Genomic DNA, 142,582 nt, shown 5'->3' with positions numbered 1-142,582 from the left:
CTTAATGAAGAAGTGATACAGGTCTTATACGTCTAGCACTTTCATCAAATCCCATGAGCACGAGTATGATGCTGACAAATCTATACACATAATTGGGGCGAACGGGGATTTGAACCAACCCCCCATCACAGGTTTCTGGCGTGCCCAAGAGACGCAACTCTGCACAGCGAATTGTAGCGCCTCAGACGTGCCCCCTAATATATTGAGAATGAGAATGATTCAATCATGTATCCATGCTATTGTAGCGGCCATAAAATTTCCGAGTCCCGTGATGGGATTCGAACCACGGACCTTCTGATCAGAGGTCGGACGCCTTGTCCACATGACCAAAGAGGTTAACCCCGTCAGCAAGCTGACAAGGTAAGGATGTCATCTGTGGGATGACTCCACGCCCTGCTACATACTCCCCCGGCAACAGAAGGCACGTCCCGGGCCGCATAGTAGGGTACTGAGGCTTATTTTGCTCAAATTTAATATGAACGTGCTCAGCCCCACGTTGGGCGCCAATGTAGCGGCCATAAAATTTCCGAGTCCCGTGATGGGATTCGAACCACGGACCTTCTGATCACAGGTCGGACGCCTTGTCCACATGACCAAAGAGGTTAACCCCTTTGGTCATGTGGACAAGGCGTCCGACCTCTGATCAGAAGGTTCGTGGTTCGAATCCCATCACGGGACTCGGAAATTTTATGGCCGCTACACTATAAATATAATACCTCTTCAGATTCAGGTTGCACTTAATTACCCGCCTTCTATAGGTTGTAAAGATGTACAAGAAATGTCCCAATTTTCCATTTCTAGTATTTGTCATGGCCAGATACCAGTGTTGAAACACTAATTAATTGATTAATGATCCAAAATTCAAAGAAAGAAGGACTGACATTTACCTGTATTTCAAACGACAGAGTGTTGAGCATCTTTAATTAATATCCATTTTCATTGCCGACACTGAAGGTTTCCTGTTCAACAAGGTTCTCTTCGCTATTCATCCAGTCAATGGCGCAAATTCGAGCACATGGGGTTAACATCCGGGGTATATGCGCATGCACCCCTCGTGTCATGTCGTGCACGTGAATATCGAGCTATGTCGCCACATGCCGCTCCTTCGCTCGTGCATATCGTGCTTGTCTGATGTCAATAACAAGGGTAAACTGAGAGACGAAGGAGCAGGGGAGAATGAACTCTAGGTCCGTGATTGGCTACTCCATGGTGATGACCTTAGGTCAGATTGTGACGGACTACTTTCCTGGTTTTCTCGGGCTTCTGTCTCATTCACCTTCGTCTGTGTCGAAACGTTTTTGTGTTTAATAAATATTCTTTGATGTTATCCAGAGTGAATTATCATCATCGTAATGGTAATGAATCCACACATATTGTTAAAACGCTTTTGTGGAGGGTGAAACAAGGTTTTAGAAGTAAGCCGGATGAGGTCATTCATGACCATTGGTATGTATTAATGCTCCACTGCGAAAGAAAGACATGCATCGATTCCATGCAAAAATGGTGCGGTGTTCGGGGATGTAAGAAATAGATCACTGCACTCGTGCCTATCAGTTACTATTTATCTTACAAGTCGGTGTAAGATAAATGTAATCTGACGAACACTCGCGTCGTAATCACCAACCCACTCACTCACTCACTCACTCGTTCCAGAACAAAGGTTCGATTCTCACCCTGGGTGCGTGGTCGACGAACAGGGATATATGTATCCGGCATCACGGAGGTCCATGTCAGGCAGTTATTGTAGCGCTATCCTTAATTTCGGCATACCGGACAAGCATGTCAACATCACAACCGAAATAAAAATATAAATATGTCCAGCTGGATACAAAGTGTTTGTCGAGAAGACCAACTCACGTGCTGTGTCCAGATTATCTGGTATTGCCAAGAAATACCCTGGACATCGAGTTAATGTTGAGAACGGTGAGCTCATATCACACGGACCATTTCATCAAAGAAAGATCACAACACGTGTTCTGGTTGACAAGACCCAGCTGTTTAAAGAGTACACACTTGTCGAGGAAGTAATAATAACGATGAAGGGTACGAAGAAGCTGCTGTCCATGAAAGATCCGACCAGGGGCATAAGTCTTTACACTTCACGTCTGTCCCGATCTAAGAGTTATGTCTCGGGGGTTCTGCTATCGTTCAGAGACTGTATGAACGTTAGGATGAAGATGATGTGAATGGTTAGTGAGTGGATTGAGTTTACAGTGTTCAGCGACAAGTGGCTATTTCAGTTCATAAGTGACTGAGACTACGTCCTCAGTTTATATCTAAGTCAAGGCAAGTTCTCCTATTAACACAAGACCGTGGATAGAATAGGCCCTCGGTCTTCCTACCACATCAGAATAGGTCCATCCTGCTTGCGGATGCCCTGCCCCGTGTGAACAGAGCGGCGGCTTTGTTTGTGATTGTACGCCGCTTTACGTAATTTACCAGCAATATTTCGGCAGGGGACACAAGGTGAGGTGAAATTGGGTTTAACGTCGCGTCCAAGATTATTGCACTTATATAGCGACGTGCATGCACGTGTATGTGTGTGTGTGGCTGCTTGTACTAGTCCGGACTGATGCCGATTTATAGTGCTAGCTCACTGAGATACCATGCCGCAGTTTAACATGAATACCCCACTCAGACACAGTATACTGACTCCGAGCCGACCAGTCCTTGTTTTAGCCCCTTAATGCCGAGCGCCAGACAGGGTAACAACAAGTACAATCTTTTAACGTCTTTTTGTATGACGCGGCCCGGGATCGAACCCTGGACCTTCCGCTCTCCGGGCGGACGCTCTACCACAAGACCACGAGGGGACACAAGGAATGGGCTTAACCAATTGTAGTCATGTGGGGAGTAAAGATAATCTGGTTCTGCAATGCTTCAGATTTACGTTTTTCCCTACAGGAAAAGACAACATTTTAGCAGTCTGAAGCATAATATTTTTTTTTCAAGTGTTTCCCCGCGAGAGAGAGAGAGAGAGAGAGAGAGAGAGAGAGAGAGAGAGAGAGAGAGAGAGAGAGAGAGTTTGTGTTTTTGTGTGTTTGTTTGTGTGTTAGTGTTTGTGTGTGTTTTATAAAATCTCCCTCCCGATTATATTTGGGAATATTTTTTATTAACTTGTGCGCTCTCTTTTCACTATAAATATACATCCCCAAGCCTATTTACGATCCCTAACTTTGCATTCAGTACTGGTCCTTGTTCATACGAGGTGTTGAACTATGATGCATCGTACTTAAAAACTTCTAATGGAGATAACCGATACGCCATATTCAATATACATAAATATTGTTTCTTTCAGTATCAGTCATTACATGCGGCGCAATACTGGCAAAATACTGTTATTGTTATTAGGGGACACACGGAATAGGGTGGTGTTTGGTTGATGCATGTCATCACACCACCGTCATGCGCTTTTTAGGTGTCAGACGTTTGGCCCTGTAAACATACATGTACATATACAGTTAATTGCCAAATTTCATGTCAGATAAGGATATAGATACTCGATTCTATATTATTGCACAATCTACCGGAAGTGAATGAGAACATAAGGCATCATATCCTTTATTCCAACTTTATTACATCAGGAAGTAGTCCCTCCTCCCTCCTCCCTCCCCCCACCTCCCCAATATATCTGCAGTGAAGAGGACCTTCTCCTGTCATTTGCAGTTCAAAGTGACCACAAGGCTGAACCTAATTAACAAATCAGAAGGATAAAATAATGGTAACACGATAATCCAGAATGAGCCAAACCAGATTTAGTGTTTAACGGGTTTTACTGAGCTCGAGTAATGAGTGCTTGAGTGTTCCAGTTATATCACGGCGTGTGGGAGGAAAGCCCGAAGTGATGCAGGTTTCAGACGTTAACCATTTTTGTGAAACCCACAAGCACGGGTATCGTGCTGATAAACCAAGAAACAATCAGGGCGAACAGGCATTCGTACCCACAGAGGTTTCTGATGTGGACAAGGGATCTCTGCACAGCGAATTGCGGCACTTAAGACGACTGAGCCATCCGCGCCCACGCAGGACTGACCTTCCTACAACGTAAATCTCCATTACCCACTGACGAGTTTCTTTCCAACAATACAAATGGCGCCTTATAATTGATGCAGCAACTAAAGTATGAATGTAGCGTCACAAAGCCACCATCGATAAATCAGTTATAATTGACACCCAACTCTTACATTTTCAGCAGTGTGAAAAGCGAAAAGAATAGATAAATATCCGTAGAAATAATTTCTCAGTAAGTTCTCAAAAGATTTACTATGAATTAATTAGCTGCTGGTCAGACACTTCTCGTTAATCTTCATTGCGAATAACCGTGTTCCTGCATGATACAGAAGACTATAAGCGGGGCATTCGCCTATCCTGGGATAATTCAACGAATCACTGCAAGAAGTTTTTAAGGGTATCTTAAATACCGATGATGCAGATTTGACTTCTTTTTGTTTCACTTAATTACCACTATTCATCATTTCAATTTATGCTTGCAATTTCGTGTGTTCACGAATCCCGGGAACAGCCATCATCCTACCACTGGCCACGATTATCATCCCTATATCGCACGTGACATCTCGCTGCCGCTGTCAAAAACCACCACCCCACTTCCTGCCACGACCACCACCCCACTTCGTGCCACGACCACACACTACTTCCTGCCTCGACCACATCAAGCTTCCTGCCACGACCACCACCCCACTTCCTGCCTCGACCACCACCCCACTTCCTGCCTCGACCACCACCCCACTTCCTGCCACGACCACCACCCCACTTCCTTCCACGACCACACCCTACTTCCTGCCACGACCATCACCCCACTTCCTGCCACGACCACCACCCCACTTCCTGCCACGACCACACCCCACTTCCTGCCACGACCATCACCCCACTTCCTGCCACGGCCACACCCTACGTCATGCCACGACCACCATCCCACTTCCTGCCACGACCACACCCTACTTCCTGCCACGACCATCACCCCACTTCCTGCCACGACCACACCCCACTTCCTGCCACGACCACCACCCCACTTCCTGCCACGACCATCACCCTACTTCCTGCCACGACCACACACTACTTCCTGCCACGACCACATCCTACTTCCTGCCACGACCACCACCCCACTTCCTGCCACGACCATCACCCCACTTCCTGCCTCGACCACATCAAGCTTCCTGCCACGACCACCACCCCACTTCCTGTCACGACCACACCCCACTTCCTGCCACGACCACCACCCCACTTCCTGCCACGACCATCACCCTACTTCCTGCCACGACCACACACTACTTCCTGCCACGACCACATCCTACTTCCTGCCACGACCACCACCCCACTTCCTGCCTCGACCACCACCCCACTTCCTGCCACGACCATCACCCCACTTCCTGCCACGACCACACCCTACTTCCTGCCACGACCACCGACCCACTTCCTGCCTCGACCACATCAAGCTTCCTGCCACGACCACCACCCCACTTCCTGCCACGACCATCACCCTACTTCCTGCCACGACCACACACTACTTCCTGCCACGACCACATCCTACTTCCTGCCACGACCACACCCCACTTCCTGCCACAACCACCACCCCACTTCCTGCCACGACCACCACCCCACTTCCTGCCACGACCACCACACCACCTCCTGCCACGACCACACCCTACTTCCTGCCACGACCACACCCCACTTCCTGCCACGACCATCACCCTACTTCCTGCCACGATCATCACCCACTTCCTTCCACGACCACACCCTACTTCCTGCCACGACCAAACCCCACTTCCTGCCACGACCACACCCTACTTCCTGCCACGACCACCACACCACCTCCTGCCACGACCACACCCTACTTCCTGCCACGACCACACCCCACTTCCTGCCACAACCACAACCCCACTTCCTGCCACGACCATCACCCTACTTCCTGCCACGACCATCACCCTACTTCCTGCCACGACCACCCGCTACTTCCTGCCACGACCATCACCCTACTTCCTGCCACGATCATCACCCCACTTCCTGTCACGACCACACCCTACTTCCTGCCACGACCACTTCAAGCTTCCTGCCACGACCATCACCCCACTTCCTGCCACGACCACTTCAAGCTTCCTGCCTCGACCACTTCAAGCTTCCTGCCACGACCATCACCATAACGCCGGCAACGGACATCACTTTACCATGGATGCTAACAACGATCAACACAACACCGCTAGCTTCCCCCATGTGGACCGCCGCAAACCATAAACCAAAAAAACATTCCTTTGTGCTCAAGATTGTCTGACATTGATTAATTTACGGTAACAGGATAGTCCCAGAGCACCCGAACTAATTCCTCTTTCCTTCAGTCTTAAGCATCCCAGGGTGTACAGCGGTACATCTGTAAGAGTGACCAACAAAGGAACTTTCGGGCAGCCAAAAATGTCCCGACCACTTTACGTTTTATCGTGGATAGTGTGCGCACGTTTCATATCTACATCAAACGGTATCGGGGTCACTGGAAAGCTCATGTGTGAAGAATTGTGCCTGAAAACAGCCAGGTGCATGGGAATACGGTTCTCCGCCAAGAGCCTGCAGTGTACGATACTGTTCAACAGACAACCACGTATTAAGCGCCGGTCTCAAACACTAGTCCTACCTAACCGGCATTTCCAGATTCGAGAGGTAGGTGCCATACATAATACTAGAAACCGTTTTGAAGGCAATAAGGAAGAAATCAAGGGCAATCTGATAAGAGTAGGTGAATAAATATTAGCTTTAACAACGTTAGAAACTTCAATCTGAGAGGATATAAAATAGGTTTTTGACACTTTCAGAACTAATGTGCTGTGATAGATGAATAACAAATTGTTTTTTAGAAATTGATCTTATTTTTCAAGTGAACATTTTCCACTTGATATGGGCTGCACTGATTTATTTTCACCAGCCTGAAAAAAAAAAGTAGCCACGGGCAACCGGGCAGGCACTTTTCCGCACACTGCATTAGGGTACGCTGCCAATCAGCAAAGTCACAGAGCCTTATACAACCTTCACAAGCATGAACTCCATAGAACCCCCTTGACTAGAGGTTGCTTGGATCTTAAGAACATAGATGTTTTGTCAGACACAACCACCATTCCTACCCCTGGATGGTGAGGGTATCAGACCTTTCATAGACCCGATGATAGGCGTTAGGACGTTAATTTGCCTGCACTTCCTATTTTTAGGGAGCATCCATTTGATTTCTATGGGGTGAGTGGAAAATGTTTTTGTAAATGAATAATTTAACCAGACATATGCCCCAAAAGAATAGTTTGTTGGCATTGGTGAAAACCATGAAAAGCTTGTTAAATTTTCAATTTTTGTATTTAATAACTGTTTTCTTGAAATCAAATTATTAAAATAGCAGGAATTACCCAAACGTCACTAATTGTGTGTTAAGAGTAAAAATGTATAGATTGCTAGTTGTTACATATCCCCCCCCCCCCCCCGCCACACACACACACACACACACACACACACACACACACACACACACACACCACCACCACCACCATAACACAAATGGATGGGATGCTCCCTTAGTCTTTCATCGATGTCAAGGATATAAATGCCCATTTCTTTTCCAATGCTCATGCTATAAACACTGGTTTGCCTGGCCCAGATATCTGCAGGATAAGATATAAGAACGCTGAAACAATGCTGATGGCATAAAACAACATTCACTCACTCGCTGTTTACGTTTTATTCCCAGACTGTATGCTCGGCCCGGACTTGTTCACGCGGAGACGTTTGCCTCAAATCACGCGCAGGGAATCCAGTTTGTGTGTTCAGAGGTAACGATACCGTTGACATTACTTCTAGGTTTTCTTGCAAATCAAAATTCATTGTAAAAATGCTGATGGCGTATAGGCCGTTGTAACTACTATTGTTATGCTAAAATGTGTTTGACAATCTGCTTTTAAATAAAACTCTGATGCATTCATACGACATGCTTGCAGATATGAAAACTTGTTCTCGTCGCTATATGGCTGCAATAAGGCTGATGCGACGTTATGTATCACCTTACTCACCCTACCCGTGAAGACCCGGGGTAGAATAGGTCTTCAGCAATCCATGCTTGCAGTAAAACGCAACTATGCTTGTCGTAAGAGGCGACTAACGGGATCGGGTGGTCAGGCTCGCTGACTTGGTTGATGCATGTCATCGATCCTTCATTGCGAGGATCGATGCTCATGATATCAATCGCTGGATTGTTTGGTCCAGACTCGATTATTTACAGACCGCCGTCATATAGCTGGAATATTGCTGAGTGCGGCGTTAAACAACAAACCAACCAACCAACCCTACTCACCCAAAATAATCCATCATTTTGTCCCTGAAATCGGAAGTTGACGAAAGAAAAATATAGATTCTTATTGTTAAAGGTTAAAAGGTTCTATGGAAATTTGGATAAAACAATTCCTTCCATGTCACTTTCAAAGTAATAGCTCAAGGGTTTTAAAAGGCCCCTGTTATATCTTACAAAACCTCATTCCTTGGAGTATTATTGCATCTACCTGTTTCCCTATGTACAGCGGAATCGAGCGATTGCCGATCAAAACGTATCTAAATTTACACCTGCTACATAATATTCTACAGAAACGGTTAATTTAAAAACTGCATAACAATGCATCTTTGACCTACCAACAACTGCAGAATGTCAGTCTTGTTCAAAAGCCGATTTCAAACGTAACACACCAGGACCAAGATTATCCCCAAATACCCAAAACATAAGTTACACAAAGGCAATTTCATTTTACGCTGATGGGGTCGTTCTCGACCTAGGTACCATGATTATGTTTATCGCCAGCAAAATGGATATTTCTTGAGAAGCGCAACTTGCAATGTTTGTCATTAATGTAAGTAAAATTGCTTCTTGGCAGAATAACTTCTTTCACTCTATAAGTATGAGCAAGTTTGCAGCCATCTTTGTTGATTAACGCGATATTTCGTGATTTCGTGGCGATGACTAAAATTTACCCCAGGTACATGTCGATGGTACCCAGGTCGAGAACGACTCCATCAGCCTCCCCTCCCCTCCCCTCCCCTCCCTTTCACTGCCCTCCTCTCCACTCCAATCACCTACTCGTTCCAGAACACAGGTTTCAATCTCTCACTGGGTGCCTGGTCGACGAACAGGGATATATATACCCGACATCACTGAGGCCAAGGTCAGACAGGTATTGTAAAGCTACCCTCAACCTCGGCATACCGGACAAGCGGGTCATCATCGCTTTCGAAATAAAAATTATAATATCCAAGCGGTCATGTCAAGCTGACTACAAAGTGTTTGTCGAAAGGTACAGTTCACCTAATTGGTCCAGAATGTCTAAAATTGTCGCGAAATCACCAGGAAATCGAGTTATTGCTATAAACGGACAGCTCATATCGGACGCACCAAGGTTTCGAAGACGTGTTCTGGTTGAAAAGACCCAGCTGTTTAAAGAGTACACACTTGTCGAGGAAGTAATGATAACGATGAAGGGTACGAAGAAGCTGCTGTCCATGAAAGATCCGACCAGGGGCAGAAGTCTTTACACTTCACGTCTGTCCCGATCTAAGAGTTATGTCTCGGGGGTTCTGCTATCGTTCAGAGACTGTATGAACGTTAGAATGAAAATAATGTGAATGGTTAGTGAGTGGTTTTAGTTTACACAGTGGCCAGCAACAAGTTGCTATTCATTTCAGAAGTAAGTAAGCAAGTACTAAGTCCTAATTTAATATTTAAAGCCAGTTTAACAGGTCAGCGGTCATATACTCCTCAAAGTTTGCTAAGGATCACCACTGTTAGTAGTAATACGTCAAATAGTGTGCATCTGTTGAAATACCCAAATACAATATTGCGTGTTTTATGAACAAACGTCTGTTGAGATGTGCCACACATTGCCAACAAACAACATGTGACCAATGATCAGTCAGATCCCCCGTCAAAATGAGAGTATCTGACCAAAACTAAAAGGTAAAAAATCACAATTCATTTTTAAAAAAAAGCCAAACCTCTCAGTAGCGCGAAGTCGTCTCTTGCTCCCAATAAGTGTCTGGGTTGTTGCCAAGGGAAGATTGTTCCACTCTTCAGTAAGAGCATTGCCTTGTTCCTGTGGAGTTGCCGGAAGTACCGGGCGTCGTGAGAAAACGATCTGCAGCTCGTTCCACGTGTGTTCGATAGAGCTAAGGCCGGTGACAGGGCTGGCCACTCCTTGTGAACAAGGGTCTCCTGCTCCAAGTAGGCATCAACAGTCCTGGCACGAGGAGGCCGTGCGTCATCGTCCATAAGGATGAAGTCTGGTCCGATTGCAGGAGCATACGGCCTCGCCTACACATCCAGAATGCCACCCCTGTTGCACACACCTTTCATCGTGTCCCGCTGTTGGGTATGGAGATCGGTTCTTCCATCTCATGTGACCCCACCCTAAATTGTGATTGAGTCCTCTCCATTGCGGCCATGTTCGGCCACGTTGGAATCCTGAAATCATTCTCCTTGTCTGCGCCACGTTCGGGCAAGACGATCTGTGAAGTTTAAACAGAAGGTCGATTCATCGGTGAAAAGTACTACAGCCCAGTCCTGGTGTGTCCCGTGTCCCGTCAGCCCAACCCGAACTTGCCTGCCTGTTATGCGTAGCTGGGTAGGTGACCCAAACGTCTGGTATCGATTCCATGCCCTGCTGATCACACATTGACTGACACCAAAAACATGTGCAACGTGATGTTGTTTGTGTTGCTCCAGTGTCAAGATTGCCAGTACATCTAACTAATTCTTCGGTCGTCAAACGACGTCTTTGACGCTGAGGAGGTATAAGTGCATTCAGTTGTTGCAATCCTTAGTTGCAAATGTGCTCTCTGATGCAACGATTCTGTCACGACACACTGGTTTTCAGGCACCTCGTGCACATCTTGCCCATGACTGCATGCCTCTGTCCGTTCATCATGAAATTCAGGTCCAACTTGGGTTACCTAATCATTGTGTTCCTGGATATTTCACCCTCGTGTGTTGGGTAATTTTTGATACCATCAAGACTTGGTCCTCAGCAAACTTTGAGTTGTATGTTAACACTACCACAGTGGGTTTGACGTCGCTTGGAACTGTATTCCAGTTATATCATGGCGTGTCAGCTTATCCCCGTTACTTCATATTTATAACTACCCGCATGTGTATCAAGTATATTTTCACCTTATATGTTTTTTGCAATTGTCTCCACTTTTATTCAGCCAAATAAACGTTTGACTGACCATGCTGCTGATTTTGATGAGCATTTATCGAAAAAATAAAATGTTCAAGGAAATTCTTGAAAAATATTATTATGCATCAGACTGTTCTTTGTATTGAATGATCTGTCTTTGAAGATGAAGTACATGTACCTTGTCCCCAATATAATGTTATACGCTCTTCAGATTGACATTGACACGTGTGTGTGTGTGTGTGTGTGTGTGTGTGTGTGTGTGTCCGCGCACCTATTTCCTAGGCCCAGGATATAAATGAGTGAGTGAGTGAGTTGGGTTTAATATCTGTGGTAACTTTTGATATGTTTGATATCAGTATCTGTTAGCAGGCCTTGTTATTAATTTCAACCAGTACTTAATAGTTTGTATGATAGTTAATATATAACGAATGTCTACCACAATCTCCACAGACTACAACAAGGATTCGCCAACATTTGGAATCAACTTAAAAAATAGCTTCATACTATTTCTATCTTTTCCATGTCTTCAATTCCCAATACTTCACTGCTATACACCAGTACACAAGTTTCATGCCAACTATGTCAAATGCATGTTTCGGAAGTATATCATATTTTCTCACAATCCGTGGAATCTGTCTGTGAAGGCGTTGGGAAGAAAAAACACCCACTCCTTCACCTTCCCAGTTCAAACGATATCCCCTTTACAAGGAGTTTTTATTTTAAACAAGGAGTTTGTGAGGCTATTTGTTCAATATCAAGATAAAACTCGAAAGCTCCTGAACCCAGCGCACGATTTTCCCTTCTTGTATATGTGGTTGTTTATGAACCAAAAGTCTCTTTTTCGACAACCCCCCCCCCCCCCCCCCCCCCTCGACTTTGACATCTGCCAAGGCCATGACTCATGAGGATTGGGAGGAAGCTGTGGCATAGTGGGCAAGGCGTTCGCTCATCACGCCGAAGTTCCGGGTTCGATTCCACACAAGGAAGAAATGTGGGAAATCATTTTTGGTGTCACCGCAGATCATGAAAATGACACATTGGGATGAGCCATAAAAGAAATTTTAATCAACGTTTAAGAAATAAATCCTGATTTATTCCCCGTTCACATTTCAGCATTGTATAGTTACAAATTAAATACACCATGTATGGTGACAATATCTTGACAATGATGGAGAGAGACAAGGGAGATCACCGCTGTAGGGTCACCAGACACAATCAGCCTCTTTCTACCGTAGCTGTAAACATGACGTTATTTCATATTAGTAGGGAATAATACCGCCTTTCACCCCGTTACTCTATATTAATATTACTTTATGTTTGTTCTGTAAAATTACAATATGGTCCTTGTTCAAACGAGGTTGTGGGCTGACCTAGCTGTGATGCATCGTAATAAAATCCTCTAAAGGGAGGTAATCGATACTCTCTTCTTCAAATTGATCTGATTGGAGTTCATTGTATCACATGCGATGACTGAACTGATCTGCACTGGCAAGAGTATTCGTCCCTCAGCATTGACAGCCTGTCTCCAGTACTCTATATTTGCAGTGTTGGCCGGTGTTTCCTGTGGTTTTGTTTGTTTGTTTGTGTTTAACGTTACACTCAGCAATATTTTGAAGCTTTATGACAACATTCTGTAAATAAACGAATCTGGACCAGACAATCCAGTGAGTCACCTCTTACGACAAGCATATTCGCCTCTTACGACAAGCACAGTCGCCTCTTACGACAAGCATAGTCACCTCTTACGACAAGCATAGTCACCTCTTACGACAAGCATAGTCACCTCTTACGACAAGCATAGTCACCTCTTACGACAAGCATAGTCGCCTCTTACGACAAGCATAGTCACCTCTTACGACAAGCATAGTCACCTCTTACGACAAGCATAGTCGCCTCTTACGACAAGCATAGTCACCTCTTACGACAAGCATAGTCGCCTCTTACGACAAGCTTAGTCACCTCCTACGACAAATGCGGAGTGTGGAAGACCAATTGCTACACCGAACCTTACGGAGTAGTTTTCTCTAAAGATGAAATAAAACAAATACATCTTAGAGCGCTTGACCTCACCTTGGAATCTTGGAATAGTTATATACGTCTTGAATGATTGAAAAGAAAAGATAACCACAATGGTTGTTCTAAGAACAGAAAATACTAAACTTGACATTTTAACATATATTGTAATGATATTATTGTATTTCGCACTAAGATAGGGATTATGAATATTTGGGGATTTTTTTTATGAAGTGATGCAAGTCAAAGACGTATATAAATTTGTGGTGAAACACACGACCACGGTTATGGAGGTGACAAACCTGGAAAACTCACCTGATTATGTAAGGGTTTTCACAGAGTTATACTGAGTTTATTTAGCATCAACCACCTGGATTTGAAAGTAAATAAAGAAGCAAAACAATCATTCTGCATTTTCAGTGAGAAGAAAACTTGTCCCCCACACGTTCTCAGACAAGATGGCCGTCCTATCATGTTTCATTACATGTATTGCTCTCGAGTTTGTTCATTTTCCTCCAGCAATATGTCAAATTAGTGCATCATAAAAATCCAGCAAAAAATATCAAAGGCAGGATACAGAAACGTTTTTCAAAATGTCACCGGTACTGGAGTATGGTCAGAGTTACCCGCCCTTAAAGTCTGACAACATCCGGCCACAGTAATGGCGAAGTAGAGCATGAGCAACACACGAGAAACTGATTTCCTCATCAACTTACGGTCCGATAAAGGAGAAGCAAGAACAAGCACTTCTGGTCCAGTCTCCCTACCAGCTGCTGCTTGAACCTGAATAGTCTGTGGCCACGTACTGTTGACCCAAAATCTGGTGACAGGTGGCGCTGTGAATTTTAAATACCGTGTGTAAGCTCACCTGGCCATGATAAAACATCAAGGGTTTACAATGCTAACAATCACCTCCAAGAAATTAGGTATATATTAACTCACGTTGGCTTAAGTGAAGTGTTTGACCCACAGAACTTCGGTGATATTGCAATGTGAGGGCATATTTAAGGATCAGATTGTATATGTTCAGTCACCTCGGTGTTACACGCTAGTATGGTGCTGAATTATCAGGCATTACTGGATGCCGGCAAGCTAAACGCAAGAAAAAGGCTAAACTTCGCATACTACATATTTCCATATAAAGTTAAAAAATGGGAAATCGTCTCCTGTGTTAATTTTCTGTATTTCTTTTTTAATTTTACAATTGACATATTGCTCATATTGAAATACAGATCTGAAACAAGTCGATCTCATTGTTGTGACCGTTCTACAGCAATAATTATCTCACAACTCTTTCAGTTGTGAGATGCGACCAAGCCATCAAAAGAAATTGTACTTGTTGTTTCCTGGCGTTCGGCATTAAGAGGATACAACACGGACTGGTCGGCATGGAGACATTAGATTATCCATGTTAATCTGTGTCACGGTATCTCAGTGGGTCAGCACAATAGACGTTCGGACAAGGACAAGAGCGCTCGACGCACACACGCACGTCGCTGTATGAGGCAATAATCTTGGACGCGACGTTAAACTCCAACTTAACCTGTATGGAAATACTTACTGATTTTTACGTTGAAGCGATGCTCATTTGTCATACGTGGATAAACAATAACATAGGAATCGACGTCCACGTCTTCATCAGATGCTGGCTTGGACATCAGCAACTCCACAGAGTTGTTTGTGAGTTCACCAATGTTGACGACTGGAGCTGACGGGACGGCTGAAACAAAGTTCTTTAGTCGCTACAACAGACTATGGACATCGACTTGCGGTGCCTCAGACGACTGGGCAATCCGCGCCCATGAATCCTCACGGGGAGGTAGGGTAATCTAATTATATACTCCTAAAAAACAGATTTTTATGGAGCTTTTGTTGTTTGGTTTGTTTGTTTTTTAACGCCGCACTCAGCAATATTCCAGCTATATGACGGCGGTCTGTAAATAATCGAGTCAGGACCAGACAGTCCAGTGATTGTGAAATCATAAGCATCGATCTAAGCAATGGAGATACGATGACATGCATCAACCAAGTCAGCGAGTCTGACAACTCGATCCCGTTATTCGCCTCTTACCACAAGCATCGTCGCCATTTACGACAAGCATGGGTTTGTGTGAGCTAGGAAAATACATTTATACGAGAAACCGTGAAAGGTATAGAGCCAAAATGTTGTTGGTGATTGTTGTCATCTTAGTTATCGGTACATAGGAAAAGTCAGCTGCCATCAATTATGCGTATGTTCCCTGTTGGAATCGATAGCGGCCTGACATCTCCTGCCCATGGAAGGGACGAGTATGCAAATCACATCCTTGGGAATGGTAGCCCACACGGCCTTTAACGCAAAAGCCAACTGCTGCAACGTCTGGGGTTGTGGTTGACGTCGGCGTAGCCGTCTATCCAACTCATCCTACAGGTGCTCTTTCGGGTTCAAATCCGGGGATCAGGAGGGCCAGGGGAGAACATCAACGTTGTTGTTGTGTAGACAGGCTCCTGTTGCCGTTGGCTGCAATTGGGAGGACTTGTGGTATGCGAAATTCGTTGATGTATCATTGAGTCCTGAGATTGCCTTGGATATGTTCAAACCTGTCCTGCCATGAGGAGAGATAGCCGCCCACATCGTAACGCTACCCCCACCAAACCTGTCCACTTCCTGTACGCAGTTTCCGGCGTAACGTTCTCCCCGACGTCTGCAGAGCTGTGCTCTTCCATCCCCTCGACGGAGGAGAAATCTTTATTCGTCGCTGAACAATACATCTCTCCATCGCAGTTGAGGCCATACCCTGTGTTGACGCCAATATGACGTCTTGCTCGTAGACCTGCTACTCTTAAACTGTTTCGTACGGTCTGGTCGGGGATTCTGCGCAGTCCGGATATTTGGGATGCGGTTGGCCTAGGTTGCTGTCCTTTCACGTAGGTGGAGCAGTTGGATGTAGCGATCATGGGCGGGGGTTGTTACTCTTGGTCGTCCCGACCTTGGCCGATCGCGTGTTGACCCATGCTGTTGAAACCGATCCCATAGCCTTGTGATGGTGCTGGGCGCTACATTGAAAACCCTGGCAACAGCTGATCGGGATTCCTCTGCCTGCAAGCGGCCTATGAGGTTGTTTCTTTGCACTTCTGTTAATCTTGACATGTTGTTGAACTGTCACTGTTCGATTGACGCAGATGCCAGGCAATCAAAAACCCTGCACTTTAATACCGTTCATAGTGCTGCTGCTCCATGTCCCTTTTGTTACTGCACTGGGTGCATTTTTCCGAATCGTACGTGTTTCCCGACTAATGGTTTGCATGTCCTTGTTGTGATCATTTTGATCCGGGAACTTTGTCACTGACACTATAATACATCAAACCTCTTCATTTTGGACCTCTTGGTTCTGCTTATTTTGATTTTATGGCCCAAATATCCGTATTACGTTTCCTTTTTTGAAGAGTATATTTACAGAGGTGTGTGACAGTGTAGATTATATACTTATATAGTTTATATACTTACTCCCACGCAGTGTTTTTGCTGTGACGTTTGCAATCTCTCCGTCGTTAGCGCTGTACCATGCAGTCACTTGAAAAGTGTATTGCGTGTTGGGCACCAAACCCGTCACCACAAAATGACGAATGTCCGTTTGACTACCTAAAAGCAAACAGAGTCGTAGATTTGTTAATATTAAAACGTTAATGACTGTGCATTGGTATTGTCGTTTTTTTAATCGTACTTACATCATTCGGCAGCATTCGCATCTTTCCGTAAGGGGTATCAATGTGACGTGTCTATTACTTACCAACAACAGAGTAGACGACATCGTAACCGGAAGTATTATGCCGAACTTGATACCATGTGACCTCTCGGTCCCCATAGTTAGAAGAGGGTGTCATCACCAGCTCAATCGTCGTGCGCGTTGTCCCGACAACGACGACTACAGTTGGTGACAGTTGCTCTGGAAAAGAGAACGTGATCCTTCATGTTGGAGTGTCCTACTCAACATGATACAACAGCCCAATTGGTACAGTCGATTAGAAGAATTTATAAGCGATGAAAGTGTCTGCGCGATGCCTTTCACAACTTTTTCATGGACAGTCCGTCGTGAAAGATCGGTCAAATTCACAGCTTGTCCATGTTAAGTATAAAATAAAAAGGGATACTGGAACAATAAAGATGCCTCAGGGTTTTTCTGTTTTCACTGGATTTGCTTAAAAATTGTGTATTTTTGGTGTGGGTCCAAGTCAAATTGTGTGCCTACACACATACACACACACGCACACACGCACGCACGCACGCACATACACACACACACACGCACGCACGCACACACACAAACGCGCGCACGCACGCACCTGCACATACACAGATTGTTACTAGTGTATCCCTTAAGAGCAAATGTAAGAACTCATCAATCTGGTAAATCAGTCTGAGGTGTCAAAGGTCCCATATTGCCAGTTATGCACAAGCTCGAAAGGACCTATTGAATTAGGTGATGGGTTCGAATGATTGTCGGTGATGTGCAGTAGTTTTTGTAAAGCAGTTGGCCCAATCGTGTGAGGCGCCACTGGGCAGAGTTGTTGCCAAAAGGCACGCCAGAAACCAAGCTCCTTCCCGGCACGTGACACCTTTGTTACACTCTTGCATTCATAACACGCGTACGTCGTGCGAAATGTTAATTAATTAGTTATACCAATAACCAAAATTATTTGACAAGCATAATTAGAACAAGGAACCTCGAACAATACGCACTTTCTGGATGATCCCATGGGCTAGTGATAGAAATGGGCGAGTGGTGACGAAATAACATTCGTCACCACTCGCCCCTTTCCGTAACCTGTAAGAAGACTCGTCCCCCTTTCGATGAATGTTATGTGCGAAAATAAGACAAACCATTCAGAATGCGCGTATGATTTCAAGTTTTTCGTCAAAGAATCCCTCAGAAATAATTTTGGATTTTACATATGTCTTGCATCTAAAAATATACCCAAGACACAGTTAAATTTGTTCAATCATACTGTATTATTCCGCATGTCACAATGTGCTTTAAATTGCATCTGCATATATATATTATATGGGGAATTATATGTGAACTATGACGCAACGAGTTGACAATTGTTTTAGGTATGCCCGTTTGCGCTAAGACGGAACCCGGTCGCAAAAAGGGCCACGAGAGGGGCACGAGTCACTATTCGGCTTGTCCCGGGAAAACACGAGTTGGTCACGAATTGACGAAATAATTGACAGGTTACGGAAAGAGCCGATTGTGACGAAATTATTTACAGGTTACGGAAAGGGGCGAGTTGGGACAAAATCAAATAGAGGTTACGGAAAGGGGCGAGTGGTGACGAAATCACTTACAGGTTACGGAAAGGGGCTAGTGTGGATGAAATCGAGGTTACGGAAAGGGGCGAGAGGTGACGAAATCAATTACAGATTGCGGAAGGAACCGATTGGTGACGAAATCAATTACAGGTAAGGAAAAGGACGATTGGTGACGAAATCAATTACAGGTAAGGAAAAGGACGATTGGTGACGAAATCAATTACAGGTAAGGAAAATGACCGATTGGTGACGAAATCAATTACAGGTTACGGAAAGGCGCGTGTGGTGACACATCAATTACAGGTTACGAAAAGGGCCGAGTAGTGACGAATTATTTGTGCTTGCATCTCAAATAACAGTTAAAAGGCTTCTTTGGTTAATAAACTTCGCTTACGGTCGGGAGCTTCAGTAGTGGAAATGACGTTTTCAGAGGGCGATTCCGTTGAACCAGAAGTTCTGTCTCCGACGCAGCAGTGGTTCATGATATTTTGAATTGAGTCACCTTGGTCACGGAGACAAACCTTTTGTTCTGCAACACCTCTTTCCACACGCCTCAACATGCTTTCCAATCCCCGTAACTGGTTGGATATTTTCCTCAAATCAGCTTTAATACCTCGTCGTTTCAGTTTATTGACTTCTTCTCTCAGCTGCGAAACTTGAGTGTCGTCATGAACAGCGCCCGACACTACCACCACGACACACAGAACAGCAACTACAACTGACCTCCCCATGCTGAAGCTTGAGTGAAACTGGGGGCGAGGGTTGTCAAATATCTCTATTTATGGGCTTCCGGCACGTGTAGTTTATCCGAGATAGTTTATCGAGCGTTTGGAAAGTGTAATTGCACCGACTTAATAAGCACCGTGACCTCAGATAAGAGCCATTTAAAGTATTTAAATCTAATTTCTCGTGTTATTTGTATAGGCAGATGAAAACTGGAATATCCTGTTGTCGTTTGTGATCACATGGCTGATTTTGAGTTATTTTCATCATGTGAATGTGAATTGGACAGATACATATGCAGATGTAGAGATATACACATGCAGATTCAGACAGCTACACATACAGATGTAGACAGATCCATTTGCAGAATTAGACAGCTGCATATGCAGATGTAGACAGCTATATATGCAGATCTGATGTAGACAGCTACATATGCAGATGTAGACAGCTATATATGCAAATGTAGACAGCTACATATGCAGATGTAGACAGCTATATATGCAGATGTAGACAGATACACATGCAGATGTAGGCAGAAACATATGTAGATGTAGACAGCTACATATGCAGATGTAGACAGCTACATATGCAGTTGTAGACAGCTACATTTGCAGATATAGACAGATACACATGCAGATGTAGACAGATGCATATGCAAAACTAGATACAGGTGTAGACAGATACACATGCACATGAAGGCTAAAAAATACGCAGAATTAGATAGCTACATATGCAGATTTAGACGTGTACATATGCACATAAAGACAGTCGCATCGGCTATTTTGCAGCCATATAATTATACACAGATTCAGACATAGATAGTTATAATGTTTTTTATCTCACAAATGTAACATTCATGATTTTAAATTTAAACATTTCGAAACCCTGTTATCTACTTAGAAAGGCTGTGCCCCCAATCTTATGCAAAACCTCAATAATCACGACGGCTAAGTGTACAAGACCGTGCGACCCCAGAAACCGTGTGCATAATGGATAATAACAAGCAATTTCCACTAACAGGGTTAACTCAGTTATCGTTCTTAACGATCTCGATATCAATGATTACTTCTAGATTGGATAACTGATATCTGGCCAGCTGTTTCGCATGTGTATGTGACAAATGGGTATCTGAGCTCCATAACCGTCGTCAATTGTTTTTTATAGTTTGTTTGGATATTAATGTAGATAAAAAACATAATTTCGACGATTGCCGTAACTGTGTAAGGAAGTTCTCATTCAGATACGGTTAGAACAGCTTGCGGTTGGATCATAATAACATTCCTCAGTAAAGAGGCTGTAAAAATGATCATAGCGACATTTCCTGGTACTCCGTCCGGATCTCAACGCGGCATCCGGCTCAACGCCCACGCTCCCTGACATCATGCCCACAGGCGCCGAATTTGTTGACCTCTGACCTGGACCTACTCAGTGAAATAAGTTCTGAGTTAGGCATTAATTATATTAAGTTACACAATTATTCAGCGCCCAGAGATCTCCTGAGAGGCAATGAGTAATATGCTCCATTAAAGAGGATTTTTTTCAGTTGAGCTTAGACACTTGTGACAAACACAGTGGATATGGATTGTAGTGTCTGTGTCGGCTTTACTGTAACACACACAGTGGACATAGATCGTAGTGTCTGTGTAGGCTTTACTGTAGCACACACAGTGGACATAGATTGCAGTGTCCGAGTAGGCGTTACTGTAACATACACAGAGGACATGGATTGCAGTGTCTGTGTAGGCGTTACTGTAACACACACAGTGGACATGGGATGGAGTGTCTGTGTAGGCTTTACAGTAACATACACACTTGACATGGATCATAGTGTCCGTGTAGGCTTTACTGTAACACACACAGTGGACATGGGTTGTAGTGTCTGTGAAGGCTTTGCGGTAACATACACAGAGGACATGGATTGTAGTGTCTGTGTAGGCTTTACTGTAACCCACACACTGGACATGGGAAGGAGTGTCTGTGTAGGCTTTACTGTAACATACACAGAGGACATGGATTGTAGTGTCTGTGTAGGCTTTACGGTAACACACACAGAGGACATGGATTGTAGTGTCTGTGTAGGCTTTACTGTAACACACACAGAGGACATGGATTGTAGTGTCTGTGTAGGCTTTACTGTAACATACACAGAGGACATGGATTGTAGTGTCTGTGTAGGCTTTACTGTAACACACACAGAGGACATGGATTGTAGTGTCTGTGTAGGCTTTACGGTAACATACACAGTGGACATGGATTGTAGTGTCTCTGTAGGCTTTACTGTAACACACACAGTGGACATGGATCGTAGTGTCTGTGTAGGCTTTACGGTAACATACACAGAGGACATGGATTGTAGTGTCTCTGTAGGCTTTACTGTAACACACACAGTGGACATGGATCGTAGTGTCTGTGTAGGCTTTACTGTAACACACACACTGGACATGGGATGGAGTGTCTGTGTAGGCTTTACGGTAACATACACAGAGGACATGGATTGTAGTGTCTGTGTAGGCTTTACGGTAATATACACACTGGACATGGGATGGAGTGTCTGTGTAGGCTTTACTGTAACATACACACTGGACATGGGATGGAGTGTCTGTGTAGGCTTAACTGTAACATACACAGAGGACATGGATCGGAGTGTCTGTGTAGGCTTTACTGTAACATACACAGAGGACATGGATTGTAGTATCCGTGTAGGCTTTACAGTAACATACACAGAGGACATGCATTGTAGTGTCTGTGTAGGCTTTACAGTAACTCACACACTAGACATGGGATTGAATGTCTGTGTAGTCTTTACGGTAACATACACAGAGGACATGGATTGTAGTGTCTGTGTAGGCTTTACTGTAACACACACAGTAGACATGGGATTGAGTGTCTGTGTAGGCTTTACAGTTACAAACACAATCGACATGGGATGTAGTGTCTGTGTTGGCATGTTTAAATTCGTATCCATGACTCGTTTACCCGTTTTAATACCGCCCAGATTAACGCGGTTACTGTTTATAAAAAAAACAAAAAACAAACACTATAGATCGTTGCTTTCGTTGTTACCCAGTGATTTTGTCTGGGCTTGGTTATAACTGTTATCAATATATACACGCACGCACGCACGCACGCACGCACGCACGCACGCACGCACCATCTAGTAAAAAGTTTCTGATTACTCCATTTTCTGATACCTTTAAAAGAGACTCGCTTTTGGTACCGATTAGTCCCAGGAAGTCTGATTCAATCAAATCAAACACCACTTTAATGTTTCACAATGTTAGGATGAACATAAATCTAGCAAGTCATGATTACCCTCAGTAGATATCGTCAATGTCTCATTGAGTTCATGATTACCCATATTGGGAAAAGAACCGCGGATGTTCAGCGTGACGAATCAACTCCTTAACGACACTAGTCAGGCCTCCTTTAACTGGCACCATTATTTTGTATACTTGAAGTCCTATCTTAACAGTGAGTGGTAGAACTTCGTGAGTGTCACCCCGACGATGACGTCGTCACACACACTGTCTGACAGCTGTAGCCTTGATAATGACTCCTTTCAATCTTCTGGCAGTAAGTGCATAATATCCTCAGCAACACTGTAGAGGCCATGATGCGGGATGATAACGATTTGGCGATGATGTCGTGTGAAGGCGTGGTGATTCTGTTTGAATGCTCAATGCTGGCAATCATGCTTGGGGTTGTGGGACCTGAAAACATATAGTTCTGATGTTACAGTGTGAAAAAGTGAATTTTGTTTAACGCCGTTGTTATCTCAGAGGTATCAAAGCTGTAAATTGTCGAGCCTGTACCAGACAAACCAGTGAATGAAAGCATGAGTAACGATGAAGGTGACACACAGTCAGCCAAATCAGAACCTAGTCGCCTGATTATAGGGAATAATTCTAACCCAGGATTCCCATGGGATAATTGAGTGAGAGACCATTCATGATCACACTATTTAGTGGGAAAACCGTGAAACCGTCTGGATTAACACATGTATGGATTAACCAATCATGGGCACGCGCCGTAATACACTCTTCAAAAAAAGGAACGCACGTGTAGTATGTACACACAAAAAAACGGAATATAAATTGAATATTTGTTATTGGAAAATATTGGTGGCCTGATATTCGACAAACAGTGCATCAAAACGCAGCCATTGTCGATTTGCAATGTCTTAAACGGCATTGTTTTCACACCTGTTCATAATGTCATTGAGGAAAACAGTAAAGCAAAATGCACGTGCAAGTTATGGCATTCGTAACCCGTAGTAGTGGCTCTGAAAAAGGCAAGCATAAGCCAATAATTTGTCATTCAGTTGTCATCATTTTTCAAGTTCGAAAATGCCGAGACTCAGCGCTGCCGATCGGAACATCGCCATAGGACGTATCCAAAGAAGGGAATCGCAGTCTTCTGTTGCACGCCACTTCAACGCCCACCACAGCACCATTTGCCGTCTTTGTGACCGATACACACAGTTCAATTCCACTGCAGACCAAGAGTTACCACCCCTGCACAGGATCGCTACATTCGACTGTTCCACCTACATCAACGCAGTGCCACACCTACGAGACTGCAGGACGCAACCTTGGTTTGAGGAGGATATCGGACCAGACTTTCAGGAACCATCTTCGCTAGGCTGGAATCCGACCCAGAATACCAGTTATCGTCCCTGTTTTGCAACAGATCCAGCGACGCTTGCGTTGGTGCCATACCTTAAAGCCTTGGAATTTGAGAACCTGGAGACAAGTGTGGTTAAACGATGAATCAAGATTACTTCTTCACCGGCGAGATGGAAGACAACGTGTTTATCGTCGTCGAAATGAGCGTTTTTCCCCACATTGTGTACGTGAATTCGACAATTTCGGTGGCGGTAGTGTCATGATGTGGGGGTCATAACCTACACCAAGAGATATGACTTCGATGTGGTTCAGGGACATTTGACAGCAAATCGCTACATGAATCAAATTCTTCAATCTCACCTTCTTCCAATCATTGACCGCTTGAGGGAGCTCTTTCAACAGGACAACGCCCCATCGCACACAGTTCGTGTGACGGTAGACTACCTTCATAATGCCAACATAAACGCCTTGCCCTGGCCGTCGAGATCTCCAGATTTCAACCCAATCGAGCACCTCTGGGATGAACTCCAATCGACGTGTACGTCAACGTCAGAACACACCGCAGACAACTGGCCAAAGCGTTACAAGCAGAAGGGCGCAGAATTCCGCAGGACAGAATTCGTACACTTATCCAGCCAGTGCCGAGGAGATGCAGAGCCGTAATTGCTGCCAGGGGCGGTCACACGAGATGCTGAGTTCAGCGCAACTTTGTGGCCTTATGGGACCTGACAATGAACAGTTTTCAATTCCTTTGTATAACGATAACATGTGACTATCGAGCTCCACAAATTCATATTTGTATCTATGATATTAAATTACATATATCGACTTTATGAGAAACAAATAAATTTCCTAAAACTTTACCTGTGACTTTCCTTTTTTGAAGAGTGTATATGATGACGTCATGCTATTGTTGCAGTTGATTTTGAGCCAGGAAGTCACTAACAATTCTGAAGAAAAGCTAAACAAACTGACACGAGTGTAGGTCACTTTGCAAAATTTTAGAGATATTATCTATCTATCTTAGTCGGAGAAATCACTCGAAACTGTAGATTCCGGAAGTAGAAACAACCAGGCTCGTTGACCCTGCCGCCGAAATCAATACATTCTTTCGTCAATACGTAGTCGGGCGGTGGGGTAGCCAAGTGGTTAAGGCGTTCGCTCGTCACGCCGATGACCCGTGTTCGAATCCTCACATGGGCACAATGGTCTAAGTCGTCTAAGGCGCCGCATTCATGATCACTCATTCACTATTGTGTTCCATCAAAAGTTATCAGTTTGTTCAGGTACATGTAAAGGTTTGTTCCTTATCCAGTCATAAATAGTTACTATGGTAATGATAAATGTGAAACTGTTCCTCGGTGAGACAGAGTAGACTTTGTCACGCCGAAGACCAAGTTTAAAGGCATACAATGGTTTTCTCTGTAACAAGCACCAACAGTCAATATTATTTTTAACAACACATTTTTTTTCAGAATATCTTGTATGTACAGGATACATTTAATAATTTAGTTTAAATTCGATAATTTAGACACCATGTGATTGACATAGCGCTTCAATTAATCTCTAAATTAAAGCATTTTTTCAAGAAAAAGAGGTGGCTGGAATAAGATGCTGTCATCATTTGCCATCATAAGTAAAGTACGAACTTATGCCGGGGAGGATATTTATATTAATACAAGGTCAAATGTCTTGACCTAAAGTTAATAAGATATTAATAAAGGCGACTAAGAGCTTGCCTGGTTCCGCCTCGATTATTTACAGGTATTTACCATATAGCCGGAATAATGGGGCATTAAAATTTTAAAAAAAATATTAATTCTGAATTGAAGAGTTACTTCCCTTACCGTGCTAGGGTCAGATTATCGTGGGTTCGAATCCCAGATTTGCACTGATTATAATCAGTGTTTTGTCATCACAATACCCATGGGTTTCGCTAAAGTGGTCTAAGACTTACATCACTTTGGACTGTATAATATCATCCCATACTTAACTGACACCATGATAGAACTGCAACATTGTTCAAAGCGGCGTTAATCCTCACCACTTAAAGACTCAAATACAAACTTGTATAACTATACTTACCTGTTGTTATAACCGCAGTGATTGAGTGAAAAATCCCGAAGACCAAGAACAGCAATGGTAACATATCGATGTCAAAATGCCGTCATCACCTCCAAACCCTCATCGCCTCACGTGTTACACTGGGTTCTATATATACACAGGTATACGTAGCGATGATCTCATTATAAACACTGTTTCAATAGTCAAATAGTCAGAGTGACATCCTAGCTAAAGCTGGATGCAACAGGACATCCTGGTTCCTCAAGGGACCGACTACGAAACTTTCTCGGATAAAAAATTTGAATGGACTAAAAAACTACAAATTATTATAGAAACGTTATTAGGCTGAAATCAGTCACCTAAACACTGCAAACTTAAGCTTGAACACAAGTATGATGCCCGTATAAAATACATCCCCGTCATTTCTTGTTTGTTTCATTTCTAGTCACCATCAAACCCGGGTGTATACTTTCTTTTGTCCGGCACTGTATATTTTTTCACTGCTTCACGACGAATATTTATTTTTTTCACACACATCTTCTGCACATTCATCGTGTCCACTTAATTTGTTTTTTACTTCTTTTTTAAATCCTGAGACAAAATTTGAGGCAGTAATTTATGAAAAAAATTAGTCAAAATTATTCCCAGCCGCATCCCAGAACATGAAATGGTCGGTTCATATTCTTTCACATTCAGCTGCTTACATGGGAAATGCAATGTTCACAGAAAGGGGATTCCCCGGTTTGTTCCGAGCTGACAGCAGTGATGAGACCCGGCTCACGTCCGTACCCGGATACTGCCGTGAGTCGGAGGAGGAGCACCTGGCGCACTTTGTTTTCTCAACGATTGCTTGCCACGCTGATTACTTAGCGATCCCTAGCTGCAGACTACCGTTTTAGTCTCTCGTAACTCTGCATTGAGTGGCCTAAGCAATAATTTTATGTTGTTTTACACATGTTTGTAAATTTGATACTGTATTACTGGGGTGAGACTCAAATAAATGATTATCTGTCTGTCTGTCTGTCTGTCTACTTTATTTTACATACTTTAGTGAGTGAGTGAATATTGTCATGAATATTCCAGTTACATAGACATCAATAAAATATAAATTAAATTTAAAACATTGCATCGTCACTTCTGATTTTCTAACAAGGAGGAAAATCAATGATCAATTTATTTTGATTTTCTGTTATGTGTTTATGCATTAATACGAAGTCGAAGTGAGTGAGTGTGGACGCCACTTTTTTGGCGACAAAAGAATGGGCCTTAGATTTTTACTCACGAAAGGAATCGAACCCGGCGTGACGAGCGAACGTCTTAACCATTCTGCTACCCATCCGCCCCACAAAGTATAAAGAAAAGAGTCCAAAACGTTAGTGACCAGGGTGAAATCATGTAAATCGGCTTTTTTATTAAATTATTTGCTAAAGTTATACCAAATTTGACTTCGGTTGAATAGGCACCGAGAACCCATCTTTGGCTGCAATGAGTGATTTACAGTGTGTTGCAATGTGTGACGAGGCTCGATGTTCATGCTATCAATCACTGGTTTGCATGGCCCTCACTCGACTATTTACAAGTCGTCGGGATATTGCTGGAATACCGCTGTCTGGGGCGCATTTCAAAGCATTCCCTTTATAATGAAGCGCGGGTTTCTTTTTTTTAGGTTCAACGATGTTTACCAGTCCTGTTTATATATGCGAGGCGCTCCCGTAGCGCAACATGTTCATCGTGATGCGACACTCAACGACACATACGATGTTTTTTTAAATTAGTTTCAAGGTGTGTAGTGACGTAGGTAAGTCAATAAACCCCCCTCTGTTGAATTAATTCAAGTCATATGCCGCCCTACCCTGAGCGTCGCGAGACTATCTTCGATCTAGAACGCGATGTAGCAGCTTTAGATATAAAGTATTAACAAAAACGGTTATTCTTTTTTCTTCATTGCTTAACACCACACTCAGCAATATCCCTGCAATATGACAATCATATGAAAAGCAAATCATTTGGCTACCAAGTACAAGTGAGTGGATGTTGTATTATGCCGCAGTCACACATAGTCCAGCCCTATCACCGTGTAGATTCTGCAGTCGGGTCACAATCAATATTTTGTTGTAATTTTATCCATTGTGCAAAAAGGTTCGCTATAATATTTTTTTCTTAAACAAACTGTTCATGCTCAAAAGGAGGCGGCCGGATAGCCTAGTGGTTAAAGCGTTCGCTCGTCACGCCGAAATGAGTGAGTGAGTTGGGTTTAACGCCGCTTTTAACAGTATTCCAGTTATATCAAGGCGTGTCAGCTTAATGTGGGTGGAAAGCCCGAAGTGATGCAGGTCTCAGACGTTTACCACTTCGGTGAAACCCACGGGCACGGGTATGGTGCCTACAAACCTAGAAACATAATCGGGGCGAACCGGGATTCGAACCCACAATCATAGGTTTCTGGCGTGCCCAAGGGACGCAACTCTGCACAGCGAATCGCGTCGCCTTTGACGACCGACTGGGCCACCCGTGCCCCCTTCACGCCGAAGACCCGGGTTCGATTCCCGACATGGGTAAAATGTGTGATTTCTCCCGCCGTGATATTGCTGGAATATTGCTAAAAGCGGCGTAAATCCACACTCACTAACTCATGAGAATTTACTGTTGACGAATGTGAATCCCATGGATGAATGTTTGGTGTGACCTCGCATTATGTATAAGACGGGATCACAGTCTAAGACTACAGTATTACCGGTACACCGGCATACCGCAGTACGCTCTTCAAACGATGCGTGTTTCAACGTTGTGCCTGTGTTCCGGTACATTCGTTAAAATAATATGTTTTTGACACAGTTTAGAGAATTCCCCAACATTTCAGTCAGAAAACCAGACTGACATATTTGCAAAGTTACCAAAGCAGATAAAATGTTGCCAGTCCAGAATTTTCTCGACAAACGAACACAAGTAACAAAAGAGTAAACATTAGAATAGTACCGTTGGATGTTAGTTCTCAGACTATAACAAACTGGTAGATGGTCAACTTAGTAACTTTCACTCGTTGAAAGCTTTATTCGTGAATTTCCAAGTCTGATTCATCCATATCTAAAAACTCATATCCATAATTACAGAACAGCCAAGACGGCCTATAAACCACCGATATCGAACACATGCCCATTGCTAGGACGTCGCCATTTTGGCATCATTGACCAGAGCTCCACACAAACAGTAGGCATCGCACTTTTTTAGAATACAAGCCTAAAACATTAACTACGTGCGTTCTGATTGAATATTTCTAGCATTTGGCCACTGGAAAATGAGGACAGAAAATTGATATCAACATACGAGGAAAGGACTGAATAATGTGTTTAACGTCTACAGCAGTTCATTTACCTCTTATATTGAATCAAAACTAGAAAGGTACTTTAGGGAATACAATAATAGCCCGACCATCGGGCGTGCAACTCTTCAACACTGACCGCTCGTCAGTAAAATAGACCGTCTCTGGCTGTCGGGTGTTTTAAACACTGTATAGCAACGGTAATTTTCGTTATTATTCGCCTCGATTAACCTAAAATCGACATAGAAATTCGTTAACACAAGATCTTTCCCTTCGCAATTGATTGACAACACAGCGGAAACGCGGAAGTGATTTTTCTCTCACGTTGTCATCTCCCATCTATCCATGACTACAAAATGGCGGCTGTGTAGAAATAGGATCTGCATGTACAGTTTATGTCATTCATTTTCAAATACTTTATCTCCTGACATTTTGAAATACAACTCATTTTCCAATTCAGCGCAGACCGCCTCAATGCTGGACATTTGATGCCATCGTTGCCATAGCCTCGTTGACTACACCACACTATACAATGTCAACTTTGAGAAACGACTTCAAATAAAACCATGAAATGAATATGTCTTTTCGACTTCGTATTTACTTACTGCTTACGGGGCGGTCGGGTAGCCTAGTGTTTAAAGCGTTCGCTCGTCACGCCAAAGACCCGGCTTCGATTCCCGACATGGGTACAATGTGTGAAGCCCATTTCTAGTGTACCCCGCCGGGATATTGCTGGGATATTGCTAAATGCGGCGTAAAACCATACTCACTCACTCACTACTTACTGCCTATGGTGGCCACGGAGGGGGTGGCGGCAAAGGAGGCGGAGGAGGACATGGAGGCGGTGGAAAAGGAGGTGGTGGCAAAGGAGGCGGTGGCAAAGGAGGCGGTGGCAAAGGAGGCGGTGGCAAAGGAGGTGGTGGCAAAGGAGGCGGTGGCAAAGGAGGTGGCGGCCACGGAGGAGGTGGCGGAAAAGGAGGCGGTGGCAAAGGGGGTGGCGGCCACGGAGGAGGCGGCAAAGGTGGTGGGGGTCATGGTGGCGGCGGACATGGAGGTGGCGGCCACGGAGGTGGTCATGGTGGCGGTGGCGGCGGCCACGGTGGTGGTGGCCACGGAGGTGGTCACGGTGGCGGCGGCCATGGAGGAGGTGGCCATGGAGGCGGTGGCCACCATGGTTAAACTCAACAGGCTCTTCACATTTCTATCAAATGCTGGACATTTGATGCCATCGTTGCCATAGAATCGTTGACTACACCACACTATACAATGTCAACTTTCAACGACTTCAAATAAAACCATGAAATGAATATGTCTTTTCGACTTTGTATTTACTTACTGCTTACCTGCAAATTAAAAGAAGAAACACATATCACCTATGTGGTACATGATGTACAATACAAACGCACATACGGAGAACCGTATCCTATTGATTACAAAAACAGCTGCAGCGAGAGCTAGTTTTAGTCCCATTCTTGGCATATGAATCCTCCAATACAAAAGGTAATTTACAATTAAACATTGCAAATAATTCACTCCTTGCGTTGACTGTGTTGTCGGAAAGCCAATTTATAAATACATGGTATATATCAGTTTCCACTAGTGAAATCATACACATCGTCCCTAGAATTAGCTCAACAGATTCCGTTGATAATTGCAAAATACCTTTATATCTATCCTATGAGAACATTTTACTTTTAATGTATTTCAACATTTTGTCTTCACTGTGTATGCGTCAAAAACAGAACTCTTCCCCTATAATACGTTTTGTCTCAAGATTTAAAAAAATGTTCAACCCTACATAATCGTCCCCAAATGCTTCACATCTACCTTGTTCTTGTCCACATTTAGGCGTTTCTGCATTTTAGCAGTTCTGACCTTGTGGAGAATTACAATAGTATTAAAGTAGCAACATACCATACCTAGTTAACTTCACACCTGTCCATTTTACTATCAGTTTGCTAACTGCATTGATACACTATCCGCACACCATAATAGGATATCATTTAGCACTCCTTCTTGAATGTAATACCGTTGACATTACATTTAGTTTACTGTATTGCTGAGTCAAATGGAGATAGTATGCCCCTTACAGGTTACTGTGGTCAGCATATATTGGTACGCGATTTCGATCGTGTGGAAAGAGCTCAAAGAAATATTTTAAACATGCAGACTACAATAGTTGAATTAATTATCTAGGTTCTTTTAACTGCTTTGAAAAAAGCAACTCAGATGTGTGACATGGAGCGGTCTCATATTCTGCTTTCAGACTGTAGCCCTCTTGTATCCCTACGCTTCTCAGATAGGTGTAAATATCTTGTGTATAAGTGGCTGCACGGTCACTTCTGTGTCCATTATTGAGTAGATATTACTTACAGTATGTGTTGTGGTGCTACGAGCAGCATATAAGGCGATGGAGGCGTAGTACGTGTTGTAATTCCCTAAATATCGGTGTATTTTCATCAAATGAAAAACATGCAGTATCTACTGTTTGCTCATTTCAGATATAGGTATTTTACAATAGTCATTGATGGGACCAAGAAACTGCATAACGAGACCTATTGTAACATGATATTTACAGCTAATCATTGTTCTTGCATTTTTTTGGTATGTCATATTTGCTTTGAATTCATTGGATGAGTCAGTGCACCTTGCATTTAATCCAACAGAGAAACATCCAAGGGGCGCCGCCTTACGTAACAAATGCACAGCATGTTTTGATGGTTATTCAGGAAGACGTAAATAATAAAGAATGAAACTCTCCAATGCCAAGGTGATATTATATAATCTGGTGTTAGTTTACAAATACATGTTGAGGAAAAAGTCAAAATAGAACTTGTTCTCTTTCTTTCTCCATTGGGAGTATTTCGATTCATAGTGTCCTGATTTCCTTATCCATTTGTATAAAAGGCCTTGTGTATTTGCTACATGGTCATTCACACCGTTTATTCTACTGTGGATAGACGTAACTGTGAAGATGCAGCTCTATAAAATTGCACTCGTTGTGGCCTTGGGTAAGTTCAAACTTTCAAACGTGAGCTGTGTGAGTTCTATTGAAATGTGGACTGATAAATTCACTTATCTTTTAATTCATTGCCTATTTTCTACAGCAACGTGACTTAAAGAGCGTACAAAAGGTAATTGGCAACATTATGAGGTTGAAAACTATATTCTTGCGTTGTTCTTTAAAGACATTTAACTACAGATGCACTGTTCTCCTTTCTAGTGTTCACAGCCTTCTTTGGCTCTGCCTATGGTGGCCACGGAGGGGGTGGCGGCAAAGGAGGCGGAGGAGGACATGGAGGCGGTGGCAAAGGAGGTGGTGGCAAAGGAGGCGGTGGCAAAGGAGGCGGTGGCAAAGGAGGCGGTGGCAAAGGAGGTGGTGGCAAAGGAGGCGGTGGCAAAGGAGGTGGCGGCCACGGAGGAGGTGGCGGAAAAGGAGGCGGTGGCAAAGGGGGTGGCGGCCACGGAGGAGGCGGCAAAGGTGGTGGGGGTCATGGTGGCGGCGGACATGGAGGTGGCGGCCACGGAGGTGGTCATGGTGGCGGCGGCGGCGGCCACGGTGGTGGTGGCCACGGAGGTGGTCACGGTGGCGGCGGCCATGGAGGAGGTGGCCATGGAGGCGGTGGCCACCATGGTTAAACTCAACAGGCTCTTCACATTTCTATCAAATGCTGGACATTTGATGCCATCGTTGCCATAGAATCGTTGACTACACCACACTATACAATGTCAACTTTGAGAAACGACTTCAAATAAAACCATGAAATGAATATGTCTTTTCGACTTTGTATTTACTTACTGCTTACCTGCAAATTAAAAGAAGAAACACATATCACCTATGTGGTACATGATGTATAATACAAACGCACATACGGAGAACCGTATCCTATTGATTACAAAAACAGCTGCAGCGAGAGCTAGTTTTAGTCCCATTCTTGGCATATGAATCCTCCCAATACAAAAGGTAATTTACAATTAAACATTGCAAATAATTCACTCCTTGCCTTGACTGTGTTGTCGGAAAGCCAATTTATAAATACATGGTATATATCAGTTTCCACTAGTGAAATCATACACATCGTCCCTAGAATTAGCTCAACAGATTCCGTTGATAATTGCAAAATACCTTTATATCTATCCTATGAGAACATTTTGCTTTTAATGTATTTCAACATTTTGTCTTCACTGTGTATGCGTCAAAAACAGAACTCTTCCCCTCTAATACGTTTTGTCTCAAGATTTAAAAAATTTTCAACCCTACATAATCGTCCCCAAATGCTTCACATCTACCTTGTTCTTGTCCACGTTTAGGCGTTTCTGCATTTTAGCAGTTCTGACCTTGTGGAGAATTACAATAGTATTAAAGTAGCAACATACCATACCTAGTTAACTTCACACCTGTCCATTTTACTATCAGTTTGCTAACTGCATTGATACACTATCCGCACACCATAATAGGATGTCATTTAGCACTCTTTCTTAAATGTAATACCGTTGACATTACATTTAGTTTACTGTATTGCTGAGTCAGATGGAGATAGTATGCCCCTTACAGGTTACTGTGGTCAGCATATATTGGTACGCGATTTCGATCGTGTGGAAAGAGCTCAAAGAAATATTTTAAACATGCAGACTACAATAGTTGAATTAATTATCTAGGTTCTTTTAACTGCTTTGAAAAAAGCAACTCAGATGTGTGACATGGAGCGGTCTCATATTCTGCTTTCAGACTGTAGCCCTCTTTTATCCCTACGCTTCTCAGATAGGTGTAAATATATTTCCTGTATAAGTGGTTGCACGGTCACTTCTGTGTCCATTATTGAGTAGATATTACTTACAGTATGTGTTGTGGTGCTACGAGCAGCATATAAGGCGACGGAGGCGTAGTACGTGTTGTAATTCCCTAAATATCGGTGTATTTTCATCAAATGAAAAGCATGCAGTATCTACTGTTTGCTCATTTAAGATATAGGTATTTTACAATAGTCATTGATGGGACCAAGAAACTGCATAACGAGACCTATTGTAACATGATATTTACAGCTAATCATTGTTCTTGCATTTTATAGAGACCCGTCTATTCATTGTTTTTGTATGTCATATTTGCTTTGAATTCATTGGATGAGTCAGTGCACCTTGCATTTAATCCAACAGAGAAACATCCAAGGGGCGCCGCCTTACGTAACAAATGCACAGCATGTTTTGATGGTTATTCAGGAAGACGTAAATAATAAAGAATGAAACTCTCCAATGCCAAGGTGATATTATATAATCTGGTGTTAGTTTACAAATACATGTTGAGGAAAAAGTCAAAATAGAACTTGTTCTCTTTCTTTCTCCATTGGGAGTATTTCGATTCATAGTGTCCTGATTTCCTTATCCATTTGTATAAAAGGCCTTGTGTATTTGCTACATGGTCATTCACACCGTTTATTCTACTGTGGATAGACGTAACTGTGAAGATGCAGCTCTATAAAATTGCACTCGTTGTGGCCTTGGGTAAGTTCAAACTTTCAAACGTGAGCTGCGTGAGTTCTATTGAAATGTGGACTGATAAATTCACTTATCTTTTAATTCATTGCCTATTTTCTACAGCAACGTGACTTAAAGAGCGTACAAAAGGTAATTGGCAACATTATGAGGTTGAAAACTATATTCTTGCGTTGTTCTTTAAAGACATTTAACTACAGATGCACTGTTCTCCTTTCTAGTGTTCACAGCCTTCTTTGGCTCTGCCTATGGTGGCCACGGAGGGGGTGGCGGCAAAGGAGGCGGAGGAGGACATGGAGGCGGTGGAAAAGGATGTGGTGGCAAAGGAGGCGGTGGCAAAGGAGGCGGTGGCAAAGGAGGCGGTGGCAAAGGAGGTGGTGGCAAAGGAGGCGGTGGCAAAGGAGGTGGCGGCCACGGAGGAGGTGGCGGAAAAGGAGGCGGTGGCAAAGGGGGTGGCGGCCACGGAGGAGGCGGCAAAGGTGGTGGGGGTCATGGTGGCGGCGGACATGGAGGTGGCGGCCACGGAGGTGGTCATGGTGGCGGCGGCGGCGGCCACGGTGGTGGTCACGGTGGCGGCGGCCATGGAGGAGGTGGCCATGGAGGCGGTGGCCACCATGGTTAAACTCAACAGGCTCTTCACATTTCTATCAAATGCTGGACATTTGATGCCATCGTTGCCATAGAATCGTTGACTACACCACACTATACAATGTCAACTTTGAGAAACGACTTCAAATAAAACCATGAAATGAATATGTCTTTTCGACTTTGTATTTACTTACTGCTTACCTGCAAATTAAAAGAAGAAACACATATCACCTATGTGGTACATGATGTATAATACAAACGCACATACGGAGAACCGTATCCTATTGATTACAAAAACAGCTGCAGCGAGAGCTAGTTTTAGTCCCATTCTTGGCATATGAATCCTCCCAATACAAAAGGTAATTTACAATTAAACATTGCAAATAATTCACTCCTTGCCTTGACTGTGTTGTCGGAAAGCCAATTTATAAATACATGGTATATATCAGTTTCCACTAGTGAAATCATACACATCGTCCCTAGAATTAGCTCAACAGATTCCGTTGATAATTGCAAAATACCTTTATATCTATCCTATGAGAACATTTTGCTTTTAATGTATTTCAACATTTTGTCTTCACTGTGTATGCGTCAAAAACAGAACTCTTCCCCTCTAATACGTTTTGTCTCAAGATTTAAAAAATTTTCAACCCTACATAATCGTCCCCAAATGCTTCACATCTACCTTGTTCTTGTCCACGTTTAGGCGTTTCTGCATTTTAGCAGTTCTGACCTTGTGGAGAATTACAATAGTATTAAAGTAGCAACATACCATACCTAGTTAACTTCACACCTGTCCATTTTACTATCAGTTTGCTAACTGCATTGATACACTATCCGCACACCATAATAGGATGTCATTTAGCACTCTTTCTTAAATGTAATACCGTTGACATTACATTTAGTTTACTGTATTGCTGAGTCAGATGGAGATAGTATGCCCCTTACAGGTTACTGCGGTCAGCATATATTGGTACGCGATTTCGATCGTGTGGAAAGAGCTCAAAGAAATATTTTAAACATGCAGACTACAATAGTTGAATTAATTATCTAGGTTCTTTTAACTGCTTTGAAAAAAGCAACTCAGATGTGTGACATGGAGCGGTCTCATATTCTGCTTTCAGACTGTAGCCCTCTTTTATCCCTACGCTTCTCAGAAAGGTGTAAATATATTTCCTGTATAAGTGGTTGCACGGTCACTTCTGTGTCCATTATTGAGTAGATATTACTTACAGTATGTGTTGTGGTGCTACGAGCAGCATATAAGGCGACGGAGGCGTAGTACGTGTTGTAATTCCCTAAATATCGGTGTATTTTCATCAAATGAAAAGCATGCAGTATCTACTGTTTGCTCATTTAAGATATAGGTATTTTACAATAGTCATTGATGGGACCAAGAAACTGCATAACGAGACCTATTGTAACATGATATTTACAGCTAATCATTGTTCTTGCATTTTATAGAGACCCGTCTATTCATTGTTTTTGTATGTCATATTTGCTTTGAATTCATTGGATGAGTCAGTGCACCTTGCATTTAATCCAACAGAGAAACATCCAAGGGGCGCCGCCTTACGTAACAAATGCACAGCATGTTTTGATGGTTATTCAGGAAGACGTAAATAATAAAGAATGAAACTCTCCAATGCCAAGGTGATATTATATAATCTGGTGTTAGTTTACAAATACATGTTGAGGAAAAAGTCAAAATAGAACTTGTTCTCTTTCTTTCTCCATTGGGAGTATTTCGATTCATAGTGTCCTGATTTCCTTATCCATTTGTATAAAAGGCCTTGTGTATTTGCTACATGGTCATTCACACCGTTTATTCTACTGTGGATAGACGTAACTGTGAAGATGCAGCTCTATAAAATTGCACTCGTTGTGGCCTTGGGTAAGTTCAAACTTTCAAACGTGAACTGTGTGAGTTCTATTGAAATGTGGACTGATAAATTCACTCATCTTTTAATTCATTGCCTATTTTCTACAGCAACGTGACTTAAAGAGCGTACAAAAGGTAATTGGCAACATTATGAGGTTGAAAACTATATTCTTGCGTTGTTCTTTAAAGACATTTAACTACAGATGCACTGTTCTCCTTTCTAGTGTTCACAGCCTTCTTTGGCTCTGCCTATGGTGGCCACGGAGGGGGTGGCGGCAAAGGAGGCGGAGGAGGACATGGAGGCGGTGGAAAAGGAGGTGGTGGCAAAGGAGGCGGTGGCAAAGGAGGCGGTGGCAAAGGAGGCGGTGGCAAAGGAGGTGGTGGCAAAGGAGGCGGTGGCAAAGGAGGTGGCGGCCACGGAGGAGGTGGCGGAAAAGGAGGCGGTGGCAAAGGGGGTGGCGGCCACGGAGGAGGCGGCAAAGGTGGTGGGGGTCATGGTGGCGGCGGACATGGAGGTGGCGGCCACGGAGGTGGTCATGGTGGCGGCGGCGGCGGCCACGGTGGTGGTGGCCACGGAGGTGGTCACGGTGGCGGCGGCCATGGAGGAGGTGGCCATGGAGGCGGTGGCCACCATGGTTAAACTCAACAGGCTCTTCACATTTCTATCAAATGCTGGACATTTGATGCCATCGTTGCCATAGAATCGTTGACTACACCACACTATACAATGTCAACTTTGAGAAACGACTTCAAATAAAACCATGAAATGAATATGTCTTTTCGACTTGTATTTACTTACTGCTTACCTGCAAATTAAAAGAAGAAACACATATCACCTATGTGGTACATGATGTATAATACAAACGCACATACGGAGAACCGTATCCTATTGATTACAAAAACAGCTGCAGCGAGAGCTAGTTTTAGTCCCATTCTTGGCATATGAATCCTCCTAATACAAAAGGTAATTTTTACAATTAAACATTGCAAATAATTCACTCCTTGCCTTGACTGTGTTGTCGGAAAGCCAATTTATAAATACATGGTATATATCAGTTTCCACTAGTGAAATCATACACTTCGTCCCTAGAATTAGCTCAACAGATTCCGTTGATAATTGCAAAATACCTTTATATCTATCCTATGAGAACATTTTGCTTTTAATGTATTTCAACATTTTGTCTTCACTGTGTATGCGTCAAAAACAGAACTCTTCCCCTATAATACGTTTTGTCTCAAGATTTAAAAAATGTTCAACCCTACATAATCGTCCCCAAATGCTTCACATCTACCTTGTTCTTGTCCACGTTTAGGCGTTTCTGCATTTTAGCAGTTCTGACCTTGTGGAGAATTACAATAGTATTAAAGTAGCAACATACCATACCTAGTTAACTTCACACCTGTCCATTTGACTATCAGTTTGCTAACTGCATTGATACACTATCCGCACACCATAATAGGATATCATTTAGCACTCTTTCTTAAATGTAATACCGTTGACATTACATTTAGTTTACTGTATTGCTGAGTCAGATGGAGATAGTATGCCCCTTACAGGTTACTGCGGTCAGCATATATTGGTACGCGATTTCGATCGTGTGGAAAGAGCTCAAAGAAATATTTTAAACATGCAGACTACAATAGTTGAATTAATTATCTAGGTTCTTTTAACTGCTTTGAAAAAAGCAACTCAGATGTGTGACATGGAGCGGTCTCATATTCTGCTTTCAGACTGTAGCCCTCTTTTATCCCTACGCTTCTCAGATAGGTGTAAATATATTTCCTGTATAAGTGGTTGCACGGTCACTTCTGTGTCCATTATTGAGTAGATATTACTTACAGTATGTGTTGTGGTGCTACGAGCAGCATATAAGGCGACGGAGGCGTAGTACGTGTTGTAATTCCCTAAATATCGGTGTATTTTCATCAAATGAAAAGCATGCAGTATCTACTGTTTGCTCATTTAAGATATAGGTATTTTACAATAGTCATTGATGGGACCAAGAAACTGCATAACGAGACCTATTGTAACATGATATTTACAGCTAATCATTGTTCTTGCATTTTATAGAGACCCGTCTATTCATTGTTTTTGTATGTCATATTTGCTTTGAATTCATTGGATGAGTCAGTGCACCTTGCATTTAATCCAACAGAGAAACATCCAAGGGGCGCCGCCTTACGTAACAAATGCACAGCATGTTTTGATGGTTATTCAGGAAGACGTAAATAATAAAGAATGAAACTCTCCAATGCCAAGGTGATATTATATAATCTGGTGTTAGTTTACAAATACATGTTGAGGAAAAAGTCAAAATAGAACTTGTTCTCTTTCTTTCTCCATTGGGAGTATTTCGATTCATAGTGTCCTGATTTCCTTATCCATTTGTATAAAAGGCCTTGTGTATTTGCTACATGGTCATTCACACCGTTTATTCTACTGTGGATAGACGTAACTGTGAAGATGCAGCTCTATAAAATTGCACTCGTTGTGGCCTTGGGTAAGTTCAAACTTTCAAACGTGAGCTGTGTGAGTTCTATTGAAATGTGGACTGATAAATTCACTTATCTTTTAATTCATTGCCTATTTTCTACAGCAACGTGACTTAAAGAGCGTACAAAAGGTAATTGGCAACATTATGAGGTTGAAAACTATATTCTTGCGTTGTTCTTTAAAGACATTTAACTACAGATGCACTGTTCTCCTTTCTAGTGTTCACAGCCTTCTTTGGCTCTGCCTATGGTGGCCACGGAGGGGGTGGCGGCAAAGGAGGCGGAGGAGGACATGGAGGCGGTGGCAAAGGAGGTGGTGGCAAAGGAGGCGGTGGCAAAGGAGGCGGTGGCAAAGGAGGCGGTGGCAAAGGAGGTGGTGGCAAAGGAGGCGGTGGCAAAGGAGGTGGCGGCCACGGAGGAGGTGGCGGAAAAGGAGGCGGTGGCAAAGGGGGTGGCGGCCACGGAGGAGGCGGCAAAGGTGGTGGGGGTCATGGTGGCGGCGGACATGGAGGTGGCGGCCACGGAGGTGGTCATGGTGGCGGCGGCGGCGGCCACGGTGGTGGTGGCCACGGAGGTGGTCACGGTGGCGGCGGCCATGGAGGAGGTGGCCATGGAGGCGGTGGCCACCATGGTTAAACTCAACAGGCTCTTCACATTTCTATCAAATGCTGGACATTTGATGCCATCGTTGCCATAGAATCGTTGACTACACCACACTATACAATGTCAACTTTGAGAAACGACTTCAAATAAAACCATGAAATGAATATGTCTTTTCGACTTTGTATTTACTTACTGCTTACCTGCAAATTAAAAGAAGAAACACATATCACCTATGTGGTACATGATGTATAATACAAACGCACATACGGAGAACCGTATCCTATTGATTACAAAAACAGCTGCAGCGAGAGCTAGTTTTAGTCCCATTCTTGGCATATGAATCCTCCCAATACAAAAGGTAATTTACAATTAAACATTGCAAATAATTCACTCCTTGCCTTGACTGTGTTGTCGGAAAGCCAATTTATAAATACATGGTATATATCAGTTTCCACTAGTGAAATCATACACATCGTCCCTAGAATTAGCTCAACAGATTCCGTTGATAATTGCAAAATACCTTTATATCTATCCTATGAGAACATTTTGCTTTTAATGTATTTCAACATTTTGTCTTCACTGTGTATGCGTCAAAAACAGAACTCTTCCCCTCTAATACGTTTTGTCTCAAGATTTAAAAAATTTTCAACCCTACATAATCGTCCCCAAATGCTTCACATCTACCTTGTTCTTGTCCACGTTTAGGCGTTTCTGCATTTTAGCAGTTCTGACCTTGTGGAGAATTACAATAGTATTAAAGTAGCAACATACCATACCTAGTTAACTTCACACCTGTCCATTTTACTATCAGTTTGCTAACTGCATTGATACACTATCCGCACACCATAATAGGATGTCATTTAGCACTCTTTCTTAAATGTAATACCGTTGACATTACATTTAGTTTACTGTATTGCTGAGTCAGATGGAGATAGTATGCCCCTTACAGGTTACTGTGGTCAGCATATATTGGTACGCGATTTCGATCGTGTGGAAAGAGCTCAAAGAAATATTTTAAACATGCAGACTACAATAGTTGAATTAATTATCTAGGTTCTTTTAACTGCTTTGAAAAAAGCAACTCAGATGTGTGACATGGAGCGGTCTCATATTCTGCTTTCAGACTGTAGCCCTCTTTTATCCCTACGCTTCTCAGATAGGTGTAAATATATTTCCTGTATAAGTGGTTGCACGGTCACTTCTGTGTCCATTATTGAGTAGATATTACTTACAGTATGTGTTGTGGTGCTACGAGCAGCATATAAGGCGACGGAGGCGTAGTACGTGTTGTAATTCCCTAAATATCGGTGTATTTTCATCAAATGAAAAGCATGCAGTATCTACTGTTTGCTCATTTAAGATATAGGTATTTTACAATAGTCATTGATGGGACCAAGAAACTGCATAACGAGACCTATTGTAACATGATATTTACAGCTAATCATTGTTCTTGCATTTTATAGAGACCCGTCTATTCATTGTTTTTGTATGTCATATTTGCTTTGAATTCATTGGATGAGTCAGTGCACCTTGCATTTAATCCAACAGAGAAACATCCAAGGGGCGCCGCCTTACGTAACAAATGCACAGCATGTTTTGATGGTTATTCAGGAAGACGTAAATAATAAAGAATGAAACTCTCCAATGCCAAGGTGATATTATATAATCTGGTGTTAGTTTACAAATACATGTTGAGGAAAAAGTCAAAATAGAACTTGTTCTCTTTCTTTCTCCATTGGGAGTATTTCGATTCATAGTGTCCTGATTTCCTTATCCATTTGTATAAAAGGCCTTGTGTATTTGCTACATGGTCATTCACACCGTTTATTCTACTGTGGATAGACGTAACTGTGAAGATGCAGCTCTATAAAATTGCACTCGTTGTGGCCTTGGGTAAGTTCAAACTTTCAAACGTGAGCTGTGTGAGTTCTATTGAAATGTGGACTGATAAATTCACTTATCTTTTAATTCATTGCCTATTTTCTACAGCAACGTGACTTAAAGAGCGTACAAAAGGTAATTGGCAACATTATGAGGTTGAAAACTATATTCTTGCGTTGTTCTTTAAAGACATTTAACTACAGATGCACTGTTCTCCTTTCTAGTGTTCACAGCCTTCTTTGGCTCTGCCTATGGTGGCCACGGAGGGGGTGGCGGCAAAGGAGGCGGAGGAGGACATGGAGGCGGTGGAAAAGGAGGTGGTGGCAAAGGAGGCGGTGGCAAAGGAGGCGGTGGCAAAGGAGGCGGTGGCAAAGGAGGCGGTGGCAAAGGAGGTGGTGGCAAAGGAGGCGGTGGCAAAGGAGGTGGCGGCCACGGAGGAGGTGGCGGAAAAGGAGGCGGTGGCAAAGGGGGTGGCGGCCACGGAGGAGGCGGCAAAGGTGGTGGGGGTCATGGTGGCGGCGGACATGGAGGTGGCGGCCACGGAGGTGGTCATGGTGGCGGCGGCGGCGGCCACGGTGGTGGTGGCCACGGAGGTGGTCACGGTGGCGGCGGCCATGGAGGAGGTGGCCATGGAGGCGGTGGCCACCATGGTTAAACTCAACAGGCTCTTCACATTTCTATCAAATGCTGGACATTTGATGCCATCGTTGCCATAGAATCGTTGACTACACCACACTATACAATGTCAACTTTGAGAAACGACTTCAAATAAAACCATGAAATGAATATGTCTTTTCGACTTTGTATTTACTTACTGCTTACCTGCAAATTAAAAGAAGAAACACATATCACCTATGTGGTACATGATGTATAATACAAACGCACATACGGAGAACCGTATCCTATTGATTACAAAAACAGCTGCAGCGAGAGCTAGTTTTAGTCCCATTCTTGGCATATGAATCCTCCCAATACAAAAGGTAATTTACAATTAAACATTGCAAATAATTCACTCCTTGCCTTGACTGTGTTGTCGGAAAGCCAATTTATAAATACATGGTATATATCAGTTTCCACTAGTGAAATCATACACATCGTCCCTAGAATTAGCTCAACAGATTCCGTTGATAATTGCAAAATACCTTTATATCTATCCTATGAGAACATTTTGCTTTTAATGTATTTCAACATTTTGTCTTCACTGTGTATGCGTCAAAAACAGAACTCTTCCCCTCTAATACGTTTTGTCTCAAGATTTAAAAAATTTCCAACCCTACATAATCGTCCCCAAATGCTTCACATCTACCTTGTTCTTGTCCACGTTTAGGCGTTTCTGCATTTTAGCAGTTCTGACCTTGTGGAGAATTACAATAGTATTAAAGTAGCAACATACCATACCTAGTTAACTTCACACCTGTCCATTTGACTATCAGTTTGCTAACTGCATTGATACACTATCCGCACACCATAATAGGATGTCATTTAGCACTCTTTCTTAAATGTAATACCGTTGACATTACATTTAGTTTACTGTATTGCTGAGTCAGATGGAGATAGTATGCCCCTTACAGGTTACTGCGGTCAGCATATATTGGTACGCGATTTCGATCGTGTGGAAAGAGCTCAAAGAAATATTTTAAACATGCAGACTACAATAGTTGAATTAATTATCTAGGTTCTTTTAACTGCTTTGAAAAAAGCAACTCAGATGTGTGACATGGAGCGGTCTCATATTCTGCTTTCAGACTGTAGCCCTCTTTTATCCCTACGCTTCTCAGATAGGTGTAAATATATTTCCTGTATAAGTGGTTGCACGGTCACTTCTGGGTCCATTATTGAGTAGATATTACTTACAGTATGTGTTGTGGTGCTACGAGCAGCATATAAGGCGACGGAGGCGTAGTACGTGTTGTAATTCCCTAAATATCGGTGTATTTTCATCAAATGAAAAGCATGCAGTATCTACTGTTTGCTCATTTAAGATATAGGTATTTTACAATAGTCATTGATGGGACCAAGAAACTGCATAACGAGACCTATTGTAACATGATATTTACAGCTAATCATTGTTCTTGCATTTTATAGAGACCCGTCTATTCATTGTTTTTGTATGTCATATTTGCTTTGAATTCATTGGATGAGTCAGTGCACCTTGCATTTAATCCAACAGAGAAACATCCAAGGGGCGCCGCCTTACGTAACAAATGCACAGCATGTTTTGATGGTTATTCAGGAAGACGTAAATAATAAAGAATGAAACTCTCCAATGCCAAGGTGATATTATATAATCTGGTGTTAGTTTACAAATACATGTTGAGGAAAAAGTCAAAATAGAACTTGTTCTCTTTCTTTCTCCATTGGGAGTATTTCGATTCATAGTGTCCTGATTTCCTTATCCATTTGTATAAAAGGCCTTGTGTATTTGCTACATGGTCATTCACACCGTTTATTCTACTGTGGATAGACGTAACTGTGAAGATGCAGCTCTATAAAATTGCACTCGTTGTGGCCTTGGGTAAGTTCAAACTTTCAAACGTGAGCTGTGTGAGTTCTATTGAAATGTGGACTGATAAATTCACTTATCTTTTAATTCATTGCCTATTTTCTACAGCAACGTGACTTAAAGAGCGTACAAAAGGTAATTGGCAACATTATGAGGTTGAAAACTATATTCTTGCGTTGTTCTTTAAAGACATTTAACTACAGATGCACTGTTCTCCTTTCTAGTGTTCACAGCCTTCTTTGGCTCTGCCTATGGTGGCCACGGAGGGGGTGGCGGCAAAGGAGGCGGAGGAGGACATGGAGGCGGTGGAAAAGGAGGTGGTGGCAAAGGAGGCGGTGGCAAAGGAGGCGGTGGCAAAGGAGGCGGTGGCAAAGGAGGTGGTGGCAAAGGAGGCGGTGGCAAAGGAGGTGGCGGCCACGGAGGAGGTGGCGGAAAAGGAGGCGGTGGCAAAGGGGGTGGCGGCCACGGAGGAGGCGGCAAAGGTGGTGGGGGTCATGGTGGCGGCGGACATGGAGGTGGCGGCCACGGAGGTGGTCATGGTGGCGGCGGCGGCGGCCACGGTGGTGGTGGCCACGGAGGTGGTCACGGTGGCGGCGGCCATGGAGGAGGTGGCCATGGAGGCGGTGGCCACCATGGTTAAACTCAACAGGCTCTTCACATTTCTATCAAATGCTGGACATTTGATGCCATCGTTGCCATAGAATCGTTGACTACACCACACTATACAATGTCAACTTTGAGAAACGACTTCAAATAAAACCATGAAATGAATATGTCTTTTCGACTTTGTATTTACTTACTGCTTACCTGCAAATTAAAAGAAGAAACACATATCACCTATGTGGTACATGATGTATAATACAAACGCACATACGGAGAACCGTATCCTATTGATTACAAAAACAGCTGCAGCGAGAGCTAGTTTTAGTCCCATTCTTGGCATATGAATCCTCCTAATACAAAAGGTAATTTACAATTAAACATTGCAAATAATTCACTCCTTGCCTTGACTGTGTTGTCGGAAAGCCAATTTATAAATACATGGTATATATCAGTTTCCACTAGTGAAATCACACACATCGTCCCTAGAATTAGCTCAACAGATTCCGTTGATAATTGCAAAATACCTTTATATCTATCCTATGAGAACATTTTGCTTTTAATGTATTTCAACATTTTGTCTTCACTGTGTATGCGTCAAAAACAGAACTCTTCCCCTCTAATACGTTTTGTCTCAAGATTTAAAAAATGTTCAACCCTACATAATCGTCCCCAAATGCTTCACATCTACCTTGTTCTTGTCCACGTTTAGGCGTTTCTGCATTTTAGCAGTTCTGACCTTGTGGAGAATTACAATAGTATTAAAGTAGCAACATACCATACCTAGTTAACTTCACACCTGTCCATTTTACTATCAGTTTGCTAACTGCATTGATACACTATCCGCACACAATAATAGCATGTCATTTAGCACTCTTTCTTAAATGTAATACCGTTGACATAACATTTAGTTTACTGTATTGCTGAGTCAGATGGAGATAGTATGCCCCTTACAGGTTACTGCGGTCAGCATATATTGGTACGCGATTTCGATCGTGTGGAAAGAGCTCAAAGAAATATTTTAAACATGCAGACTACAATAGTTGAATTAATTATCTAGGTTCTTTTAACTGCTTTGAAAAAAGCAACTCAGATGTGTGACATGGAGCGGTCTCATATTCTGCTTTCAGACTGTAGCCCCCTTTTATCCCTACGCTTCTCAGATAGGTGTAAATATATTTCCTGTATAAGTGGTTGCACGGTCACTTCTGGGTCCATTATTGAGTAGATATTACTTACAGTATGTGTTGTGGTGCTACGAGCAGCATATAAGGCGACGGAGGCGTAGTACGTGTTGTAATTCCCTAAATATCGGTGTATTTTCATCAAATGAAAAGCATGCAGTATCTACTGTTTGCTCATTTAAGATATAGGTATTTTACAATAGTCATTGATGGGACCAAGAAACTGCATAACGAGACCTATTGTAACATGATATTTACAGCTAATCATTGTTCTTGCATTTTATAGAGACCCGTCTATTCATTGTTTTTGTATATCATATTTGCTTTGAATTCATTGGATGAGTCAGTGCACCTTGCATTTAATCCAACAGAGAAAAATCCAAGGGGCGCCGCCTTACGTAACAAATGCACAGCATGTTTTGATGGTTATTCAGGAAGACGTAAATAATAAAGAATGAAACTCTCCAATGCCAAGGTGATATTATATAATCTGGTGTTAGTTTACAAATACATGTTGAGGAAAAAGTCAAAATAGAACTTGTTCTCTTTCTTTCTCCATTGGGAGTATTTCGATTCATAGTGTCCTGATTTCCTTATCCATTTGTATAAAAGGCCTTGTGTATTTGCTACATGGTCATTCACACCGTTTATTCTACTGTGGATAGACGTAACTGTGAAGATGCAGCTCTATAAAATTGCACTCGTTGTGGCCTTGGGTAAGTTCAAACTTTCAAACGTGAGCTGTGTGAGTTCTATTGAAATGTGGACTGATAAATTCACTTATCTTTTAATTCATTGCCTATTTTCTACAGCAACGTGACTTAAAGAGCGTACAAAAGGTAATTGGCAACATTATGAGGTTGAAAACTATATTCTTGCGTTGTTCTTTAAAGACATTTAACTACAGATGCACTGTTCTCCTTTCTAGTGTTCACAGCCTTCTTTGGCTCTGCCTATGGTGGCCACGGAGGGGGTGGCGGCAAAGGAGGCGGAGGAGGACATGGAGGCGGTGGAAAAGGAGGTGGTGGCAAAGGAGGCGGTGGCAAAGGAGGCGGTGGCAAAGGAGGCGGTGGCAAAGGAGGTGGTGGCAAAGGAGGCGGTGGCAAAGGAGGTGGCGGCCACGGAGGAGGTGGCGGAAAAGGAGGCGGTGGCAAAGGGGGTGGCGGCCACGGAGGAGGCGGCAAAGGTGGTGGGGGTCATGGTGGCGGCGGACATGGAGGTGGCGGCCACGGAGGTGGTCATGGTGGCGGCGGCGGCGGCCACGGTGGTGGTGGCCACGGAGGTGGTCACGGTGGCGGCGGCCATGGAGGAGGTGGCCATGGAGGCGGTGGCCACCATGGTTAAACTCAACAGGCTCTTCACATTTCTATCAAATGCTGGACATTTGATGCCATCGTTGCCATAGAATCGTTGACTACACCACACTATACAATGTCAACTTTGAGAAACGACTTCAAATAAAACCATGAAATGAATATGTCTTTTCGACTTTGTATTTACTTACTGCTTACCTGCAAATTAAAAGAAGAAACACATATCACCTATGTGGTACATGATGTATAATACAAACGCACATACGGAGAACCGTATCCTATTGATTACAAAAACAGCTGCAGCGAGAGCTAGTTTTAGTCCCATTCTTGGCATATGAATCCTCCTAATACAAAAGGTAATTTACAATTAAACATTGCAAATAATTCACTCCTTGCCTTGACTGTGTTGTCGGAAAGCCAATTTATAAATACATGGTATATATCAGTTTCCACTAGTGAAATCATACACATCGTCCCTAGAATTAGCTCAACAGATTCCGTTGATAATTGCAAAATACCTTTATATCTATCCTATGAGAACATTTTGCTTTTAATGTATTTCAACATTTTGTCTTCACTGTGTATGCGTCAAAAACAGAACTCTTCCCCTCTAATACGTTTTGTCTCAAGATTTAAAAAATGTTCAACCCTACATAATCGTCCCCAAATGCTTCACATCTACCTTGTTCTTGTCCACGTTTAGGCGTTTCTGCATTTTAGCAGTTCTGACCTTGTGGAGAATTACAATAGTATTAAAGTAGCAACATACCATACCTAGTTAACTTCACACCTGTCCATTTTACTATCAGTTTGCTAACTGCATTGATACACTATCCGCACACAATAATAGGATGTCATTTAGCACTCTTTCTTAAATGTAATACCGTTGACATTACATTTAGTTTACTGTATTGCTGAGTCAGATGGAGATAGTATGCCCCTTACAGGTTACTGCGGTCAGCATATATTGGTACGCGATTTCGATCGTGTGGAAAGAGCTCAAAGAAATATTTTAAACATGCAGACTACAATAGTTGAATTAATTATCTAGGTTCTTTTAACTGCTTTGAAAAAAGCAACTCAGATGTGTGACATGGAGCGGTCTCATATTCTGCTTTCAGACTGTAGCCCCCTTTTATCCCTACGCTTCTCAGATAGGTGTAAATATATTTCCTGTATAAGTGGTTGCACGGTCACTTCTGTGTCCATTATTGAGTAGATATTACTTACAGTATGTGTTGTGGTGCTACGAGCAGCATATAAGGCGACGGAGACGTAGTACGTGTTGTAATTCCCTAAATATCGGTGTATTTTCATCAAATGAAAAGCATGCAGTATCTACTGTTTGCTCATTTAAGATATAGGTATTTTACAATAGTCATTGATGGGACCAAGAAACTGCATAACGAGACCTATTGTAACATGATATTTACAGCTAATCATTGTTCTTGCATTTTATAGAGACCCGTCTATTCATTGTTTTTGTATATCATATTTGCTTTGAATTCATTGGATGAGTCAGTGCACCTTGCATTTAATCCAAAAGAGAAACATCCAAGGGGCCCCGCCTTACGTAACAAATGCACAGCATGTTTTGATGGTTATTCAGGAAGACGTAAATAATAAAGAATGAAACTCTCCAATGCCAAGGTGATATTATATAATCTGGTGTTAGTTTACAAATACATGTTGAGGAAAAAGTCAAAATAGAACTTGTTCTCTTTCTTTCTCCATTGGGAGTATTTCGATTCATAGTGTCCTGATTTCCTTATCCATTTGTATAAAAGGCCTTGTGTATTTGCTACATGGTCATTCACACCGTTTATTCTACTGTGGATAGACGTAACTGTGAAGATGCAGCTCTATAAAATTGCACTCGTTGTGGCCTTGGGTAAGTTCAAACTTTCAAACGTGAGCTGTGTGAGTTCTATTGAAATGTGGACTGATAAATTCACTTATCTTTTAATTCATTGCCTATTTTCTACAGCAACGTGACTTAAAGAGCGTACAAAAGGTAATTGGCAACATTATGAGGTTGAAAACTATATTCTTGCGTTGTTCTTTAAAGACATTTAACTACAGATGCACTGTTCTCCTTTCTAGTGTTCACAGCCTTCTTTGGCTCTGCCTATGGTGGCCACGGAGGGGGTGGCGGCAAAGGAGGCGGAGGAGGACATGGAGGCGGTGGAAAAGGAGGTGGTGGCAAAGGAGGCGGTGGCAAAGGAGGCGGTGGCAAAGGAGGCGGTGGCAAAGGAGGTGGTGGCAAAGGAGGCGGTGGCAAAGGAGGTGGCGGCCACGGAGGAGGTGGCGGAAAAGGAGGCGGTGGCAAAGGGGGTGGCGGCCACGGAGGAGGCGGCAAAGGTGGTGGGGGTCATGGTGGCGGCGGACATGGAGGTGGCGGCCACGGAGGTGGTCATGGTGGCGGTGGCGGCGGCGGCCACGGTGGTGGTGGCCACGGAGGTGGTCACGGTGGCGGCGGCCATGGAGGAGGTGGCCATGGAGGCGGTGGCCACCATGGTTAAACTCAACAGGCTCTTCACATTTCTATCAAATGCTGGACATTTGATGCCATCGTTGCCATAGAATCGTTGACTACACCACACTATACAATGTCAACTTTGAGAAACGACTTCAAATAAAACCATGAAATGAATATGTCTTTTCGACTTTGTATTTACTTAGTGCTTACCTGCAAATTAAAAGAAGAAACACATATCACCTATGTGGTACATGATGTATAATACAAACGCACATACGGAGAACCGTATCCTATTGATTACAAAAACAGCTGCAGCGAGAGCTAGTTTTAGTCCCATTCTTGGCATATGAATCCTCCTAATACAAAAGGTAATTTACAATTAAACATTGCAAATAATTCACTCCTTGCCTTGACTGTGTTGTCGGAAAGCCAATTTATAAATACATGGTATAAATCAGTTTCCACTAGTGAAATCATACACATCGTCCCTAGAATTAGCTCAACAGATTCCGTTGATAATTGCAAAATACCTTTATATCTATCCTATGAGAACATTTTGCTTTTAATGTATTTCAACATTTTGTCTTCACTGTGTATGCGTCAAAAACAGAACTCTTCCCCTCTAATACGTTTTGTCTCAAGATTTAAAAAATGTTCAACCCTACATAATCGTCCCCAAATGCTTCACATCTACCTTGTTCTTGTCCACGTTTAGGCGTTTCTGCATTTTAGCAGTTCTGACCTTGTGGAGAATTACAATAGTATTAAAGTAGCAACATACCATACCTAGTTAACTTCACACCTGTCCATTTTACTATCAGTTTGCTAACTGCATTGATACACTATCCGCACACAATAATAGGATGTCATTTAGCACTCTTTCTTAAATGTAATACCGTTGACATTACATTTAGTTTACTGTATTGCTGAGTCAGATGGAGATAGTATGCCCCTTACAGGTTACTGCGGTCAGCATATATTGGTACGCGATTTCGATCGTGTGGAAAGAGCTCAAAGAAATATTTTAAACATGCAGACTACAATAGTTGAATTAATTATCTAGGTTCTTTTAACTGCTTTGAAAAAAGCAACTCAGATGTGTGACATGGAGCGGTCTCATATTCTGCTTTCAGACTGTAGCCCCCTTTTATCCCTACGCTTCTCAGATAGGTGTAAATATATTTCCTGTATAAGTGGTTGCACGGTCACTTCTGTGTCCATTATTGAGTAGATATTACTTACAGTATGTGTTGTGGTGCTACGAGCAGCATATAAGGCGACGGAGACGTAGTACGTGTTGTAATTCCCTAAATATCGGTGTATTTTCATCAAATGAAAAGCATGCAGTATCTACTGTTTGCTCATTTAAGATATAGGTATTTTACAATAGTCATTGATGGGACCAAGAAACTGCATAACGAGACCTATTGTAACATGATATTTACAGCTAATCATTGTTCTTGCATTTTATAGAGACCCGTCTATTCATTGTTTTTGTATATCATATTTGCTTTGAATTCATTGGATGAGTCAGTGCACCTTGCATTTAATCCAAAAGAGAAACATCCAAGGGGCGCCGCCTTACGTAACAAATGCACAGCATGTTTTGATGGTTATTCAGGAAGACGTAAATAATAAAGAATGAAACTCTCCAATGCCAAGGTGATATTATATAATCTGGTGTTAGTTTACAAATACATGTTGAGGAAAAAGTCAAAATAGAACTTGTTCTCTTTCTTTCTCCATTGGGAGTATTTCGATTCATAGTGTCCTGATTTCCTTATCCATTTGTATAAAAGGCCTTGTGTATTTGCTACATGGTCATTCACACCGTTTATTCTACTGTGGATAGACGTAACTGTGAAGATGCAGCTCTATAAAATTGCACTCGTTGTGGCCTTGGGTAAGTTCAAACTTTCAAACGTGAGCTGTGTGAGTTCTATTGAAATGTGGACTGATAAATTCACTTATCTTTTAATTCATTGCCTATTTTCTACATCAACGTGACTTAAAGAGCGTACAAAAGGTAATTGGCAACATTATGAGGTTGAAAACTATATTCTTGCGTTGTTCTTTAAAGACATTTAACTACAGATGCACTGTTCTCCTTTCTAGTGTTCACAGCCTTCTTTGGCTCTGCCTATGGTGGCCACGGAGGGGGTGGCGGCAAAGGAGGCGGAGGAGGACATGGAGGCGGTGGAAAAGGAGGTGGTGGCAAAGGAGGCGGTGGCAAAGGAGGCGGTGGCAAAGGAGGCGGTGGCAAAGGAGGTGGTGGCAAAGGAGGCGGTGGCAAAGGAGGTGGCGGCCACGGAGGAGGTGGCGGAAAAGGAGGCGGTGGCAAAGGGGGTGGCGGCCACGGAGGAGGCGGCAAAGGTGGTGGGGGTCATGGTGGCGGCGGACATGGAGGTGGCGGCCACGGAGGTGGTCATGGTGGCGGCGGCGGCGGCCACGGTGGTGGTGGCCACGGAGGTGGTCACGGTGGCGGCGGCCATGGAGGAGGTGGCCATGGAGGCGGTGGCCACCATGGTTAAACTCAACAGGCTCTTCACATTTCTATCAAATGCTGGACATTTGATGCCATCGTTGCCATAGAATCGTTGACTACACCACACTATACAATGTCAACTTTGAGAAACGACTTCAAATAAAACCATGAAATGAATATGTCTTTTCGACTTTGTATTTACTTACTGCTTACCTGCAAATTAAAAGAAGAAACACATATCACCTATGTGGTACATGATGTATAATACAAACGCACATACGGAGAACCGTATCCTATTGATTACAAAAACAGCTGCAGCGAGAGCTAGTTTTAGTCCCATTCTTGGCATATGAATCCTCCTAATACAAAAGGTAATTTACAATTAAACATTGCAAATAATTCACTCCTTGCCTTGACTGTGTTGTCGGAAAGCCAATTTATAAATACATGGTATAAATCAGTTTCCACTAGTGAAATCATACACATCGTCCCTAGAATTAGCTCAACAGATTCCGTTGATAATTGCAAAATACCTTTATATCTATCCTATGAGAACATTTTGCTTTTAATGTATTTCAACATTTTGTCTTCACTGTGTATGCGTCAAAAACAGAACTCTTCCCCTCTAATACGTTTTGTCTCAAGATTTAAAAAATGTTCAACCCTACATAATCGTCCCCAAATGCTTCACATCTACCTTGTTCTTGTCCACGTTTAGGCGTTTCTGCATTTTAGCAGTTCTGACCTTGTGGAGAATTACAATAGTATTAAAGTAGCAACATACCATACCTAGTTAACTTCACACCTGTCAATTTGACTATCAGTTTGCTAACTGCATTGATACACTATCCGCACACCATAATAGGATGTCATTTAGCACTCTTTCTTAAATGTAATACCGTTGACATTACATTTAGTTTACTGTATTGCTGAGTCAGATGGAGATAGTATGCCCCTTACAGGTTACTGCGGTCAGCATATATTGGTACGCGATTTCGATCGTGTGGAAAGAGCTCAAAGAAATATTTTAAACATGCAGACTACAATAGTTGAATTAATTATCTAGGTTCTTTTAACTGCTTTGAAAAAAGCAACTCAGATGTGTGACATGGAGCGGTCTCATATTCTGCTTTCAGACTGTAGCCCCCTTTTATCCCTACGCTTCTCAGATAGGTGTAAATATATTTCCTGTATAAGTGGTTGCACGGTCACTTCTGTGTCCATTATTGAGTAGATATTACTTACAGTATGTGTTGTGGTGCTACGAGCAGCATATAAGGCGACGGAGACGTAGTACGTGTTGTAATTCCCTAAATATCGGTGTATTTTCATCAAATGAAAAGCATGCAGTATCTACTGTTTGCTCATTTAAGATATAGGTATTTTACAATAGTCATTGATGGGACCAAGAAACTGCATAACGAGACCTATTGTAACATGATATTTACAGCTAATCATTGTTCTTGCATTTTATAGAGACCCGTCTATTCATTGTTTTTGTATATCATATTTGCTTTGAATTCATTGGATGAGTCAGTGCACCTTGCATTTAATCCAAAAGAGAAACATCCAAGGGGCGCCGCCTTACGTAACAAATGCACAGCATGTTTTGATGGTTATTCAGGAAGACGTAAATAATAAAGAATGAAACTCTCCAATGCCAAGGTGATATTATATAATCTGGTGTTAGTTTACAAATACATGTTGAGGAAAAAGTCAAAATAGAACTTGTTCTCTTTCTTTCTCCATTGGGAGTATTTCGATTCATAGTGTCCTGATTTCCTTATCCATTTGTATAAAAGGCCTTGTGTATTTGCTACATGGTCATTCACACCGTTTATTCTACTGTGGATAGACGTAACTGTGAAGATGCAGCTCTATAAAATTGCACTCGTTGTGGCCTTGGGTAAGTTCAAACTTTCAAACGTGAGCTGTGTGAGTTCTATTGAAATGTGGACTGATAAATTCACTTATCTTTTAATTCATTGCCTATTTTCTACATCAACGTGACTTAAAGAGCGTACAAAAGGTAATTGGCAACATTATGAGGTTGAAAACTATATTCTTGCGTTGTTCTTTAAAGACATTTAACTACAGATGCACTGTTCTCCTTTCTAGTGTTCACAGCCTTCTTTGGCTCTGCCTATGGTGGCCACGGAGGGGGTGGCGGCAAAGGAGGCGGAGGAGGACATGGAGGCGGTGGAAAAGGAGGTGGTGGCAAAGGAGGCGGTGGCAAAGGAGGCGGTGGCAAAGGAGGCGGTGGCAAAGGAGGTGGTGGCAAAGGAGGCGGTGGCAAAGGAGGTGGCGGCCACGGAGGAGGTGGCGGAAAAGGAGGCGGTGGCAAAGGGGGTGGCGGCCACGGAGGAGGCGGCAAAGGTGGTGGGGGTCATGGTGGCGGCGGACATGGAGGTGGCGGCCACGGAGGTGGTCATGGTGGCGGCGGCGGCGGCCACGGTGGTGGTGGCCACGGAGGTGGTCACGGTGGCGGCGGCCATGGAGGAGGTGGCCATGGAGGCGGTGGCCACCATGGTTAAACTCAACAGGCTCTTCACATTTCTATCAAATGCTGGACATTTGATGCCATCGTTGCCATAGAATCGTTGACTACACCACACTATACAATGTCAACTTTGAGAAACGACTTCAAATAAAACCATGAAATGAATATGTCTTTTCGACTTTGTATTTACTTACTGCTTACCTGCAAATTAAAAGAAGAAACACATATCACCTATGTGGTACATGATGTATAATACAAACGCACATACGGAGAACCGTATCCTATTGATTACAAAAACAGCTGCAGCGAGAGCTAGTTTTAGTCCCATTCTTGGCATATGAATCCTCCTAATACAAAAGGTAATTTACAATTAAACATTGCAAATAATTCACTCCTTGCCTTGACTGTGTTGTCGGAAAGCCAATTTATAAATACATGGTATATATCAGTTTCCACTAGTGAAATCATACACATCGTCCCTAGAATTAGCTCAACAGATTCCGTTGATAATTGCAAAATACCTTTATATCTATCCTATGAGAACATTTTGCTTTTAATGTATTTCAACATTTTGTCTTCACTGTGTATGCGTCAAAAACAGAACTCTTCCCCTCTAATACGTTTTGTCTCAAGATTTAAAAAATGTTCAACCCTACATAATCGTCCCCAAATGCTTCACATCTACCTTGTTCTTGTCCACGTTTAGGCGTTTCTGCATTTTAGCAGTTCTGACCTTGTGGAGAATTACAATAGTATTAAAGTAGCAACATACCATACCTAGTTAACTTCACACCTGTCCATTTGACTATCAGTTTGCTAACTGCATTGATACACTATCCGCACACCATAATAGGATGTCATTTAGCACTCTTTCTTAAATGTAATACCGTTGACATTACATTTAGTTTACTGTATTGCTGAGTCAGATGGAGATAGTATGCCCCTTACAGGTTACTGCGGTCAGCATATATTGGTACGCGATTTCGATCGTGTGGAAAGAGCTCAAAGAAATATTTTAAACATGCAGACTACAATAGTTGAATTAATTATCTAGGTTCTTTTAACTGCTTTGAAAAAAGCAACTCAGATGTGTGACATGGAGCGGTCTCATATTCTGCTTTCAGACTGTAGCCCTCTTTTATCCCTACGCTTCTCAGATAGGTGTAAATATATTTCCTGTATAAGTGGTTGCACGGTCACTTCTGTGTCCATTATTGAGTAGATATTACTTACAGTATGTGTTGTGGTGCTACGAGCAGCATATAAGGCGACGGAGACGTAGTACGTGTTGTAATTCCCTAAATATCGGTGTATTTTCATCAAATGAAAAGCATGCAGTATCTACTGTTTGCTCATTTAAGATATAGGTATTTTACAATAGTCATTGATGGGACCAAGAAACTGCATAACGAGACCTATTGTAACATGATATTTACAGCTAATCATTGTTCTTGCATTTTATAGAGACCCGTCTATTCATTGTTTTTGTATGTCATATTTGCTTTGAATTCATTGGATGAGTCAGTGCACCTTGCATTTAATCCAACAGAGAAACATCCAAGGGGCGCCGCCTTACGTAACAAATGCACAGCATGTTTTGATGGTTATTCAGGAAGACGTAAATAATAAAGAATGAAACTCTCCAATGCCAAGGTGATATTATATAATCTGGTGTTAGTTTACAAATACATGTTGAGGAAAAAGTCAAAATAGAACTTGTTCTCTTTCTTTCTCCATTGGGAGTATTTCGATTCATAGTGTCCTGATTTCCTTATCCATTTGTATAAAAGGCCTTGTGTATTTGCTACATGGTCATTCACACCGTTTATTCTACTGTGGATAGACGTAACTGTGAAGATGCAGCTCTATAAAATTGCACTCGTTGTGGCCTTGGGTAAGTTCAAACTTTCAAACGTGAGCTGTGTGAGTTCTATTGAAATGTGGACTGATAAATTCACTTATCTTTTAATTCATTGCCTATTTTCTACAGCAACGTGACTTAAAGAGCGTACAAAAGGTAATTGGCAACATTATGAGGTTGAAAACTATATTCTTGCGTTGTTCTTTAAAGACATTTAACTACAGATGCACTGTTCTCCTTTCTAGTGTTCACAGCCTTCTTTGGCTCTGCCTATGGTGGCCACGGAGGGGGTGGCGGCAAAGGAGGCGGAGGAGGACATGGAGGCGGTGGAAAAGGAGGTGGTGGCAAAGGAGGCGGTGGCAAAGGAGGCGGTGGCAAAGGAGGCGGTGGCAAAGGAGGTGGTGGCAAAGGAGGCGGTGGCAAAGGAGGTGGCGGCCACGGAGGAGGTGGCGGAAAAGGAGGCGGTGGCAAAGGGGGTGGCGGCCACGGAGGAGGCGGCAAAGGTGGTGGGGGTCATGGTGGCGGCGGACATGGAGGTGGCGGCCACGGAGGTGGTCATGGTGGCGGCGGCGGCGGCCACGGTGGTGGTGGCCACGGAGGTGGTCACGGTGGCGGCGGCCATGGAGGAGGTGGCCATGGAGGCGGTGGCCACCATGGTTAAACTCAACAGGCTCTTCACATTTCTATCAAATGCTGGACATTTGATGCCATCGTTGCCATAGAATCGTTGACTACACCACACTATACAATGTCAACTTTGAGAAACGACTTCAAATAAAACCATGAAATGAATATGTCTTTTCGACTTTGTATTTACTTACTGCTTACCTGCAAATTAAAAGAAGAAACACATATCACCTATGTGGTACATGATGTATAATACAAACGCACATACGGAGAACCGTATCCTATTGATTACAAAAACAGCTGCAGCGAGAGCTAGTTTTAGTCCCATTCTTGGCATATGAATCCTCCTAATACAAAAGGTAATTTACAATTAAACATTGCAAATAATTCACTCCTTGCCTTGACTGTGTTGTCGGAAAGCCAATTTATAAATACATGGTATAAATCAGTTTCCACTAGTGAAATCATACACATCGTCCCTAGAATTAGCTCAACAGATTCCGTTGATAATTGCAAAATACCTTTATATCTATCCTATGAGAACATTTTGCTTTTAATGTATTTCAACATTTTGTCTTCACTGTGTATGCGTCAAAAACAGAACTCTTCCCCTCTAATACGTTTTGTCTCAAGATTTAAAAAATGTTCAACCCTACATAATCGTCCCCAAATGCTTCACATCTACCTTGTTCTTGTCCACGTTTAGGCGTTTCTGCATTTTAGCAGTTCTGACCTTGTGGAGAATTACAATAGTATTAAAGTAGCAACATACCATACCTAGTTAACTTCACACCTGTCAATTTGACTATCAGTTTGCTAACTGCATTGATACACTATCCGCACACCATAATAGGATGTCATTTAGCACTCTTTCTTAAATGTAATACCGTTGACATTACATTTAGTTTACTGTATTGCTGAGTCAGATGGAGATAGTATGCCCCTTACAGGTTACTGCGGTCAGCATATATTGGTACGCGATTTCGATCGTGTGGAAAGAGCTCAAAGAAATATTTTAAACATGCAGACTACAATAGTTGAATTAATTATCTAGGTTCTTTTAACTGCTTTGAAAAAAGCAACTCAGATGTGTGACATGGAGCGGTCTCATATTCTGCTTTCAGACTGTAGCCCTCTTTTATCCCTACGCTTCTCAGATAGGTGTAAATATATTTCCTGTATAAGTGGTTGCACGGTCACTTCTGTGTCCATTATTGAGTAGATATTACTTACAGTATGTGTTGTGGTGCTACGAGCAGCATATAAGGCGACGGAGACGTAGTACGTGTTGTAATTCCCTAAATATCGGTGTATTTTCATCAAATGAAAAGCATGCAGTATCTACTGTTTGCTCATTTAAGATATAGGTATTTTACAATAGTCATTGATGGGACCAAGAAACTGCATAACGAGACCTATTGTAACATGATATTTACAGCTAATCATTGTTCTTGCATTTTATAGAGACCCGTCTATTCATTGTTTTTGTATATCATATTTGCTTTGAATTCATTGGATGAGTCAGTGCACCTTGCATTTAATCCAAAAGAGAAACATCCAAGGGGCGCCGCCTTACGTAACAAATGCACAGCATGTTTTGATGGTTATTCAGGAAGACGTAAATAATAAAGAATGAAACTCTCCAATGCCAAGGTGATATTATATAATCTGGTGTTAGTTTACAAATACATGTTGAGGAAAAAGTCAAAATAGAACTTGTTCTCTTTCTTTCTCCATTGGGAGTATTTCGATTCATAGTGTCCTGATTTCCTTATCCATTTGTATAAAAGGCCTTGTGTATTTGCTACATGGTCATTCACACCGTTTATTCTACTGTGGATAGACGTAACTGTGAAGATGCAGCTCTATAAAATTGCACTCGTTGTGGCCTTGGGTAAGTTCAAACTTTCAAACGTGAGCTGTGTGAGTTCTATTGAAATGTGGACTGATAAATTCACTTATCTTTTAATTCATTGCCTATTTTCTACAGCAACGTGACTTAAAGAGCGTACAAAAGGTAATTGGCAACATTATGAGGTTGAAAACTATATTCTTGCGTTGTTCTTTAAAGACATTTAACTACAGATGCACTGTTCTCCTTTCTAGTGTTCACAGCCTTCTTTGGCTCTGCCTATGGTGGCCACGGAGGGGGTGGCGGCAAAGGAGGCGGAGGAGGACATGGAGGCGGTGGAAAAGGAGGTGGTGGCAAAGGAGGCGGTGGCAAAGGAGGCGGTGGCAAAGGAGGTGGTGGCAAAGGAGGCGGTGGCAAAGGAGGTGGCGGCCACGGAGGAGGTGGCGGAAAAGGACGCGGTGGCAAAGGGGGTGGCGGCCACGGAGGAGGCGGCAAAGGTGGTGGGGGTCATGGTGGCGGCGGACATGGAGGTGGCGGCCACGGAGGTGGTCATGGTGGCGGCGGCGGCGGCCACGGTGGTGGTGGCCACGGAGGTGGTCACGGTGGCGGCGGCCATGGAGGAGGTGGCCATGGAGGCGGTGGCCACCATGGTTAAACTCAACAGGCTCTTCACATTTCTATCAAATGCTGGACATTTGATGCCATCGTTGCCATAGAATCGTTGACTACACCACACTATACAATGTCAACTTTGAGAAACGACTTCAAATAAAACCATGAAATGAATATGTCTTTTCGACTTTGTATTTACTTACTGCTTACCTGCAAATTAAAAGAAGAAACACATATCACCTATGTGGTACATGATGTATAATACAAACGCACATACGGAGAACCGTATCCTATTGATTACAAAAACAGCTGCAGCGAGAGCTAGTTTTAGTCCCATTCTTGGCATATGAATCCTCCTAATACAAAAGGTAATTTACAATTAAACATTGCAAATAATTCACTCCTTGCCTTGACTGTGTTGTCGGAAAGCGAATTTATAAAAACATGGTATATATCAGTTTCCACTAGTGAAATCATACACGTCGTCCCTAGAATTAGCTCAACAGATTCCGTTGATAATTGCAAAATACCTATATATCTATCCTATGAGTACATTTTACTTTTAATGTATTTCAACATTTTGTCTTCACTGTGTATGCGTCAAAAACAGAACTCTTCCCCTCTAATACGTTTTGTCTCAAGATTTAAAGAAGTTTCAACCCTACATAATCGTCCCCAAATGCTTCACAAATACCTTGTTCTTGTCCACGTTTAGGCGTTTCTGCATTTTAGCAGTTCTGACCTTGTGGAGAATTACAATAGTATTAAAGTAGCTACATACCATACCTAGTTAACTTCACACCTGTCCATTTGACTATCAGTTTGCTAACTGCATTGATACACTATCCGCACACAATAATAGGATGTCATTTAGCACTCTTTCTCAAATGTAATACCGTTGACATTACATTTAGTTTACTGTATTGCTGAGTCAGATGGAGATAGTATGCCCCTTACAGGTTACTGCGGTCAGCATATATTGGTACGCGATTTCGATCGTGTGGAAAGAGCTCAAAGAAATATTTTAAACATGCAGACTACAATAGTTGAATTAATTATCTAGGTTCTTTTAACTGCTTTGAAAAAAGCAACTCAGATGTGTGACATGGAGCGGTCTCATATTCTGCTTTCAGACTGTAGCCCTCTTTTATCCCTACGCTTCTCAGATAGGTGTAAATATATTTCCTGTATAAGTGGTTGCACGGTCACTTCTGTGTCCATTATTGAGTAGATATTACTTACAGTATGTGTTGTGGTGCTACGAGCAGCATATAAGGCGACGGAGGCGTAGTACGTGTTGTAATTCCCTAAATATCGGTGTATTTTCATCAAATGAAAAGCATGCAGTATCTACTGTTTGCTCATTTAAGATATAGGTATTTTACAATAGTCATTGATGGGACCAAGAAACTGCATAACGAGACCTATTGTAACATGATATTTACAGCTAATCATTGTTCTTGCATTTTATAGAGACCCGTCTATTCATTGTTTTTGTATGTCATATTTGCTTTGAATTCATTGGATGAGTCAGTGCACCTTGCATTTAATCCAACAGAGAAACATCCAAGGGGCGCCGCCTTACGTAACAAATGCACAGCATGTTTTGATGGTTATTCAGGAAGACGTAAATAATAAAGAATGAAACTCTCCAATGCCAAGGTGATACTATATAATCTGGTGTTAGTTTACAAATACATGTTGAGGAAAAAGTCAAAATAGAACTTGTTCTCTTTCTTTCTCCATTGGGAGTATTTCGATTCATAGTGTCCTGATTTCCTTATCCATTTGTATAAAAGGCCTTGTGTATTTGCTACATGGTCATTCACACCGTTTATTCTACTGTGGATAGACGTAACTGTGAAGATGCAGCTCTATAAAATTGCACTCGTTGTGGCCTTGGGTAAGTTCAAACTTTCAAACGTGAGCTGTGTGAGTTCTATTGAAATGTGGACTGATAAATTCACTTATCTTTTAATTCATTGCCTATTTTCTACAGCAACGTGACTTAAAGAGCGTACAAAAGGTAATTGGCAACATTATGAGGTTGAAAACTATATTCTTGCGTTGTTCTTTAAAGACATTTAACTACAGATGCACTGTTCTCCTTTCTAGTGTTCACAGCCTTCTTTGGCTCTGCCTATGGTGGCCACGGAGGGGGTGGCGGCAAAGGAGGCGGAGGAGGACATGGAGGCGGTGGAAAAGGAGGTGGTGGCAAAGGAGGCGGTGGCAAAGGAGGCGGTGGCAAAGGAGGCGGTGGCAAAGGAGGTGGTGGCAAAGGAGGCGGTGGCAAAGGAGGTGGCGGCCACGGAGGAGGTGGCGGAAAAGGAGGCGGTGGCAAAGGGGGTGGCGGCCACGGAGGAGGCGGCAAAGGTGGTGGGGGTCATGGTGGCGGCGGACATGGAGGTGGCGGCCACGGAGGTGGTCATGGTGGCGGCGGCGGCGGCCACGGTGGTGGTGGCCACGGAGGTGGTCACGGTGGCGGCGGCCATGGAGGAGGTGGCCATGGAGGCGGTGGCCACCATGGTTAAACTCAACAGGCTCTTCACATTTCTATCAAATGCTGGACATTTGATGCCATCGTTGCCATAGAATCGTTGACTACACCACACTATACAATGTCAACTTTGAGAAACGACTTCAAATAAAACCATGAAATGAATTTGTCTTTTCGACTTTGTATTTACTTACTGCTTACCTGCAAATTAAAAGAAGAAACACATATCACCTATGTGGTACATGATGTATAATACAAACGCACATACGGAGAACCGTATCCTATTGATTACAAAAACAGCTGCAGCGAGAGCTAGTGTTAGTCCCATTCTTGGCATATGAATCCTCCTAATACAAAAGGTAATTAACAATTAAACATTGCAAATAATTCACTCCTTGCCTTGACTGTGTTGTCGGAAAGCCAATTTATAAATACATGGTATATATCAGTTTCCACTAGTGAAATCATACACATCGTCCCTAGAATTAGCTCAACAGATTCCGTTGATAATTGCAAAATACCTATATATCTATCCTATGAGTACATTTTACTTTTAATGTATTTCAACATTTTGTCTTCACTGTGTATGCGTCAAAAACAGAACTCTTCCCCTCTAATACGTTTTGTCTCAAGATTTAAAGAAGTTTCAACCCTACATAATCGTCCCCAAATGCTTCACAAATACCTTGTTCTTGTCCACGTTTAGGCGTTTCTGCATTTTAGCAGTTCTGACCTTGTGGAGAATTACAATAGTATTAAAGTAGCTACATACCATACCTAGTTAACTTCACACCTGTCCATTTGACTATCAGTTTGCTAACTGCATTGATACACTATCCGCACACAATAATAGGATGTCATTTAGCACTCTTTCTCAAATGTAATACCGTTGACATTACATTTAGTTTACTGTATTGCTGAGTCAGATGGAGATAGTATGCCCCTTACAGGTTACTGCGGTCAGCATATATTGGTACGCGATTTCGATCGTGTGGAAAGAGCTCAAAGAAATATTTTAAACATGCAGACTACAATAGTTGAATTAATTATCTAGGTTCTTTTAACTGCTTTGAAAAAAGCAACTCAGATGTGTGACATGGAGCGGTCTCATATTCTGCTTTCAGACTGTAGCCCTCTTTTATCCCTACGCTTCTCAGATAGGTGTAAATATATTTCGTGTATAAGTGGTTGCACGGTCACTTCTGTGTCCATTATTGAGTAGATATCACTTACAGTATGTGTTGTGGTGCTACGAGCAGCATATAAGGCGACGGAGGCGTAGTACGTGTTGTAATTCCCTAAATATCGGTGTATTTTCATCAAATGAAAAGCATGCAGTATCTACTGTTTGCTCATTTAAGATATAGGTATTTTACAATAGTCATTGATGGGACCAAGAAACTGCATAACGAGACCTATTGTAACATGATATTTACAGCTAATCATTGTCCTTGCATTTTATAGAGACCCGTCTATTCATTGTTTTTGTATGTCATATTTGCTTTGAATTCATTGGATGAGTCAGTGCACCTTGCATTTAATCCAACAGAGAAACATCCAAGGGGCGCCGCCTTACGTAACAAATGCACAGCATGTTTTGATGGTTATTCAGGAAGACGTAAATAATAAAGAATGAAACTCTCCAATGCCAAGGTGATATTATATAATCTGGTGTTAGTTTACAAATACATGTTGAGGAAAAAGTCAAAATAGAACTTGTTCTCTTTCTTTCTCCATTGGGAGTATTTCGATTCATAGTGTCCTGATTTCCTTATCCATTTGTATAAAAGGCCTTGTGTATTTGCTACGTGGTCATTCACACCGTTTATTCTACTGTGGATAGACGTAACTGTGAAGATGCAGCTCTATAAAATTGCACTCGTTGTGGCCTTGGGTAAGTTCAAACTTTCAAACGTGAGCTGTGTGAGTTCTATTGAAATGTGGACTGATAAATTCACTTATCTTTTAATTCATTGCCTATTTTCTACAGCAACGTGACTTAAAGAGCGTACAAAAGGTAATTGGCAACATTATGAGGTTGAAAACTATATTCTTGCGTTGTTCTTTAAAGACATTTAACTACAGATGCACTGTTCTCCTTTCTAGTGTTCACAGCCTTCTTTGGCTCTGCCTATGGTGGCCACGGAGGGGGTGGCGGCAAAGGAGGCGGAGGAGGACATGGAGGCGGTGGAAAAGGAGGTGGTGGCAAAGGAGGCGGTGGCAAAGGAGGCGGTGGCAAAGGAGGCGGTGGCAAAGGAGGTGGTGGCAAAGGAGGCGGTGGCAAAGGAGGTGGCGGCCACGGAGGAGGTGGCGGAAAAGGAGGCGGTGGCAAAGGGGGTGGCGGCCACGGAGGAGGCGGCAAAGGTGGTGGGGGTCATGGTGGCGGCGGACATGGAGGTGGCGGCCACGGAGGTGGTCATGGTGGCGGCGGCGGCGGCCACGGTGGTGGTGGCCACGGAGGTGGTCACGGTGGCGGCGGCCATGGAGGAGGTGGCCATGGAGGCGGTGGCCACCATGGTTAAACTCAACAGGCTCTTCACATTTCTATCAAATGCTGGACATTTGATGCCATCGTTGCCATAGAATCGTTGACTACACCACACTATACAATGTCAACTTTGAGAAACGACTTCAAATAAAACCATGAAATGAATTTGTCTTTTCGACTTTGTATTTACTTACTGCTTACCTGCAAATTAAAAGAAGAAACACATATCACCTATGTGGTACATGATGTATAATACAAACGCACATACGGAGAACCGTATCCTATTGATTACAAAAACAGCTGCAGCGAGAGCTAGTGTTAGTCCCATTCTTGGCATATGAATCCTCCTAATACAAAAGGTAATTAACAATTAAACATTGCAAATAATTCACTCCTTGCCTTGACTGTGTTGTCGGAAAGCCAATTTATAAATACATGGTATATATCAGTTTCCACTAGTGAAATCATACACATCGTCCCTAGAATTAGCTCAACAGATTCCGTTGATAATTGCAAAATACCTATATATCTATCCTATGAGTACATTTTACTTTTAATGTATTTCAACATTTTGTCTTCACTGTGTATGCGTCAAAAACAGAACTCTTCCCCTCTAATACGTTTTGTCTCAAGATTTAAAGAAGTTTCAACCCTACATAATCGTCCCCAAATGCTTCACAAATACCTTGTTCTTGTCCACGTTTAGGCGTTTCTGCATTTTAGCAGTTCTGACCTTGTGGAGAAGTACAATAGTATTAAAGTAGCTACATACCATACCTAGTTAACTTCACACCTGTCCATTTGACTATCAGTTTGCTAACTGCATTGATACACTATCCGCACACAATAATAGGATGTCATTTAGCACTCTTTCTCAAATGTAATACCGTTGACATTACATTTAGTTTACTGTATTGCTGAGTCAGATGGAGATAGTATGCCCCTTACAGGTTACTGCGGTCAGCATATATTGGTACGCGATTTCGATCGTGTGGAAAGAGCTCAAAGAAATATTTTAAACATGCAGACTACAATAGTTGAATTAATTATCTAGGTTCTTTTAACTGCTTTGAAAAAAGCAACTCAGATGTGTGACATGGAGCGGTCTCATATTCTGCTTTCAGACTGTAGCCCTCTTTTATCCCTACGCTTCTCAGATAGGTGTAAATATATTTCGTGTATAAGTGGTTGCACGGTCACTTCTGTGTCCATTATTGAGTAGATATCACTTACAGTATGTGTTGTGGTGCTACGAGCAGCATATAAGGCGACGGAGGCGTAGTACGTGTTGTAATTCCCTAAATATCGGTGTATTTTCATCAAATGAAAAGCATGCAGTATCTACTGTTTGCTCATTTCAGATATAGGTATTTTACAATAGTCATTGATGGGACCAAGAAACTGCATAACGAGACCTATTGTAACATGATATTTACAGCTAATCATTGTTCTTGCATTTTATAGAGACCCGTCTATTCATTGTTTTTGTATGTCATATTTGCTTTGAATTCATTGGATGAGTCAGTGCACCTTGCATTTAATCCAACAGAGAAACATCCAAGGGGCGCCGCCTTACGTAACAAATGCACAGCATGTTTTGATGGTTATTCAGGAAGACGTAAATAATAAAGAATGAAACTCTCCAATGCCAAGGTGATATTATATAATCTGGTGTTAGTTTACAAATACATGTTGAGGAAAAAGTCAAAATAGAACTTGTTCTCTTTCTTTCTCCATTGGGAGTATTTCGATTCATAGTGTCCTGATTTCCTTATCCATTTGTATAAAAGGCCTTGTGTATTTGCTACGTGGTCATTCACACCGTTTATTCTACTGTGGATAGACGTAACTGTGAAGATGCAGCTCTATAAAATTGCACTCGTTGTGGCCTTGGGTAAGTTCAAACTTTCAAACGTGAACTGTGTGAGTTCTATTGAAATGTGGACTGATAAATTCACTTATCTTTTAATTCATTGCCTATTTTCTACAGCAACGTGACTTAAAGAGCGTACAAAAGGTAATTGGCAACATTATGAGGTTGAAAACTATATTCTTGCGTTGTTCTTTAAAGACATTTAACTACAGATGCACTGTTCTCCTTTCTAGTGTTCACAGCCTTCTTTGGCTCTGCCTATGGTGGCCACGGAGGGGGTGGCGGCAAAGGAGGCGGAGGAGGACATGGAGGCGGTGGAAAAGGAGGTGGTGGCAAAGGAGGCGGTGGCAAAGGAGGCGGTGGCAAAGGAGGTGGTGGCAAAGGAGGCGGTGGCAAAGGAGGTGGCGGCCACGGAGGAGGTGGCGGAAAAGGAGGCGGTGGCAAAGGGGGTGGCGGCCACGGAGGAGGCGGCAAAGGTGGTGGGGGTCATGGTGGCGGCGGACATGGAGGTGGCGGCCACGGAGGTGGTCATGGTGGCGGCGGCGGCGGCCACGGTGGTGGTGGCCACGCAGGTGGTCACGGTGGCGGCGGCCATGGAGGAGGTGGCCATGGAGGCGGTGGCCACCATGGTTAAACTCAACAGGCTCTTCACATTTCTATCAAATGCTGGACATTTGATGCCATCGTTGCCATAGAATCGTTGACTACACCACACTATACAATGTCAACTTTGAGAAACGACTTCAAATAAAACCATGAAATGAATTTGTCTTTTCGACTTTGTATTTACTTACTGCTTACCTGCAAATTAAAAGAAGAAACACATATCACCTATGTGGTACATGATGTATAATACAAACGCACATACGGAGAACCGTATCCTATTGATTACAAAAACAGCTGCAGCGAGAGCTAGTGTTAGTCCCATTCTTGGCATATGAATCCTCCTAATACAAAAGGTAATTAACAATTAAACATTGCAAATAATTCACTCCTTGCCTTGACTGTGTTGTCGGAAAGCCAATTTATAAATACATGGTATATATCAGTTTCCACTAGTGAAATCATACACATCGTCCCTAGAATTAGCTCAACAGATTCCGTTGATAATTGCAAAATACCTATATATCTATCCTATGAGTACATTTTACTTTTAATGTATTTCAACATTTTGTCTTCACTGTGTATGCGTCAAAAACAGAACTCTTCCCCTCTAATACGTTTTGTCTCAAGATTTAAAGAAGTTTCAACCCTACATAATCGTCCCCAAATGCTTCACAAATACCTTGTTCTTGTCCACGTTTAGGCGTTTCTGCATTTTAGCAGTTCTGACCTTGTGGAGAAGTACAATAGTATTAAAGTAGCTACATACCATACCTAGTTAACTTCACACCTGTCCATTTGACTATCAGTTTGCTAACTGCATTGATACACTATCCGCACACAATAATAGGATGTCATTTAGCACTCTTTCTCAAATGTAATACCGTTGACATTACATTTAGTTTACTGTATTGCTGAGTCAGATGGAGATAGTATGCCCCTTACAGGTTACTGCGGTCAGCATATATTGGTACGCGATTTCGATCGTGTGGAAAGAGCTCAAAGAAATATTTTAAACATGCAGACTACAATAGTTGAATTAATTATCTAGGTTCTTTTAACTGCTTTGAAAAAAGCAACTCAGATGTGTGACATGGAGCGGTCTCATATTCTGCTTTCAGACTGTAGCCCTCTTTTATCCCTACGCTTCTCAGATAGGTGTAAATATATTTCCTGTATAAGTGGTTGCACGGTCACTTCTGTGTCCATTATTGAGTAGATATTACTTACAGTATGTGTTGTGGTGCTACGAGCAGCATATAAGGCGACGGAGGCGTAGTACGTGTTGTAATTCCCTAAATATCGGTGTATTTTCATCAAATGAAAAGCATGCAGTATCTACTGTTTGCTCATTTAAGATATAGGTATTTTACAATAGTCATTGATGGGACCAAGAAACTGCATAACGAGACCTATTGTAACATGATATTTACAGCTAATCATTGTCCTTGCATTTTATAGAGACCCGTCTATTCATTGTTTTTGTATGTCATATTTGCTTTGAATTCATTGGATGAGTCAGTGCACCTTGCATTTAATCCAACAGAGAAACATCCAAGGGGCGCCGCCTTACGTAACAAATGCACAGCATGTTTTGATGGTTATTCAGGAAGACGTAAATAATAAAGAATGAAACTCTCCAATGCCAAGGTGATATTATATAATCTGGTGTTAGTTTACAAATACATGTTGAGGAAAAAGTCAAAATAGAACTTGTTCTCTTTCTTTCTCCATTGGGAGTATTTCGATTCATAGTGTCCTGATTTCCTTATCCATTTGTATAAAAGGCCTTGTGTATTTGCTACGTGGTCATTCACACCGTTTATTCTACTGTGGATAGACGTAACTGTGAAGATGCAGCTCTATAAAATTGCACTCGTTGTGGCCTTGGGTAAGTTCAAACTTTCAAACGTGAACTGTGTGAGTTCTATTGAAATGTGGACTGATAAATTCACTTATCTTTTAATTCATTGCCTATTTTCTACAGCAACGTGACTTAAAGAGCGTACAAAAGGTAATTGGCAACATTATGAGGTTGAAAACTATATTCTTGCGTTGTTCTTTAAAGACATTTAACTACAGATGCACTGTTCTCCTTTCTAGTGTTCACAGCCTTCTTTGGCTCTGCCTATGGTGGCCACGGAGGGGGTGGCGGCAAAGGAGGCGGAGGAGGACATGGAGGCGGTGGAAAAGGAGGTGGTGGCAAAGGAGGCGGTGGCAAAGGAGGCGGTGGCAAAGGAGGCGGTGGCAAAGGAGGTGGTGGCAAAGGAGGCGGTGGCAAAGGAGGTGGCGGCCACGGAGGAGGTGGCGGAAAAGGAGGCGGTGGCAAAGGGGGTGGCGGCCACGGAGGAGGCGGCAAAGGTGGTGGGGGTCATGGTGGCGGCGGACATGGAGGTGGCGGCCACGGAGGTGGTCATGGTGGCGGCGGCGGCGGCCACGGTGGTGGTGGCCACGGAGGTGGTCACGGTGGCGGCGGCCATGGAGGAGGTGGCCATGGAGGCGGTGGCCACCATGGTTAAACTCAACAGGCTCTTCACATTTCTATCAAATGCTGGACATTTGATGCCATCGTTGCCATAGAATCGTTGACTACACCACACTATACAATGTCAACTTTGAGAAACGACTTCAAATAAAACCATGAAATGAATTTGTCTTTTCGACTTTGTATTTACTTACTGCTTACCTGCAAATTAAAAGAAGAAACACATATCACCTATGTGGTACATGATGTATAATACAAACGCACATACGGAGAACCGTATCCTATTGATTACAAAAACAGCTGCAGCGAGAGCTAGTGTTAGTCCCATTCTTGGCATATGAATCCTCCTAATACAAAAGGTAATTAACAATTAAACATTGCAAATAATTCACTCCTTGCCTTGACTGTGTTGTCGGAAAGCCAATTTATAAATACATGGTATATATCAGTTTCCACTAGTGAAATCATACACATCGTCCCTAGAATTAGCTCAACAGATTCCGTTGATAATTGCAAAATACCTATATATCTATCCTATGAGTACATTTTACTTTTAATGTATTTCAACATTTTGTCTTCACTGTGTATGCGTCAAAAACAGAACTCTTCCCCTCTAATACGTTTTGTCTCAAGATTTAAAGAAGTTTCAACCCTACATAATCGTCCCCAAATGCTTCATAAATACCTTGTTCTTGTCCACGTTTAGGCGTTTCTGCATTTTAGCAGTTCTGACCTTGTGGAGAATTACAATAGTATTAAAGTAGCTACATACCATACCTAGTTAACTTCACACCTGTCCATTTGACTATCAGTTTGCTAACTGCATTGATACACTATCCGCACACAATAATAGGATGTCATTTAGCACTCTTTCTCAAATGTAATACCGTTGACATTACATTTAGTTTACTGTATTGCTGAGTCAGATGGAGATAGTATGCCCCTTACAGGTTACTGCGGTCAGCATATATTGGTACGCGATTTCGATCGTGTGGAAAGAGCTCAAAGAAATATTTTAAACATGCAGACTACAATAGTTGAATTAATTATCTAGGTTCTTTTAACTGCTTTGAAAAAAGCAACTCAGATGTGTGACATGGAGCGGTCTCATATTCTGCTTTCAGACTGTAGCCCTCTTTTATCCCTACGCTTCTCAGATAGGTGTAAATATATTTCCTGTATAAGTGGTTGCACGGTCACTTCTGTGTCCATTATTGAGTAGATATCACTTACAGTATGTGTTGTGGTGCTACGAGCAGCATATAAGGCGACGGAGGCGTAGTACGTGTTGTAATTCCCTAAATATCGGTGTATTTTCATCAAATGAAAAGCATGCAGTATCTACTGTTTGCTCATTTAAGATATAGGTATTTTACAATAGTCATTGATGGGACCAAGAAACTGCATAACGAGACCTATTGTAACATGATATTTACAGCTAATCATTGTTCTTGCATTTTATAGAGACCCGTCTATTCATTGTTTTTGTATGTCATATTTGCTTTGAATTCATTGGATGAGTCAGTGCACCTTGCATTTAATCCAACAGAAAAACATCCAAGGGGCGCCGCCTTACGTAACAAATGCACAGCATGTTTTGATGGTTATTCAGGAAGACGTAAATAATAAAGAATGAAACTCTCCAATGCCAAGGTGATATTATATAATCTGGTGTTAGTTTACAAATACATGTTGAGGAAAAAGTCAAAATAGAACTTGTTCTCTTTCTTTCTCCATTGGGAGTATTTCGATTCATAGTGTCCTGATTTCCTTATCCATTTGTATAAAAGGCCTTGTGTATTTGCTACATGGTCATTCACACCGTTTATTCTACCGTGGATAGACGTAACTGTGAAGATGCAGCTCTATAAAATTGCACTCGTTGTGGCCTTGGGTAAGTTCAAACTTTCAAACGTGAGCTGTGTGAGTTCTATTGAAATGTGGACTGATAAATTCACTTATCTTTTAATTCATTGCCTATTTTCTACAGCAACGTGACTTAAAGAGCGTACAAAAGGTAATTGGCAACAGTATGAGGTTGAAAACTATATTCTTGCGTTGTTCTTTAAAGACATTTAACTACAGATGCACTGTTCTCCTTTCTAGTGTTCACAGCCTTCTTTGGCTCTGCCTATGGTGGCCACGGAGGGGGTGGCGGCAAAGGAGGCGGAGGAGGACATGGAGGCGGTGGAAAAGGAGGTGGTGGCAAAGGAGGCGGTGGCAAAGGAGGCGGTGGCAAAGGAGGTGGTGGCAAAGGAGGCGGTGGCAAAGGAGGTGGCGGCCACGGAGGAGGTGGCGGAAAAGGAGGCGGTGGCAAAGGGGGTGGCGGCCACGGAGGAGGCGGCAAAGGTGGTGGGGGTCATGGTGGCGGCGGACATGGAGGTGGCGGCCACGGAGGTGGTCATGGTGGCGGCGGCGGCGGCCACGGTGGTGGTGGCCACGGAGGTGGTCACGGTGGCGGCGGCCATGGAGGAGGTGGCCATGGAGGCGGTGGCCACCATGGTTAAACTCAACAGGCTCTTCACATTTCTATCAAATGCTGGACATTTGATGCCATCGTTGCCATAGAATCGTTGACTACACCACACTATACAATGTCAACTTTGAGAAACGACTTCAAATAAAACCATGAAATGAATTTGTCGTTTCGACTTTGTATTTACTTACTGCTTACCTGCAAATTAAAAGAAGAAACACATATCACCTATGTGGTACATGATGTATAATACAAACGCACATACGGAGAACCGTATCCTATTGATTACAAAAACAGCTGCAGCGAGAGCTAGTGTTAGTCCCATTGTTGGCATATGAATCCTCCTAATACAAAAGGTAATTAACAATTAAACATTGCAAATAATTCACTCCTTGCCTTGACTGTGTTGTCGGAAAGCCAATTTATAAATACATGGTATATATCAGTTTCCACTAGTGAAATCATACACATCGTCCCTAGAATTAGCTCAACAGATTCCGTTGATAATTGCAAAATACCTATATATCTATCCTATGAGTACATTTTACTTTTAATGTATTTCAACATTTTGTCTTCACTGTGTATGCGTCAAAAACAGAACTCTTCCCCTCTAATACGTTTTGTCTCAAGATTTAAAGAAGTTTCAACCCTACATAATCGTCCCCAAATGCTTCACAAATACCTTGTTCTTGTCCACGTTTAGGCGTTTCTGCATTTTAGCAGTTCTGACCTTGTGGAGAATTACAATAGTATTAAAGTAGCTACATACCATACCTAGTTAACTTCACACCTGTCCATTTGACTATCAGTTTGCTAACTGCATTGATACACTATCCGCACACAATAATAGGATGTCATTTAGCACTCTTTCTCAAATGTAATACCGTTGACATTACATTTAGTTTACTGTATTGCTGAGTCAGATGGAGATAGTATGCCCCTTACAGGTTACTGCGGTCAGCATATATTGGTACGCGATTTCGATCGTGTGGAAAGAGCTCAAAGAAATATTTTAAACATGCAGACTACAATAGTTGAATTAATTATCTAGGTTCTTTTAACTGCTTTGAAAAAAGCAACTCAGATGTGTGACATGGAGCGGTCTCATATTCTGCTTTCAGACTGTAGCCCTCTTTTATCCCTACGCTTCTCAGATAGGTGTAAATATATTTCCTGTATAAGTGGTTGCACGGTCACTTCTGTGTCCATTATTGAGTAGATATCACTTACAGTATGTGTTGTGGTGCTACGAGCAGCATATAAGGCGACGGAGGCGTAGTACGTGTTGTAATTCCCTAAATATCGGTGTATTTTCATCAAATGAAAAGCATGCAGTATCTACTGTTTGCTCATTTAAGATATAGGTATTTTACAATAGTCATTGATGGGACCAAGAAACTGCATAACGAGACCTATTGTAACATGATATTTACAGCTAATCATTGTCCTTGCATTTTATAGAGACCCGTCTATTCATTGTTTTTGTATGTCATATTTGCTTTGAATTCATTGGATGAGTCAGTGCACCTTGCATTTAATCCAACAGAGAAACATCCAAGGGGCGCCGCCTTACGTAACAAATGCACAGCATGTTTTGATGGTTATTCAGGAAGACGTAAATAATAAAGAATGAAACTCTCCAATGCCAAGGTGATATTATATAATCTGGTGTTAGTTTACAAATACATGTTGAGGAAAAAGTCAAAATAGAACTTGTTCTCTTTCTTTCTCCATTGGGAGTATTTCGATTCATAGTGTCCTGATTTCCTTATCCATTTGTATAAAAGGCCTTGTGTATTTGCTACGTGGTCATTCACACCGTTTATTCTACTGTGGATAGACGTAACTGTGAAGATGCAGCTCTATAAAATTGCACTCGTTGTGGCCTTGGGTAAGTTCAAACTTTCAAACGTGAACTGTGTGAGTTCTATTGAAATGTGGACTGATAAATTCACTTATCTTTTAATTCATTGCCTATTTTCTACAGCAACGTGACTTAAAGAGCGTACAAAAGGTAATTGGCAACATTATGAGGTTGAAAACTATATTCTTGCGTTGTTCTTTAAAGACATTTAACTACAGATGCACTGTTCTCCTTTCTAGTGTTCACAGCCTTCTTTGGCTCTGCCTATGGTGGCCACGGAGGGGGTGGCGGCAAAGGAGGCGGAGGAGGACATGGAGGCGGTGGAAAAGGAGGTGGTGGCAAAGGAGGCGGTGGCAAAGGAGGCGGTGGCAAAGGAGGCGGTGGCAAAGGAGGTGGTGGCAAAGGAGGCGGTGGCAAAGGAGGTGGCGGCCACGGAGGAGGTGGCGGAAAAGGAGGCGGTGGCAAAGGGGGTGGCGGCCACGGAGGAGGCGGCAAAGGTGGTGGGGGTCATGGTGGCGGCGGACATGGAGGTGGCGGCCACGGAGGTGGTCATGGTGGCGGCGGCGGCGGCCACGGTGGTGGTGGCCACGGAGGTGGTCACGGTGGCGGCGGCCATGGAGGAGGTGGCCATGGAGGCGGTGGCCACCATGGTTAAACTCAACAGGCTCTTCACATTTCTATCAAATGCTGGACATTTGATGCCATCGTTGCCATAGAATCGTTGACTACACCACACTATACAATGTCAACTTTGAGAAACGACTTCAAATAAAACCATGAAATGAATTTGTCTTTTCGACTTTGTATTTACTTACTGCTTACCTGCAAATTAAAAGAAGAAACACATATCACCTATGTGGTACATGATGTATAATACAAACGCACATACGGAGAACCGTATCCTATTGATTACAAAAACAGCTGCAGCGAGAGCTAGTGTTAGTCCCATTGTTGGCATATGAATCCTCCTAATACAAAAGGTAATTAACAATTAAACATTGCAAATAATTCACTCCTTGCCTTGACTGTGTTGTCGGAAAGCCAATTTATAAATACATGGTATATATCAGTTTCCACTAGTGAAATCATACACATCGTCCCTAGAATTAGCTCAACAGATTCCGTTGATAATTGCAAAATACCTATATATCTATCCTATGAGTACATTTTACTTTTAATGTATTTCAACATTTTGTCTTCACTGTGTATGCGTCAAAAACAGAACTCTTCCCCTCTAATACGTTTTGTCTCAAGATTTAAAGAAGTTTCAACCCTACATAATCGTCCCCAAATGCTTCACAAATACCTTGTTCTTGTCCACGTTTAGGCGTTTCTGCATTTTAGCAGTTCTGACCTTGTGGAGAATTACAATAGTATTAAAGTAGCTACATACCATACCTAGTTAACTTCACACCTGTCCATTTGACTATCAGTTTGCTAACTGCATTGATACACTATCCGCACACAATAATAGGATGTCATTTAGCACTCTTTCTCAAATGTAATACCGTTGACATTACATTTAGTTTACTGTATTGCTGAGTCAGATGGAGATAGTATGCCCCTTACAGGTTACTGCGGTCAGCATATATTGGTACGCGATTTCGATCGTGTGGAAAGAGCTCAAAGAAATATTTTAAACATGCAGACTACAATAGTTGAATTAATTATCTAGGTTCTTTTAACTGCTTTGAAAAAAGCAACTCAGATGTGTGACATGGAGCGGTCTCATATTCTGCTTTCAGACTGTAGCCCTCTTTTATCCCTACGCTTCTCAGATAGGTGTAAATATATTTCGTGTATAAGTGGTTGCACGGTCACTTCTGTGTCCATTATTGAGTAGATATCACTTACAGTATGTGTTGTGGTGCTACGAGCAGCATATAAGGCGACGGAGGCATAGTACGTGTTGTAATTCCCTAAATATCGGTGTATTTTCATCAAATGAAAAGCATGCAGTATCTACTGTTTGCTCATTTCAGATATAGGTATTTTACAATAGTCATTGATGGGACCAAGAAACTGCATAACGAGACCTATTGTAACATGATATTTACAGCTAATCATTGTTCTTGCATTTTATAGAGACCCGTCTATTCATTGTTTTTGTATGTCATATTTGCTTTGAATTCATTGGATGAGTCAGTGCACCTTGCATTTAATCCAACAGAGAAACATCCAAGGGGCGCCGCCTTACGTAACAAATGCACAGCATGTTTTGATGGTTATTCAGGAAGACGTAAATAATAAAGAATGAAACTCTCCAATGCCAAGGTGATATTATATAATCTGGTGTTAGTTTACAAATACATGTTGAGGAAAAAGTCAAAATAGAACTTGTTCTCTTTCTTTCTCCATTGGGAGTATTTCGATTCATAGTGTCCTGATTTCCTTATCCATTTGTATAAAAGGCCTTGTGTATTTGCTACGTGGTCATTCACACCGTTTATTCTACTGTGGATAGACGTAACTGTGAAGATGCAGCTCTATAAAATTGCACTCGTTGTGGCCTTGGGTAAGTTCAAACTTTCAAACGTGAACTGTGTGAGTTCTATTGAAATGTGGACTGATAAATTCACTTATCTTTTAATTCATTGCCTATTTTCTACAGCAACGTGACTTAAAGAGCGTACAAAAGGTAATTGGCAACATTATGAGGTTGAAAACTATATTCTTGCGTTGTTCTTTAAAGACATTTAACTACAGATGCACTGTTCTCCTTTCTAGTGTTCACAGCCTTCTTTGGCTCTGCCTATGGTGGCCACGGAGGGGGTGGCGGCAAAGGAGGCGGAGGAGGACATGGAGGCGGTGGAAAAGGAGGTGGTGGCAAAGGAGGCGGTGGCAAAGGAGGCGGTGGCAAAGGAGGCGGTGGCAAAGGAGGTGGTGGCAAAGGAGGCGGTGGCAAAGGAGGTGGCGGCCACGGAGGAGGTGGCGGAAAAGGAGGCGGTGGCAAAGGGGGTGGCGGCCACGGAGGAGGCGGCAAAGGTGGTGGGGGTCATGGTGGCGGCGGACATGGAGGTGGCGGCCACGGAGGTGGTCATGGTGGCGGCGGCGGCGGCCACGGTGGTGGTGGCCACGGAGGTGGTCACGGTGGCGGCGGCCATGGAGGAGGTGGCCATGGAGGCGGTGGCCACCATGGTTAAACTCAACAGGCTCTTCACATTTCTATCAAATGCTGGACATTTGATGCCATCGTTGCCATAGAATCGTTGACTACACCACACTATACAATGTCAACTTTGAGAAACGACTTCAAATAAAACCATGAAATGAATTTGTCTTTTCGACTTTGTATTTACTTACTGCTTACCTGCAAATTAAAAGAAGAAACACATATCACCTATGTGGTACATGATGTATAATACAAACGCACATACGGAGAACCGTATCCTATTGATTACAAAAACAGCTGCAGCGAGAGCTAGTGTTAGTCCCATTCTTGGCATATGAATCCTCCTAATACAAAAGGTAATTAACAATTAAACATTGCAAATAATTCACTCCTTGCCTTGACTGTGTTGTCGGAAAGCCAATTTATAAATACATGGTATATATCAGTTTCCACTAGTGAAATCATACACATCGTCCCTAGAATTAGCTCAACAGATTCCGTTGATAATTGCAAAATACCTATATATCTATCCTATGAGTACATTTTACTTTTAATGTATTTCAACATTTTGTCTTCACTGTGTATGCGTCAAAAACAGAACTCTTCCCCTCTAATACGTTTTGTCTCAAGATTTAAAGAAGTTTCAACCCTACATAATCGTCCCCAAATGCTTCACAAATACCTTGTTCTTGTCCACGTTTAGGCGTTTCTGCATTTTAGCAGTTCTGACCTTGTGGAGAAGTACAATAGTATTAAAGTAGCTACATACCATACCTAGTTAACTTCACACCTGTCCATTTGACTATCAGTTTGCTAACTGCATTGATACACTATCCGCACACAATAATAGGATGTCATTTAGCACTCTTTCTCAAATGTAATACCGTTGACATTACATTTAGTTTACTGTATTGCTGAGTCAGATGGAGATAGTATGCCCCTTACAGGTTACTGCGGTCAGCATATATTGGTACGCGATTTCGATCGTGTGGAAAGAGCTCAAAGAAATATTTTAAACATGCAGACTACAATAGTTGAATTAATTATCTAGGTTCTTTTAACTGCTTTGAAAAAAGCAACTCAGATGTGTGACATGGAGCGGTCTCATATTCTGCTTTCAGACTGTAGCCCTCTTTTATCCCTACGCTTCTCAGATAGGTGTAAATATATTTCCTGTATAAGTGGTTGCACGGTCACTTCTGTGTCCATTATTGAGTAGATATTACTTACAGTATGTGTTGTGGTGCTACGAGCAGCATATAAGGCGACGGAGGCGTAGTACGTGTTGTAATTCCCTAAATATCGGTGTATTTTCATCAAATGAAAAGCATGCAGTATCTACTGTTTGCTCATTTCAGATATAGGTATTTTACAATAGTCATTGATGGGACCAAGAAACTGCATAACGAGACCTATTGTAACATGATATTTACAGCTAATCATTGTTCTTGCATTTTATAGAGACCCGTCTATTCATTGTTTTTGTATGTCATATTTGCTTTGAATTCATTGGATGAGTCAGTGCACCTTGCATTTAATCCAACAGAGAAACATCCAAGGGGCGCCGCCTTACGTAACAAATGCACAGCATGTTTTGATGGTTATTCAGGAAGACGTAAATAATAAAGAATGAAACTCTCCAATGCCAAGGTGATATTATATAATCTGGTGTTAGTTTACAAATACATGTTGAGGAAAAAGTCAAAATAGAACTTGTTCTCTTTCTTTCTCCATTGGGAGTATTTCGATTCATAGTGTCCTGATTTCCTTATCCATTTGTATAAAAGGCCTTGTGTATTTGCTACATGGTCATTCACACCGTTTATTCTACTGTGGATAGACGTAACTGTGAAGATGCAGCTCTATAAAATTGCACTCGTTGTGGCCTTGGGTAAGTTCAAACTTTCAAACGTGAACTGTGTGAGTTCTATTGAAATGTGGACTGATAAATTCACTTATCTTTTAATTCATTGCCTATTTTCTACAGCAACGTGACTTAAAGAGCGTACAAAAGGTAATTGGCAACATTATGAGGTTGAAAACTATATTCTTGCGTTGTTCTTTAAAGACATTTAACTACAGATGCACTGTTCTCCTTTCTAGTGTTCACAGCCTTCTTTGGCTCTGCCTATGGTGGCCACGGAGGGGGTGGCGGCAAAGGAGGCGGAGGAGGACATGGAGGCGGTGGAAAAGGAGGTGGTGGCAAAGGAGGCGGTGGCAAAGGAGGCGGTGGCAAAGGAGGCGGTGGCAAAGGAGGTGGTGGCAAAGGAGGCGGTGGCAAAGGAGGTGGCGGCCACGGAGGAGGTGGCGGAAAAGGAGGCGGTGGCAAAGGGGGTGGCGGCCACGGAGGAGGCGGCAAAGGTGGTGGGGGTCATGGTGGCGGCGGACATGGAGTTGGCGGCCACGGAGGTGGTCATGGTGGCGGCGGCGGCGGCCACGGTGGTGGTGGCCACGGAGGTGGTCACGGTGGCGGCGGCCATGGAGGAGGTGGCCATGGAGGCGGTGGCCACCATAGTTAAACTCAACAGGCTCTTCACATTTCTATCAAATGCTGGACATTTGATGCCATCGTTGCCATAGAATCGTTGACTACACCACACTATACAATGTCAACTTTGAGAAACGACTTCAAATAAAACCATGAAATGAATTTGTCTTTTCGACTTTGTATTTACTTACTGCTTACCTGCAAATTAAAAGAAGAAACACATATCACCTATGTGGTACATGATGTATAATACAAACGCACATACGGAGAACCGTATCCTATTGATTACAAAAACAGCTGCAGCGAGAGCTAGTGTTAGTCCCATTCTTGGCATATGAATCCTCCTAATACAAAAGGTAATTAACAATTAAACATTGCAAATAATTCACTCCTTGCCTTGACTGTGTTGTCGGAAAGCCAATTTATAAATACATGGTATATATCAGTTTCCACTAGTGAAATCATACACATCGTCCCTAGAATTAGCTCAACAGATTCCGTTGATAATTGCAAAATACCTATATATCTATCCTATGAGTACATTTTACTTTTAATGTATTTCAACATTTTGTCTTCACTGTGTATGCGTCAAAAACAGAACTCTTCCCCTCTAATACGTTTTGTCTCAAGATTTAAAGAAGTTTCAACCCTACATAATCGTCCCCAAATGCTTCACAAATACCTTGTTCTTGTCCACGTTTAGGCGTTTCTGCATTTTAGCAGTTCTGACCTTGTGGAGAAGTACAATAGTATTAAAGTAGCTACATACCATACCTAGTTAACTTCACACCTGTCCATTTGACTATCAGTTTGCTAACTGCATTGATACACTATCCGCACACAATAATAGGATGTCATTTAGCACTCTTTCTCAAATGTAATACCGTTGACATTACATTTAGTTTACTGTATTGCTGAGTCAGATGGAGATAGTATGCCCCTTACAGGTTACTGCGGTCAGCATATATTGGTACGCGATTTCGATCGTGTGGAAAGAGCTCAAAGAAATATTTTAAACATGCAGACTACAATAGTTGAATTAATTATCTAGGTTCTTTTAACTGCTTTGAAAAAAGCAACTCAGATGTGTGACATGGAGCGGTCTCATATTCTGCTTTCAGACTGTAGCCCTCTTTTATCCCTACGCTTCTCAGATAGGTGTAAATATATTTCCTGTATAAGTGGTTGCACGGTCACTTCTGTGTCCATTATTGAGTAGATATCACTTACAGTATGTGTTGTGGTGCTACGAGCAGCATATAAGGCGACGGAGGCGTAGTACGTGTTGTAATTCCCTAAATATCGGTGTATTTTCATCAAATGAAAAGCATGCAGTATCTACTGTTTGCTCATTTAAGATATAGGTATTTTACAATAGTCATTGATGGGACCAAGAAACTGCATAACGAAACCTATTGTAACATGATATTTACAGCTAATCATTGTTCTTGCATTTTATAGAGACCCGTCTATTCATTGTTTTTGTATGTCATATTTGCTTTGAATTCATTGGATGAGTCAGTGCACCTTGCATTTAATCCAACAGAGAAACATCCAAGGGGCGCCGCCTTACGTAACAAATGCACAGCATGTTTTGATGGTTATTCAGGAAGACGTAAATAATAAAGAATGAAACTCTCCAATGCCAAGATGATATTATATAATCTGGTGTTAGTTTACAAATACATGTTGAGGAAAAAGTCAAAATAGAACTTGTTCTCTTTCTTTCTCCATTGGGAGTATTTCGATTCATAGTGTCCTGATTTCCTTATCCATTTGTATAAAAGGCCTTGTGTATTTGCTACATGGTCATTCACACCGTTTATTCTACTGTGGATAGACGTAACTGTGAAGATGCAGCTCTATAAAATTGCACTCGTTGTGGCCTTGGGTAAGTTCAAACTTTCAAACGTGAACTGTGTGAGTTCTATTGAAATGTGGACTGATAAATTCACTTATCTTTTAATTCATTGCCTATTTTCTACAGCAACGTGACTTAAAGAGCGTACAAAAGGTAATTGGCAACATTATGAGGTTGAAAACTATATTCTTGCGTTGTTCTTTAAAGACATTTAACTACAGATGCACTGTTCTCCTTTCTAGTGTTCACAGCCTTCTTTGGCTCTGCCTATGGTGGCCACGGAGGGGGTGGCGGCAAAGGAGGCGGAGGAGGACATGGAGGCGGTGGAAAAGGAGGTGGTGGCAAAGGAGGCGGTGGCAAAGGAGGCGGTGGCAAAGGAGGCGGTGGCAAAGGAGGTGGTGGCAAAGGAGGCGGTGGCAAAGGAGGTGGTGGCAAAGGAGGCGGTGGCAAAGGAGGTGGCGGCCACGGAGGAGGTGGCGGAAAAGGAGGCGGTGGCAAAGGGGGTGGCGGCCACGGAGGAGGCGGCAAAGGTGGTGGGGGTCATGGTGGCGGCGGACATGGAGGTGGCGGCCACGGAGGTGGTCATGGTGGCGGCGGCGGCGGCCACGGTGGTGGTGGCCACGGAGGTGGTCACGGTGGCGGCGGCCATGGAGGAGGTGGCCATGGAGGCGGTGGCCACCATGGTTAAACTCAACAGGCTCTTCACATTTCTATCAAATGCTGGACATTTGATGCCATCGTTGCCATAGAATCGTTGACTACACCACACTATACAATGTCAACTTTGAGAAACGACTTCAAATAAAACCATGAAATGAATATGTCTTTTCGACTTTGTATTTACTTACTGCTTACCTGCAAATTAAAAGAAGAAACACATATCACCTATGTGGTACATGATGTATAATACAAACGCACATACGGAGAACCGTATCCTATTGATTACAAAAACAGCTGCAGCGAGAGCTAGTTTTAGTCCCATTCTTGGCATATGAATCCTCCTAATACAAAAGGTAATTTACAATTAAACATTGCAAATAATTCACTCCTTGCCTTGACTGTGTTGTCGGAAAGCCAATTTATAAATACATGGTATATATCAGTTTCCACTAGTGAAATCATACACATCGTCCCTAGAATTAGCTCAACAGATTCCGTTGATAATTGCAAAATACCTTTATATCTATCCTATGAGAACATTTTGCTTTTAATGTATTTCAACATTTTGTCTTCACTGTGTATGCGTCAAAAACAGAACTCTTCCCCTCTAATACGTTTTGTCTCAATATTTAAAAAAAATTTCAACCCTACATAATCGTCCCCAAATGCTTCACATCTACCTTGTTCTTGTCCACGTTTAGGCGTTTCTGCATTTTAGCAGTTCTGACCTTGTGGAGAATTACAATAGTATTAAAGTAGCAACATACCATACCTAGTTAACTTCACACCTGTCCATTTTACTATCAGTTTGCTAACTGCATTGATACACTATCCGCACACCATAATAGGATGTCATTTAGCACTCTTTCTCAAATGTAATACCGTTGACATTACATTTAGTTTACTGTATTGCTGAGTCAGATGGAGATAGTATGCCCCTTACAGGTTACTGCGGTCAGCATATATTGGTACGCGATTTCGATCGTGTGGAAAGAGCTCAAAGAAATATTTTAAACATGCAGACTACAATAGTTGAATTAATTATCTAGGTTCTTTTAACTGCTTTGAAAAAAGCAACTCAGATGTGTGACATGGAGCGGTCTCATATTCTGCTTTCAGACTGTAGCCCTCTTTTATCCCTACGCTTCTCAGATAGGTGTAAATATATTTCCTGTATAAGTGGTTGCACGGTCACTTCTGTGTCCATTATTGAGTAGATATTACTTACAGTATGTGTTGTGGTGCTACGAGCAGCATATAAGGCGACGGAGGCGTAGTACGTGTTGTAATTCCCTAAATATCGGTGTATTTTCATCAAATGAAAAGCATGCAGTATCTACTGTTTGCTCATTTCAGATATAGGTATTTTACAATAGTCATTGATGGGACTAAGAAACTGCATAACGAGACCTATTGTAACATGATATTTACAGCTAATCATTGTTCTTGCATTTTATAGAGATCTGTCTATTCATTGTTTTTGTATGTCATATTTGCTTTGAATTCATTGGATGAGTCAGTGCACCTTGCATTTAATCCAACAGAGAAACATCCAAGGGGCGCCGCCTTACGTAACAAATGCACAGCATGTTTTGATGGTTATTCAGGAAGACGTAAATAATAAAGAATGAAACTCTCCAATGCCAAGGTGATATTATATAATCTGGTGTTAGTTTACAAATACATGTTGAGGAAAAAGTCAAAATAGAACTTGTTCTCTTTCTTTCTCCATTGGGAGTATTTCGATTCATAGTGTCCTGATTTCCTTATCCATTTGTATAAAAGGCCTTGTGTATTTGCTACATGGTCATTCACACCGTTTATTCTACTGTGGATAGACGTAACTGTGAAGATGCAGCTCTATAAAATTGCACTCGTTGTGGCCTTGGGTAAGTTCAAACTTTCAAACGTGAACTGTGTGAGTTCTATTGAAATGTGGACTGATAAATTCACTTATCTTTTAATTCATTGCCTATTTTCTACAGCAACGTGACTTAAAGAGCGTACAAAAGGTAATTGGCAACATTATGAGGTTGAAAACTATATTCTTGCGTTGTTCTTTAAAGACATTTAACTACAGATGCACTGTTCTCCTTTCTAGTGTTCACAGCCTTCTTTGGCTCTGCCTATGGTGGCCACGGAGGGGGTGGCGGCAAAGGAGGCGGAGGAGGACATGGAGGCGGTGGAAAAGGAGGTGGTGGCAAAGGAGGCGGTGGCAAAGGAGGCGGTGGCAAAGGAGGCGGTGGCAAAGGAGGTGGTGGCAAAGGAGGCGGTGGCAAAGGAGGTGGCGGCCACGGAGGAGGCGGCAAAGGTGGTGGGGGTCATGGTGGCGGCGGACATGGAGGTGGCGGCCACGGAGGTGGTCATGGTGGCGGCGGCGGCGGCCACGGTGGTGGTGGCCACGGAGGTGGTCACGGTGGCGGCGGCCATGGAGGAGGTGGCCATGGAGGCGGTGGCCACCATAGTTAAACTCAACAGGCTCTTCACATTTCTATCAAATGCTGGACATTTGATGCCATCGTTGCCATAGAATCGTTGACTACACCACACTATACAATGTCAACTTTGAGAAACGACTTCAAATAAAACCATGAAATGAATATGTCTTTTCGACTTTGTATTTACTTACTGCTTACCTGCAAATTAAAAGAAGAAACACATATCACCTATGTGGTACATGATGTATAATACAAACGCACATACGGAGAACCGTATCCTATTGATTACAAAAACAGCTGCAGCGAGAGCTAGTTTTAGTCCCATTCTTGGCATATGAATCCTCCTAATACAAAAGGTAATTTACAATTAAACATTGCAAATAATTCACTCCTTGCCTTGACTGTGTTGTCGGAAAGCCAATTTATAAATACATGGTATATATCAGTTTCCACTAGTGAAATCATACACATCGTCCCTAGAATTAGCTCAACAGATTCCGTTGATAATTGCAAAATACCTATATCTATCCTATGAGAACATTTTGCTTTTAATGTATTTCAACATTTTGTCTTCACTGTGTATGCGTCAAAAACAGAACTCTTCCCCTCTAATACGTTTTGTCTCAAGATTTAAAGAATTTTCAACCCTACATAATCGTCCCCAAATGCTTCACATCTACCTTGTTCTTGTCCACGTTTAGGCGTTTCTGCATTTTAGCAGTTCTGACCTTGTGGAGAATTACAATAGTATTAAAGTAGCAACATACCATACCTAGTTACCTTCACACCTGTCCATTTGACTATCAGTTTGCTAACTGCATTGATACACTATCCGCACACCATAATAGGATGTCATTTAGCACTCTTTCTCAAATGTAATACCGTTGACATTACATTTAGTTTACTGTATTGCTGAGTCAGATGGAGATAGTATGCCCCTTACAGGTTACTGCGGTCAGCATATATTGGTACGCGATTTCGATCGTGTGGAAAGAGCTCAAAGAAATATTTTAAACATGCAGACTACAATAGTTGAATTAATTATCTAGGTTCTTTTAACTGCTTTGAAAAAAGCAACTCAGATGTGTGACATGGAGCGGTCTCATATTCTGCTTTCAGACTGTAGCCCTCTTTTATCCCTACGCTTCTCAGATAGGTGTAAATATCTCGTGTATAAGTGGCTGCACGGTCACTTCTGTGTCCATTATTGAGTAGATATTACTTACAGTATGTGTTGTGGTGCTACGAGCAGCATATAAGGCGATGGAGGCGTAGTACGTGTTGTAATTCCCTAAATATCGGTGTATTTTCATCAAATGAAAAGCATGCAATATCTACTGTTTGCTCATTTAAGATATAGGTATTTTACAATAGTCATTGATGGGACCAAGAAACTGCATAACGAGACCTATTGTAACATGATATTTACAGCTAATCATTGTTCTTGCATTTTATAGAGATCTGTCTATTCATTGTTTTTGTATGTCATATTTGCTTTGAATTCATTGGATGAGTCAGTGCACCTTGCATTTAATCCAACAGAGAAACATCCAAGGGGCGCCGCCTTACGTAACAAATGCACAGCATGTTTTGATAGTTATTCAGGAAGACGTAAATAATAAAGAATGAAACTCTCCAATGCCAAGGTGATATTATATAATCTGGTGTTAGTTTACAAATACATGTTGAGGAAAAAGTCAAAATAGAACTTGTTCTCTTTCTTTCTCCATTGGGAGTATTTCGATTCACAGTGTCCTGATTTCCTTATCCATTTGTATAAAAGGCCTTGTGTATTTGCTACATGGTCATTCACACCGTTTATTCTACTGTGGATAGACGTAACTGTGAAGATGCAGCTCTATAAAATTGCACTCGTTGTGGCCTTGGGTAAGTTCAAACTTTCAAACGTGAGCTGTGTGAGTTCTATTGAAATGTGGACTGATAAATTCACTTATCTTTTAATTCATTGCCTATTTTCTACAGCAACGTGACTTAAAAAGCGTACAAAAGGTAATTGGCAACATTATGAGGTTGAAAACTATATTCTTGCGTTGTTCTTTAAAGACATTTAACTACAGATGCACTGTTCTCCTTTCTAGTGTTCACAGCCTTCTTTGGCTCTGCCTATGGTGGCCACGGAGGGGGTGGCGGCAAAGGAGGCGGAGGAGGACATGGAGGCGGTGGAAAAGGAGGTGGTGGCAAAGGAGGCGGTGGCAAAGGAGGCGGTGGTAAAGGAGGCGGTGGCAAAGGAGGTGGTCGAAAAGGAGGCGGTGGCAAAGGGGGTGGCGGCCACGGAGGAGGCGGCAAAGGTGGTGGGGGTCATGGTGGCGGCGGACATGGAGGTGGCGGCCACGGAGGTGGTCATGGTGGCGGCGGCGGCGGCCACGGTGGTGGTGGCCACGGAGGTGGTCACGGTGGCGGCGGCCATGGAGGAGGTGGCCATGGAGGCGGTGGCCACCATGGTTAAACTCAACAGGCTCTTCACATTTCTATCAAATGCTGGACATTTGATGCCATCGTTGCCATAGCCTCGTTGACTACACCACACTATACAATGTCAACTTTGAGAAACGACTTCAAATAAAACCATGAAATGAATATGTCTTTTCGACTTTGTATTTACTTACTGCTTACCTGCAAATTAAAAGAAGAAACACATATCACCTATGTGGTACATGATGTATAATACAAACGCACATACGGAGAACCGTATCCTATTGATTACAAAAACAGCTGCAGCGAGAGCTAGTTTTAGTCCCATTCTTGGCATATGAATCCTCCTAATACAAAAGGTAATTTACAATTAAACATTGCAAATAATTCACTCCTTGCCTTGACTGTGTTGTCGGAAAGCCAATTTATAAATACATGGTTTATATCAGTTTCCACTAGTGAAATCATACACATCGTCCCTAGAATTAGCTCAACAGATTCCGTTGATAATTGCAAAATACCTTTATATCTATCCTATGAGAACATTTTGCTTTTAATGTATTTCAACATTTTGTCTTCACTGTGTATGCGTCAAAAACAGAACTCTTCCCCTCAAATGAAAAGCATGCAGTATCTACTGTTTGCTCATTTAAGATATAGGTATTTTACAATAGTCATTGGTGGGACCAAGAAACTGCATAACGAGACCTATTGTAACATGATATTTACAGCTAATCATTGTTCTTGCATTTTATAGAGATCTGTCTATTCATTGTTTTTGTATGTCATATTTGCTTTGAATTCATTGGATGAGTCAGTGCACCTTGCATTTAATCCAACAGAGAAACATCCAAGGGGCGCCGCCTTACGTAACAAATGCACAGCATGTTTTGATGGTTATTCAGGAAGACGTAAATAATAAAGAATGAAACTCTCCAATGCCAAGGTGATATTATATAATCTGGTGTTAGTTTACAAATACATGTTGAGGAAAAAGTCAAAATAGAACTTGTTCTCTTTCTTTCTCCATTGGGAGTATTTCGATTCATAGTGTCCTGATTTCCTTATCCATTTGTATAAAAGGCCTTGTGTATTTGCTACATGGTCATTCACACCGTTTATTCTACTGTGGATAGACGTAACTGTGAAGATGCAGCTCTATAAAATTGCACTCGTTGAGGCCTTGGGTAAGTTCAAACTTTCAAACGTGAACTGTGTGAGTTCTATTGAAATGTGGACTGATAAATTCACTTATCTTTTAATTCATTGCCTATTTTCTACAGCAACGTGACTTAAAGAGCGTACAAAAGGTAATTGGCAACATTATGAGGTTGAAAACTATATTCTTGCGTTGTTCTTTAAAGACATTTAACTACAGATGCACTGTTCTCCTTTCTAGTGTTCACAGCCTTCTTTGGCTCTGCCTATGGTGGCCACGGAGGGGGTGGCGGCAAAGGAGGCGGAGGAGGACATGGAGGCGGTGGAAAAGGAGGTGGTGGCAAAGGAGGCGGTGGCAAAGGAGGCGGTGGCAAAGGAGGTGGTGGAAAAGGAGGCGGTGGCAAAGGGGGTGGCGGCCACGGAGGAGGCGGCAAAGGTGGTGGGGGTCATGGTGGCGGCGGACATGGAGGTGGCGGCCACGGAGGTGGTCATGGTGGCGGCGGCGGCGGCCACGGTGGTGGTGGCCACGGAGGTGGTCACGGTGGCGGCGGCCATGGAGGAGGTGGCCATGGAGGCGGTGGCCACCATGGTTAAACTCAACAGGCTCTTCACATTTCTATCAAATGCTGGACATTTGATGCCATCGTTGCCATAGAATCGTTGACTACACCACACTATACAATGTCAACTTTGAGAAACGACTTCAAATAAAACCATGAAATGAATATGTCTTTTCGACTTTGTATTTACTTACTGCTTACCTGCAAATTAAAAGAAGAAACACATATCACCTATGTGGTACATGATGTATAATACAAACGCACATACGGAGAACCGTATCCTATTGATTACAAAAACAGCTGCAGCGAGAGCTAGTTTTAGTCCCATTCTTGGCATATGAATCCTCCTAATACAAAAGGTAATTTACATTTAAACATTGCAAATAATTCACTCCTTGCGTTGACTGTGTTGTCGGAAAGCCAATTTATAAATACATGGTTTATATCAGTTTCCACTAGTGAAATCATACACATCGTCCCTAGAATTAGCTCAACAGATTCCGTTGATAATTGCAAAATACCTTTATATCTATCCTATGAGAACATTTTGCTTTTAATGTATTTCAACATTTTGTCTTCACTGTGTATGCGTCAAAAACAGAACTCTTCCCCTCAAATGAAAAGCATGCAGTATCTACTGTTTGCTCATTTCATTATAAGATATAGGTATCTTACAATAGTCATTGGTGGGACCAAGAAACTGCATAACGAGACCTATTGTAACATGATATTTACAGCTAATCATTGTTCTTGCATTTTATAGAGATCTGTCTATTCATTGTTTTTGTATGTCATATTTGCTTTGAATTCATTGGATGAGTCAGTGCACCTTGCATTTAATCCAACAGAGAAACATCCAAGGGGCGCCGCCTTACGTAACAAATGCACAGCATGTTTTGATGGTTATTCAGGAAGACGTAAATAATAAAGAATGAAACTCTCCAATGCCAAGGTGATATTATATAATCTGGTGTTAGTTTACAAATACATGTTGAGGAAAAAGTCAAAATAGAACTTGTTCTCTTTCTTTCTCCATTGGGAGTATTTCGATTCATAGTGTCCTGATTTCCTTATCCATTTGTATAAAAGGCCTTGTGTATTTGCTACATGGTCATTCACACCGTTTATTCTACTGTGGATAGACGTAACTGTGAAGATGCAGCTCTATAAAATTGCACTCGTTGTGGCCTTGGGTAAGTTCAAACTTTCAAACGTGAGCTGTGTGAGTTCTATTGAAATGTGGACTGATAAATTCACTTATCTTTTAATTCATTGCCTATTTTCTACAGCAACGTGACTTAAAGAGCGTACAAAAGGTAATTGGCAACATTATGAGGTTGAAAACTATATTCTTGCGTTGTTCTTTAAAGACATTTAACTACAGATGCACTGTTCTCCTTTCTAGTGTTCACAGCCTTCTTTGGCTCTGCCTATGGTGGCCACGGAGGGGGTGGCGGCAAAGGAGGCGGAGGAGGACATGGAGGCGGTGGAAAAGGAGGTGGTGGCAAAGGAGGCGGTGGCAAAGGAGGCGGTGGCAAAGGAGGCGGTGGCAAAGGAGGTGGTGGCAAAGGAGGCGGTGGCAAAGGAGGTGGCGGCCACGGAGGAGGTGGCGGAAAAGGAGGCGGTGGCAAAGGGGGTGGCGGCCACGGAGGAGGCGGCAAAGGTGGTGGGGGTCATGGTGGCGGCGGACATGGAGGTGGCGGCCACGGAGGTGGTCATGGTGGCGGCGGCGGCGGCCACGGTGGTGGTGGCCACGGAGGTGGTCACGGTGGCGGCGGCCATGGAGGAGGTGGCCATGGAGGCGGTGGCCACCATGGTTAAACTCAACAGGCTCTTCACATTTCTATCAAATGCTGGACATTTGATGCCATCGTTGCCATAGCCTCGTTGACTACACCACACTATACAATGTCAACTTTGAGAAACGACTTCAAATAAAACCATGAAATGAATATGTCTTTTCGACTTTGTATTTACTTACTGCTTACCTGCAAATTAAAAGAAGAAACACATATCACCTATGTGGTACATGATGTACAATACAAACGCACATACGGAGAACCGTATCCTATTGATTACAAAAACAGCTGCAGCGAGAGCTAGTTTTAGTCCCATTCTTGGCATATGAATCCTCCAATACAAAAGGTAATTTACAATTAAACATTGCAAATAATTCACTCCTTGCGTTGACTGTGTTGTCGGAAAGCCAATTTATAAATACATGGTATATATCAGTTTCCACTAGTGAAATCATACACATCGTCCCTAGAATTAGCTCAACAGATTCCGTTGATAATTGCAAAATACCTTTATATCTATCCTATGAGTACATTTTACTTTTAATGTATTTTAACATTTTGTCTTCACTGTGTATGCGTCAAAAACAGAACTCTTCCCCTCTAATACGTTTTGTCTCAAGATTTAAAGAATTTTCAACCCTACATAATCGTCCCCAAATGCTTCACATCTACCTTGTTCTTGTCCACGTTTAGGCGTTTCTGCATTTTAGCAGTTCTGACCTTGTGGAGAATTACAATAGTATTAAAGTAGCAACATACCATACCTAGTTAACTTCACACCTGTCCATTTGACTATCAGTTTGCTAACTGCATTGATACACTATCCGCACACCATAATAGGATGTCATTTAGCACTTCTTCTTAAATGTAATACCGTTGACATTACATTTAGTTTACTGTATTGCTGAGTCAGATGGAGATAGTATGCCCCTTACAGGTTACTGCGGTCAGCATATATTGGTACGCGATTTCGATCGTGTGGAAAGAGCTCAAAGAAATATTTTAAACATGCAGACTACAATAGTTGAATTAATTATCTAGGTTCTTTTAACTGCTTTGAAAAAAGCAACTCAGATGTGTGACATGGAGCGGTCTCATATTCTGCTTTCAGACTGTAGCCCTCTTGTATCCCTACGCTTCTCAGATAGGTGTAAATATCTCGTGTATAAGTGGCTGCACGGTCACTTCTGTGTCCATTATTGAGTAGATATTACTTACAGTATGTGTTGTGGTGCTACGAGCAGCATATAAGGCGATGGAGGCGTAGTACGTGTTGTAATTCCCTAAATATCGGTGTATTTTCATCAAATGAAAAGCATGCAGTATCTACTGTTTGCTCATTTCAGATATAGGTATTTTACAATAGTCATTGATGGGACCAAGAAACTGCATAACGAGACCTATAGTAACATGATATTTACAGCTACTCATTGTTCTTGCATTTTATAGAGATCTGTCTATTCATTGTTTTTGTATGTCATATTTGCTTTGAATTCATTGGATGAGTCAGTGCACCTTGCATTTAATCCAACAGAGAAACATCCAAGGGGCGCCGCCTTACGTAACAAATGCACAGCATGTTTTGATGGTTATTCAGGAAGACGTAAATAATAAAGAATGAAACTCTCCAATGCCAAGGTGATATTATATAATCTGGTGTTAGTTTACAAATACATGTTGAGGAAAAAGTCAAAATAGAACTTGTTCTCTTTCTTTCTCCATTGGGAGTATTTCGATTCATAGTGTCCTGATTTCCTTATCCATTTGTATAAAAGGCCTTGTGTATTTGCTACATGGTCATTCACACCGTTTATTCTACTGTGGATAGACGTAACTGTGAAGATGCAGCTCTATAAAATTGCACTCGTTGTGGCCTTGGGTAAGTTCAAACTTTCAAACGTGAGCTGTGTGAGTTCTATTGAAATGTGGACTGATAAATTCACTTATCTTTTAATTCATTGCCTATTTTCTACAGCAACGTGACTTAAAGAGCGTACAAAAGGTAATTGGCAACATTATGAGGTTGAAAACTATATTCTTGCGTTGTTCTTTAAAGACATTTAACTACAGATGCACTGTTCTCCTTTCTAGTGTTCACAGCCTTCTTTGGCTCTGCCTATGGTGGCCACGGAGGGGGTGGCGGCAAAGGAGGCGGAGGAGGACATGGAGGCGGTGGAAAAGGAGGTGGTGGCAAAGGAGGCGGTGGCAAAGGAGGCGGTGGCAAAGGAGGTGGTGGCAAAGGAGGCGGTGGCAAAGGAGGTGGCGGCCACGGAGGAGGTGGCGGAAAAGGAGGCGGTGGCAAAGGGGGTGGCGGCCACGGAGGAGGCGGCAAAGGTGGTGGGGGTCATGGTGGCGGCGGACATGGAGGTGGCGGCCACGGAGGTGGTCACGGTGGCGGCGGCCATGGAGGAGGTGGCCATGGAGGCGGTGGCCACCATGGTTAAACTCAACAGGCTCTTCACATTTCTATCAAATGCTGGACATTTGATGCCATCGTTGCCATAGAATCGTTGACTACACCACACTATACAATGTCAACTTTGAGAAACGACTTCAAATAAAACCATGAAATGAATATGTCTTTTCGACTTTGTATTTACTTACTGCTTACCTGCAAATTAAAAGTAGAAACACATATCACCTATGTGGTACATGATGTACAATACAAACGCACATACGGAGAACCGTATCCTATTGATTACAAAAACAGCTGCAGCGAGAGCTAGTTTTAGTCCCATTCTTGGCATATGAATCCTCCAATACAAAAGGTAATTTACAATTAAACATTGCAAATAATTCACTCCTTGCCTTGACTGTGTTGTCGGAAAGCCAATTTATAAATACATGGTATATATCAGTTTCCACTAGTGAAATCATACACATCGTCCCTAGAATTAGCTCAACAGATTCCGTTGATAATTGCAAAATACCTTTATATCTATCCTATGAGAACATTTTACTTTTAATGTATTTCAACATTTTGTCTTCACTGTGTATGCGTCAAAAACAGAACTCTTCCCCTCTAATACGTTTTGTCTCAAGATTTAAAGAAGTTTCAACCCTACATAATCGTCCCCAAATGCTTCACAAATACCTTGTTCTTGTCCACGTTTAGGCGTTTCTGCATTTTAGCAGTTCTGACCTTGTGGAAAATTACAATAGTATTAAAGTAGCAACATACCATACCTAGTTAACTTCACACCTGTCCATTTGACTATCAGTTTGCTAACTGCATTGATACACTATCCGCACACCATAATAGGATGTCATTTAGGACTCCTTCTTAAATGTAATACCGTTGACATTACATTTAGTTTACTGTATTGCTGAGTCAGATGGAGATAGTATGCCCCTTACAGGTTACTGCGGTCAGCATATATTGGTACGCGATTTCGATCGTGTGGAAAGAGCTCAAAGAAATATTTTAAACATGCAGACTACAATAGTTGAATTAATTGTCTAGGTTTCATTTAACTGCTTTGAACAAAGCAACTCAGATGTGTGACATGGAGCGGTCTCATATTCTGCTTTCAGACTGTAGCCCTCTTGTATCCCTACGCTTCTCAGATAAATTTCATAGCATGTTTTGATGGTTATTCAGGAAGATGTAAATAATAAAGAATGAAACTCTCGAATGCTAAGGTGATATATAATCTGGTGTTAGTTTACAAATACATGTTGAGGAAAAAGTCAAAATAGAACTTGTTCTCTTTCTTTCTCCATTGGGAGTATTTCGATTCATAGTGTCCTGATTTCCTTGTTCATTTGTAGTTTTCAAATTGTTTATTCATGGCAAACTGAAAGGCCATAGACCCATAGTTCAACGTATTTACAAGGTATCCTTGTTTCTTCTAACTAGCAATGCATGATGTATGTACAATACAATATTTTGTAACAATGTAATATTTGAGGGTGACAGGAGTATGCAAAACAAATTGGTATTTGGATAGGATGTAAACTTCTTTGAAATATACTTATTTCTTAATTGAAGATAGATTTTACACACAAGCATAATATACTAGTCATTTTCTACAACATTAAGGTTACAAGATGTACAGATATTGTTAGACTTTTGAAATAAACCTTTATTTATCTTTAAATCATAATAAGCTGCTCTGAATAGCACTAGCGATACTCGAAGTTTTGTTATTGTAATCAGATATTGGATATTCTTCGAGTATAAATTGTTGTTTGAAGGGAGAATAGGTTTATGTATATTTGCTATTTCTTAGTTTTTCTTACCACATTTGCTGAAAACAATCTTTAGCTCTTTGGAGTGATAATGACATAAACATCTTGACATTTCCAACACCCTGATCCATCCATGCGTGTCCATGGCCTAAACTGAAAAGGGTGATTTTGATATTTGTTGCCCAATCATTTTTATTGCGTGAGTGACATTTTGATCCAACTAGAATAGCATGTTACAGGCTTTCATTGGGTATCGCGTGGATGGAAGAGTCGTTAAATTTAAGCAATAATTTATACAGAGCTTAAGCGAAAATATATACAATGGATATCGGCCACATTCCCCAAGTACAATACCATTTGGGGTGGAGGATCGAACCCTAGTTACACGTTTACATGCATTAAGATGAACTTTTTCCTATCCACTCATAGTTTCCATAACCCCATATTTCTGATCCATAAAGTAAAATTGGCATTATCTTGTGTCAAAAATTTGAAAGTATAAACTACAGGGCAGATTATCATATTTTAACAACTTTGTAGGATTGATATCAACACTTTGTTAACTTTAACAGATGTAGATTCTAGATATTTATTCCAAGGGAAGTATAATATGAAACTACCTCTATATATGCATCGTTGTATATCCATTTCTCTGATTTTGATAATTTCCCACCGTTTTTAAAAACAAGAACTTTAGTTTTACTTAGATTGACGGACAGTTACCACTTGTCACAATATTTTTCCAAAATATTGATTTGACGTTGAAGACCAATTACCGAATCAGAAAAAAGGACAACATCGTCATCAAAAGGTTAAAGGAATATTCCTATTAAATCTGGATGTAGCTGGATGCCATTTTTAGATTTTGGGTTAACATCAAGAACAAGTTCATTTATTGGTTGGTTTGTTGTTTAACGCCGCACTTAGCAATATTCCAGCTATTTGACGGCGGTCTGTAAGTAATCGAGTCTGGACCAGACAATCCTGTGATTGACATCATAAGCATCGATCCACGCAATTGGGATCGACGACATGCATCAACCAAGTGAGCGAGCCTGACCGCCCGATCTCGTTCGTCGCCTCTTACAACAAGCATAGTCGCCTTTTACGGCAAGCATGGGTTGCTGAAGCCCTGTTCTACCCCGGATCTTCACGGGTCCAAGTTCATTTATGAAGAAGGAGAACATCTATATAAAAAAAAAGCCTTGTGTATTAGCTATACATAGTCATTCGAGAACTAAGATCGGAGTTTAATGAGATTTGAGGAGACATTTGTTAGGCTGCACTTGATTCGAAAATGGACACAAAGATCGGCGGGTGCAGTAAGACCAGTCGATATCACACATTTCCTGGATGGCATAGTGACTCCACACAATATTAGGTTTCCCCGATTTCGACTACTTCAACCGGTGCAAGTGATTGTAACATTTGTTTGAAACAATGTTTGCATTTAGGAGCCAAATATTGATTTTTCAACATACAACATTGGATTTGGGGTCGTGTTGACACCTCGCCTCTTTTCTGTCTTGTATTGCTGAGTTATTACCAATTATATTTACCTAAAATCAGGTCCATCTGACACGTCATAGAAACTCCCTGCTAAAACTTAGACTCGTCCGTTATAGTTATAGCAACGACTTCCGGTGGACGCGAACGCTATTGGTAAGTTTTTCAAAAGACCATGAACTATTTTATCGTCTCTGGTTTTTCATAAAAATGTGTTTAGATAGTTTGAAGATGTAAATCACCAGTCCGAGGTAATGTTCGATTATTTCTGTCATCCATACCCAATGATTTTGAAGCCCCAAAAATTAAATGGCATTCGCCATAATAAACTTATTTCTTGATTGGAACGGTTGTGTGTTTTGCCCGGTGCCCACTCTGTTTGTATTACTGAAAAGAAATATCAACCATGATAATTTGTGGTAGTTTTCTGTTGAAATTTTCAGGACTTCGAAATATATTGCAAGAATAAGTTCCTCCGTCCATTAGGACCTCGGCTCCCACGGTCAGGTTTCCATATTGGAACTAGTTGCGTGCTAGTGACCATCACATGACACAAAATAACCTGGCGGCAGTCGTGAACACTTCACAACTGTTCAAATTGTTTTCAGTTTGATCTTGTCTGCATATTAGAGTGTATTCCTTTTCTATTATTGTTAACCATAGAATAACATGTATTCCAAACTGCTAGCATGTTATTCGAACTATATATTTGGCGGGATCTCGCGTTCCACCGTTTACAGTGAACTCGCTTCACCATTGCTCCCCGAGGTGTTATGTAAGTAGCGGAATACGCCGAGTAAACCCGAACGGGATTTTGGCACCTTACGGTATAAGAAGCATTCGTAAAATAATCATTTTGTAACCATGGACTACAAAATTGTTGCTCTTAAAACAGTTGATCAAATCATATTTATTGTAAGATCTGCCAATACAAGTTTTTTCTGATAATATTTAATATCAAAATTAAATGACATGAAATAATCTTCTTCTGGCAGTGTCACATGCATGTATTTGCTAAATGAATGCAATCTTAGCAACAATCGGTTTTCTCATAAATTGGCTCTGAATGCTTAATTGGCACTGCCAAGTTATTATAGTGGAGGAATCAGTCTTAGCACTATGTCATATTTTGCCGACACTCTTATTCTTATTTAATTATAGAGCACAGAATGAAGCATGAAGTCTTGGCGGAATGGAAAATTACATGGCAGATACTAAAAGGTTGGGCAAAATCTCATTCACAACCTGTTTTTCATGAAATTTTGCAAACACATGATCCAAGAGCTGTGTTGTCTTGTCAACTCTCATTAAGTCACAGTTGAAAAGCTGTGCCAAAAGTGTCATGCTTATCTGGAATTCTACTACCTGATTCCAACCTGTTCCTGGGAAACATTGGCACTTTAAATGAAGAGAGCATCAGATCAACAGTATACAAATTAATCATGACAAAAATGGAACCCAGAATACCTTGACTGTAGCAAAAGAATTACCGTACCGACGGAACTCTCAAAATTAGAAATCGGGGGCTCTTATTAGAATATTATTTTGGTGAAAAACAACAGAGTTGAAAGATAAATTTTGTGGTTCATGCTGACGACCTGAAATGTTTACATACGACAGATATATTTTTTCAGAATTTAATTGCCTATAATTAAGGGTGCATATAATACATGAGTGCGTATTATACGCGAATAAATAAGTCTTGTGTACATTGATCAGTCTGAAGGGGTGCTAATTGGGATTGTTCACTAGTCAATATATTAGCAAATTTCGCCGTGGGCGCTTATTACGTCGAATACGGTAACTAATAAGTGCGCAGAAGGAAAAAAAGCTACTGATATTTATCCACATTTGAAGGATTTTGAGAATGATGATCAGCGATCCATTTGTTACAAAAATCTAGTTTGTTTGAACAATGATTCATCACAATCTTAGATATATACTGATGGAAATAAATTAGGGAACAGATATTAAAGGAATTAGAATACAGCTCTGATCCAATGTGGTATTTGTCATTTGGGTCTCCTTTAGTAAATTTATGTTGCGATAATGTACTCCTGGAGGTTTCTTTCACATGACAGTGCTGTTCAAACTGCATCATGTGTATGTACATTGCCATAAGAAGTACCTATGTCGTAAGAGGCGACTAACGGGATCGGGTGGTCAGGCTTGCTGACTTGGTTGATGCATGTCCTCGATCCCAAATGCGTGGATTGATGCTCATGATATCAATCACTGGATTGTCTGGTCCAGACTCTGTTATTTACAGACCCCCATTATATAGCTGGAATATTGCTGAGTGCTGAGTGTTAAGCAAGAATCAACATAAATATCCAACACTGACAGAGGACTTGTGACAGTACTTGTCAGGACATAAAGGTAATCTGCGAGGACAACTTTGTTTGGGCTTGTTATGCCCTTTGTTCTCTATCTCTTATGTATGTTTTAGGAATGAAGTTCTCAAAATAGTATATGATGTCTGACAATGTTTTATGCACACAATATAAAACCATCATAAAATGCATAATGATTATCATTAGTTTGATAATATAGATCTATATCATAATGTGATTGGGAAGACAATTTCAGTGATATATGAAGCTAACCTTACAGTACATTATCTTGAAGAACCCCCAAATTGATGATGTCGACGTCAGGCCCAAGGAAGCGTGACAAGTTACATGTAACATAGGGATTAGTGAGGTTGTATTGGAATTAAAGTTTGTAGGTTTTGTGTGCGTTGTGTGGACAATTTAGGGTTAGTCAAGACACAAATTTGAAGATTTTTTACGTACACTTGGTGCATGTAGACATAACTTTTAGGTTGTATTTTTCAATGATGTTTTACAGCTAAATCGAGCCCTGGGTAACTGTGTCAAAAGTTTCATCAATGTTTGAACTACGGTTGTTCACTTCTGCTCAATCACATAAAACAAATTTAACTCATTGTATATGGATTTAATAAAAGCCCCCTTTATCAATTTTCTTAGCACCGAGAGTGTGTGCTTATATATGGTAAATATGGAAATCAAGTAATATGTTATTCACTGTAAATCATGATAAACAAACAGCTATATTTTACATGCTTACTGAACAGTGTTAAGAGTATACCAAACACACATGTAGTTATGATTGAAATGGGCATTTGTAAACACAATATGACATTTGCATCGTGGCATATTAAGAGGAATCAAGCTGTAACAAATGCATACCCTGTGGATGACACAGAAACGTCGCCAATGGCACGAGTGGCGGCCATTCCGTCAAGTATGGATGCAGTAAACCTACATGAAAAAGGCCATTTCATATTAAACGGATCAAACAACAATTTGATCATGAATCAACAATGCAGACAACATATACATTTCCTAATTTGTTCCACTGTGATGATACCCATGTGCTGACAAACCGAGAAACAATATCAGGACCTATTGAGATTTGAAGGCAGGATCATAGGCTTCTGGTGCACCTAAGGGACATAACTCTGTAAAATAAATTGCAGTGCTTTAGGTTACGGACACCCATGCCCCTTACGACACTAGAGGATGACTGAGGTTCTCTTTTGCCCTGAATTCCCCCCTGGGGTATCCTGGCAGAAAACCAGGCCAGCATTACACATTTAGCAGCAGTGTATATTATGACAAACCTCAGCAGCAGTATCTAGTTATGGCAATCATGACGACTTAACAGGTTAGTAGTGATGTGGTCCGATGTTGGTCTCCATATGTTCTGCTGGCGGCAAGACTGCTTCTTTAGGACTACTGTCTGCCAAAACATTTGTTGATGGTTTGGGATATGCTTGACGTTTTCATCACCAGTGTGGCAAACTGTTATCAGATATGACAATATTGGGATCATGTTCCCAAAGAGTCTGGACTTGGCAAGTTTGAGATGATAGATGATAGAGATTGAATGGAGATTGATATAAACAATTGGAGCTAAATATTTACAGTTTTAGAGCTGGATATATTTTGGTTTGACATGATTGATGCAGCACCAACAACTGCCTCAACAAACTTGTGATACTACATGTGACAAATATCAAGCTGATGCTGATGCAGAAGATGTATACCAGTTTTGACGTAATAAGCGCCCTGCTCTAAAAAGCACCCATGGAAATATTTGTAGACTAACATTTAGTCTCTGAAATCTTATATTACACAATATCCTTTTGACTCTAAAAAAAAATAAAAAAATCCCTATGCTGATGTGGAATAGAGCTAGCTACAGCTGGCTAGACTTGCTTATTTATTCATGTATAATATGCACTAGTGTGTTATATGCACCCTTAATTATGGGCAATTATATTCTGGAAAAATATATCTGTCGTATATTAACATTTCAGGGTGTCAGCATAAACTACGAAATTGACGATTCTTCAACTCTAATAAGAGCCTCCTATTTCTAATTTTGAGAGTGCCCTGGAAACTTACTACGTCGAATATGGTATTTAAAATCTTTGGTCATGTTGCATGCATTCAAATTGTTAAATATTACAGGATTTGTTTTAGCTTCTACATGTGCAATATATCATGGCACACAGTTCTGTGAACAGGCAAAATTAGGCCACATTGGTTGTGGAGAGAAACTGGATTGGTGATGCTTGACTCCTGAGGGCTTCGGGCCTGCCCCACACTGGACATGGAGCACATGTGGTGTTTCCTGAGACAAGTGACTTTGTTCGGAATAGGCCTCTGTTCACCCAGCAGTGAGGTGAAATTGGGTTTAACGTCGCGTCCAAGATTATTGCACTTATATAGCGACGTGCATGCACGTGTATGTGTGTGTGTGGCTGCTTGTACTAGTCCGGACTGATGCCGATTTATAGTGCTAGCTCACTGAGATACATGCCGCAGTTTAACATGAATACCCCACTCAGACACAGTATACTGACTCCAAGCCGACCAGTCCTTGTTTTAGCCCCTTAATGCCGAGCGCCAGACAGTCACCCAGCAGTGAATGGGTGCCCAGCTGGTGACTGTTAACCTTATAGTGTCCCACAAGCAGCTTGGTTTGCATAGAGCCTAGGGAGCTGAGAATGATATCAAGTGCACACTGACCCACTGACGTGGGTAATAATAGTGTAGCGCTTTGAGCATGCCCCCCCCCCCCCCCCCCCCGTGTTGTGTCAAAATACAGCTCGGTATAAATGGCCTATTATTAGTGTGAGTGAGTATTGTTTTACGCCGCTTTTAGCAATATTCCAGCAATATCACGGCAGGGGACACCAGAAATGGGCTTCACACATTGTACCCGTGTCGGGAATCGTACCCAGGTCTTCGGCGTGACGAGCGCCCCCCTATTATTAGTAGTGGTAATTATAAAATGTAGGTTGACTGGTAACAGTCCCTGTTAACAATATGAATTTAGACATAAATGTTCTATTTTCGCAATAATGAGAAAGCTATTTGTGGCCATTTTAAGCTGTTGATTACATATCCAGCTGAGCAACAGTGCAAATGAAATAATTATTTTTTAGATTTTGTCTAGTTTTGAAAGTACACCCTGTAAAACAGCAATACAGATTGATCTGGCCTTGAGATTCAAGCAGCAAGATTTATCCTATCATGCAGTTTTACTGACAGTGGCTACACATACCACCAGCTGTCTCTCATACCAACTCCTGAAGAACTGTTAGTCATAAACAAAGGCTCATGTACGTTTATAATTCGACATAATAAGCCTCGATCACAAAGATGCATCTGGAGATTGTTCTCTTGCTGTTGCCATAAGCGACCAGACGAGTGTTATTCTGGGCAAGATTTGTTCGAGTGGTTTTATCGCCCGTGATTTGTTTGCAGTTCCGATTGTTAGGATTGAAAACGTTCAGGGATATTATCTTACAAGGTAAATTGTTGAGGTGTTGCAACAGACATGGCAAAAGTTAAGCAGACAAGAACCTGCAAACTGCGCAGACAGCTGTAGTACACTAAATAATTGGGCATATATTTGACAAGTCAACTGGTTGTGCATCCTAATATTTCCTGACGTTCAGAATGTTCACCATTAGACACCTGTATCTCATCACTAGACACACCTGTATCTCTCCAATAGACACACCTGTATCTCACCAGTAGACACACCTGTATCTCATAACAAGACACCTTTTTCTCACCACTAGATACGCCTATATCTCTCCACTAGATGCAAACCGAACCACCAATACTTGATTTGTTACTCTCATCAAATGCTTATCTTTCAAATTCTGTGTCACATGTGTGAAGAGAAGATTGAGATTCATTTGAAATCACATAATCGCACTCTTCCTAAAGATCTGATTTTGACCTTTCAAGGGAAGTGTCTCCATCTTGTAGAATTCCATTCCCATGTCGTTTACCAAACAAATTGGAGATTGCTTCATTGTGTAACCTGACACTTCATTATGGTCGTCATGACAACGGTGTAATTTATACCATTCATGCCACGCCCTTTGATGGTACAGTCACCCTGAAGGAGACTGATGTCTCTGAATTTGATGCGTCGTCACAATCTCAGTTATCTTCCATTTATTTGAGCTGACATCGTGAGATATTTTTGCAATCAATATTCAAACTGTTGCAGAGGGTTGATGCCAAATCCTCAGTGATGTTATGTAAAACCAATTTGTTGATATCAATATGATGACATCTAGTATTGCTATTTTATGTAGAGTTGAGAAGGTTTTTGAGAATTTTGTGGTCTGAATTGATAACTGAATGTTTGAATAATTCATTATATTTGCAAGTAACAATTGTTTTTTTAAACAATTAAAATAATAATTCAAAACTCAATCTTAGTTGACTGGGAAACAATGTTTGATATGCACAGTGGTTACAATTGTTATGTTTATAAACAGCAACAAATGGAGTGGAGTTTTTTCTTGAAAACCTATGATGAATGACTTGAATTTATTTCATTAACCATTGGAGCATTATACTAAGCCTCCCTCTGCAGTTCACATGCCAATATATGTATAAAAAATATTCAAACCACATTGTATTGGAATTTGCCAAAGAGGGCCTGGAAGTTTTTGTGGAGACTGATTATTTTTTTAGCTAACGCTGGATAAACCAGATATTTTTTTCATTAAAACTATGAGCCATAACAAAAAAAAAAGAAGAAATCTTGCAACTATGTATTTTTTGTGGCAGACAATTCTGGGGAGGACAGGTCCCTGTGCTTGTCTTGAGAGCCCTACTGAAATAGGTCCCCAGTACCCTGTGCTTGTACTGAGAGCCAGACTGAAATAGGTCCCCAGTACCCTGTTCTTGTATTTAGAGCCAGACTGAAATAGGTCCCCAGTACCCTGTGCATGTCTTGAGAGCCCGACTGAAATAGGTCCCCAGTACCCTGTTCTTGTATTTAGAGCCCGACTGAAATAGGTCCGAAGTACCCTGTGCATGTCTTGAGAGCCCGACTGAAATAGGTCCCCAGTACCCTGTTCTTGTATTGAGAGCCTGACTGAAATAGGTCCCCAGTACCCTGTGCTTGTATTGAGAGCCCGACTGAAATAGGTCCCCAGTACCCTGTTCTTGTATTTAGAGCCCGACTGAAATAGGTCCCCAGTACCCTGTTCTTGTATTGAGAGCCTGACTTAAATAGGTCCCCAGTACCCTATTTTTTTTAAGCTCGTCCAACACAACATAATATCATTTAGTTGTTTTGGACATAATAGGAGAATTGACATTCCAGAGTAAGAAGATATATTCATTCAAAAATGGCAGGTTAGTTTTATACAAAAGTTCCGGGATTTGGGAGGATGTACACTCTATAGAAATAACCGAAAACCCATTTGGACAGTTTGCTCTGCGTGACACTCTTGACACATTTGGTGACTGAAGAAAGTGGGGAGCGCACTTGGTGCACCCAGGCCCACGTGTGAGTGAGTTAGTGAGTGAGTATGGTTTTACGCCGCTTTTAAGCAATATTCCAGAAATATCATGGCGGGTTACACCAGAAATGGGCTTCACACATTGTACCCATGTTGGGAATTGAACCCGGGTCTTTGGCGTGATGAGCGAACGCCCTGACTGCCCCTCCAGGCACACGAGACCTGCCAGAACATTTGTACGTGTTCTTGCTTCGGTCCAAAAAATGCTGCATGAGTTTATTGACAAGATAGATTTTCCTTCAGTAGCACAATGTTTCACAAATATGACTGGTCCTTAAATGATGGAGACTGTTTTCAATTTGGTAATGATGAAGAAAATGTCAAAATGTTGCAGATCAGTTCATCATCCAGACATTGACTGGTCCTAATAGAAATTGTTTTTAAATTGGTAATGATAAAGAAAATGTCAGATCAAACATTGATTAAATCAGGAAAAGGTTCATGATGTTATGTCATTTGTGTCGCCAAAAGTCACTGGACAGTGTAATCCCGAATTTGTGGGGCAAATAACCAATTTATCACATAATTGATGCTCACTAATTTGGATTAACTTTTCACACATTTTATAATTAAGCTGTTCTCATAAATAATGTTTCATTTACTACTGGCTACCACAAGCGATAAGAGCAATCTATGCACACTGATGAAATTACATCACAGTGCTTTGCTTTACCATGACATCACAATCAAATGACATCACTTATCTCTCTGCCACTTAAACTGAAGACAATTTCTGCAACTTTAGGTTATTTGTATATTCATACTTCTAAGATATTCCAAGATATTTGTTCTATTTACCATTCACTGTCATAGGTGTAGTAAGTAATTGAACTGCAGATGCATGGATATTTCTTTCTGTAGGCCCATGGCAATAGATGGTTGACATTGATGCCTTGCTGTAGTATTGACAGTTGCAATAGATATAGCACAGTGAAACAAATTACAATCTTTCAGCATTTGTTTGTTACTTGTTTGTTGTTTAATGCCGCACTCAGCAATATTTCAGCTATATGACAGCAGTCTGTAAATAATCGAGTCTGGACCAGACAATCCAGTGATTGATATCATCAGCATCAATCCACACACTTGGGATCAATGACATGCATCAACCAAATCAGCGAGCCTGACCACCCAATCCTGTTAGTCGCCTCTTACAACAAGCATAGTCCCCTTTTACGGCAAACACTGGTTGCTGAAGACCTTTTCTAACCCGGAATTTCACAGGTCAGTCTCTTTACAATCAAAAATTATTCATAAGTTCCAGAACTAGCTTCTTCAGCAACAATCAACAAAACCTGTAGGTATTAGTGATAATGTGATACCTGACCCATAAAATGCAAACTTGCATTATAGGAACGTAAGCTTACTGTCAATAATAATAATGATGATGATGATGATGGTAATAATGATGATGATGATGATGATAATAACAACAACAATAATAATAATAAAACCTTTAAGCATGGGGTCAGATAAATTTTATAAGAAAGATTAGAATGTGAGAGTATCAGAAATGACAGAAAAATGATGAAACTTAACTCAAGAAATTTGTGTTCACCATTAAAACAATTTTGTTGATGTAAGATATGTTCATGACATAAAGAGAACCGAACAAACATTGAATTGAAAAGGTTCTAATACTTTCAACAAAACAAATGGTAGAAAATAGACATTATTCTTTTAGATGACATTAAAGATCTCACTTTACTTTACACATGAAATGTAATCTGTTGACATTTCTTAAAAATATAATCTGTCAGCAGTTGATGTGAGCTTATTGTCCATAATTGTGCCAAGATACTTGTATCATGTAACTATTTATTTAACAAAAATCGCTGAAATACTCTTGTAAGCAGAGTAAAACCCACCTCACTCATGATTGTGTTGTCAATATGTTGTGTACCTTTAATGCCTCAGATCCAAGAGATGTGATTTAGAGTGATAACATTTCAAGATGGCTTGATTGGGTAATTCTGTTCACTGATTCTGGGTTTATTGTATGTTATTTCCATTTAATTGACAAATACCAGATATCTGATTCATCCTGCTTGAGTTTCAGGGCAAACATCAAGTGTCATTGCAGGCATTCCTTTGAGAAAAAACCTGAAAAAGTTAAAAACAGCTATTTGCCAAGAAATATATTTTTATGTTTTCTTACCAGGTTAGAATGACTTTCAATACCCAAATTCAGAATGTTATATCACTAAATACATGAATATTCATTAACTACAATTTGGATAAGTTAAGACTGATATTGTTGCAACATGAATCAGGTCTGATCTGAAACTAAAATAATCTCAAATTGACTTGGAAAAAAATTGAATGTGTAGAAATTCAGTAATTACCTGAAGTACTATACAAAACATAAAAAGCATCCATGACATGCTTCAAATTTAATTTTAAGCACTTGGTGAACCAACATATAAGGCATGATGTATCTTAACTTAATTTACAGGTTCAGGGACCCAGTATTTCAGAAATATTAAATTAAATTAAAAGAATAAGCAACATTCTTTTCTGGTGACAGTTGAGAAGGTGTTGCTGATGAAGCACTGGTTTGCAGAAGGTGGTCCTTGGGTCTGCAGGAAGTATTGCTTGGGGCTGCAGAAGGTGGTCCTTGGGTCTGCAGGAAGTACTGCTTGGGGCTGCAGAAGGTGGTCCTTGGGTCTGCAGGAAGTACTGCTTGGGGCTGCAGAAGGTGGTCCTTTGGTCTGCAGGGAGTACTACTTGGGGCTGCAGAAGGTGGTCCTTGGGTCTGCAGGAAGTACAACTTGGGTCTGCAGAAGGTGGTCCTTGGGTCTGCAGAAAGTACTGCTTTGGGCTGCAGAAGGTGGTCCTTGGGTCTGCAGGAAGTACTGCTTGGGGCTGCAGAAGGTGGTCCTTGGGTCTGCAGGAAGTACTGCTTGGGGCTTCAGAAGGTGGTCCTTGGGTCTGCAGGAGGTACAACTTTGGGCTGCAAAAGGTGGTCCATGGGTCTGCAGGAAGTACTGGTTGGGGCTGCAGAAGGTGGTCCTTGGGTCTGCAGGAAGTACTACTTGGGGCTGCAGAAGGTGGTCCTTGGGTCTGCAGGAAGTACTACTTGGGGCTGCAGAAGGTGGTCCTTGGGTCTGCAGGAAGTACTGCTTGGGGCTGCAGAAGGTGGTCCTTGGGTCTGCAGGAAGTACTACTTGGGGCTGCAGAAGGTGGTCCTTGGGTCTGCAGGAAGTACTGCTTGGGGCTGCAGAAGGTGGTCCTTGGGTCTGCAGGAAGTACTGCTTGGGGCTGCAGAAGGTGGTCCTTGGGTCTGCAGGAAGTACTGCTTGGGGCTGCAGAAGGTGGTCCTTGGGTCTGCAGGAAGTACAACTTTGGGCTGCAGAAGGTGGTCCATGGGTCTGCAGGAAGTACTGGTTGGGGCTGCAGAAGGTGGTCCTTGGGTCTGCAGGAAGTACTACTTGGGGCTGCAGAAGGTGGTCCTTGGGTCTGCAGGAAGTACTACTTGGGGCTGCAGAAGGTGGTCCTTGGGTCTGCAGGGAGTACCACTTGGGGCTGCAGAAGGTGGTCCTTGGGTCTGCAGGAAGTACAACTTGGGGTTGCAGAAGGTGGTCCTTGGGTCTGCAGGAAGTACTACTTGGGGCTGCAGAAGGTGGTCCTTGGGTCTGCAGGAAGTACTGCTTGGGGCTGCAGAATATTCTGAAGGGCTGTGGAAGGTGTTATTTGTTTGATTGTTATTTAACACCGCACTCAGCAATATTCCAGCTAAATGACAGCAGTCTGTAAATAATCGCGTGTTGGTTGGGGCTGAAGAAAGTGTTAAGGGTATGAGAGAGTAGCTATGGTTACACTGAGGGACTGAGAGAGTAGCTCAGGTTAAACTGGGGGTATGAGAGAGTAGCTATGGGAGGATAGTGCTCAGGTGACACTGAGGGAATGAGAGAGTAGCTCAGGTTACACCGAGGGTATGAGAGAGTAGCTCAGGTTAAACTGAGGGTATGAGAGAGTAGCTCAGGTTAAACTGAGGGTATTAGAGAGTAGCTCAGGTTACACCGAGGGTATGAGAGAGTAGCTCAGGTGACACTGAGGGTATGAGAGAGTAGCTCAGGTGACACTGAGGGTATGAGAGAGGAGTTCAGGTTACACTGAGGGTACAAGAGAGTAGTTATGGTTACACTGAGGGTATGAGAGAGTAGCAGCTGTTTCACTGAGGGTATGAGAGAGTAGCAGTGGTTTCATTGAGGGTATGAGAGAGTAGGTATGGTTACACAAAGGGTATGAGAGAGTATCTCAGGTTACACTGATGGTATGAGAGAGTAGGTATGGTTACACTGAGGGTATGAGAGAGTAGCTATGGTAACACTGAGGGTACGAGAGAGTAGCTATGGTTACTCTGAGGGTATGAGAGAGTAGCAGTGGTTTCATTGAGGGTATGAGAGAGTAGGTATGGTTACACAAAGGGTATGAGAGAGTATCTCAGGTTACACTGATGGTATGAGAGAGTAGCAGTGGTTTCATTGAGGGTATGAGAGAGTAGCTCAGGTTACACTGAGGGTATGAGAGAGTAGGTATGGTTACACTGAGGGTACGAGAGTAGCTCAGGTTAAACTGAGGGTATGAGAGAGTAGCTCAGGTTACACTGAGGGTACGAGAGAGTAGCTCAGGTTAAACTGAAGGTGTGAGAGAGTAGGTATAGTTACACTGAGGGTATGAGAGAGTAGTTATGGTTACACTGAGGTTATGAGAGAGTAGGTATGGTTACACAAAGGGTACGAGAGAGTAGCTCAGGTTAAACTGAAGGTGTGAGAGAGTAGGTATAGTTACACTGAGGGTATGAGAGAGTAGTTATGGTTACACTGAGGGTATGAGAGAGTAGGTATGGTTACACTAAGGGTACGAGAGAGTAGCTCAGGTTAAACTGAAGGTGTGAGAGAGTAGGTATAGTTACACTGAGGGTACGAGAGAGTAGCTCAGGTTACACTGAGGTTATGAGAGAGTAGGTATGGTTTCACTGAGGGTACGAGAGAGTATCTCAGGTTAAACTGAGGTTATGAGAGAGTAGGTATGGTTACACTGAGGGTACGAGAGAGTAGTTCAGGTTACACTGAGGGTATGAGAGAGTAGCTCAGGTTACACTGAGGGTGTGAGAGAGTAGCTCAGGTTAAACTGAGGGTATGAGAGAGTAGCTCAGGTTAAACTGGGGGTATGAGAGAGTAGCTATGGGAGGATAGTGCTCAGGTGACACTGAGGGAATGAGAGAGTAGCTCAGGTTACACCGAGGGTATGAGAGAGTAGCTCAGGTTAAACTGAGGGTATGAGAGAGTAGCTCAGGTTACACTGAGGGTGTGAGAGAGTAGTTCAGGTTACACTGAGGGTACGAGAGAGTAGCTCAGGTTAAACTGAAGGTGTGAGAGAGTAGGTATAGTTACACTGAGGGTATGAGAGAGTAGTTATGGTTACACTGAGGGTACGAGAGAGTAGCTATGGTTACACTGAGGGTACGAGAGAGTAGCTATGGTTACATTGAGGGTACGAGAGAGTAGCTCAGGTTAAACTGAGGGTATGAGAGAGTAGCTCAGGTAACACTGAGGGTATGAGAGAGTAGCTCAGGTTAAACTGAGGGTATGAGAGAGTATCTCAGGTTACACTGAGGGTATGAGAGAGTATCTCAGGTTACACTGAGGGTACGAGAGAGTATCTCAGGTTACACTGAGGGTATGAGAGAGTAGCTATAGTTAAATTGAGGGTACGAGAGAGTAGCTATAGTTACACCGAGGGTATGAGAGAGTAGCTCAGGTTACACTGAGGGTATGAGAGAGTAGCTGAGGTTACACTGAGGGTACGAGAGAGTAGGTATAGTTACACTGAGATTATGAGAGAGAGCAGCTATGGGAGGAAGGGGCTCAGTTTACACTGAATACGGTAATCTCTGTGAAAGCAGCAGGAACTCTTAATGGGAATTCGGGCTCAGACTTTGAGCGAGTAGGATTTAATTTCCAGGAAACTATTATTTCCTCCAACAGAGGTGTCAAACACAGAATTAGTTGTAACTATCAATTAGTGAGTTGGTGAATCCCTCACGATACTGGGTAATGTTGTTGTGCTGACAGAGGCACAAATACAACTCTGGATGCTACAGAAGTAATGAGTTGTCAGCAGGACTCAGGATCATGTTTCATTTCACATTTCCGGGATGCTCGGCCTTTCACTAATCCAATAACAGAATAGGTCCCCAGTACTCCATGCTTGTCATTAGAGTTGACTGTAGTTAGGACCTGTGATCCAGTGATGGAATAGGTCCCCAGTACCCCATGCTTGTCATAAGAGTTGACTGTTACTTAGTAAAGGCCTGTAATCCAGTGATGGAATAGGTCCCCAGTACCCCATGCTTGTCATAAGAGTTGACTGTAACTAAGTGAAGGCCTGTAATCCAGTGATGGAATAGGTCCCCAGTACCCCATGCTTGTCATAAGAGTTGACTGTTACTTAGTAAAGGCCTGTAACCCAGTAATGGAATAGGTCCCCAGTACCCCATGCTTGTCATAAGAGTTGACTGTAACTAAGTGAAGGCCTGTAATCCAGTGATGGAATAGGTCCCCAGTACCCCATGCTTGTCATAAGAGTTGACTGTTACTTAGTGAAGGCCTGTAATCCAGTGATGGAATAGGTCCCCAGTACCCCATGCTTGTCATAAGAGTTGACTGTTACTTAGTGAAGGCCTGTAATCCAGTGATGGAATAGGTCCCCAGTACCCCATGCATGTCATAAGAGTTGACTGTTACTTAGTGAAGGCCCGTACTCCAGTGATGGAATAGGTCCCCAGTACCCCATGCATGTCATAAGAGTTGACTGTAACTAAGTGAAGGCCTGTAATCCAGTGATGGAATAGGTCCCCAGTACCCCATGCTTGTCATAAGAGTTGACTGTTACTTAGTGAAGGCCTGTAATCCAGTGATGGAATAGGTCCCCAGTACCCCATGCTTGTCATAAGAGTTGACTGTTACTTAGTAAAGGCCTGTAATCCAGTGATGGAATAGGTCCCCAGTACCCCATGCATGTCATAAGAGTTGACTGTAACTAAGTGAAGGCCTGTAATCCAGTGATGGAATAGGTCCCCAGTACCCCATGCTTGTCATAAGAGTTGACTGTTACTTAGTGAAGGCCTGAAATCCAGTGATGGAATAGGTCCCCAGTACCCCATGCTTGTCACAAGAGTTGACTGTAACTAAGTGAAGGCCTGTAATCCAGTGATGGAATAGGTCCCCAGTACCCAATGCATGTCATAAGAGTTGACTGTAACTAAGTGAAGGCCCGTACTCCAGTGATGGAATAGGTCCCCAGTACCCCATGCTTGTCATAAGAGTTGACTGTTACTTAGTGAAGGCCTGTAATCCAGTGATGGAATAGGTCCCCAGTACCCCATGCATGTCATAAGAGTTGACTGTAACTAAGTGAAGGCCTGTAATCCAGTGATGGAATAGGTCCCCAGTACCCCATGCATGTCATAAGAGTTGACTGTAACTAAGTGAAGGCCCGTACTCCAGTGATGGAATAGGTCCCCAGTACCCCATGCTTGTCATAAGAGTTGACTGTTACTTAGTGAAGGCCTGTAATCCAGTGATGGAATAGGTCCCCAGTACCCCATGCATGTCATAAGAGTTGACTGTAACTAAGTGAAGGCCCGTACTCCAGTGATGGAATAGGTCCCCAGTACCCCATGCTTGTCATAAGAGTTGACTGTTACTTAGTGAAGGCCTGTAATCCAGTGATGGAATAGGTCCCCAGTACCCCATGCATGTCATAAGAGTTGACTGTAACTAAGTGAAGGCCCGTACTCCAGTGATGGAATAGGTCCCCAGTACCCCATGCTTGTCATAAGAGTTGACTGTTACTTAGTGAAGGCCTGTAATCCAGTGATGGAATAGGTCCCCAGTACCCCATGCATGTCATAAGAGTTGACTGTAACTAAGTGAAGGCCCGTACTCCAGTGATGGAATAGGTCCCCAGTACCCCATGCTTGTCATAAGAGTTGACTGTTACTTAGTGAAGGCCTGTAACCCAGTGATGGAATAGGTCCCCAGTACCCCATGCATGTCATAAGAGTTGACTGTAACTAAGTGAAGGCCCGTACTCCAGTGATGGAATAGGTCCCCAGTACCCCATGCTTGTCATAAGAGTTGACTGTTACTTAGTGAAGGCCTGTAATCCAGTGATGGAATAGGTCCCCAGTACCCCATGCATGTCATAAGAGTTGACTGTAACTAAGTGAAGGCCCGTACTCCAGTGATGGAATAGGTCCCCAGTACCCCATGCTTGTCACAAGAGTTGACTGTAACTAAGTGAAGGCCCGTACTCCAGTGATGGAATAGGTCCCCAGTACCCCATGCTTGTCATAAGAGTTGACTGTAACTAAGTGAAGGCCTGTAATCCAGTGATGGAATAGGTCCCCAGTACCCCATGCTTGTCATAAGAGTTGACTGTAACTAAGTGAAGGCCTGTAATCCAGTGATGGAATAGGTCCCCAGTACCCCATGCTTGTCATAAGAGTTGACTGTAACTAAGTGAAGGCCTGTAATCCAGTGATGGAATAGGTCCCCAGTACCCCATGCTTGTCATAAGAGTTGACTGTTACTTAGTGAAGGCCCGTACTCCAGTGATGGAATAGGTCCCCAGTACCCCATGCTTGTCATAAGAGTTGACTGTAACTAAGTGAAGGCCTGTAATCCAGTGATGGAATAGGTCCCCAGTACCCCATGCTTGTCATAAGAGTTGACTGTTACTTAGTGAAGGCCTGAAATCCAGTGATGGAATAGGTCCCCAGTACCCCATGCTTGTCACAAGAGTTGACTGTAACTAAGTGAAGGCCTGTAACCCAGTGATGGAATAGGTCCCCAGTACCCCATGCTTGTCATTAGAGTTGACTGTTACTTAGTGAAGGCCTGTAACCCAGTGATGGAATAGGTCCCCAGTACCCCATGCTTGTCATAAGAGTTGACTGTAACTAAGTGAAGGCCTGTAATCCAGTGATGGAATAGGTCCCCAGTACCCCATGCTTGTCATAAGAGTTGACTGTTACTTAGTGAAGGCCTGTAACCCAGTGATGGAATAGATCCCCAGTACCCCATGCTTGTCATAAGAGTTGACTGTAACTTAGTGAAGGCCCGTACTTCAGTGATGGAATAGGTCCCCAGTACCCCATGCTTGTCATAAGAGTTGACTGTTACTTAGTGAAGGCCTGTAATCCAGTGATGGAATAGGTCCCCAGTACCCCATGCTTGTCATAAGAGTTGACTGTTACTTAGTGAAGGCCTGTAATCCAGTGATGGAATAGGTCCCCGGTACCCCATGCTTGTCATAAGAGTTGACTGTTACTTAGTAAAGGCCTGTAATCCAGTGATTGAATAGGTCCCCAGTACCCCATGCATGTCATAAGAGTTGACTGTTACTTAGTGAAGGCCTGTAATCCAGTGATGGAATAGGTCCCCAGTACCCCATGCATGTCATAAGAGTTGACTGTTACTTAGTGAAGGCCTGTAATCCAGTGATGGAATAGGTCCCCGGTACCCCATGCTTGTCATAAGAGTTGACTGTTACTTAGTAAAGGCCTGTAATCCAGTGATGGAATAGGTCCCCAGTACCCCATGCATGTCATAAGAGTTGACTGTTACTTAGTGAAGGCCTGTAATCCAGTGATGGAATAGGTAGGTCCCCAGTACCCCATGCTTGTCATAAGAGTTGACTGTTACTTAGTGAAGGCCTGTAATACAAGTGGAGTGTAGTGATGACCAACAATACAGTAAAGGAGGACGTCTCCAATACTCCCAACCACATTGAAAAACCTATTAATAGCCATTATTCAGTCATGATTGTTCAAATCTTTAGTTGAGCTACAGTACTGCGGCACTATTTTCTATTAACGCTGCAAACTGATAATTATGTTCACATAAAAAAAAAATTAAATAATTTTTCTAGCCTGATTGTGACCAATGTAAATGCTCAATGTCTTGTAACTGTGCTCAAATACCATTCAGAGCTTCTCCAGCACTCCAAACAGAATGTGGCTTTGTTCCAACAAAATTGTATAAAAAAACTTTCACAAAAATGTCCAAGGAAATAGAGAATTTGAAAAAAACATTTCTTATCCTACTGACCCTATAATCTCATATGCTGGATGTCCTACTGTTCATCTCCTTTCAGAGAAGAAAATATGTTTTGGCCAGTAAGAATATCCTGTCTAACAAATATCGCCTCTCCTTGGATATTAAATGGACTGTTATTAAGGATTAAGTCTGTTAGCCTGAAGGAATATCATTCTTTTGTATTAAAAATCGTATTCCTGAACATTCATAAAAGCAACTGATTTTTTACAATCTGCCCTTATGAAAAGTTGAAGGGATAAAACTCCATCCAATCACATGGCGGGCAGAATGAGGGGATGTTGACTTTAACAGAAAATATTCAAACTGATAACAAGAAAACAAAAAATGGAACTGCAACTTTTAAAGCAGGCAATTTCATGAACGTGATTGGAAAGTGCCAGCACAGATGGTTGAAGAAGACAAGCCATGGACAGACTACAAATAGTGTTAGTGGAACCTGCCGATAGTGGCATGCCCTGCGGAGATGTAGAGGAGAGCCATGAGTAGCACTGTTGTCAGTACATGCTTCTGTGGACCCTTTCCTGTATTATAGGAAGAGCAGTGATGTTTTATCCATGCAATAACTGATCCACAGGTACAGAAGCTCACCTTCATTAGATGACTTTACACTTGAGAAGTTATTGTGAATGAATGTTGTCCCTTTGGTCATACAAATGACGCAGGTACAGATGTTTGATCCAGGATCCAGGATCCAGGGGGATGAGGGCAAGGGGTACAAAGTGTGGAACTCATATTTGTATCCCCTGCTATTGATGGAATATTGAGCCATAAAGCAAACCTCTGAAATGGGCGAAACTCTCACAACTTTCTTCTTTCTGTTAATCTTGATGGATGTCATTTTCATCAATTGAAGTTCATTTATCAGCTGATAGGCATATTTTAAGCTAACTTTCCATATATATTTTTCATATATCTGGGTAATGCTTTTCAAGATGCCCAGGAATTTGGTCCATAACAGAATAATTTGGAAATGTATGAGGGGCCTGGTATAAAAATATGTAACAGCCTTCGAGTCCACACAAATACAACACTTACTCTGAGAAGGTTTGGGACATAGGACAAAGGACTTGCTCATTGTTATATTCTTACCTGAAGTTCGAAAAATCATCCGTCATACTTACATTCAAGTGGACCATTCAACTTTAAATTTTGACATTTTCAATGGGCAAAAGAAGGGCAATATCATACTCCCTCTTTTCAATAATCATCATGTTATCAACCATTTTAACATGTCTGATAACTTTCATGCAAAAAACAATATTTAAACAATTATTTTATCTTTAAACTTTGACATTTTCTGAAGGCCAAAATGGGCACAAGTGTTAGGCATTATATAATGTGAGTTGGTTTATGAGACAAAAATTACCTGAAACTAAAAATAGAGAAAAAAACACTTATGGCTATTTTGAGGGGTCCAACACTTTCACAATTTGGTGATATGGGAGAAAAACACGATATTTTATCACTTTTGTTCAAAATAAATGGTGAAATGTGTATAAAATCTTATGAACTGCTAATCTGGAAGTTGAATTTTTTAAAAAGAATTCCGACATTGAATTTTAACATGGAAACTTTCACTTGATTAATTGAGCGTATCACATCAGATGGAAAAAGTTGTCTGTCCGCCAGGCTCCTAACCTTTCCTCATCAATGATAGTCTTCTTATACATGAGGCTCGCAGATCGTCATCATTTCTTACAACAGCAACATGCAACACCCACCAGCGGCAAATTAATGACAAAATCTGGATAGAAACAAAATGTTTATAAAAACATCCTGATTTCATTTTAAATTTGACACTGTCCAATCAATCATACATGAATTTGACAACAGGTAATTTAAAACAGAGCTTTTTCCATACAATCAATTTTGCTGCAAGACATGTTTGTCAAGCTGGGAAGCTGAAGAGGTAAATGATATTGTTGACATATGGCTACTGTTTACTGTAAGAGGATCTAATACAGTTGAACAGGGAAGCGGACATACCGTATTCAACGTAATAAGCGCCCCGCTCTAATAAGCGCCCACGGCAATATTTGCTACTATATTGGCTAGTGAACAATCCCAATTAGCACCCCTTCCGATTGATCAATGTACACAAGACTTATTTATTCGCGTATAATACGTACTCGTGTGTTATATGCACCATAAATTATGGGGAATTAAATTCTGGAAAAATATATCTGTCGTACATAAACATTTCAGGCTGTCAGCATAAACCACAAAATTTATCTTTCAACTCTGTTTTTTTCACCAAATTAAATTCTAATAAGAGCCCCCTATTTCTAATTTTGAGAGCGCCCAGGGCACTTATTACGTCGAATACAGTATACCTGGTTTGATCAAGTGCCACGATTGTAAGCAGGAGTCAGTGTTTCATAGTGTCTGATCAATGGTATTGAGTGTTGGATACAGGGTGTGTGAACAGATCTCTGGCATCAGCTGTTGACTGTAGGCATAAGACACCATGTGGACAACACATGCAGGTCAGTGAGTACATCGTAGGTCATTGACGCCAAACACAGTAATCTGATCTGTAGTCCTGAAACACATACAGTAAACTACGTTTATAATGAACAAGTATATAACGAACTGACGGATTAAACAAACTTATTTTTTGGTTCCAGGCCATTTGCTGTATATATGTGCTTATAACGAACTACGGTTATAACGAGCCAAAATAAGTGTCCCTTTGAGTTCGTTATAACCGCAGTTTGATGTTATCTATAAACAACATCAGTTTGATAATCACCTAACAAATCTTCTAAGGGAGGTGACTAAAGAAATGTTTTGGCATTTCAGTTGGGTCACAAGTGGAATGAAAATTGTCTGAAGCCGCTTCTGGAGTAACAATAACGGGGAATCTTGCAGCCACTTACAATTATCTGAAAGATGACCTTGACCATTGACAGACATGCCATTGACGTTTGCATGTGGTAGAGAAATCTGGTCATGCCTGTCCGAGACATGAAGTGTAATATACCACTGGGAACGTCTGCCACGAAACCTGAGTATTCCTGAAATTCTCCTGATTCGAAGTTTCCCGTTCTTAATTTTCATTAACGTTTTACCGACAAAGCAAACGTCGAAAAAAGGAAAAAGGGAATGGGTAAGGGAGGTAACTCATATTGTTTAGAAACCAAAGCTACTGCCAGTTTGAATGGACATGAAGACTTTCTTTCCATCAAAAAGCTTTTTGAGGGCAGTCAGTTTTTCAATGTTGAAATTTCTTGCAAACTCTACCGTAATCAATGGGACTGATGTCATATTGTTGATATCACAATCAAACATTTAGGATGGTTTGAAACTCGCATTCTAATTGGTCTGTTAGACTGAGTAGCGTAGCAAATCAAATTGGATTATGAAAGGGTGAAAACCAGAATGGATCGTGGGTTACTTTAGGTTTACCCGTCCCTGGAGCTACAGAGGATGGGATTTGTCAACCTTCATGGCTATATCAAGTTTCAAGCATGTAGAGTAACCATGCCTCAGAACGTAATGGTGTAAGTTTACACTGTCATCTTTCCCTCCAATTTACTAACAGGTTCTAAACAAAAACTGGTCCTCATGAGAGCTCAGATGTTTCATGCAAGAAAATTGAGGCACAGAATAAGACCTAAACGAATTATGACACTTCTCCAATGCTGAACTCTTTTTTAAGTGAGAGGAAATTGTTTTCACGAAAATGAATTTTAAACGGCTTCTTTCCATTCAGCTCGGAAGCTATGTATGCATGTTTGGAATGCATGACATTTAGAAAGAAACAGGAATGTGACCAGTTTTTTAATTTTCTGATGTTTCAGGACCATCTTTTTATTTGGAATATCTATTCATTAACTATTTGTCATTCCCTGAAGTCCATGTCATAATGATTTATCTAGTTTTCACATTCAAATATTTTATAGCATATTTTTCTTCAAATTAACCTGTATTTTGATTGATTTTATCCATATCGTGAAACAAACACAAAGTTTGGCAGAGCAAAATATCAGCTATAACAAATATACTACTGTGATAATGAACAATTCATGACATTGCTGAAATATTGCTGAGGGGGTCACTGGTTTCTGGTGTCCCCTGCCTTGATATTGCTGCAAGCAGAGAAACACAACACTCACTCCAGTTATAGGTTTACCTGGTCCAGACTTGACAATTTACAGACCACAACGACATAGCTAGAACACAGCTGCCTGCTGCATGACATCCTCACCACTCACGATTATATGAACCATCAGTAAATAGTACTACAAATCAACATGGTACCATGGAACTTGTATTAGTTTTATGTAGTACTGGTACTTTACTCACCCTACAATATATGTGTATCCTGAAACAAAATCTTTGAGGGTCCCAACCCCTCCTCCTTAAGACACCAATACCATCTAATTTTTATCCCCCACCACACAGTGGGGTGGGGGGATATAGGAACAGAGTTTGTCTGTCCGCCCGTCTGTCCGTTTCTGAAAGGGGACATATTATCTCAAAAAAACACATTTAAGTCAGAGAAAGGAATTTTTACACACTGATATTACTGGTCATAGTCTTAAATGAGTTTGATAATTGGTGTATTAAATTCAATTTTTACAGAGTTATGGCCCTTGCTCCATGCTTTTCAACTTAGTACACACCGCATGAAATGGGGATGAGTTTTCACAGAAACTACTGAAATTACATGAATAAAAGTACTGAGTCTGAAAATTGGTCCCGTCAATTATTGTTTTACAGAGTTTTGTCCCTTGTCTGTGCTTTTCAACGAGGTGCATAGTGTCTGAAATGGGGACAGCTGTTCTCAGAAATTACTGACATTACATGAATGAATGTTTGCTTGCCTGTCTGTGAGATACTTGTCAAGACTCGAAAATTGGTCCCCGTAAAGTATTTTCTTCAGAGTTACTTCCCTTGTTACATGTTTTTAGATTTTGAGCATACACAGTTACGGCCATTGATCCATGTTATTTTACAAAGTGAAAAGTGACTGCAATGGGGACAACTGAAGATAGCTTATCTAAGAGATACTCATAATACAATTGGTGCCGTAAACAAATTTCAGAGAAGGGCCTTTTGTGTGTATTATTTTTACATCTTATAATTTTTTCTGAAGACATAAAGAAGCCCAAGTGCCTATAGGAGGCTTTATAGGAGTCTGTCATTTTTGTTTTCACAACTATATGCACAAACAAACTTCTAATATGCCCCATGGCAGAGATAGGGATAAAGCTGTTAAATTCTTGCCACATTTGCTCATATCTGAATCCCGAATACTGAATGACACAAATCTCAAAAGCGCATCTCAGAATTCACTCTACAAAGGCAGAATGTCGATAACTGACGAAATCCTATAGAACACGCTCCCAGGTCAAAAAGGGTGCAACTTGAAGTTGCATTACACACAAAATATGAAACAAAATCAAATATATAAAGAATTATTTTTTTCGTACTTTCTAAAAAAAGTTGAATCTGCGTTCTAAATAAGATATTATTTGCGTCGTGCATACCACACTGCTGACTGAATCCCACGAACCAACAGGGTGTTGACAACATCATCATTGGCTGCATCGATATGTTAAGAGTTACAACCCTAGACTTCAGACATCCTCGTGTAAATTTGTACTCCCTCGTCAATTGCGGTAAAATCTCTAGGCATTGAGTAATTAGTGAGGCCGTCTTCATTGCCCTAATGATCACAGTTTGTCAAACTATTCTGCTTGAGTCTCAAAGAATCTGATGCAGGGGAATAGACGATGAATTGTTGATGCTGGGTGTGTTGTCCTCTGAACGATTACGGTGGACAAATACCAAAATTGGCTGTCAGGACTAAATAAGGATTGGTAAATGTTTACGAGAGTCTGGGGAAATTATTGAATCACCAAGGACTCGTGTCAATTGTCGGCTGTCCACACAGACCACAGAACATTGACTTCCTAACGGTAATTGTAATGTCTCTCTCTGAGCTTGTATACAACGCAGCTCTCTGGATTATATATCGGCTGAGGAAATGAAATAAAAAGGTTTGACTGATGCATAAACATTGGAGATCAAACTGATGTCAAATTTTGTAATGTGAACATTTAATGAATTCAGTCAGTGTCATAACGAGCCGATCAAAGTCCAAGATGGCCAGTACCTCAATAAAGTCCCTAATGAGGATCTACCCTCTTCTTTTCATGATGGTGTAGACGCTGTCACGGAAGATGTGGAATACAGCAGAGAAGACAGCAGGAATTCTATATGATCCCTCAAGCTATATTTGTTGGAGCAAGTTTGCAAATTGTTTGTTATTGGATTTTAAAGCATCATTGTATTAAATAAAGCTGAATTACACAAGAAAACAGCATTATCACTGCCCCCCACCCTGGGGCACATAAGAATTTTGCTTGTTCATAGTTGTGATTATAAGCTATAAAAAAGAATGAAAAAAAGACTTAAGAAGAGATTGGCACGTTGGCCGGTTACGTCATCAGAAAAAATTCTTAAATGTGAAATAATACACACAAAAGGCCTTCTCTGGAATAAAATAACTCAGTCTTGATAAGTATCTCTTAGAAAAGCTAACTCCAGTAGTTTCTGAGAAAAGTTGTCCCCATCGCACATACAAAGCACTAAGTAAAATAACATGGTTCAAGGACATAACTCTGTAAAAAAATAATTGACGGGACCAATTTTCGAACTCACTCTTGACAAGTATCTCTTAGACCAGAATGCAAACACTCATTCATTATAACTCCAGTAGTTTCTGAGAAAACTTGTCTCCATTTCACGCAGCATGCACTTCATTGAAAAGCACAGAGCAAGGGCCATAACTCTGTAACAAATGAATTTACAACAATTTTCGAATTCATATGTGATCATGACCAGTAACATCAGTGTGTAAAATTTCATTTTGCAGAGAAAATTTGTCTCGATTGAGAGACGGAAAGACATGCATGCACGTGTTAGTGTATCTGTATGTGTGGCTGCTTGTACGAGTCCCGACTAATGCCAATGTTATAGTGAAAGCCCACTAAGATGCCATGCCGCAGTTTAACATGAATAGCACACTCAGACACAGTACACTGACAGAGCTGACCAGTCCTTGTTTTAGCCCCTTAATGCCAAACGCCAGGCAGGGTAACAACTTGTAACGTCTTTTGATATGACGTACATGGGGATCGAACCCAGGACCTTCTGCTCTCTGGGCAGGTGCTCTACCACTAGACCATGGAGGCAGTCTTTTGTAAATTGTGTATGATTAACTCGATATAAAGTGTGATATGTTAAAGTGTGAGAGATTTGTCCAAGTATGTATGTCAAAAGGGTGAGTCGCAAATTCAAATGTATTGTTAATATTGTCACTATCTGGTGTGCCATTATATATAGCTATCCATATAAGTCAATTGTAAAATATTATTATTTATATTTGAGGGCAAAACTACCTTGTAGGGATCTCCAAATCCTACCCAATAAATATGGACAAGAACAGTGTAGACATGAAATGTTTGGAGACATTTATGTACAGTTGCCAATTCTCTTAAAATTGAGACAAATATATTACAGGGGAATAGCTCTGTTTTGTAACCACAAATATTCACTGATCTTTAACGAGTCTGATGGGCCTTTGGTACATATTTTTGTCTTATTAAATTTAATCTGTTTTAAAATATGCTTTTTAAACGTCTTTTTGTATGTAGTTTTAGAACTTCTATCTCAGGAATAGGAAACTTAGCTGAAATCAACCCTGACAATATCTTTCGAATTCTTAAATTTTTGCATCCCTCCTCTTGGCATATCGACCAAGAAGATCCATATAAAAACAAGGATTATAAGGGTTGGTCTGCATTTATGACGATTTATGTCGTTTGAGTCTTTTAATTCCCTCAATATCTCAATTGTGAGATGGGATAATATTTACATTTAAAGGTTACACAACTGAAGGTCATTCAAGGAAAACTTGGAGGGTTGCACGGAATGGCTGTTATGGTTAATAAAATCAAGTGGATCTGGGTCTTGAACCGTGGTTGAGGAGGATGAAATGAGTGCAATAAGGTTGTCAGTCTCAGGCCCTTTTGTTTATCGTTTACACATTATTGCTACTTAATTAGTTTGGTTCAGTCCAAAAGCAAAACAAAAATTTGCAAAGAAAAAGAAAATTGCATGATGTTTGATATATTTTAACAGAAACATCTGAATATATCTATTACTGAAAAGGCTGTTTTTTGTTTATAAGAGATGTAGTTGCCTGAGACTTCACACAATGCAATTACCATTTAAAAAGTTAACAGCAGCAGGTGACATAGACTTGGAATCTACTACCTGTCTCTTGACATTATTTTGAGTACATGTATGAGATTTTACTCAACTCGGGCTACCGACTCCCTGACTGTTATACATTTAGTTACTTTAATGTTGTATGACCTTCAGCTGTTTCTTTGTATTTTTCAAGAAAATAAAAATATATTCAAATTAAATTATTTCATTTTATGATTGTCGGTTTTGGCAATAGTCAATTATATTTGTAAATCAATGAAAAGTCACCTTGTAAATGGCAGTATCTGGATAGAGAACACTTTATCAGGCTGACATTGATGAAACTAGTGCTAAAAGTAGCCTTCACCTTATCCAACCTTTCATCCTTGACCTTGCTAAGACAGTGTCTTTAAGCTCAAGCGAACAGCTGTTTTCCATCAATTTTCAATGTTTTAATTCTTTACAATGGCAAACTGAAACACATGATGCATAAAACCACATATACCCCTTGTGATACTGCTTGTATTGTACAGTCAATAAAGGGTTTATCAGGTCCAGAATCAGTTACTTACAAGCCATCACCAGGGACAGAATTGTATTATTTGGGGGACACTGTACCAGACAGAACTAACAACGATGTTTTGATGTGCCCTTTGGAATTGAAGCGTGCACAAGAAATATTTGTGATCCATCCTCAACCTCCGTGACTGTTATTTCACTGTGAACAAGATAACAAGCAGTTGTAATTGAGAAAGTTTTCTTCCTTTCTTTTCATCGAAATATGATAATACCCTTTCTGTTGCTGAATCTCCAGATTTTTATGAACTATGCTGTGCATTCATCGCATGTTTATTTTCAATCTGTTCTTCCAGTTTTCTTGTTGAACTGAACATTCATCACTGGCTTCATAAATAAACATCTTCACAAGATAAAATATATAAAAAATATGATTTCAAAAAGTGACCTTCAGCAGAAACCTTTTTCAATTGCGTCATGATTTTGACTTGCCACTGGCACTCTGATACCAGGATTAACCATCTGTGATGTTTCTGGCACTCTGATGCCAGGATTAACCATCTGTAATGTTTCTGGCACTCTGATACCAGGATTAACCATCTGTGATGTTTCTGGCACTCTGATACCAGGATTAACCATCTGTGATGTTTCTGGCACTCTGATACCAGGATTAACCATCTGTGATGTTTCTGGCACTCTGATACCAGGATTAACCATCTGGGATGTTTCTGGCACTCTGATACCAGGATTAACCATCTGGGATGTTTCTGGCACTCTGATGCCAGGATTAACCATCTGTGATGTTTCTGGCACTCTGATACCAGGATTAACCATCTGGGATGTTTCTGGCACTCTGATACCAGGATTAACCATCTGGGATGTTTCTCACTATGACCTTGAACTGACAGCAAAGTGCTTAATTTAATTATCAGGTTTTCACTCCGATATGACATTTATTTGTAGGTCAAGTCAGGTGGGCTTTGTACAGAATAAAGACTGCACCACTATGTTGCTGTTGATTTTTTATGCACCCTGTTGTTTCTGATGTCAATGGCATATACATGCAAAACATACCCTTGGAGGAACATTTGTTTCCTGCGTGAGTTACCTTTTGTTAAAATCTGAAATTCGAAAATGAGGTGCTAATTAAAGAAATGAAGCCAAATCACTTTAGAAAGCTAACAGCTGATTGGCTCAGGAACCCTCAACCAAGTCAGCGAGCCTGACCACAAGATCCCGTTAGACACTTCTTACGATAAGCGTAGTCGCCTTTTAAGGCAAGCATGGGTTCCTGAAATCGTATTCTACCCTGAATCTTCAGGGGTCTCTGAAAATATGTACTTTGATAGAAACAAACAACTGCATTTAAATTGTTAGCGCACATGAACTCTTGATTGAAGTGAACTTGTGGCATGTTTTCCGTCTACCACCTGTCTGTCTGTCTCTCCGTCTCATGAAACAGTTACGTTTTTGACATTTGTCTGAAAAACAATGCCTATGAGCTGGAACACTGTGAGGATGTTCTGAACTTTGTGTATTATCCCCTGCCACAAAGTAGGGCGAGGGATATTGGAACAGAGTTCATTCAACCGTCTATCTGCTTCTAAAAGGGACAAATTTTCTCAAAAACTATTTAAGTCAGAGAAATGAAATTTTACACACTGATATTATGGGTCATATTTCAAATGAGTTCCAAACTTGGTGTAGTAAATCATTTGTTATGGCCCTTTTCAACTTAGTGCATAGTGTGTGCAATGGGGACAAGTTTTCTCAGAAATACAGAAGTTGCATGAATGAAAGTTTGCTTGCTTATTTAAGAGATACTTGTCAAGATTGAGTTCGAAAATTGGTGAAGTCAGTTGTATTTGTACAGAGTCATAGCCCTTGATCCATGTTATTTGACCTTGTGCACAGTCTTAGCAATGGGGACAAGTTTTCTCAGAAACTACTGTAGTTAGTTTCCAGAGAAGGGTCCTTTTGTGTGTATTAATCTCACATTTAATCATTTTTTCTGATGACATAATGCAGCCCAGGTGCCTATCTTTTCTTAAGGCTTTATAGGACTCTTTTTTCATTGTTTTTTTTCACTGCTAAATGAACAAACAAACTTCTAACATGCCCCATGGAAGAGATAGTGGTAACGCTCACAGTTTTCTTGCCACTCTTTTATAGTTAAAATTCACTACTATATGAACAAAAACAATTCTAATATGTCCCATGGCAGGGGATAGTGGTAACGCTGTTTTCTTGTTCTCTATATAATCACAATGTTTATGATCAAATATTCAAAACATATTACAGTGAGCTACAGAGCCTGATTGCTCTATTTGTTAATTTGAAGCATTTTGTAACTCAACTGTAAATTAATATATTCCCTTACTTCTGAAAATAAATCTCGGCATTCCCCTACTTCTTTGCTTCAATATACTTCAGTAAAAATAACAACATTTGGGTATCGTATTGATATCATCTTAATTGTTACTTACAAGTCCAAATGATGATCTATGGAGTGTTGCAGGAAGTCAATTACCAACAACATCGTCAGTATTAACATTCTCGACCCTCAGCCACTGAAGCATCTGCATACAATCTCGACATGCTCCCCTCGAGTACAGGGAAAACATCACGAGAGTGTTTCTGCTTCTACAGTTCCACTACACATCATTTTCTGGTACTCAAGAATATTTTGGTGAATTTCTTTTTGCAAGAAAGTTACAGGCTTTTAACTAGTCTCACTCAAAATTATGTACGGTTCTTTTTGGATTTGTATTGATGGCTTGTATTTAGGTAATTATGTTATAGCTTCTAAAATGGAAGGTGTACAAGCTAACTGAATTCATTTGTACTAGTGAAGGGTTATATTTCTGGTAAACATCTGCATTAGTGCACACATGCTATGTTTTACATATAATGACATGTACGTAGTTATGTTCTATCTTATCTGAGCCATAATTATTGTTATGAAGTCAGAGGCCAAAGGGAGCATTAATCAATTGGTTTCAAATTTGGAATATTTATAGGTATTGTTTTGGATTTCAGCAGCAAGTATTATTTTATTATGAATATGAGCACATATGTAATGATGATATTTTGAGAGAAAACTATAATTTTATAGTAAAAGAGTATGAAGGGGTTTGGATGATATTTGTATTATTTAGTCAGAATTCTATATGAAAAAGAAACATAGCCAAAATGTGAAATTTATTACATTCCTCAGTAATGAAATAAATCCGACTTATAGAGAAATTGCATTCCCAACAGTGTTGGCAGGTGAAAACAGATTCATCAGAATAGGGGGCGGTCGGGTAGCCTAGTGGTTAAAGCGTTCGCTCGTCACGCCGAAGACCCGGGTTCGATTCCCGACATGGGTACAATGTGTAAAGCCCATTTCTGGTATTCCCCGCTGTGATGTTGCTGGAATATTGCTAAAAGCGGCGTAAAACCATACTCACTCACTCACTCACTCATCAGAATAGATCAATTTTGTATTGTATGTACACTGTTATTATTTGTGTCCCATATACATCAAATAGCCATTATATCTCAGCAGTACTTGAATACAGTATCTTACTCATTCAGTGAGGAAAATGGGAAGCCTAGTGGTTAAAGTGTCCTCCGCCACACCGAAAATCTAGGTTTGATTCCCAACGTATGATTGAATCTCATTCTGTGTGTCTCCTGCTGGAATAATAATGGACTTACAGCATTCATTCGCAAAGAAAGATATTCCATAGCTGCATGTTTCAAGTTGGTTATTCTGTATATTACTCTTTGACATTTTCTAAGAGAAAAAATTGCATGAAATGTCAATCCTACAGTGAAACTTCACTGATGGCAGTCAACTGTTCAATTTCATCATGTAATCAATTTGTGACATCATGAACAATGTATGACATCATATCATGTTTTTCTCAACAATGAAGCACAGTGACGTTGCTAAAATGTGCATGTGCTAATAGCGGAAAGTTATTACACACAATTATTTGGGTCATATAACTGATGCTGGCTCACTGAGATACCATGCCACAGTTAAATATGAATACCCCACTCAGACACAGTATACTGACCCCAAGCAGACCAGTCCTTCTTTCAGCCCCTTAATGCCAAGTGCCAGGCAGGGTAACAACAAGTACCATCTTTCAACGTATGACGCGGCTGGGGATTGAACCCCCGACCTTCCGCTCCCCATGCAGACGCTCTATCGTGAGACCATGGAGGCAGTCCACTGTGAGCGGGCACAAGCCCAAGTAGATCATTGTGAGTGTTGCGCAGTGGAATATTAACTATTAACAAAAATGTGAATTCCCTCACTGTTGTATGCGGGGAACTAAACGTAACTATCTTGATATGATGAAATAATTCAGCTAATAAATTCGGGGAACTAAACGTGAATCTCTTCTAAAAAAAGAAGAAAGGAATGTAAATATGACAAAATTAACTAAATATGATTCTCAAAATCTATTGCTATCAATCTATCAGTCTAGCCCTATTTTGGCTAGCATTGCTGTGTCCTATTACGACATCCTATCGTAACTAACACGCTCTACTACGTCCTACCTTGACGAGCTATAGAACGAAACTGATCAATGTATGTCCGATCGCGACGACATTTCAAACCAAAACTGATGAATATGTGTCCTGTCTCAACGAACTATCAAACCAAAGTCACGAATGTACGTCCTAACATGACGACATCTCAAAACCAAAGTGAACTTAACTTAAGTAAGTCCTCGTTTTGCACGTGCTCGGACAGCACATGCCATGTCTTCTTATCCCTTTTCTCTGCGAAGCAAGATGCGTTCCCACTATCTGTTCAAGCTTGACATGTCTTCAAACCAGTGAGTGTGCTTATCATAAAACAAAACATATTTTGCAGTCAGTGATTCTGTTATATAATTAGTATAACCAACAAAACAAAGTCTTATCAGAGAATGACAAAAGACAAGCCAAAGGAAATATATCATTCCCAGTGAAATATGTATCTTGCTGCTTAAACTTACTCGTCGTTTTTTACCAAGTAAGTATTGGTGAGGTGAAATGGGGTTTAAAATCGTGTCCAAGATTATTGCACTTATATAGCAACATGCATGCACGTGTATGTGTGTGTGTGTGGCTGCTTGTACTAGTCCGGACTGATGCCGACACAGTATACTGACTCTGAGCCGACCAGTCCTTGTTTTAGCCCCTAAATGCCGAGTGCCAGACAGGGTAACAACAAGTACCATCTTTTAACATCTTTTGGTATGACGCGGCTGGGGATCGAACCCAGGACCTTCCGCTCTCTGGGCGGACGGTCCACCATTAGACCACGGAGGCGGTCCAAGTAAGTATTGACACCCGCAGCTGAACAGTACCTCCATGCATCTTGGCCCGTGGTATTGCAAGATAAGTGAGTCATTTCCCTCAAAATAACTGTCGGCACTAACATTCCTTACACATGTCAACTGACATATTCATTACATGATTCATGAGTATTTTCCGAAACACACATAAAACCTACATATATTCAGCAATCGTTTTCATTTTATGACACAGTGGTGATATTTGAAGATGCGCTCTTTGGATTTTAATTTTGGTTTTATCGATTGCTAGAAATGTGTGCCAGGCAATAAATATTCAGAGGCTTTACGAGGATCCTTGTTTTTGTCTCTTTGATATCCACTACATTTGCTGACAAATCAGTCATCTCATTGCCGGTTTCATCCCCTGTGTTTTGTCACATCCTGGCATTGCTGACAACCCTCGTTCAGCGTAGAAATGTAGGAGTAAGTGATCTCATCAGTTTATGATGGTAGAGGCATAGCTCTGTGGTGAGAGCGTTTGACAGGAGCAGATATGGCTTGGTTCTAATTTCTATGATAAAAGCTCCCAAGTGAACATTGGGGCAGAATAGGTCCCCAGTGCTCCATGTTTGTCCTAGGAGACAACAAATGGGGTTCATGGGTTACAATGTTGGACCTGGCGATATGCCACTGATCCTGGCAGCGTGGATCAATGTTCATGTTATCAACCATTGGTCTGCCTGGCCCAGACTTGATTACTTACAGGCAACTGTTCTAAAGCTTGAATGGTGGTGCAAAAAAACTTTCACGTAAGAATTGACCTTCACTTTGTGTGAGTTCATTGGAGTATGAACCTTTACAGAATGAGGGCCAAACTGTATGAATGTCAGAGAAGTCAATTCTTATAATTTTTTATCACAATTTCTTACCTCACAGGATGTATAAAGATCTAAACACAATTTTATTTAGTATGTGTGGTTTCATATATACAACAACCAGCTATATCGCAGAATAAAATAGTTCCTCAAAAAGAGAGGTAACATGAGCGTATGGATGCACAACTTGCTCTTCAGAAACATCTTGCGCAACACATGTGTTCAAATAATATCACCCTTAGATGAGAAAGGTCTGTAAAGAACTACGTCAGTAAATCAGTCACAACGCGCTTCGTTATACCTTAACATCAAGTAAAAAACGTCAAAATGGCCGACACGAAAAACACGACAGGAGAGATTTCCGAAGTTGTTAATGAACCTGTGCTGTTGTATGTGTTGGTCATCATTGATCAACTGGCCGATCATTGAAAGGTGATTAAAGATGTGTCAAACAGACACTAAAGTAAATTCATAGATTACTGGAGACAGTCACTGTCAGCCTAGACACGGATCAACTCGATACTACGATAGCTTGGATGTGCATTTATTCGTTTGTTCATTAGGGTGGGCCGTAGCGAGGATATTCGTGAACAATCATGCAGTCAAGCTCTCGTGAACAATGATGCAGTCAAGCTCTCTGAAGTTTCTCAATGTATACTGAAACGCTGAGACCAAGATTAAAGGTTCTAAATGATCAGAAATAACGCTTCAGTATGTTTTTGTGCTGGGGAATTCGCAGGGTTTCATGAAAATGCAATGCACTCATATTCGATCATATCAAAAACAGTTAGTTTAACTCAACACACATGACAATATATTCAGGTGTTTGAAAAAAATTCTTGTCCCGACCTTAAATGACCTTTTTTACAACAAAAATCAGTAAACACAGAAATAAAAAAAAAACCATTTTACCAGACCAGGGTTAATGTAATTAACATTGGGACAAAATAGTCAAAGATGTGCAAAAATAAACCCTGGAATGTTTTTCAAGTTTTACATTAATTTCATTTTAACGAAAATATCAAGTAAAACCGATATAAAGAATTCCCAAATGGTCAAAAACCTCCAGTTAGGATGATAAGGATGTTTGTGTCCAAGATAATTCATGACTTGTGTAAAACAGCATTGATTATGTGCTTTGTGGAAAGTGAATGTGTGGCCCCATGGCACACACAGCAACAGTATTTATATGGATCTGTTTGGCAATTTAATGGTAGTGAAATATAGGTCTGGGGCAGGTCCACTTTTTTCCTTTCTAGACCCACTTCTAATCTTGATTATTTAAAGCAGAGCATCATCTTACTGTTTTTAATAGTATTTTGGAAGTATTTTTAGTGATCAAAAGCTATGTTTTTCTATTTTATTCTGGTTTAATAGTTGGTTTATGGAATAATTACAAGGAACATGAATGTCACCACTTTCCTGCCTAATCGACTGCGCAACCAGATATGTCATATCAAAGGGGCATAACTCATATTGGTCTACTCGACTTTAATCTTTGCAGTTAACACTTCGCAATGTATTTCACAATCAATTCTCTTTCAAAACAAAGACAAACACAATTTGAGAGATATTTCATGTTTTATTTTTTTATACCATTAGAGCCGATGGTAGTAAAGAATATGAGAAAAGCCATTTTAATTTTATTCTTATTTTGCTATTTTTCATGTCGACAGATCCATAAACCATCACCAACAAAATGAATTGCCTTAGTAACATACAATGAAAATCTGTTTTGAAAAATACATAATAAACTGAATAATATTTGTCATTTCTTGTCAAATTACAAGTTTTTCTCAACTCATGACCTGAAAAAGCGGACATCACTCGTGACTGCGCCACTCACAAAAATGTCAACTTTGGCAGGTCACTTAATTGACAAGAAAATCCAAATGCCCTATGTGTCTTATTTTTCGATTAAATACTATATTTACCGGCAAATATTATGTCCATATTTTACTTGAGTGAATAACATTTTATAATGTCAACCTGTGACAGTCTATTGTGCATTTTAGTTCACTTTACGACTTCTTGCTCTTGATCTGCCTCTGCAAGTCATCTAATGAAGGTGAGCTTCTGTACCTGTGTCATTTGTATGACCAAAGGGACAACATTCATTCACAACAACTTCTCAAGTGTAAAGTCATCTGATGAAGGTGAGCTTCTGTACCTGTGTCATTTGTATGACCAAAGGGACAACATTCATTCACAACAACTTCTCAAGTGTAAAGTCATTTGATGAAGGTGAGCTTCTGTACCTGTGTCATTTGTATGACCAAAGGTACAACATTCATTCACAACAACTTCTCAAGTGTAAAGTCATCTAATGAAGGTGAGCTTCTGTACCTGTGTCATTTGTATGACCAAAGGGACAACATTCATTCACAACAACTTCTCAAGTGTAAAGTCATCTGATGAAGGTGAGCTTCTGTACCTGTGTCATTTGTATGACCAAAGGGACAACATTCATTCACAACAACTTCTCAAGTGTAAAGTCATCTGATGAAGGTGAGCTTCTGTACCTGTGTCATTTGTATGACCAAAGGGACAACATTCATTCACAACAACTTCTCAAGTGTAAAGTCATCTGATGAAGGTGAGCTTCTGTACCTGTGGATCAGTTATTGCATGGATAAAACATCACTGCTCTTCCTATAATACAGGAAAGGGTCCACAGAAGCATGTACTGACAACAGTGCTACTCATGGCTCTCCTCTACATCTCCGCAGGGCATGCCACTATCGGCAGGTTCCACTAACACTATTTGTAGTCTGTCCATGGCTTGTCTTCTTCAACCATCTGTGCTGGCACTTTCCAATCACGTTCACGAAATTGCCTGCTTTAAGTCGCAGTTCCTTGTTTTGTTTTCTTGTTATATCTGAAAAGTTGAAGGAATAAAACTCCATCCACGGGGTGGGCAGAATGAGGGGATTGTCATAGTGACTGATTTACGACACCCATTGTCTGAAGAGCATTTAATTACAAATGCTCATTACCCTGGAGCCATGACATCTATATGCCTTGAAACACTTAATTGCTGTTGTTTATATGATGCTAATCCTAATTGTTAATCCCCATTTTTGTGTATATCGGCAGTCTGCCATCCTGAATGAGATGTGCAAGTATGTCACTGATGAATTACTGTTTATATTAATATTTATTACTTACTAAATGTCAGGTGACCTTGGCTATATAAGCCTTGGTCCAGAGAGATTGAAAAAGAAAAGAAAGGTCTTACCCTTAGCCTAGGTAGGGTTAGGCTGGGTGCTCCGGGGCACCTAGACAACAACCACAACCACTATGTGCTGACCTGGCACATAGTGTCTTTTGTATGTATATATCTACATGTATAAAGTAAAACTGTATAAACCGCAAGCCATCGTCTCCAAGTTGACACTTCTTACTGAGAACCATACGTCTGCCCCTTGCATATAGGAGTATGCAAATTATTCATTAATCAACGTCGGACCAACGCGTTGTTAGGATGTTGACTTTACCAGAAAATATACAAACTGATATAAGGGTACATTGTGAAGAAATCTGAATAGTCAATGCAATAGCGAAGTTATAGTCATTTCGACTGACACAACAACGGAGATCATTTTACCTAAGGAGGGACAGTTGGGGCTGTAAAGGGTGTTCACAGTGATGTTTTCCATATCCCTTTATTAGTCTGTCTATAGTCTCATAACAGTTCTTGTACAATTAAAAGGGTTGTACCGAACCTATCATAAAACACCTTGGGTGTACACCCATCCATAAGATGTCAATCAATATCCATTAACAGACACTTCTTGTTCACAACAGCCGTTAGTTCTGCACCATGACTGTGGAATATACAGTGTAATATTTTTTTAAACAAAACCAATCTGATTAATATAATAATGAGTTTTGACAGCGCTATTCCATGGCATCAGGAATAAAAACAAAAATAAATCAAATTTAGAGAAGAGAAATGTATTGTATAATAAAAGATTTCAAGGACTATATGTTAGATAATGTGGCAAAGTGCATTTTTTCTTTTAAGGGGAGGTAACTCTCATTTGTTTCCATTACCATAAGCTATCTTATCATTCAAACAGAGTAACGGTTCAAATCCCAGGTAAAATAGTTACAGGCTGCCTGGGTTTTTCATCAACCTGAAATTACTTTTTCTTTCATTCTTTCAAGATGTTAGGTTCTATTGAGTTTAAATTTGTGGTATGGCATGTTGATGTTCATCTGTTACTTAAGTATTTTTTACTTAAATTCTTCTGAAAGTGACTAAAGGGAAGAAGCTTAAACTTTGGAGGATATTGGAAGACTTATATCTGTTCAGGGCATTTAAAATCTATAATATACAAGTACATGTAGAAGATTTTGTTTTGTTTTTGAAAATTAGATGAGGTGAGATGAAATGGGGGTTAATGTCGCGTTCAAGATTGTTGCACTTGTGATATTTATGAATCTTTTTCATATGTTTGTGACTTTGAAAGTGTTAAAGAATCTTTCCTGCAGACGACATGATCGGTATTAAGTTTGTATTGTGTGCAAGTATCATTGTTTATGTCACAGAGGGACAGACTGGTGCCCATTTTCTGCCTAGTGCCGGACAATGTGTGAATCAGAGACACTGTCTGTGTTTAATTCCGGTAATCACATACAGATAGATTGATATATCCTACTTCAGAGAAGTTAAGGAACATCCCACTTTTTTCATATGACTGCAGTTATCTGTCATGGCATGACAGATTAACGATAGTAATATGAAAAAATCGGGTGTTCTTTGACTTCTTTTGAGTAGTATACATCATCGAAATTGAACGATCACAAAGTGGAATTTTACGGGTTGATTCATTTGTTGGAACTGCCAAAGCTTCTCGTGACCTTTACACTTTTACAAAATGAATCTAAATTTAATCCAATCTAGATACGATACAATGATGATTGTTTAGTTGTTTTACGCCTGTAAGTAAGCCCATCAGGCCCCTCCTAAAACAATGTCTGCAGTCATCCCACACAGCTGTAAGAATTAATATGGCAATTTTGCTTCAATATCCTGTTAAAATGTTGATGAATCCATTTTTGTGTTCTGCAACTGTTCTGCCATCGCAATGTATTGTGGGAGTTCTGGCAGTATCGAATCTGATCTCCAATTGACAGATGGCTCTGAGAAGTGGTAGATGGTAGATGATGCACCCTCAGCACCGAGATCCCGGGTCAACGACCTGACACTTAAAAGAATTAAATAAGGATAATAAGATGGCTGATAGCTCTTCACCCCAAATCAATTGTTATTAAGTTTTGTTGGCTATATGTTTGAGCATATTCAGTTAGAAATGTCTGGGATCTGTCTGAAATGATTATTTATAGATTTTATGGTCAAGAAAAAATGCATCTTTTCATATATAGCCTGGAGGTAGGCTGCTAGGTGTGATAATCAAAAATTGCATCAAGTTAGGATGGAATTCAGATTTATACACATAAAGACGATTACGATGACGCTACTCGGGGATGTGGGTTGTCTGTTTGTGTTGTGATATCCAACGTGGCACATGCTATCTGATTTCTTATGGTTGGTACCAACATAGATACAATGTATGTATGATTGATAAGTACATTTATCATACCTCCATGTCAGAAGGATGAGATCTGATTGGTCCATGTCATCTTGGTAAAAAACTTGTATCCCTCCTTGGAGGGAAATATATTTCTCAGCAGGTGAAAAAATCCCTTATACCCTGCTGCTTTGATGCAAAAAGCCAAACGCTTTTTCCAAGTCAATGGAAGTCATGTGACAAAGCACAAGTTAACCTCAGCTCAATCAAATAGCCGTTTTCTATAAATTTTGTATTTTAATTCATTTACAATGTCATATTAAAACACGTCGGAAGGATAATTTCGTTGTAGCAGGATCACAAAGGAAACATGGAGTGTCCCACGTTAGGTTTCAGACCAGTCACCTCCGGCTCGTGGTATAGAACTGAACGCAGAACGCATTAAACCTCATTTACCCCTCATGATCCTGCTACAATTTATAGTGTATCCTGTCTTGGGAGGGAAATAAATTTCTGAGCTGGAGAAAAATCCCTTATACCCCACTTTGATGCAAAAAGCCAAATGCTTTTCACAAGTAAATGGAAGTCACGTGACAAAGCACAAGTTAACCTCAGCTCAATCGAACAGATGTTTCCCATAAATTTTGAATTTTAATTCATTTACAATGTCATAATAAAACATGTCGTTGCAGCATCGTGGTACATGGGGTTTTATGCGTCCCTCACTAGGTTTTATAGCACAAGCCGGCGGCTGGTTATCACCTGATAATATACTTACTGGTGGACCCTTGGTTCAATGTTGTGAGAATGCAGTGCACTGTCCTTTAATGCTGATGTAGTATAACAGATATGTTGACTAGGAATATCTTCTTGTCTTATTTGACCCGTGAAGATCTGGGGCAGAATAGGTCTTCAGCAACCCATGCTTGCCGTAAAAGGCGACTATGCTTGGCGAAAGAGGCGACTAAGGGGATCGGGTGGTCAGGCTCGCTGACTTGATTGATGCATGTCATCGATCCCAATTGCGTGGATCGATGCTCCTGATATCAGTCACTGGATAGTGTGGTCCAGGCTTGATTATTTACAGACCGCCGTCATACAGCTGGAATATTGCTGAGTATGGTGTTAAACAACAAACCAACCAATCTGGTCTTATTTGCAAACCTGATATACAGTCGAACCTCGTTGTGTTGGATGTGTTTAATTCCTGGTTGTCTCAAACTCTCCTTCCAGTCACTGCATGTTCCATCTATACTCATAATCTTTTATACACAGATCTTTCAAAATTTCTCGGTTGTCAAGAATTCATATATGGGAATGTATGGTTTGAGCTGTGACTTATAAGGTTGTCAGAAGTTCATGAAAATCAGTATTGAATTTTACAAATAAACGAATTAATTACCTTAAACGATTTAAGGATTGACTGTGTATTTTTTTCAGTTCATTGAGGTATGAATCGAAAAACCGATGTGCAAACTGTATGAATTTCTTCACGGCCTTTGTTCTCAAAGGGTTGTTTGGACAATGAATATGCATGAATTTCGCTAAATGTCCTGTGCATGACTATCGATACCCTTAAGCAGAAAGGGAATTCCCTCAAATGTAATTTTGGGATTCCCCGACATTCCATAGTAACGAAAGTAGTCCGCCTTGGTGGGCGTGGCTTACTTTTACATTCATTGGGAAATGAATGCAATAACAAATGACCAATTCAGCTAATCAGAATGCAGGAATATCAATGAACACAAGAAATTATTAATTATTATAACATGATTGCAACCTTACAGTTGTGTCTTCACAAAGTCTGTTATCACTATGTGCAGCTAGGGAAACAGGCATCTCCTGTGACAGTCTGTATTCACAGAACCTTGATGTGACTTTTATTGCTTTTATTTCGCATGTTGAAATGTTATGTTTATTTATGGTGATCCCTGACATTTTTTTATCAAAGATGTTTCAAACTTACGAGGAGCACTCCAGTTTACTGTTTGGCCGAAGCTATTAAAGTGCTTCAATCGCTGAAACCAACAAGGCTTTTTCTAAAATTACCACCATTCAGGTTTGCAAATCTGCATTCAATGCATAGATAGATATTTGAATTTATTCCTTTCTGACGAGTCTTGATCAGTGGGTGATCGAGGCACAACCTTATTCTGTATCATTCGCTTTTATTAACACCCTCACTGCCAGCTTCACTCAAGGCGACATAAACTTTATTCTGATCTCAGATCTTTTACTCCGATATGATACCTTTCTGTGTGAAGCTTTTAGGACACTGCCAGGGATGGTCATCTCAAGTGCACTTTCTGAGCTGCCAGTTAGCGTCAAGGGTAGGGCTGGGACAGGTAACTCGGTGCCCGGGTTAGGTGGGTACTGAGTAGGACCCGGGTACCCACTGGGCTACCCAGACACGTGGTTAGTCACATGATATTTTGTTTAGTGACAAAAATTATCTAGAACCCTATGGTTACACTACAAGTCACAAATGTTTTGCATTTCTTTCTGACTATGCACCCATTCCTTCTGACTTTTTATATGGCTGAATAAAAAGATAAGTCAACTTCAGTGCATGCATGACCAGATTGTTTGATACATGTATCTAAATACATTTTGCCAGGGGTATGGTAAAAAAAATTCCCAATCGGACATTTTTACCTATCTCTTGAGGCCTACAGTGGGTACCCGGGTGGGGTCGGGTAATAGGGGGGTGGGTACCCTGGTAGTAAATTTGGCCTCGTCCCAGCCCTAGTCAAGGGTTATAAATTCCAGGTACAAGTGATCAAGGCATTCAGCCCATCAGATTTCTGTATCTTGAAAACAAAACATAATGACAGTTCAAAATGTCTAGAAATAAGGAAGCACACATATTGTTGTGGATGTTTTATATACTCTGTTGTTTCGGAGCAGCATAGCAACTTCACCCAAAAGAGAGTATGATTGAAGGAATATTTGTGTTCTTTACAAAACAAAATTCCCAAATCGAGTTGGTTATGAAATGAAACCATATCATTTAAGATGATTCGGATTTGTTTCTTTAACACCTTGATTTGAAAATTTTGTCTAAGCAACAGACACCAGGGCCCCGTTCTACGAAGCAATCTTAGTGCTAAGGGGATCGTAACTCCCATACTTTAACATAGGCTTATGATAGTCGTTGCACTTAGATTGTCGTAACTCCCAAACTTTATAACATCATACTTTAATATGATAGTTGTAGCGCTAAGATGGTCCTAACTTTCTTACTTTAACAAAGGTTTATGATATTCATAGTGCTAAGATGATTGTAACTCCCATACTTTAAAATCATCCTTACGACAGTCGTAGCATTAAGGCTGCCTAGTGGAGTTCGTATGATCATAAGTCTGATACTTTAACATAGGCTTACAATAGTCATTGCACAAAGATTGCTCTGTGGAGGGGGCCCCGGGTGTATACATGAAAGATTTTAGTGATTTGAATCAAATTTGCTGGCACTGCCACTTGAGCCGAGGCTAGTCCCCAGCCCTTTAATTGCCCTCCCATCTCAAATCATATTTGATATCATCTCTTGTTATCGGCATTATTGTTTGTATTCCACATGAAGCTGTTCTCTTGGGGAGTTGTTAGTCTGTGATCGTTTCCAGGAGAAAATCCCAGCAGGATTGCTATTGATCCTAATGTCTCAGTGCGATCCCATTGTGTGTTAATTTGTCTCATAGAATGCCATTCTGATCTTCCAAAGTCCTAATACTGTGGCAAAAAAAGTAGGTTTCAACCACGAATGAGAGTTCATCTTGCAGTAAAATTGTCTTGGATGTCCACAATTATCGCAGAAAAACTCTGGCTTATTACACGACACTACCTTCCAGTAACAAACATTTCTTTAACAGCCAGCTGGGGCAGTTTGAAAAATGGGAGTAAGTGTGAAATTTCTGCAGCATGGGATAGCCATTGAACTTACAGAAAGCTGACCATTTTCACTTGTCTATGGCTAGTATCAGGTGCTGGGCCTGCATCCCAGTGAGATTACATTGGTGATTTCTAAGAAAAAATTATCAGTGATCTATGAGAAAAAAGGACAGGACTCTTGTTGCTGGATTGAGTGTGCTGGGGTCATTGAATCAGAGCTCATCTGACCATGAACAACTGACGCTGATGGTCCTAAAAAATACCTGATTGTAATAAAGGTGCTTATAGAGGAGACAGACCTGGTGCTTCACAAGAAAATGAGGGTCTAATTCAGGGGAGGATTGCTAATTTGTTCACAGTTGTTCCTGAATCCGTTCTCTAACGTTAATAAAATATGTTTAGGTCGATCTATTTCATTGATTTGTTAAAGGAAAATTAAATTCACTGCCTTTGTGTGATTGTACTTTCTTAAACACATGGGCAGGCAGTCGGAGGGTGATATTGTGTTACTGATTGGCAGTGTTGTGGTCATCAAGACAAAGATGAAGAAGAATGATGATGCAGGTGATGGATGATGATGATGATGATGATGATGATGATGAAGATGGTGGTGACCAAGAGAATGCTGATGCTTATGATGATGAAGGCAATGATATCAAATGGTGGTGATTATCATGATACTACCCAAACGTGCTGCTGCTGCTGCTGATGATGATGATGATGATGATGATGATGACGATGATGATGACAAATCTGAAAATGATGATGAATATAACAATGACAAAGATGTAAGACTTATATAATGATATTGACAGAAATAGGAAAATGAAAGTTGTGTAGATGAATATGCACACCATTTTCACATAACTGAAGTGTTTGAATTTTTTTGAATGTTCCCATGTTGGGTGAATGCATCTCTTGTGCATCTGTTACATAATTTAGGGCTGTGTATGGTGTAATATGTCAGATCATTTGTTGGTTTGTTGTTTAACACTACACCCCGCAACATTCCAGCTAAAGGACAACAATCTGTAAATAATTGAGTATGGACCACACAATCCAGTGATTGACATCATGAGCATTGATATACACAGCTGGGTTACGATGACATGCATCAACAAAGTCAGTGAGCCTGACCACTTAATCTGGTTAGCTGCCTCCTGACAGCTTTAACCTCTTTGAATCAGAAGGCCTGTGGTGCGACACTACAAACATAGTGTGAACATAATATGATGTGCTACGTAACAAGTCCCAAAATAATGAAAGTGCTTCAGTGCAGATATTTCACTTTTAAGAATGATGTTCCAAACCCAAGTCCTCGATCCAAACCCCAGCCCTCCCTCCAAACCCCAGCCCTCGATCCAAATCCCAGCCCACAGTCCAAACCCCAGCCCTCGATCCAAACCCCAGTCCTCGATCCAAACCCCAGCCCTCCCTCCAAACCCCAGCCCTCCTTCCAAACCCCAGCCCTCGATCCAAATCCCAGCCCACAGTCCAAACCCCAGCCCTCGATCCAAACCCCAGCCCTCGATCCAAACCCCAGCCCTCCCTCCAAACCCCAGCCCTCGATCCAAACCCCAGCCCACACTCCAAACCCCAGCCCTCCCTCCAAACCCCAGCCCTCCTTCCAAACCCCAGCCCTCTATCCAAACCCCAGCCCACACTCCAAACCCCAGTCCTCGATCCAAACCCCAGCCCCCCCTGAAACCCCAGCCTCCTTCCAAACCCCAGCCCTCTGTCCAAACCTCAGCCCACACTCCAAACCCCAGCCCTCGATCCAACCCCAGCCCTCCCTCCAAACCCCATCCCTTGATCCAAACCCCAGCCCACACTCCAAACCCCAGCCCACACTCCAAACCCCAGCCAACGATCCAAACCTCAGCCCTCGATCCAAACCCCAGCCCTCCCTCCAAATCCTAGCCCACACTCCAAACCCCAGCCAACGATCCAAACCCCATCCCTCGATCTAAACCCAAGTTCTCGATCCAAACCCCAGCCCTCCCTCCAAACCCCAGCCCTCGATCCAAACCCCAGCCCTCCCTCCAAACCCCAGCCCTCCCTCCAAACCCCAGCCCTCCTTCCAAACCCCAGCCCACGATCCAAACCCCAGCCCTTGATCCAAACCCCAGGTCTCCCTCCAAACCCCAGCCCACACTCCAAACCCCAGCCCACGATCCAAACCCCAGCCCTCGATCCAAACCCCAGCCCTCGCTCCAAACCCTAGCCAACACTCCAAACCCCATCCCTCGATCCAAACCCCAGCCCTCAATCCAAACCCCAGCCCTCCCTCCAAACCCCAGCCCTCCCTCCAAACCCCAGCCCTCCCTCCAAACCCCAGCCATCGATCCAAACCCCAGCCCTAGATCCAAACCCCAGCCCTCGATCCAAACCCCAGCCCTCCTTCCAAACCCCAGCCCTCCCTCCAAACCCCAGCCCTCCTTCCAAACCCCAGCCCTCCCTCCAAACCCCAGCCCACACTCCAAACCCCAGCCCTCCCTCCAAACCCCAACCCTCCCTCCAAACCCCAGCCCTCGATCCAAACCCCAGCCCTCGATCCAAACCCCAGCCCTCCTTCCAAATCCCAGCCTCCCTTCCAAACCCTAGCCCACAATCCAAACCCCAGCCCTCCCTCCAAATCCCAGACTCCCCTCCAAACCCTAGCCAACAATCCAAACCCCAGCCCTCCCTCCAAACCCCAGCCCTTCCTCCAAACCCAGCCCTCCCTCCAAACCCCAACCCTCGATCCAAACCCCAGCCCTCCATCCAAACCCCAGCCCACACTCCAAACCTCAGTCCTCAATCCAAACTCACTCACTCAAACAATCACACCTTAAAAGTCACGTCACTTTAAACATATCAAACTGAAGATTTAAGTTTTAATAAGGAGACAACTCAGAAATCTGGGAATGCTTTTCATTGTCACTGTTCCAAAACTATCGTGCATCATTGGTATTCTGGTGGGACAACTTTTAAACAATTTGTCTGGAAGTCTGTTCTTGGATGTAAGTGGCAGATCTGCTTGGGTATTGCGCCTTCAGTCCTCTGCCTCAAGACCGATATGTGAGATGTTTTCTAAAAACTCGGCGGCTGACTCAGCCATTTTGTCTCGATTTGATTCTGACAAGCAAATAATGGTTCCTGAAGAAAGCGTTTTTTATTGTAGTATAAAGTAGCAAGGAACTTTTTTCCAGTCAAATCCATGAGGACAAATAAGTTTTTTGTATTTTATTCTGTGAAGTATTTATTGAGATCCAATTAAGCCAGCATGAGGAGACCAGGCGAGATGATCTCAGCGGAGGCGCTGACAGTCAGCACATTTCTTATCCTTTCAGAAGAGGGGACATTGATTTCATCCGTGATTGAAAACATTAAAAAATTGGTGAATTCTTGCAGATATTGCACAGAAACTTTCAGTGAGTTAAAGGTTCTGGCTCTATTATAAATAGCTGTTGGAGGAAGTATTTGAAGAAAATGTGATTAATTTGAGAATAAAACATAAAATCCCTTTCGGTTTGCAGATTTATTTTGTAGGATCAGTAGACAAATAGAATGATAAAAATATCTTTTAAAGTGATCTT

General features: G+C 41.5%; 22 protein-coding genes across 25 annotated transcripts in view; 20 read left to right on the top strand and 2 right to left on the bottom strand.

The window, feature by feature from the left end:
* Positions 1–19,245, bottom strand: part of LOC124152307 — a 22,918-nt gene extending 3,673 nt beyond the window's left edge. Inside the window, exons 1-7 of one of the 4 annotated variants that reach the window (XM_046525207.2) lie at positions 18,902–19,245; positions 16,985–17,140; positions 16,702–16,836; positions 14,776–14,934; positions 13,931–14,050; positions 13,530–13,584; positions 12,273–12,436 (exon numbers count right to left, since the gene is read on the bottom strand). In XM_046525207.2, the coding sequence (XP_046381163.2) occupies positions 13,577–13,584; positions 13,931–14,050; positions 14,776–14,934; positions 16,702–16,836; positions 16,985–17,140; positions 18,902–19,238 (915 nt within the window). In that variant the 5' untranslated portion in view covers positions 19,239–19,245 and the 3' untranslated portion in view covers positions 12,273–12,436; positions 13,530–13,576. Of the gene's footprint in view, positions 1–12,272; positions 12,437–13,529; positions 14,051–14,775; positions 14,935–16,701; positions 16,837–16,984; positions 17,141–18,901 lie in introns of those variants that run through there. The other 3 variants (XR_007220321.1, XM_046525206.2, XM_048394091.1) reach the window with 3 other exon arrangements.
* Positions 19,246–36,838: 17,593 nt separating this feature from the next.
* Positions 36,839–37,969, top strand: LOC125378770. The gene is made up of 2 exons (XM_048394733.1): positions 36,839–37,210; positions 37,423–37,969. Exon 2 carries the CDS (start codon positions 37,450–37,452, stop codon positions 37,897–37,899), a length of 450 nt encoding a protein of 149 aa, XP_048250690.1. The 5' UTR covers positions 36,839–37,210; positions 37,423–37,449; the 3' UTR covers positions 37,900–37,969.
* Positions 37,970–44,318: 6,349 nt separating this feature from the next.
* LOC125378769 lies at positions 44,319–45,449 on the top strand. The gene is made up of 2 exons (XM_048394732.1): positions 44,319–44,690; positions 44,903–45,449. The coding sequence occupies exon 2, from the start codon at positions 44,930–44,932 to the stop codon at positions 45,377–45,379; it is 450 nt and encodes a 149-aa protein (XP_048250689.1). The 5' UTR covers positions 44,319–44,690; positions 44,903–44,929; the 3' UTR covers positions 45,380–45,449.
* Positions 45,450–46,974: 1,525 nt separating this feature from the next.
* On the top strand, positions 46,975–47,937 carry LOC125378768. Its single transcript, XM_048394731.1, has 2 exons — positions 46,975–47,178; positions 47,391–47,937. Exon 2 carries the CDS (start codon positions 47,418–47,420, stop codon positions 47,865–47,867), a length of 450 nt encoding a protein of 149 aa, XP_048250688.1. The 5' UTR covers positions 46,975–47,178; positions 47,391–47,417; the 3' UTR covers positions 47,868–47,937.
* A 4,016-nt stretch (positions 47,938–51,953) lies between these two features.
* Positions 51,954–52,916, top strand: LOC125378767. Its single transcript, XM_048394730.1, has 2 exons — positions 51,954–52,157; positions 52,370–52,916. The coding sequence occupies exon 2, from the start codon at positions 52,397–52,399 to the stop codon at positions 52,844–52,846; it is 450 nt and encodes a 149-aa protein (XP_048250687.1). The 5' UTR covers positions 51,954–52,157; positions 52,370–52,396; the 3' UTR covers positions 52,847–52,916.
* Positions 52,917–54,441: 1,525 nt separating this feature from the next.
* LOC125378766 lies at positions 54,442–55,404 on the top strand. Its single transcript, XM_048394729.1, has 2 exons — positions 54,442–54,645; positions 54,858–55,404. Exon 2 carries the CDS (start codon positions 54,885–54,887, stop codon positions 55,332–55,334), a length of 450 nt encoding a protein of 149 aa, XP_048250686.1. The 5' UTR covers positions 54,442–54,645; positions 54,858–54,884; the 3' UTR covers positions 55,335–55,404.
* Positions 55,405–56,761: 1,357 nt separating this feature from the next.
* LOC124116922 lies at positions 56,762–57,892 on the top strand. Its single transcript, XM_046478563.1, has 2 exons — positions 56,762–57,133; positions 57,346–57,892. The coding sequence occupies exon 2, from the start codon at positions 57,373–57,375 to the stop codon at positions 57,820–57,822; it is 450 nt and encodes a 149-aa protein (XP_046334519.1). The 5' UTR covers positions 56,762–57,133; positions 57,346–57,372; the 3' UTR covers positions 57,823–57,892.
* A 1,526-nt stretch (positions 57,893–59,418) lies between these two features.
* LOC125378765 lies at positions 59,419–60,365 on the top strand. The gene is made up of 2 exons (XM_048394728.1): positions 59,419–59,621; positions 59,834–60,365. The coding sequence occupies exon 2, from the start codon at positions 59,861–59,863 to the stop codon at positions 60,293–60,295; it is 435 nt and encodes a 144-aa protein (XP_048250685.1). The 5' UTR covers positions 59,419–59,621; positions 59,834–59,860; the 3' UTR covers positions 60,296–60,365.
* A 1,539-nt stretch (positions 60,366–61,904) lies between these two features.
* LOC125378764 lies at positions 61,905–62,853 on the top strand. The gene is made up of 2 exons (XM_048394727.1): positions 61,905–62,094; positions 62,307–62,853. Exon 2 carries the CDS (start codon positions 62,334–62,336, stop codon positions 62,781–62,783), a length of 450 nt encoding a protein of 149 aa, XP_048250684.1. The 5' UTR covers positions 61,905–62,094; positions 62,307–62,333; the 3' UTR covers positions 62,784–62,853.
* Positions 62,854–64,507: 1,654 nt separating this feature from the next.
* On the top strand, positions 64,508–65,341 carry LOC125378763. The gene is made up of 2 exons (XM_048394726.1): positions 64,508–64,582; positions 64,795–65,341. Exon 2 carries the CDS (start codon positions 64,822–64,824, stop codon positions 65,269–65,271), a length of 450 nt encoding a protein of 149 aa, XP_048250683.1. The 5' UTR covers positions 64,508–64,582; positions 64,795–64,821; the 3' UTR covers positions 65,272–65,341.
* A 1,654-nt stretch (positions 65,342–66,995) lies between these two features.
* LOC125378762 lies at positions 66,996–67,814 on the top strand. Its single transcript, XM_048394725.1, has 2 exons — positions 66,996–67,070; positions 67,283–67,814. Exon 2 carries the CDS (start codon positions 67,310–67,312, stop codon positions 67,742–67,744), a length of 435 nt encoding a protein of 144 aa, XP_048250682.1. The 5' UTR covers positions 66,996–67,070; positions 67,283–67,309; the 3' UTR covers positions 67,745–67,814.
* A 1,654-nt stretch (positions 67,815–69,468) lies between these two features.
* Positions 69,469–70,302, top strand: LOC125378761. Its single transcript, XM_048394724.1, has 2 exons — positions 69,469–69,543; positions 69,756–70,302. Exon 2 carries the CDS (start codon positions 69,783–69,785, stop codon positions 70,230–70,232), a length of 450 nt encoding a protein of 149 aa, XP_048250681.1. The 5' UTR covers positions 69,469–69,543; positions 69,756–69,782; the 3' UTR covers positions 70,233–70,302.
* A 1,636-nt stretch (positions 70,303–71,938) lies between these two features.
* LOC125378760 lies at positions 71,939–72,775 on the top strand. The gene is made up of 2 exons (XM_048394723.1): positions 71,939–72,031; positions 72,244–72,775. Exon 2 carries the CDS (start codon positions 72,271–72,273, stop codon positions 72,703–72,705), a length of 435 nt encoding a protein of 144 aa, XP_048250680.1. The 5' UTR covers positions 71,939–72,031; positions 72,244–72,270; the 3' UTR covers positions 72,706–72,775.
* Positions 72,776–74,429: 1,654 nt separating this feature from the next.
* LOC125378759 lies at positions 74,430–75,263 on the top strand. The gene is made up of 2 exons (XM_048394722.1): positions 74,430–74,504; positions 74,717–75,263. The coding sequence occupies exon 2, from the start codon at positions 74,744–74,746 to the stop codon at positions 75,191–75,193; it is 450 nt and encodes a 149-aa protein (XP_048250679.1). The 5' UTR covers positions 74,430–74,504; positions 74,717–74,743; the 3' UTR covers positions 75,194–75,263.
* A 1,654-nt stretch (positions 75,264–76,917) lies between these two features.
* Positions 76,918–77,751, top strand: LOC125378758. The gene is made up of 2 exons (XM_048394721.1): positions 76,918–76,992; positions 77,205–77,751. The coding sequence occupies exon 2, from the start codon at positions 77,232–77,234 to the stop codon at positions 77,679–77,681; it is 450 nt and encodes a 149-aa protein (XP_048250678.1). The 5' UTR covers positions 76,918–76,992; positions 77,205–77,231; the 3' UTR covers positions 77,682–77,751.
* Positions 77,752–79,108: 1,357 nt separating this feature from the next.
* On the top strand, positions 79,109–80,239 carry LOC124116923. The gene is made up of 2 exons (XM_046478566.2): positions 79,109–79,480; positions 79,693–80,239. Exon 2 carries the CDS (start codon positions 79,720–79,722, stop codon positions 80,167–80,169), a length of 450 nt encoding a protein of 149 aa, XP_046334522.2. The 5' UTR covers positions 79,109–79,480; positions 79,693–79,719; the 3' UTR covers positions 80,170–80,239.
* Positions 80,240–84,115: 3,876 nt separating this feature from the next.
* On the top strand, positions 84,116–85,198 carry LOC125378757. Its single transcript, XM_048394720.1, has 2 exons — positions 84,116–84,487; positions 84,700–85,198. The coding sequence occupies exon 2, from the start codon at positions 84,727–84,729 to the stop codon at positions 85,126–85,128; it is 402 nt and encodes a 133-aa protein (XP_048250677.1). The 5' UTR covers positions 84,116–84,487; positions 84,700–84,726; the 3' UTR covers positions 85,129–85,198.
* A 1,650-nt stretch (positions 85,199–86,848) lies between these two features.
* Positions 86,849–87,634, top strand: LOC125378756. The gene is made up of 2 exons (XM_048394719.1): positions 86,849–86,923; positions 87,136–87,634. Exon 2 carries the CDS (start codon positions 87,163–87,165, stop codon positions 87,562–87,564), a length of 402 nt encoding a protein of 133 aa, XP_048250676.1. The 5' UTR covers positions 86,849–86,923; positions 87,136–87,162; the 3' UTR covers positions 87,565–87,634.
* A 986-nt stretch (positions 87,635–88,620) lies between these two features.
* LOC124116901 lies at positions 88,621–89,352 on the top strand. The gene is made up of 2 exons (XM_046478507.2): positions 88,621–88,656; positions 88,869–89,352. Exon 2 carries the CDS (start codon positions 88,896–88,898, stop codon positions 89,280–89,282), a length of 387 nt encoding a protein of 128 aa, XP_046334463.2. The 5' UTR covers positions 88,621–88,656; positions 88,869–88,895; the 3' UTR covers positions 89,283–89,352.
* Positions 89,353–90,008: 656 nt separating this feature from the next.
* On the top strand, positions 90,009–91,139 carry LOC124116900. Its single transcript, XM_046478505.2, has 2 exons — positions 90,009–90,380; positions 90,593–91,139. The coding sequence occupies exon 2, from the start codon at positions 90,620–90,622 to the stop codon at positions 91,067–91,069; it is 450 nt and encodes a 149-aa protein (XP_046334461.2). The 5' UTR covers positions 90,009–90,380; positions 90,593–90,619; the 3' UTR covers positions 91,070–91,139.
* Positions 91,140–107,276: 16,137 nt separating this feature from the next.
* Positions 107,277–124,295, bottom strand: LOC124116898 (periaxin-like). The gene is made up of 2 exons (XM_048394799.1): positions 123,915–124,295; positions 107,277–108,230 (listed from the first exon to the last, which is right to left on the bottom strand). Exons 1-2 carry the CDS (start codon positions 124,293–124,295, stop codon positions 107,277–107,279), a joined length of 1,335 nt encoding a protein of 444 aa, XP_048250756.1.
* A 16,005-nt stretch (positions 124,296–140,300) lies between these two features.
* LOC124116897 (vegetative cell wall protein gp1-like) lies at positions 140,301–140,924 on the top strand. Its single transcript, XM_046478502.2, has one exon. It carries the CDS (start codon positions 140,301–140,303, stop codon positions 140,922–140,924), a length of 624 nt encoding a protein of 207 aa, XP_046334458.2.
* The last annotated feature ends 1,658 nt before the right edge of the window (positions 140,925–142,582 follow it).

This window comes from Haliotis rufescens, unplaced genomic scaffold (genome assembly GCF_023055435.1).
Source record: "Haliotis rufescens isolate VD_foot unplaced genomic scaffold, xgHalRufe1.0.p SCAF_13, whole genome shotgun sequence".
In the NCBI taxonomy this organism is placed as follows: domain Eukaryota; kingdom Metazoa; phylum Mollusca; class Gastropoda; order Lepetellida; family Haliotidae; genus Haliotis; species Haliotis rufescens.
The sequence above is the reverse complement of the archived record's forward strand: the minus strand, read 5'-3'. Positions and strand labels throughout refer to the sequence as shown.

What these genes read in the sequence shown, in the direction of transcription:
- LOC125378770 (XM_048394733.1), top strand. Translation starts at nt 37,450, where the DNA reads ATGGTGGCCACGGAGGGGGTGGCGGCAAAGGAGGCGGAGGAGGACATG.
- LOC125378769 (XM_048394732.1), top strand. Translation starts at nt 44,930, where the DNA reads ATGGTGGCCACGGAGGGGGTGGCGGCAAAGGAGGCGGAGGAGGACATG.
- LOC125378768 (XM_048394731.1), top strand. Translation starts at nt 47,418, where the DNA reads ATGGTGGCCACGGAGGGGGTGGCGGCAAAGGAGGCGGAGGAGGACATG.
- LOC125378767 (XM_048394730.1), top strand. Translation starts at nt 52,397, where the DNA reads ATGGTGGCCACGGAGGGGGTGGCGGCAAAGGAGGCGGAGGAGGACATG.
- LOC125378766 (XM_048394729.1), top strand. Translation starts at nt 54,885, where the DNA reads ATGGTGGCCACGGAGGGGGTGGCGGCAAAGGAGGCGGAGGAGGACATG.
- LOC124116922 (XM_046478563.1), top strand. Translation starts at nt 57,373, where the DNA reads ATGGTGGCCACGGAGGGGGTGGCGGCAAAGGAGGCGGAGGAGGACATG.
- LOC125378765 (XM_048394728.1), top strand. Translation starts at nt 59,861, where the DNA reads ATGGTGGCCACGGAGGGGGTGGCGGCAAAGGAGGCGGAGGAGGACATG.
- LOC125378764 (XM_048394727.1), top strand. Translation starts at nt 62,334, where the DNA reads ATGGTGGCCACGGAGGGGGTGGCGGCAAAGGAGGCGGAGGAGGACATG.
- LOC125378763 (XM_048394726.1), top strand. Translation starts at nt 64,822, where the DNA reads ATGGTGGCCACGGAGGGGGTGGCGGCAAAGGAGGCGGAGGAGGACATG.
- LOC125378762 (XM_048394725.1), top strand. Translation starts at nt 67,310, where the DNA reads ATGGTGGCCACGGAGGGGGTGGCGGCAAAGGAGGCGGAGGAGGACATG.
- LOC125378761 (XM_048394724.1), top strand. Translation starts at nt 69,783, where the DNA reads ATGGTGGCCACGGAGGGGGTGGCGGCAAAGGAGGCGGAGGAGGACATG.
- LOC125378760 (XM_048394723.1), top strand. Translation starts at nt 72,271, where the DNA reads ATGGTGGCCACGGAGGGGGTGGCGGCAAAGGAGGCGGAGGAGGACATG.
- LOC125378759 (XM_048394722.1), top strand. Translation starts at nt 74,744, where the DNA reads ATGGTGGCCACGGAGGGGGTGGCGGCAAAGGAGGCGGAGGAGGACATG.
- LOC125378758 (XM_048394721.1), top strand. Translation starts at nt 77,232, where the DNA reads ATGGTGGCCACGGAGGGGGTGGCGGCAAAGGAGGCGGAGGAGGACATG.
- LOC124116923 (XM_046478566.2), top strand. Translation starts at nt 79,720, where the DNA reads ATGGTGGCCACGGAGGGGGTGGCGGCAAAGGAGGCGGAGGAGGACATG.
- LOC125378757 (XM_048394720.1), top strand. Translation starts at nt 84,727, where the DNA reads ATGGTGGCCACGGAGGGGGTGGCGGCAAAGGAGGCGGAGGAGGACATG.
- LOC125378756 (XM_048394719.1), top strand. Translation starts at nt 87,163, where the DNA reads ATGGTGGCCACGGAGGGGGTGGCGGCAAAGGAGGCGGAGGAGGACATG.
- LOC124116901 (XM_046478507.2), top strand. Translation starts at nt 88,896, where the DNA reads ATGGTGGCCACGGAGGGGGTGGCGGCAAAGGAGGCGGAGGAGGACATG.
- LOC124116900 (XM_046478505.2), top strand. Translation starts at nt 90,620, where the DNA reads ATGGTGGCCACGGAGGGGGTGGCGGCAAAGGAGGCGGAGGAGGACATG.
- LOC124116898 (XM_048394799.1), bottom strand. Translation starts at nt 124,295, where the DNA reads ATGGTTAATCCTGGTATCAGAGTGCCAGAAACATCCCAGATGGTTAAT. An exon ending in CTGGTATCAGAGTGCCAGTG is followed by an intron (nt 108,231 to 123,914) that starts GCAAGTCAAAAT and finishes CACCTTCCACAG; the next exon opens with CCCTTCAGAATATTCTGCAG.
- LOC124116897 (XM_046478502.2), top strand. Translation starts at nt 140,301, where the DNA reads ATGATGTTCCAAACCCAAGTCCTCGATCCAAACCCCAGCCCTCCCTCC.